General features: G+C 38.8%; 2 protein-coding genes across 3 annotated transcripts; one reads left to right on the plus strand and one right to left on the minus strand.

Moving 5' to 3' along the window:
* Positions 1–22,823: 22,823 nt before the first annotated feature.
* On the plus strand, positions 22,824–82,758 carry STX18 (syntaxin 18). Its single transcript, XM_083861811.1, has 11 exons — positions 22,824–23,003; positions 56,758–56,825; positions 67,110–67,225; positions 68,322–68,399; positions 68,503–68,569; positions 71,658–71,773; positions 76,202–76,290; positions 79,415–79,473; positions 80,245–80,314; positions 80,883–80,963; positions 82,273–82,758. Exons 1-11 carry the CDS (start codon positions 22,839–22,841, stop codon positions 82,366–82,368), a joined length of 1,005 nt encoding a protein of 334 aa, XP_083717937.1. The 5' UTR covers positions 22,824–22,838; the 3' UTR covers positions 82,369–82,758.
* Positions 82,759–82,876: 118 nt separating this feature from the next.
* Positions 82,877–105,444, minus strand: NSG1 (neuronal vesicle trafficking associated 1). Of its 2 annotated transcripts, none has more exons than XM_083861809.1 (5): positions 105,391–105,444; positions 104,663–104,903; positions 100,902–101,018; positions 90,263–90,373; positions 82,877–85,395 (listed from the first exon to the last, which is right to left on the minus strand). In XM_083861809.1, exons 2-5 carry the CDS (start codon positions 104,789–104,791, stop codon positions 85,195–85,197), a joined length of 558 nt encoding a protein of 185 aa, XP_083717935.1. In that variant the 5' UTR covers positions 104,792–104,903; positions 105,391–105,444; the 3' UTR covers positions 82,877–85,194. The 2 variants fall into 2 exon arrangements, with proteins under 2 accessions (XP_083717935.1, XP_083717936.1); XM_083861810.1 differs by having other exon boundaries at positions 104,663–104,814; positions 105,391–105,442.
* Between the last annotated feature and the right edge of the window lie 16,878 nt (positions 105,445–122,322).

The raw sequence follows: 122,322 nt of genomic DNA on the forward strand, positions 1-122,322 counted from the left end.
ACGAAAATATTTTAAGTGTAAAAGGCTCTGATATAAAAAGACTACATAGAGCTGAGACAGAGAAGACCATACACACCCTTAAGTGCGTATTTCTGACCCTAGTCCGCTGCCTGAGAATTGTTTCATGACCTTCTGTAGGATGCCTGTGGTCTGAAGATTTTGGGGAAGGTACAAATTAGTGTATGCCTGTACAAGGAGCCCAAATGCCAGAACTGAGACCAAAACATTTTTTAATCCAATTTTCTTATTATTACCTTCCACTTAAGTAAAAGGCAAATGGAAAACAGAGAGATCCATGTTACTTTTTTTTAATAGCTGTTTTCTGGCTGGTTCATAGTCTGGTTCTCAGGAACTCATAGAGGGTTAGCTGGGCTCACAGCACTGAAAGAGAATGTTCAAATGCAAAACATTTCCCTTTATAATGAGCAGAGATCATGGCAGTATTTCCATTCCTACTGTCTTTCAAAAACCAGCTTCATGAAATATAACTTGAGGCCTCAAACCCCATGACATAGTCTTGCTAGTAGTAAAAAATAATCTGAAAAAAATTGCTATTTTACCTACTAGCTACAATTTCTGAATGTTATCACATATTTTTAATTTCCACTCAGTTGTAGCCTATGTGAAAGCTCTTTCCTTGAGGAAAAAGGCAGACCATATACTGGTTCTGGTAAGTTGGCTTCACTACATCTGATAGAGGGAAAAAAAATATATCAGGACTTGAAGTGTGTTTCTTGCGACTCTTCTTCTGTCCTCTCTGAAAATAATTTAATATTGGTCTTATCAGCAGCAGGTTACCTCTCATGTCTGGATCTGTTACTTGTGGTACAATGTACACAGTGCTGTAGAAGACAAAGCATTGCCTGATGTGTCACATCAAAAACACAGGAATGTCATAAGACTTTTTCTTTATTTTACCTTTGTCTGAAAGAATTGGCCATGAACCCCAGAGCCCTGAGTGTGCTCATCCAAATGTGATCACTGTGAGGTGCAGTTTGGCAGATTCTGCATCACACTGGCATCCAAAGGCTGAGAACAATCTCCCCAAAGTGGACATAACTTCTCCCAAAACTGTTCTGGAAACATCTCCCAGAATATTAAATGGTTTCTTCAGCGGGCTAAACAACGGGAACCTGAGGTAAAGGAATCCTAATTCACAGGAAAGACTGAGAGAGTTGTTTGCACTCTCGGTAAGATAACAACATAAGGCAAAGATATTATCTATTCAGAATAGTTTATTATGAATGTCCAGCTCCGACAAAAATCACCAAAAAATTCTTCCATCTCTTGTGGTGTTTGTCACAACCAATGATAATCTCTTTTAAACGGTTTTGGGCAACAGGTGCTTGTAGAAAACCCTTTTGTGTAGTGGGTAAGAATGTGTTCTTCCACTAAAAGTATTGGAAAAGGTAGCTTTAGCTATACATCACCCTACTGGAGATCAGGTTATTTGGTTGTTGACATTGTAGTTCCAAACCTGATGTCACCAATTCTCAGAAACGTCTACTCTTTTTTTTGTCTAATATGTCCATATGAACAAATGATAGTGCAATTTTGGTCATGGAGGATGCCTTCTGAACTGCTCACACATATATTGAAGAAGAAATTCAGATGTAGCACAGAAACTCTATGTTCTTGAGAGTAATTCATTAATTTATTATAGAAGATGTTTTATAAGAAAGTAACTACAGCCACTTGGACATTTCTTTGTCATGACTGTCTCAGGTGATATAATTCCTAATAGTCAGGTCGAATCACACATTTGTAAGTCTAACTGCTCCCTGGAAATGCATCCCAGGGCACAATAATGACTGAATAGCAATTAAACTGAAAACTGGAAAAGCAAAACTGGATAGAAGAATGGAGAAATTATGTATTAGGCCCCTTTATCCACTGAATTTAGGAGGCCATATGCTGAAGTCCTGACTCAATCCTTACTGTCTTAGCTAAGGAAAACATCATCCAAGTTAAAAAGTAATAATTAAATGATAAACCAACAAAGTAGGTAGATTTGGGGATAGAGGGAATAAATAGTAAGATTGATATTTTCACTATTGCATGCATTAGAATAGCCACATTTTTAAGGACATGATAAAGCAGACCAAATTTTTGAAAACTGGAATCCACACAGGAAATAGTCTTTTCTCAGTTGGAAAAATTCCTTTCTTTTTTCTTATTCTCTCCAGAACTCTCTTCTCCTTTCTTCTTTGGCATTCTTTGCTTATTACTATATTCATCATGATTGTGGTGCATTTGAAGAAAGAGTATGTGTTGATAAACCTCCTCATTCATTATGGACCCAAAATACAATTACAGCAATTACATATAATAGTGGCAATATATTTTTAAAAGCCTCGCTGAGACAGCTGCTTTGAAACAATAATGAACACCCATGGTTTAAATCACTTTTGTCTGAGATTATCTCTTTTGCCTTACTTATTTCCTGGAAACATTATGGAAAGTATTTAAAACAGTGCAACACAGAGTTGTCATTGAAGATTTGTGGCAAGACATAAAAAGAAGACCTAAAAACAGAGATGACAGTCACCTACTGCATTGCTCTAATTTTTTAATGTCTTATTCCCATAAGCAGAACTGAGGCTCTTAGGAAGTGTTTTAGGAAGACATGACCTCTTTCTGTGCCAAAATAAGTGGCTGACCTTCACAAATTCAGCACCACTTGACAGAAGAAAATGCCTCCCCATAAGGTCTACTCTGGGATCTGTTGTGTGCCAAGAGCATTTGAAATGTAGGTCTCACTTTCCTGGTGGGTAAATCCTGTCTAAGTGGGTGCTGAATTTATTTGAAATGCTGGTTCTCTGATATTCCAGTGATGAACTTTAGAGAAATGAAAAAGCTACAAATACCTATTTCCTGTGGTTTAGACTACAACTAACTTTCAGGAAAAAGTCCTGGTGTTATCTCCTAATAACACATTTAACTCTTACTTGAGTTAAAGAACTATCTGCTGACTCCTTGCTAATGTCCATCAATCAAATATGTTTTCATCTTCATTCTACGTCAACTGATGGGCATTTTATCAGACAGACTTTTCTGCAGAGAGGGAGCATACAATCAGCATATAGCCACAGAGTTTGCATTTCCATGGTCCCAAATTGCCTGACTCAATATATTTTTAGTCATCATCATCTCATATATTTAAAAATTTTATAATTAGCACTTTACAATGACTGAAGACTTCTGGAAAACTTGGATGATACTAAGCTATCACAATCTGACAAAGTTTGCACATCCTTTACTCTGCTGAATCTGATGTCATGGCAGAAGGTATATGCTATATATCAATTTGTGTACAGTTACAATGACTGCAGTATATGCTGATGGTGAGGTTTCTTTCATAAACAGGGAATTTGACTCCTAAAAAGTCACTCAGGTAGAATTAGCAACTTTCTGTCTCACCCATTCTTAACCTGTTATCCAACCTATTATCTAACTAGATAATAAACTGCACCTTTCTTCCCCTCTCGTTGCATTTTTTATTTTAAACCCCCTTCTAAGTTATTTAACTTTTGCATAACACTGGAAGCTTTGCAGTATTAAGTTATTATTTCAGAAGACAGATGACAAAATGTTTGCTACAGCACCATTTAGCATTATAACTACACATCTTATGAGACACAGCTCCTAAAGTATGGTAGGTGAAGCTTTCAGAGGAAGAGCAGATAAAGAAAAAAGAACACAGTTGAACAGGAATGATTAAATAGCAAAATTTTAGTAATGAAAAAGTCATTAACAGGTAACAGGTCATTTATATTCCCATGCAAATCAAATGCATTTGGACATGATGATGAGATTGGAGATCAGGTGGGGATCAGTAAGTATCGTGCAAGATTAGACTCATGTGATGTTGTCCTTAGAATTACTTTTTTACTCACCACTAATCTCTTCTACTGCCTTTTCTTTCCTAATCATTTTATTTGTTTCAAGGGGACTGATAAGGCCCTTAAGGCAGTCCCATAATGATACTAATTAATTAATAATTGGTAGCAATTTGGGTGTGTTGAAGAGCTGACCTCAGATAATTCATGCATTGTGACATGATGTACTTGACAGTGCCAGCAGCAGAAACAGCAGGAGTGCCATCCTCCAGCTGCCAGAACTAATTATAAGCAGTTTGTCTTTTCCCTCAATGGCGGATTCTGTTTGTTTCACAACAGCCAATTTAAAAGTCACTTTTAATATCATCATCAACAAAAGAATACCTGGAAAAAAATGTGTTCACTTTTGACCAAGAAACTGCAGAATGAGTTGGATTTCCATGGTCACTTTTGCTAATTCAATCACTGAACAGAAGCTAAAAAGCAGATGGAAAGTTTCTCACAGGAAAATGTAAAAACCACTCTTGCTTTTGCACAATTGATGTGGTGCTGATGAGTTAGTTATACAGCAACTTAAACAACATAAAGTCCCCTCCTGAAGCTCTTGCATTTTGCGATCAGGCTTAATGATAAAGGACCATAGGCTACATTTTCCATGAAAACTAATTCTGTGTAAGTCTTAGCAAGGATAAGGTGCTGAGAAAGTCATGTAGTCTTATAGAACTATCCCAGCGTCAGCTGACGGTAATTCACTGTTATGAATTCTCATCCTTCCTATTACTTTGTAGGCTCACAGCATTAAAATCCTGTCTTAAAATTTCATCCTTCTTCTATAGTAAGGTGAAAAGGTTAATTCCCAAGGGACTAATCCTGTGAGGTGCTGGGCTCTCTCAGCTCCCACTGACTTCAAAGCTAAATATTTGCTTCACATGAAAGCCTCTTTAATACCCCATTACTGTAAGGTATACTTGTATACAACAGTGGGAGCAGTTGTCATTATAAATCAGACAGTTTATCAGGGGAGCTATTCTCCAGGGCAGAGCAGATACTAACACACCACGACATACTTTATTTGTTAGCCTTAGTTCCACAGGAATTTTATTCAGGGAGACACCTCAAGGCATGCATCTTTTCAAAGTGTTTAGGCAGGAAGCGAAATTCAAATTAGATACACTTACGATGCAAATGCATTATTATTTAGCTCAAAAACGACCGAGGCTCGGGGGTTGTAAATCCTGCCATAAAGAGATCTTTCAATTACCTTCTGTTCAGTGAATCAGAGAAGAGGAACCCTTTCCCTGGCTTTTTCATGCAGAACAAATTTGACTCCTAAACAAATATCAATCACCATAATACTCTATATTTTGGCTTCTATAGAGACCTAACTCCAAGTGGTTTTATATGAGACTTTCTTTTAAGATGGTGTCAACCCAAACCCTTGTATCTTTAGTGTGACTGAATCTGAATCCAGACTTTAATGGTGCCTCCCTTTGTAAGCTCAGCAAAACTCCAGAGGATGTGTGAAACCTGGAGCCATACCTAGATCTGATTTGGGATTTTTTTCTTTCCTCAGCTTATCCCTGTCCTGTGTTCCAAACTTCCAAACTGCAGATAAAATATATTACTGCTTTCCCTCTAATATTTCCACAGCATGACTTTTTCTGATGGCTCAAATTTCCCTTCACCTTCTTCCTTGATGTTTGACTTTTCTAACGTTCAATTGATTCTCCTTCTCTTCTTTTCCTGTACCCATCTGATACCACCTGCCTGTTTGAAACATGGCTTTTATAATCTTTGCCTTACATGGAATCCTTTTGTTAGCTTCTCTCATTCCACTGCACCACATTCACACCTTATTCCCCTCAGAACACCTTAAAGTTTTCCTTTTCCCTCTCTGTTTTTGTGTTATATTGATCATTCATACCCTTCTGCTCCCCAGCAGCCAAATTTCACCTTTCCATCCTTGAGTTTTGTGGCACAAAACATTGGGAAAGTTTTATGTTTGCTCTTCTGATGAGATGAAAGAGCAGACAAGCACAACTTCACTTTTCTTATAACTTTAAAAAGCATGTGAACACCTGTGTCCACAGACAGTGTCTTGGCTGGAACTGTTTACTTGCAGTCAGCATCAGGCTTCAATCAGTATAGTTCTTGGCATGTATATCCACTTTTTAGATTGTCTATAGGAAAATTCAGCTTTCTCATTGCACAGTGATAATTGTAGAAGTGGTGGTTTAGAGCTTCTGTATGACACAAACTAAAAGAAAGAAACAATTCCTCAGATACACAAATAAAATTTCACAGAAAGCCTACTTCTCTGACACGGAGAATCAGCGGGCTTAAGTTGCCCATATTTTTTAAAAAATTCTTAAATCCATATTTAAATATAATTTGAGGACATATTTATTAAAAAACCCATATATTCCAGCAACATTTTTTGCAAATATATGTTGTATATATGTCAGAACAACATTCAAATATGTCTTCTTAGCAAAACTAGTGAAGCTAGTGAAGCTCATATTTATCAAACAAAATATATGTTTCATTCATCGAGTTAAATATATAGTTGTATTCTAATTGTATATTTGTATTTTCTCACAGAATAAATGAACAGTTAAACAAGACCATTCTTTCCCAGAACAATGTATGACTGCAGTGCTGGTGAAAAGTGCCAAACAAATGTCTTTGGAGACTGCGGTTTCCTGTGGGTTTCACGTAGAGACTACTACTTTACATTGACAATTGAGGAAGGTACAGGTCCTGTGGTTAGGGAATAGAGGCTGTGTCAGGAGGTCAGGGTTCCATTCTCCACCCTGCAGGAGCTGCTGCTTCACCTCAGGCCACTCACCTGAGCTCTTTGTAACTCAGTTTGCCCATCCGTGAGGGGGCCTTAATCTTTCCTACCTGCTCCACAGGGAAGTTACAAAGCTTATTTTGCTAATGTTCATTGAGTGCTTTGAAATATGTTACTCGAAAGCAAAACTTTTTTTTCCTATAGTGTTGTTTTTTCCCATAGAATTGCTTCTACATTTGTAGTCATGGTACCAGCTCTCCAACACCACTTATAAAACTGAGAAGACTGGTTTCCATACTGTAATGTTGGAGGTTTTTTTCTGTTTGCTCTTGTCCTGTCAGTTCAGGTCATGATTTCTATGTTTTTGGTGGTGTGGGGGGGCTGGTTCTTTTGCTTTGCTTTTTCCAGACTAAAGCTGCAAAGGCTCAAAAGCAAATAATAAACTTTTCTCTCAACCAAAAGGGGGAAAAAAAAAGTTTGGACTGTGTACATTTCCAATTATTTTTAAATTAACCTTCATGAGCATGTATAGCAAGTAAATGCAACCACAGTGCCACAGCTTCAAAGATAATATCAGAGCTTCTTGAGTTTATGCAGGCCTGCTTAGGTCTTTATCTGTGATCCCACTATCTAAACAAAAGCTTAGCTTTCTTTTGCTGTCCTTATCTTGTTCGTCAGTTGATTGTTTGCTAAGTATCTCAGTGAACAAGACCCAAATGAAAATGACTGTTCGTGTATAATTTGTTTGGATCAGATTAAATTGGAAAGAAGGTAAAAGTGAGAGAGAAAGTAGAAGGCACTTACAAATGAGTAGTGAAGGTCAAAATGAATTACCAAACATTGTGCTTGAAGCTTTCTCTTCCTCTTGTCTGACTTTTCTGTGCACTTTGTAGCTATAACAGCATGTCCAAAGGAAATTCTTTAGATCAAGTGAATTTGAAATGTCTATACATTGTAATAGGAAAACATCTTCTATAGAATAAAATAATCTAACACAGTTAAAGCTACCATAGTCAGTTCCTTTGTCACACTGCTGCCTGCCGACGATTCTTCCAGTGCCTGCTATTACTTTCTGTTATACTCTGCATTTCTCAGCTGATTAATTTTAATTGCTGTATCCATGCAAGTCTTTCAGATTGATCCTAAATTTCTTGCAAAAAGACTCAGAAATTTGATGTGATTTGGAAGTGAGACACTAACCACATTAAAGTTCTCTGGTTTTGATCTCTTGCAATAAAACCTGTTTGTGAGAGTTCAACCTTTTTTTTTTTCAGAAGCTGCACTCTTACGACTTCATTTCAAGTAGATAAGATAATCACAGGATGCCTGGGGAATTAAAATCCTTGCAAGACATCATGACTTGCCAAAGGCACAGCAGGCCAACAGCATCAGGGCCAGGATTCCAGAGAGCTGTTGTGCTTCAGCAGAATCTGCCAGCTGCTATATATGCATCTTTCCACTTCTCACTCTCTCCTCAGCTCCTCTTTACTTCACTCTCTCATAAAAAGTAAATGCTGAGGGAAAAGCAGTTATCTAGTCGATGCCCCTTTATCATCCTACGAGCTGGATAATTTTGTAGTGGCACCCTTCTTCCATTCCCTCTGGCCTATTTCTTGATTAGACTTGTTGATTTAAAACCAAAACCCAGGGCATATCACCCTATGTAACCTTGTCCTCTTGTGTAGCATCTTTCAATGGTACATTTTTTAAAACATATGATTTATTTTTTTTCTGGATTTGACACTTTCAGTTTCCCAGATGCTGATTCTTTTTAAGTATTTGTCTGAGAGATTAAAATATCTCAACTAAATGGATGATTTTGAATGGTCTTAAGCTTCTTTTAGATAAATTAAATAATTAGGATTTTTAGTTATTCATGCATATTTATAGCTGTTTTCTGTACTTCTACCTTGCCAGTATTTTCCTTTAGCAAAACAAGTATCCAAACTTAGTACAATATTCTCCTTCTGCAGCAGTTTCAGAAAGACCATGTACAGTTGCAATATTTTCCTTGTGTTTGCCTACTCCTCTGCTGACACATCTAGAGATTTTCCAGCCATACCACATTCAGGTCATTATTTACCATGATGAAAAAAGTAGATAAGCTGAACATGCCTCTGTCCACACAGATTTTCTGGTGTCCCACTGCCACAAGTTACTGATGCTACTTGAAGATTTGACCACCCCACTCAACTGAATCCTCCATCAAGTTACCTTCCCTCCCATGCCTAACCTCACAGCCTCCTATGTCATTCTAACTCTTTCCTTGCCTGGGCCTTCACTGAACCCCACAAACTCCACAGCTATTTTTTTCTTCCCTGCTGTAAGCATGTCCAACACTCCAACACGATGTGATCAGTGCTATCTGTCGGGAAATCATTTACATCAGAGACAGCCCAAATGAGAGACCCCAGCCATCATCACTGTGTGTCCCCAGAGTCTTGTTCTGTAGAAGGGAAAAGGTCAATGGGAAGGTAACAGAAGACAAGAGGAAAGAAAAACATGTAGCAGTGTTCTTTCAACAAACTACTTCATTTGTATGCTGTAGATGCATTTTTACAGTTTTTAAAATTTGCAGGACTGTCATGGTTCCTTCTTTTGCCCATCTCATGGAGACATTCTCAGGCTTATTTAGTCTGATGTGTACTTTGTGGTTCTCAGTTGACAAAAAGCCATAAACGATTATTTATACAATATTCAAACAGAAGCCCCCAACTCGAAGGGTGATGAAATCACAAGTAATATTAAGTAGCCTTCAGTCCACAAATTGCCACCCTAAACACTCTTAAAGGATCTACTCTGACGTTTTCAACACCCTGATCACCTCTTTAGGACTACAATACCTACCACAGGGCTCGGTTCAGTAACTCCCTCTTTGTGAACTTTAAGAGTCAGTGGTTCTTTCCTTAACACCTCCAGGAGGAAAATGACAGAGTATATCCTTTTCTGAAATAATGTGAATCAAACTCAAACATAAAGTGAACATTTTCTTCCTTGCTTACTGTGATCCTCATGCAGAAGATTTCAAAATTATGCCAGCTGGGCAACTCCTACAGTGAATATTACATCGTGGGAGAAATTATCCATGGAGAATAGTTTATGATGTTGCAGCAGAGGACCAGCGGGTGAGGCCTCGGTGATATTTGACAGAGGCTTCTTCTGACAGGTTTGTGTCACTATGTAAACAGGAATGTTCATAACTATGCTGGAAAAGTGAAAAGTTTGTTGGTGGGTCAACATTACACACGAATGCCAACCAGGATGGATCAAATTTTGCCAATATAATTATTCATGCAGCCCAGGCTGTGGCCCTTTTGTGCAGGTCTGACTTTCCCAGGAGTGGTTTTGTCGATGTGACTTATTTATGTCCCACAGCCCCAGCAGCACTGAGCTCAGCTCCAGCTCAAACCCCAAGTGCAGCCCCAGTCCCTGTACCAGCCCCAGCTCCAGCTCCAGCCCCTGTCCCAGCTCCAGTTCCAGCTCCAATCCCAGTCCCAGCTCCAGCCCCAGTCCTAGACCCTGCTCCTGCTCCAGCCTCAGCCCCAGCTCCAGCTCCAGCCCCAGCCCCTGTACCAGCACCAGCTCCAGCCCCAGCCTCAGCCCCTGTACCAGCCCTAGCTCCAGTCCCAGCCCCAGTTCCAGCCCCAGCCCTTGTCCCAGCCCCTGTCCCAGCCTCAGACCCAGCTCCAGTTCCAGTCCCAGCCCCATTCCCAGCTCCAGTCCCAGTCCCAGCCCCAGCCCCAGTCCCAGTCCCAGCTCCAGCTCCAGCTCCAGCCCCAGCCCCAGCCCCAGCTCCAGTCCCAGCCCCAGCCCCAGCTCCAGTCCCAGCCCCAGCCCCAGCTCCAGTCCCAGTCCCAGTCCCAGTCCCAGTCCCAATCCCAGCCCCAGCCCCATTCCCGGCTCCAGCTCCAGTCCCAGCCCCAGCCCCGCGCACTGGCCCCGACCCGGGAATCTGGACAACCGGCGCTCCAAAACGGCAAAGCTTCCTCTGACCCTTAAACCGATCATTATTCACTTGAAAGGCAGGCTTGCACAAACAAATATTTTGTGTAGCTGTTATGATTATTGTCAGTATCTGTCCCCATTGTTCAGGCGCAGGAATTCCTTTGGTCTCATAAATACTGAGCCCGGCCCTCCCCTCCCCCCTTTAACTGTCAGATAATTACACAGTTGGCTTTAGAGTTTAACTTGTCAAAGGAGTTTCATTACTTTGTTCCTTTTGGGCAGCTTCCACTATTGTGCTTTCTGAACACTAAACAGAACCTATATTAACTGTCAGTTAATTACACACCGTTTTTCTTCAGTATTTACCAGTCAAAGGGGCAGGTAGGCTGCAATCCTATCATCTCAATCACTGTCTCTGCTCACAAAAGAATCAATAAAGATGAGTCACTTAGTGTCACCCAGTGTCTGATACTCAAAGCCACCCATTCCTAATTGCCTTTAGAGATGGATGATAATACAAACTTTGAAGTGATAATCAGCCTAATGAGTGGCCTTGCTGAGAGGGTAGATCATGTGTCAGAACAGTTTGCAGATGCTTACAGGCAAACAAAGCCAGCTTTCCTTTTAGACCTGAGAGGACCATGGCAAGTCTGGTACCCAGAGCCCCGCACAATGGCAGAGACTGGAGCACAGCAGGACGCTGTAGCCTGCTGATCACAACTGACTCCATCCATCTTGCTCTTTGCCTTTAATCAGCGCAGTCAGAACGAGTCCTCCAGATCTCTGCATGTTTATGCTGGATGTTTCGGCAATAACTGTGTAAAAGATAAATTCTCTGATTCTGAGTCATTGGATTTAAATAATAGCGATTGGACTTGATAGGTAATGGCCGGGGATCCCGGCTAAAACTACTGAGTAAATGTAATTAAATACAATCGGGTGCAGTCAGCCAGGCAGAGCCAGAGACCATAAAAGGCTCATTCAGACAGCAATGAAAACAAACAACGTCAGTAACAAAAACAAAACCAGTGTTTGGTTTGCTAATAAGAGCATGATCTGAGGCCTGATCTACACTCAATTTTTGCACCCAACAATTTGACCAAATGAATAATTTGTAAAAAGCCGGCAACAAACAAATAAATAAACAAAAAGACAAATTAAATTACTATAATCTCCTAATCTGGATGCAGTTATATTATCACAAAAACATTTTCTTTTAAAAATAGTTAAACTGTCATAAATTCAGTGAAGTATGAACAAATAGTTTATGACCATGTTTGTGCTAATATGACTGTCTCAATGTAAAAGGGTTTTGTTGATTTGACAATCCCTTGCTAATTTAGCTAAATTTTGACAAGAGCTGACCATAGACATTGCTTCAAAATCAACTCACAAAGACTGGGAATCTGCAGTATTCCACTAATTTGACTTCTAAGCATAAACAAAATACATGTGAAAACAAATGTATGAATGAGTTAGCATGCTTAATAATTAGGATGTAACAATGTAAAACTATTTTGGGGGCAAATCTGTAATCACTTTTGTGGTGAAAGTGGCGAAAAAGCTGAACAAGCGGGTTCAGGATTTACACTGTTTTAATTTGAAGCCGTCAAGTTTTAATATTTTGTAGTCAACTATTTTGCTTGTAAAGACTGTCGTTCAAACAAGGAAGTAATGCAATAAACCAAATGAGAAACAGAAATTTTCATAAAAGCAAACCTACCCTTTGAAACCAGGAGCAAGATTATTGCTGCCATTTCTAAAACTACAGAATGAGGCCTCTTTCAGAAAAAAACAATCATATGTTCATATTTTTACTAGCTTTATATCTGCCCGCCTTCCTTTCTTCATGTCAGTGAGAAAAGTGCAATCTTTTGGATCTGAAAGTACAGAAAAAAAGCCTTTTATTCTGTGTAGTTTATATATGAATATAACAGAGGTGCCTGTGGAAAGGCTTTAGAGTTTTCTGATTTGAAGTTTTGTTTTGAGACAGTATTCTCCAGTAAGTGATGTCTGGTAATATTTTCTGCATGCTGACATAAAAGCCTATGCCTTCAAGCTCTCTGCTATAATTAATATCAGCAATTACCCAACCTTTCACTATTTGAAACTGAATGTACCAGAAGTTAATTTCTTTTGCTAGAGAGTATGGGAAAGAAAATACTTCACTGAACAAGTAAGTGGGCTTTAGAGGCATGTGTCCATCAGCACTAATAAGTTGCCAGAGCTCACACAGGTTATCCAAGGTTCCTGAATTCACCAAGCTGGAAACACACATGACTGTCTGCCAGCGCCCTGCTCTCACTCTTGTGGCTGTCACACAAACTCAGCTCTGCTCAGCTCCCTCAGTGGCAGCTGGGAATAACACAAGAGTTTTCCATGCATTGAAGCTGTGGGCTTGTTCCCTGTAGACCTCCAGCCCCTTCATCCCTGTGCACAAAGCAGCCAGAGAACCAGACTTCTCTAACAATGCTATGTCAGAACTTTTGGGAAGTGGCTTTGAGCTGTGGAGGAACCCCATGTTCCTTCCTACCTGGTGAATCAGCTGGGAAAGACCACCCTGTCCACACTAAAGTAATATTTTTCTCCAAGAAATATTCTAATCCACAGTTATATTTTTCCTACCGGAAATATTCCTTTAAAATTCTCTTAACTTACATATGTATAGTTCATATGATTCAAGTTAATTGTTAAGCAATAAAGTTGCTAAACATGCTTTTTAAAATCACTGTATAACTTCACAGGCATATGCATTGGACTATATGTACACCATATATAGTTTCATAGTAATTTAATTCCACACAAATGCATTCCCAAGCATGGAAGTCTAAAAATAGCCTTTCACGCACACTATATTGCTGTCATTACATATCTTATCACTTGTAATCACATTCAAAATCTCCATTTCAGCTCGAAAGTGTGTTGAACAAGGGAAAACTTACCTGCAGTCAGACCTGTAGAACTGAAGCTGATAATTTGTGATTAGTTAATGGAAATGTGTTGACAAATTAATTACAGTTGCAAGTTTAAGCATGTATGTTGCAAGCAATTATGAATTGGAAAGGAAAGGAGACAATAAATTGAATAAATGGGTTTGGTGATGCATGATAGCTGATACCCACTCAAGTAATCTCCATTCACAGTTTGGATTATGGGCAGAGATGTTAAAATTCACATGACATGATACACTGCAAGGTGTATCTTTTTAAATTTTATTTTCTAACTTTTCTTTTAAAATTTTCCTAACTTTTAGAAAAGTTTCTAACTTTTTTAAAAAACAAAGCAAATGGGACTTTTACTGTATCTTTGAAATCCACTCGTTGATACTAACCTTAGAATATTAATTTAATGTTATTTTGATATCTCATATTTGTATTATACTGTCTCATAGTCATAAAGAAGACGGTTTTGATTCTCAGCTCCATACAGTTAACAACCAAATAATCCATGTCTGAAAGATTTCCATAAAGTCCTAAGAAAAAGAATTGTAGCCAAGATTTTCAGAATTTTTTTTTGTCTATGTGTGTGAGCTAAATTTGAGAACCTTAAAGGTATCTGGCTACCAAAGGATTTTTAACTTCACATGTTCTAAAAATATCTTAAATCAGATACCCAGAAACAAGGGCAGCCATAATCACTAGTTGTGTTTAAATCCCACAGGTGTGGTTTCTCTCTCAGCTCACGTCACCCTTGCATGGGGTCACTGCTGGAAAAGGGAGTCCTAACCTCCCCGTCGCCTCTGGCTATGCACTCTCACTGCATTAAATCTGCTGGCACTCGTGCTGGTGAGCAAGCCAATCTGATGGAAACATAAGCCTACAGAAAATGCAGGGTGCTCTGCTTGGCTGGGCAGCCACACAAGTGGTAATGACAGCACAGGGGCACAGGCTGCCAGGGCTGGCTGCAGGCAGGACGGGTCTGTCAGCACCAACCCCAACCTGCATTACCCTGAGTGAGCTGGTGTAACTGCATCCCGGGGCTCTGTGTGTGTGTGTCTGCTTCTCCTGCTCTGTAAGCAATCTGCTGGTGCTCTGCCAAGGAGCAGCCAAAGGAATAGAAACAGCATGATAAATATTAACCTTTAATAAAATAGGTACTTTAACTGCCTGTTAGAGTGAGGGGAAAAAGTGAAAAAAAAAAAAATTATGTTCTTGCTTTAATCTTTTGGTTTACATATTGAGATTTCCAGTGATTATGAATTTAAACTAGCATCTCTTTCAAACAAGTAGCTCTAAGTGTTCCACAGATACCTACAAAATTCCATAAATCTTTCCATAAGGCAGCAAAACATACCAGGAGCCAGTCACCTGTTAGTGAAATGCAAGTACATTTTGAGGAAAACGCATCAGGGGCAATAAAATCTAGCACCACTACAAATAATGGAAACCACAGGAATTAATGAAGGTACTCAATAGCTACTGGAGATGAATTTTAGCCAAGACAGGATGGTCTACAATCCTTTTCCCAGTCTCAGTCCTGTTAAAAAGAGCCATGAAACTGGTAATGACAAAAAGGAATGGGAGACTCCTTTTGTCTCATCTGAGATGTATCTCTGGAGTAAGAAGCTTGCTTTTAAAATGGTTTCGTTTGTATTTATTCCCTCTGAGCCAGTGTAAACTTTACCCATTGTTTTAATTGGACCAGATCCTTAGTGTGTTACCGAATAAATTACCAAACCCACTTCCTACTTTTCTTGGAAATGTCTCCATACCCCATATTCATTCAGTTCAGCTCTTCCCTGAGCTGCAACTCTGTCCAGTCTTACAAACTACTAGGACAGGAAAGAACTGTAATTTTGGAACTCTGCAACACATTTGGAACTTTTTTTTTTAACACATGCTGTATGGCACTAGGATTTTGAGCAGATAAACTCTATAGCAAAAGTCACGGACAGAAAACCAAATGTGGCTTTTGCAAAGTGTTTTCTTATTTTTTTAAAAACCCCACTATATGATCGCTGTTATGCTAAAATGCAGCCTGATTCAGCACTGGGTTGTATTGCCTTCCCTCCCATTGACTTCAAAATGAATAAGCTCAGCCTGGGTATTTGAGAATTCATTGCTGTGAAGACATATTCTGGCAGGTCAACACAAGCATTATTCATAGGCCTCAATTCAGTCTGTCATCTGAAATGAAAGAGAGCCTTTCTTTAAAAGGCTAAAATCCATCTTTAATTTGTTATTCTAGTAACTGTATCAAAAACTGTTATAAAACAAATATTAAAAATGAGAGCAAGCTGATGAGCAATTGGAACACAGTAAAATAGGTCTGGAAATGCTGCAGAGCCACCAAATCCTTGCTCCAGCTATTGCAGACAACTAGTTTATATAACCTTTTTCATGAATGTACCAAGATCTCTCTTAAAAGCAGCTAGTTTTATTTCTTCATTTACTGCTGCTGTACAATTATTTGTAGTTCTTCCAGTCTGAGTTACAGATTCATGGATTATATGCCAGAGTGGACCACTGTGATCATCAAATTTGACCTTCATAATCTTCAGGATTGCCCTGAATTCATTTAAGAAGCCAGTGATTTTGTAACCAGGAGTTTATTAGGGAAAGGCACAAGAGCCATGGTATCAGTGTTGACTGATGGGATTAATCAGCTCATGTTAACACACTGATTATCATATAGTAAAGGGAAATGTTTCAAAAGAATACTCCAGTCTGAAACATAAAGCAAAATCATTTGGACTTCCAGAGAGGTCATGGTTGAAATATCACAAAACTCTCTTTACTCAAAGCAGATGTTTATTAAGATTAATTTAGTGTGAAAAATGAACCAGAATGCATATAAAAGACAATGCCTCCTCAATTATGTAATAGGACACCTCCTCATTATATTGTGTTCACCAAAGATGATGGTATTTTCCTAGGGGATGTATAACTACAACTTTGCCAAAGTCCCTCTCCCTCATTTTAGATTAAATATCAGACTGCAGAGCATGAAGCCAAGTGAACAGAAACAAGAGAACTCAAATAAACATAATTTAAATGAAAAAGAAAAGGCCTCTTAAGCATGTTTTCTGAGTAAACGTATTCAAAATAGAAAGTTACAATGATGCCAGGATACAAATACAGAGAAAAATCACCAGATCTTAATATAAGCAAAAATACCTCTTTCCTACATCTGTACATGTATATGCAATCTGTAAGTGTAAATATTAACAGAACTTTTTACAGAACTGAAACAACTTCTCTGTCTTGCCACCTTTTCTCTTTTTCTCCTGTCTCTTTCTGTGAGCTCCCTCCAGTGTTCTCAAGGAAGTATTGAATCATTTCATTTTGGTATATTACATTTTTATCACAGGAATCATCATGATAAGAAAGATTATATTAATCTAATCTCCAAGGATGCCCAGTCCGGGCTAAAGGTCTGATCAAAACCTGGTTGTGAAAACAGGCACTGGAAGAATAAGATGTCCCTCACCCACCAGAGATGTCCTTTAGAATGAATGGCACATATGCTAAAAGGGCTGCTGGCTGTAGAAGTGACTAGAGAATGAGCTGAAACTATGTACCAACTTTGAGATTATTTAATTAAGGAGTATTGATTATTTCCCTATTTTCCTCTAGGGACTAATAAGAAAGATTTCTGCTCTAAACTGCAGGTTCATCAGCTGGAAAAGAGAAAATGACCAGGAAAACCAGGTCACTGACTCTCAGCCATCAACATGAAAAAAACAGGGTTGGCTCTAAGACCCTGTAGGTAAGGTACATTCCATATTGCAATAATAATGCCTTTGTACAAATCTAAGCTGAAAAGGGATATGATTACACTTTGGCAGAAACCAACCAGGGCACTGAATCCAGTACGCTGTGGACATGCCAGTCTGCTTGGAGCCAGTTCAGGGATCTCTATACAGAGCTGCTATGCAAGCTACAAACCTGCCAAAAGTGCTCTAACACCTATTTACATCTAGTTCAACTCCTGCTTCTACCAAGATAAACAAAAATAGAGTCAAACACTTTATTTCTATGCCTCTTCCACTGGCTTTGTGCAGTTACTAAACAAATGAGGATAAAGTCATTCTCTGTAAGACTACTCTGCCTGGTTTATTTCTGCTGGTTTGTATTTTAGTGTTTGTTCACAGACAGAATAAACCAGTCTGAGCTGGGGCTGTTGCAGCACATTCTTACCCTTTCTTCCACAAGTTATTTGTTCCCATCCCTTCCCTTGTACCCACAGCTGTGCTTTGGGCAACTGAGCCGTGAGAAGAGTCAGGGAGCTTAGTTGTAATAAAATCAGACAAATATTGGGAGAACATACAGAAGCCTAAAGTTATAAGTAATAGACCTAAAGATAACTTAATTTTGATTACTGCAATGTCAATTAATTTAGTGTCTTTACTGGTGCTTTAGTTACTGTAAAGGTGACTGTGACAAGCCACTCTCCTGTCTAATCTGCATGATATCCAGCATATAGTGAGCCATTGCTTAACCTCAGAAATGTCCAAATGGAACTATGGAATTACTCCAGTCCTTTGTGGGTTTGGCAAAGACCTTGTAGGATTTCTAGTGACGTATGCTGGGCCTGACTCAAATCCCAGCAATGGAAATTTCTTTGATTTGGCTTATTGTTGTTTCTGACCCTGTAAATGTGGGAAGCACTCAGGCATTAAGAAAGACATTGTTTCCCTGACATATCAGTTGGTCACCGCTGTTTACATAATTGAAACAGAATTAAAATTCCAATTTGATTTTTCCTCTTTTACTTTCAAAGCACTTAAAATAACATCAATTCAATGCCCGTCCAACCATCATGCTGGATGGTTTGTTATGTACACAGCAGGATTTGAGTTTCTTATGAGAAAATTGAAAAAAATTATGCAGATTTCACAACTCCCTTTCTCTTATCATTGTCTGTAAATAACTTCAGAAAAGCTCTTTCCATTTTCTCCCTTCTTCTTCACAATAATTCTTTATACAAATTCTTCATATATTTTAATTTTTCTACCCTTTTTGCATTTTTGTTTTACCCATCCTCTTGTAAAAGACACCCTACCATCACTTCTGCAAGTTGTTAACATGGAATCAATGGAAGATCACTTCTCAATAGAGTTCCTTTTTAATATAAAATATTAGTATGTTGTGTGCTGTGTTCCATGACTGAAGTGCATCTTAATGTTTCATAACAGATTTTTAAATAAATTTTTTATTAAGAGGCTGGAACTTTAAAGAGTTTGCTTTCACTCTGAAACCCATGAATCTGGAGAATAATTTTCCAGTAATAATTTTCTCTAAAAATGTCTATTGTTAGACAACATATACAGACATGTTTTAAGACAAAAATATATTTTACACAAAGGGATTCTGGTTTTTAAGTATTATTGGTATAAATGTTGTTGTGATGGTCTAGTTCCAAGAGGAATAACAGAATCTTGATGTTCCTGCCAATTGAACTGATTTCTAGCAGCCAATATTTGTGGCCACAGACAACGCAAGTCTCAGTTCATATACATTCTTTCCACAAAACTTTGTCTCAATGAAGTGACCATACTTCTCTTGTACAGGTTGTCTTCCAACCCCACTTTTAAACACTAAAGAAGATTTCTCTGCACACTCACAAAGTTGTATTTAATTTGAGTGTAAGCCAGTAAGTATGCACGATATTGGTGTTCACACTGTCATCAAATGGAGTTTCTCCCTTTTTGAATTGTCTTGGTCACAAATGTGCACTGTGAGCAAATTGCCTTCCTCTTGATAGTCTCTTCAGTTTGCAACACTGCCATCACACAAAGAAAGTTACTGGGTTTATGCCAGAAAAAATAAAAAATGCATAAAACGGACCACATGTAGTTTTCTATTGCCTGTGCCAAATTAGGACCTTTGTAGTGTTGGGAGGAAGTTCAGGAGCTTTATCCCTTCTGTTTGTCATTTACACCAAAGGCAATTACAATTGTAGGAGTTACCTATCTCTGAGACAACCCCACTAGCCCCTCTTTAATGGGCACATTGATTGATAATCACAGGGAAACATGAACTGCTTTTCACTGGCAGATTTTCCTAGGACTGCCTGTTAAGCAGGTAAGTATACCAAGACCTGATGGTCAGCTTGCTGTCCTAACACTGCACAGAAAACTCTTGTAGTTTACAATGTCCTATTTTCTTCTCTTCCAGACATGCTCCTGCTGGGGCACAACAGAGTGCACAGTGCATGTGGTCTCACCAATTTACCTGCATTGCTCGTGGTGGGACTGTAGTGCTTTGTGTGTGTTTTTGGAATTTTACTCCAATCTTGAAATCTTAAATTTCAAGGTGAGTGTTTTTAGCAATTACAGGAAGCTCCAGCATGTACTATTGAAACCTACCTACTCCAAAGTAAGCTCTAAGCTTTTAAAAGAAGGTGGCTGTGGAAGTGCAAATGACTACTGAGGAGATGCAGTTACTGTATACAGGAAGCTCGGATCAAGTTCAAATGAAAGCTCTGGGGCACTAGTTCTTAGCAACTGATTTTAAAGCAGTTATAATCTTCAAAGCTATCTATCTCTACAGCAGAGGCCCTGGGTATTATATACCTAATGAGTTAGACCATTTGAGCAACCTTCTTTCACATTAAAAAGGTACTTTAACTTTTTCTTTTGCCAGATTAACTGTTCAGTTTATTTCTCACAGATGAGATCAGCTATATGGAATTTTAATACTCTGTTTCTTCTAAAATGTGTCTCTGTTTATTTCCTTGGGCTGGAATGGAAGTTTTAAGACTGTTGAGGTTCAAAATTGGTTGTGTAATATTACTATTACTGTTTTGGGGTGTTTTTCAGTAACTATTGGTCACATGAATAAAACACAAATAAATAAGTAAAAGTAGAAATAAAGACATGATCTTGTTCCCAAAGAATTTCCAGCTAAGGTCCCGATCTAGTAAAAGAGTCATGTGCTTAACTGAGTTATGTGCTTAACTGTGTGTGCCCTGTGAGGTTCCACTGACCTCAGTGGGAGTATTCAAAGTAGTTTAATATGTGTATAAATCTTTGCAAAATTAGGAGGTAAACTATAGTATGTCTGTTAAAATTTACTCTGCTTTAATGAACTGTAGATTCCTTTTTTTTTGGTCAAAATATGTATAGAATATTCCAGTTATTTTAAAGAATCTAAATCTCATTAGAAAACAATCAAACTATTACTTAACACAGGCACCAACGCATTGTTTTTTTTCTAAAAAGTGAAGGCGAAGTTCAAAATTTCAAAATAGCTTTCATATTTCTACAGTTTAAATGTGAAATTTAATAGGAAAAACTGTAGATTCTTATCTACTTGGCCACTTAAATGAGACTATTTTAAGGGAGTGTAAATCTTTGCTTCATTAAATATTGGAACAAACCATATAGTTGAATGCTAATGCTATCACCTACACTTTCAGGAGCACACTACCATGGGCCAACATGTGGCCTTCTTATTCCTACAGACAGAAACTAACCTGTGCAAGTGCCTGTAAAAGAATGTGTATGTGGAATGAATTATTAGTTATGATAAGGATGGCAGAACCAGAGCACATGAAAATTATCTTAACTGGTGGCATTCATGAACATGTCTCAGAAGTGTCTTCAAGGAGCTTAAGACTGAGGATGTCAGCATGATAAAGTCATCTCTCAGTTTAATAAATGTGAATTTGTACCAGGTTTTGGTAATGCAAGAAAAAGAAAATCCATCAATATTGGGAAACATACCTGATTTACTGTATGCGTGTTTCACACAGCTTTATTAAACATGTCCTTTGCTGAAGTATCATTATACTGAATTTCTTAATCTTGAAAGAAAAAGCATTTGGCTCAGGTTCAATCAAGTATTGCTTGCATTCCTGGAATTACAAGTTTAATCTCCTTCATTGTCCACTTATTTAATACCTTAAATATATCCTCATGGCAAATCCAGCACCGAGGACAGAGACTTAAAACAGTTTATTCCTTTAATTAGAAATATGTAGCTGTACCACAATAAAAACACAATTTAAAATAAAACAATAATAACAAAGTATGAATGAGTGCTAATTACAATATAACTATGAGGGAACCACTAATATGCAGCTAAGGCTGAATTGATGGGAATTGAACTGAAAGCAGAGTAGTAATCAACATGAGAAGAAAGCCTGATACCCTGGAGTAGATGGGAAAAATAGTTCTGGTTGATTAAGTTTCAGTCCGTTGGGGTGAGGTAGGATTTTGAAATTGTGTTCTTTGGAGACTGTGTCGGGGAATGAATGTGCTTCTGATCAGTGAAAGGACAGCTGAAAACTACACGGTGTCTGCTGGATCCCAGAGCACTGGAAGGCACATCCCTATGCATAAGCATATTTATATAAACACCACCACGAGTTATTCCCCTCTGTGCCATGCAATCTCAGTAGCTAGGCCACTGCACAGAACAGGATAATAAAGTTGCCTCGATAACAAAGGTTATTTAACACAATTTATTCTGCAATCAGATTACAAACACTGCGCTACAACTTGCAGGTACCGATGTGACACTGTGCCAGGGCAGGTGGCAGCAGATCGGGGACCTGGGAACTCGGCCTTCCCTTCAGGAGAGGAATCCATCGCTGCAGGCTCCAGGTGTGACAAGGCTGCTCTGCCTGCACAGGGATGTGTGGTCATGGGACATACAGGGAATCACAGACACACAGAATATTTTGTGTTGGAGGGGACCCACAAGGATCGTCGGGTCAGCTCCTGGTCCCGCACAGGACACCCCCAGGAGCCACAGCTGAGAGCAGTGTCCAAGCTCCTCCTGAGCTCTGCCAGGCTGTGCTGCGCCTGCTCCCCTGGGGCCCCTGTGCCAGAGCCCACACACTCTGTGGGTAAGAACCTTTCCCTAATATCCCACCCAAACCTCCCTGACACAACTTCAGGCCGCTCCCTCGGGTCCTGTCCCCGCCACCACGGAGATCAGTGCCCGGTCACACCTGAGGGCATTTCGTAGGGGAGCCTCCCACCGGCGCAGTGTAGATCTGTAAATATGTATTAATCAACTCTAATTAACCTGCCGTGCACCAGCACCGCTTGGGGACACCCGGCAGGACTCTCTGGCGGGGGGGGGGGGGGGCGTAACAGAACACATATCACGCTCTGTTTTCCGCACAGCGTTTACACAGCGCGGCCCCACGTTCGGGCAGTCCCGGGCCGGCCCCGCTCCCGTCCCCGCTCCCGGCCCGGGCGCGGCTCCCCCGCCGCCCCCGCCCCTCCGGCCCCGCCGCGCACCCGGAACGCGCCGCGCGGGGCCGTGTTGCGCGGGGAAGGGCGCGCGGCGGCACCGGCGGCCGCCATGGCGGTGGACATCACCCTGCTCTTCAAGGCCAGCGTCAAGACCGTGAAGACCCGCAACAAGGCGCTGGGGGTGGCGGCGGCGGGGGACAGCGCCAGGGACGAGCTGCTCAAGCGGGGCACCGCCCGCTCTAAAACCGACTTCACCAGCAGGGCGCGGGAGGTGGTGAGTGCGGCCCCGGGGGGAGGGCGAGGGGCGGCCGGGGCCGCCGGCAGCGGCTCCGCCCGGGCGGGCAGCCCGCCCCTCTCCGCCGCCTCGGAGCGTCCCCGGGGAGGGCGAGCGGGGCCCGGAGTCGCCCGCAGAGAGCCCCGGGGCAGCGCTTTCCCACACGGGTGTGGGCTGGGAGCGCGGCGTGAGAGCCGGGGCTGGGCGCTGCCGGGGCCGGCTCCGAGCCCGCCTGTCCCCGCGATCCCCGCGGCCTCTCCCGGGGGCTCCTCCTGCCCCTCCGGGCCGCGGCCGTGTCCGTGTGTCCGCCGCCCCTCCGGGCCGTGCCTGCGTGCGCACGGCTGTTTTCTGCTGCCGCCTGCCACGTAACAGCGCTGCCATAGCACACGCGTTCGTCAGCGCTCGCAGTGCTGCTCCTGGCGTGCTTGCTTCCGCCGTCACACCGTGTGGCAGTTCAGTGCCAGCCCTAGGCAGATTACATGTACAAGGGTAATCGGAACGTTTTAGGACAAGCACTGAAAAGTTAAGGAATTGCAGAGTTGAAAGCTGATCGTCATTAACAGCAGTGCTCAGTCCATAGTCGTTCTGTAAAAACAGTTCTGTTGCATATTGTTTTCCTCCATACTGAGCCAAAGGCAGGGCTGGAATAAAATATCTTTGATAAAGCAGTGGACTGTATTTTGAAAAACTGAGAGGAACTCTGAGGAGACAGACTTGCAGAATGGATATGCAAGCTTGAGACTAAATGAGGAATATGCAAGTGTTTTATAGTAGCAAGGGAAGCACAAGGAAGTCTGAGGTTTTTAGGTTCCATTCTAGATGCTCTTACAGCCACAGATTTGTTTGTTCCCTCTGAACAAGCCTTTTGCCCCATTGCCACCAGTGTTATCTCTGTCTGAATTTCGATTCCTCCGTGTCTGTATTTCAAATCATTTACAGTCTCAGACTAGGTTCATGCCAACCTCTTCCTCCTTCTAGTCTTTGCTCCCCCTTACCTTCTTACTACCAGGGCTTCTTTGCTTTTGCCTCTTCCTAAGTTTTGGTTTTCTTTTCCAAAGTTCTGTTCATACTCAAGCCTACCCTCACCTCCATCCTCTCCTTGCCCTGCTGTAGTCCTGTGCAGTGATAACATGCTATAGCCACATCCTTTTTTCCCTTCCCTGGTTCTTTGCCTCCCCCCTGTTCACAGCTGCTGTTTCCTGATGATCCCAGTTTTCTCACTGAACTCCTCACCCTTTCTGAGTTTCCTCAGTGCACTGTCCAGACAACAGAAAGAAGGACAAAGGCGTGGACAAAAAAAGTGTCTTGTTTAGTTTGTAAGAGCATCAGGGGAAGTAAGCAGCTAATGCCAGTGCGGGTGAGCTGAACCATCTGAGGGGGACAGTGGCTTTAATTAATGGTACCTATACAAACAATGATTTTGGAGAAGAAGCAAAAGCCGATAAGTGTTGCTGTGTGGACACGTGGGGCCTCTTGACAGCTGGTCAGTGAGAAGGAGTGAGGTGGACTGGCCTTGCTCTGTAACTCCTGTACCTTTGCCACAGTGAGCCAACAGCCCACCAGACCACAGAGCATCATTTTAATGTGTGAATAAAACATTGAAATGGCAGCTGGGAGAAGCTTTATAGTAAAATAAATGATGTTTTTACCTGTTTGTTTCAGCCAAATGCAGTTCAGTTTATGTATGTGTCAAACCCTGTTCCAAATACTTTGTTGTAGTCTTTTGATTAAAAGTTTAACTCCTTCAGCCAAGACTATGCACCTTGGCTTGGTATTGTAATATTTTGACAGATGCATTAATTCTTTAATGTATTTTTTTTAAGCTAGTGAATTCTTGCCACTGAACAGGTTTTTTGTTTATTTTTTAATCTGAGGAGGATATCAGACAACTAGTGTTGTCTGTAGAAGTTTTAATGAACGACACTGGTCAGAATCCATATAGGATAATAGTGAAGACCCTGAATAAGCTACACTTAGTCACCACTTTTTCTTTATGCCTTACTTGGTTGCAGAATAGAATATTTCAGTTGGAAAGCACCTGCAACTATCATCTACTCAAATTGCCTGACTCCTTCAGGGCTGAGCAAAAGTTAAAGCAAGTTATTAAGGACATCATCCAAATGCCCCTTGAACGCTGACAGGCCTTGGGCACCAACCACCTCTCTGGGAAGCCTCTTCTGGTGTTTGACCACCCACTCATTATAAAATGCTTGTTATTGTCCAGTCTAAGCCTCCCCTGGCACAGCTTTGAACCATTCCCAGTCATCCTGTTCCTGGATACAAGAGTAAAAAGATTGGCACTTCCTTCTTCATGTCCCTTCCTCAGGAAAATGTAGAGTAATGAGGTTGCTCCTCAGCCTCCTTTTCTCCAAACTAGAGAAGCCCAAAATCCTTAGTGCAGGTTCTCCATCTGACAGGCAGATATGGAAATAGTGAAATAACAGAGTCTACACAGAGAACTACTACTCCTTTCAACATTATGTTCTTTGTGGGTTTGTATAGCATCTTGCAGGTACAGCTGTGCTGATGCTCTTGTGCTCCAAGCTCCAGGAGTAGCCGCCAGTTGCTCACAGCTGCAGCACAGCAGGAGTGTGGGGACTGGGCGGGCGCCACAGAGGTTTTATCTCACGTATTGTGCTTGAACACTTTGCTGATCTGTATTAAGCAATATAAAACTATCATATATTGAATATTCTCTCTCTCCTTTCTGCCCCTGAAGGACTGTGAGTTTTGGTGTAGGATCTGAGGACTGTAGAGACTTTTTTGGGTTTTGACTTATTTGTATACAGTCTCTAAGTGATGTTTAAGAGGGAAGATTGAAGGTGCTTACTGTTTGGAGAAGAAGATGACAAAATTGTAACCAGTTATCCTGCACAGCTTGTGTATTTACAGTAGAGGTTCATTGCACCTGGGAGATAAAGTTATAAATTCCTATTTTATGCTTTCAAAATTAACATGATTTTTGTGAAGGAGGATTGAGGATTGAAGGAGGCACAGAGAATGGAGAGTATAAGAGTTTTGACTTGAATCAATATTGTGTGGGGAAGCTGGTTTAGAGATGTGTGCTCTTGGTGTTTTGTGTTAATCACAAGAAAATATTTCAGCATTCTGTATTAATTTGTATTTTTTTGAAGCTGGCTATTTTATGCTCAGGTATATTGTGTCACTGCAGTTTCTGGTGAGCTGATGAAGGTTTTTGTATTTGAGATTTAAGTTCTTAACACAGGGATGTTATGAGCTTGTCTACAACCATGTATTAATCACAGAGACAGGTGTTGTTGGTGATGTTGTTAAACTGTGATAAAACTGTTCCATTCATATAAATCGAAGATGAATGTTACAGCTCTGAGCTGTTGAAAAGATTTTCTTTGCCCTGGCATTGACTGTTTATTTGATTTGGAGTTTTTTTGGTCTGTCAGCTGCCATTGTGCAACCATTGGGTTGTCTGATATGTAATGTGACTTATGCTTTTTTATGTTGAATATTTTTGGCACCTCTCAATCTCTTCATCAGCTGTATATTGACTAGGACCAGGTGAGAAATTATTTTAAAGATGAGCAGAATCCTGTAGCTACAGGAAAGCTACAGTTACAGAGACAGACTTTCCATTACTTGCAGTTTATAAAAGACTTAGAATTTGTTATGTGTATGTTAGTGCTTTTTAGTGAATGAAAACGAAACTTTTTTTTTTCTCTTAGACTTTACAGTGACATGGTTATTTAAAATGCACTATCCAGGGACATTAAAGTTTGCATTTCTTCATACTTTTATATAGGCTTATGTAGTTTAGTCCTGACTGGATGCCAGGTATCCACCAAAGCTGCTCTATCACTTCCCTCCTCATCTGGGCAGGGGAGAGGAAATAGAATGAAAGGCTTATGGGTCAAGGTGAGGACAGGGAGGGATCTCTCAGCAACTGGGTCATGGGCAAGACTGACTTGAATTGGGGTAAATGAGTTTAATTTATTACCAATCAAATCAGAGGAGGATAATGAGAAGTAAACCAAAATACTAAAAACATTTTCCCCTACTCCTCCCATCTCCCCAAGCTGAACTTCACTCCCAGTTCTCTACTTCCTTCCTACCAGTGACACAGGGGGACAAGGTATTGGAGGCTGAGATTCCTCACACATTGTCTCTGCTGCTCCTTCCTCCAAAGGGAGGACTTCTCCCACTGCTCCCCTGATCCAGAGGGGGGGTCCCTTCCACAGGACACAGTCCTCTGTGAGCTGCTCCAATGTGGATTGCTCCTGGGGTCCTGCCAGCAAAACTGCTGCAGTGTGGGCTTCTCTCTCCACAGGTCCTGCCAGGAGACTGTGTGAGCTCCCATGGGGTCACAGCTGCCTGTGGGCATCCAGCTGCTCCACCGTGGAGTCTCCATGGGCTGCAGGGGCACAGCTGCCTCACCATGGGCTGCACCAGGGGCTGCAGGGGAACCTCTGCTCTGGCACCTGGAGCACCTCCTGCCCCTTCTGCACTGACCTTCATGTCTGCAGGGCTGTTCTCTCACATCTTCTCATTCCTCTCTCCTGATGCAGTTACTGCTGGGCAGTAACACTTCACCTCTTTGTTAACTCTGTTATTCCAGAGGCACAGCCAGTGTTGCTGCTGGGCTCATCCTTGGCCAGTGGCCTGTCCTGTCTGTCCTGGAGCCAGCTGGCATTGGCTCTGCTGGACATGGGGGAAGATTGTGGCAGCTTCTCACAGAAACCACCCCTGTAGGCCCCCACTACCAAAGCCTTGCCACACAAATCCAATACATTTGTTCCTTGGTGTGGTGTCAGGTTTGAGATGAAGCTAAATGATTGAAAATTTTGAAGATTAGAGCAGAAGTATTTAAGTAAAAAACAATGGGCTTGCAGTAAGTACTCAGTGACAAACATAAGCAGTTCAGAGCCCCAGTTTGTGTGACACTGGTTCACAGCTTTACAGTGCCTTAAATCTATTGTTTTGGATGTTTTAAAAGATTGTCGGTTTTGCAAAGTATTTGGTATTCGAGCTTCTGTTTTAGGACAATATTAGGAAATCTGACTCTTTTAGACCTCCCCTTTTACTTTTTTATGGTGAGTATGAGCAATTGGGAATATCATCTGTCAGATATGCTTAGACATTTGAAAATATTGAAGGAACAAGAACTTTTTATGATTGCTGACTGTTCCATATGTGATGGAGAAATGGAATCAAGGTTGATACAGCCTGTAAACAGAAGTAAATATAAATTAATGGTAAGGCAGAATTTAATGATGTATTTAATTGCAGTCATGAATAAAATCTGTTTTGTTTTGGGAAATTGTCTTTAAGGTTTTGTGAAAAGCTAAAAACGGAAGAGTTGGAGCATGAATTATTCAAAAACAATATCAGGCATATCTGAAGAAATATCCTTGAGAATGGAAAATTTGAAAGGTTAATTACTTCTAAATCTTTAAATGCAAAATTTCAGAATGATCAAATATCCCTATTTGAAGCTGTTGAACACATAAGGATGCCAGATTCATGGGGCTGCAACATCTGTTATTCATATAAGTTCTGTGTATGGATCCTGTAGGATGATTAACTGATTCTTCAAAAAAAAAAAAAAAAAAAAAAAAAAAAAAAAAAAAAAAAAAGATTGGTACAATAGGCCAATATTCACACAAAAAATATGTTCAGCTGCTCTGTACAAATGTGTAATGAGGAGGAAAAATCTCCACATAAAGCTTGTCTCCAAAACTAGTTCTTGTGAGAGCCAGAACAAATGACATTGAATATAAATTTTAAGCAAACCTTTTAACTACAAGGCCACTTGACTTTTGTAGTACATTGCTTTGGCTACACATAGGGCAGTGGTGACTTTATAATTTTATTTTATAATTTTACATACTCTGTGTAAAACAGCTTTTCATGCATACCTGTGAAAGTCCAACTTATTTCATTGTTTGGAATGCAGCCTAAGGGATAATTTAAAATAGCAGTGCTGGGAGAAGAGATGGACAGGTGGCGTTTTGTCCTAGGTGCCAGATTTGAGAAATTCCTGCACATCTTTGTATTACAAATGCAAATAAATACAGATTGGTATTTAGAGCATTCCCCTAGGACAGAAAAAGGGTAGGAGTGTTTGTATCTGGTGTTACAGTTTATTCATTGCCACTGTCACCACATTAAATAAAGCCTAAAAAAGGCACAGGGAATGCCCAAACCAGGAGCTGGTCCCCCAAACTGACTATGGAGGACCCCCTTGAATAGCATCATGTTAATTGTTGACCTAGCACAACTAAAAGGGGATGTTTTTAAACATACATACTTTCTGATCCCTTTCAGAGTGTTCAGGATTGTTTGAAGAGGTACCAAGAATAAAATCCAGCCACTGAAATTGTGTAATGTATGCAGTGCTAATAGAGAAAGACAAGAAAGACAGGACCCTCACTGGAAAATTTCTAGATGTTTACAAATAAAAAGTTTGAAAAATATTAGATGTAGATTAGATTAGAAGATAGATGAAATCTGAAGATCTAGATTTCAAACAGAGGATTCCTAGTGCTTATTACAATTCTAATATGATAAGAAAAAAATTGACTTGCAGGCCTGGAGAACTACAGGCTTTTCCACTGTCTACTGATTTCAGATATATCATAACTTCAATGATTGGCACCAATGTGCTCTTGCAGGGAGTGAAACCATCCTTGTTCTAAAAGTAAAACGTATAGAAAAATAAAAATGCCAAACATTCGATGTTTTATTGGCATACGCAGTTATTGTTGTGATGCTGGTTCTGGGTCAAGTTCAGGTTGATGACTCCAGAACAGTCAGGTTATATATGAGCTTTACAGAAGACTGGGAAATATCCAAAATAATGAAATAGTCACTTTGTTGTATTAACTTTTACAGGATGGGACATGTATTCTCCAGGGCTAAAACAGAACTGAAAGGGACTTAATCCTTAAAACTTTCATATCCAAGAGTGGTACCATTGTGGGCAAACACAGGCAGAGCACCAAAGACTGCATGGTCATGTAGTGAACTGCTTCTCTTGTAATTGAATAGCTGATACTTACCAGTGCTATGAGGGAAACAGCCAAAAATGGTTAAAGTTGTGTGCTTTAATGGTTTTGGTTTTATACTCCAACTAAAAAATTATAACCTGATTTAATAAGGTTATTTAATACAATTTTTTGACTCTACTGATTACATAAGAATAACTCCCATGAGAAAATATTTGAATGCAGGGGAAATATATACTGTTTGTGGTGTAGCCAAATTAGAGTCTTTATTAGAAATGAATGACTGTGCCAAATTTTGGACAGTGAGTGATATTTCAGTTCACTTAACTTTTAATGAGAGGGAAGTTCTATTAAATTGGGCCCATTGCTGAGGTCATTAGGATTAATTCTGACTTCTCCCATGAACAGTTATGAACGGTCACTCTTCCCCCCAAAGTTCATCTATGATGTTGTATTTTGTACTCATTTACATACACGTGGGTTTTCCTCTCCCGTGTTGTAGGCAGAAAATATAGTTTTAAATTGTATTTTTTCAAATAGGGAGTTACAGAGTACTGCTGTCTAATACCTCAGATTTATCTCTTCCCCTGTGCAAATTACAGTTAATGTTAGTTTTTTATTATGAGCATTTATTGGTTTTGCTTCTCATTTCCTTCATCCTTGTTAGAGAAATTTAGTCTGAGAGATGGAAGGAAAAGACGATAATTTTAATTAGTAGATGAGAAACATCTAAAAAGCTAGTTAAAGAAATAGCAGCATAAAGATTGAAAAAAAATCCAACTTGGAGAAGAATGAAATGCTGACCTTGTTCAGTACATTAGGACTGAATGCCAAATCACTAATGTTCCCCATGTGATGCTTCTGGTTTTAGCAAAAATCACTTCAGAAACAGTGAGGAGGGTATTGGTTGGCCTTGGGGAAAAGTTATGAACTCCTGCATTTTGGGAAATGTCTGTGCAAATGTCCATCATTGTTTCCCCTTGCTTTGTTTGTTTGTTTTAAAGTACATTCTCAACTCCATGGGAATTATTTTCTGAATTTAACAGAACAGCAGGATTGAAAGTTGGCTTGAGAGACAACTTTCCTTAGTTGCCTCTTAATTTTGTTTTGACTAACTGGACCTCATGTGGTGCTGAGGAGTCCAGAAGTATCTAACCCTGCAGTTCCCATTTGAGGATGTTGTCTTCGTCCTCACCTCACCTCCTTCCAGGATGCTTGTGAGAGGTTCTTTCCTGGCTTGGAGTTGGAGGAATTGTTAGATCCTGCAGCTGCTAACTTTGAACACTTTCCTGGCTGTGGTCTTCCATTAAGCTGACAGCTTTTGCAAGTTCTTGCTTTTTCATCCTGCCACGAATAAGGATAATGTTTGTGGAAATTTGTAGAGTATGTGGAAGTAGAAGAAAGCCGAGGTTTATCATAGGTGGCCTCCTTCTTTTCTTAAACATAGCTCACATTTGTGTAACCTCTGAAGGAGAAAGATGGGCTAGGGGCAAGGTGATGGGCCTTGAAGTGTCTGAAAAGCTGGAGAGACACAGTGGAAAAGAGAGACAATAGAAAGTGTGCAGGCCTAGCTGGAAGAAAATGGAATGATCAAGGTTGTAGAAAAGACAGTCTAACATTAGAGGTAGAAATACAAGTGAAAAAAAAAGAATATCAGGAAATTATATGAGGTTGTGATATAGTTCATCTAAATAGGGAAGAGAAAAAGGAAAATGGAAGAAGGGAGAAAAAAGATGGAACTTAATATTTTAAGGTTAGTGAATTTTAACTGGTGTGTTTATACTTTTTGCTATTTATCTTGAGTTCTTTATCAAAGATTTTGAAGCAAGAACAGCTCATTATTTTGAGTACTTTGGTGCACTGCCATTGCTACAAGCTTTGAGCTCTATATTTATGTATTTTGAAATATAATCTCTTGTTTGGGACAGAAATGAACATAAAAGGCAAACTCAAAAGAATATCAGTGTGATTTGTTAAGAGATGTAACTGTGGGGTTTATTTTTCCAGCTATTAATACTGAGGCCAAAATAAAGCTTATTTCCTTGAAAGTTGGTAACTTTAAGGTGTCTGATTATTCTCCTCCTCTGCTTTTTTGAAAATAGAACAAGTTTGGTGGATAGCAGCCCAGAGAAGGTCTTAGCTGTGACTCTTCCCAGCATCCTGCAGTTCTTTCTGTGTTCATGGTGTATCCTGCTTCTTCATTTTGGTAGAGAGGGATGTTCTTGGACTCACACTTGTGTTTTTGCTAATTGAGGCTCAATTTGGTCATCAGGTTTTGTTTTTGCTGTAATGTTGAGCTGATAGCTTGTGATTTTCTGGTAATGAGTCGATTAAGTTTTTGTGTGTTTCACCGTAGACAAAAGGATACAATCTTTCTGTGAAAGATTATGTAATTATATGCTTTGAAACTTCAGTCCTCTATACTTGAAAATATTTTTCAAACTGACAAATATTAAAACCTGGCATGATAGCTTCAGCAGTAAGAGCAATTAAAGGGTGAAAATGGGAGGTATGAATCATTTCCAGTAATTTGAGGAAAATGTTCTTTAGTGTTGAAAATATTACACTGTGGTATAATTGCATAGAAAGTTAAATGATGGGTACATTTTTGAAAATGTGAGTTTCCTGACTTCAGGGTGGTGTGTCAAAACTTTCTGTCTGGCAAAAAAAGCACATTTTGTAGTGTTCAGGTGTTTGTTGTTCCTTTTTACCCTTTCATTCTGACTCTGTCTTCTCTTTTGATGGAGGCTGGTGAGACCTGTGGAAAAGTGCATGTGCTGCATTGACTCAAATTTGCATCTATTCTGTTTCTGCAGGTATTGTCCAGTGTTTGAAAAGCAAACAAAATGAAAACCAGATACAATTAAATGTAATCCAACTTCCTTTCACTCTTTGATTTTCCACTGTTAATGGATTGCTTGTCATTTCACACTGGGTAGTTTTTAGGTTGGTTTTTTTTTGTGGACTTTTAAGCAGTTTTGAATGTGGATGAAATCTCACAGATTCTAAATTGAATATTTCATTTCTGTTGAGAAATTTCTGTAGATGCAACTGACTGGTGTTTCCCACCTCTCCAATTATTCAGTTGGGTAGGAAGAGTGAAGTGGGTTTCTAGTGAATGTTGGTGGAGGTTCTGTGGGCATATCCATAAGCTCTCAAATGTTTTGTTGGTTAATGGTGGCAAATAAGAGAAGGGGCCTTGGTTTTCTACTAAATTTATTTGCCCTCTAATATGAAGTATTATTCTAATATTCTAACTAGAATAGCTATAATTCTAATAAGGTCATTCCGTGAATTTTAAAATTTTTCTTATGGTAAAAACCGTAAGTCCTCCAGTGTTTAGTCAAGGTGAAAGTAGAATGTCACTGTATTTAGAAGACCGGAAATAATCTTGCTGCAGGATTTGTGGTGATTCCTGGAATAAAGCACACACCCAAGGCGTGTCAGGTGAAAGAGGAGGTGGGAAGGGAACATCAGGTTGTACTGGAGCCCACCATGAGTGCGCTGGGGGCTGCTCACTGGCTCTGTGGGTGCAGAGCAGCCAGAGTCAGCAGCCTCCAGAAAAGGGGAGAGTTGATTAAAAGGATAGGAAAACAGAGGAGTTGGTCAGTAATGAGTTGAAACCAAGGTCTTTGGTGTTTTCGGGAGGAAAACAGACTCTTGGGGATCTCAGTAGTTATAAAAGCCTTGTGTCATCTGCTGGTTTTCAGACTGATGGGTAAAATCTGGATGTAATTGCATGATGGATTTTTTTTTTCTTGACCATTTTCAGGACCTGGATGTTTTGAAAAACAAACTTGAATTCCCAGGACTTCCGAGATTTCTCTCTTAAAATTTCTAGCCTTCCTTTGAGAGCTTTTGGCTGAGCTAGTGGTCCACTTTTCCCTGATCTCCAATTTAGCAAGTTTTTTTTCTAGCTTTCACTCTAGTTCTTTCCTGTTAAAGAAAGATTATGTGTGAGCTGTGGAAGAACATACTGCTCTTAGGATGCTCTGTGTGTAACATACACATATTATACATTGTATCGGCCTTTTTATGACTAATTCACTTATGTTAAAATAAGCACTGCTAGCAAGCAGGAGTGAAAGACAAACACGAAGTGGTGATGAAAACCATTTAATGATTAGTAGAGAAACATATTTATTGAAAATAAAAACCATGTCTAAAGGCTCTAATGGTGACTTCTTGAAACACTACCATGTTGTGGTATTTGCAGTGCTGTATGTCCTGTACAGTAGATACTGTTTAAAATTGCTTGGGAACTGGAGCTTGCAATTGTGAGCTTGGAATGTCCTGCAGATAATTAAGTTGTGGTCAGGCCTTACAAAAATAAAAAGTTCTCGAACTATGATTTTATAAACATACTACAATAACATTTCTTTATATCTAACAGTTTCTTACAGAAAGCTGATACTCTCACAAGGAATTGACTAAAGGTAAAACATCAAGAAAGAAAAAATATTAAATTAAATCTTCACTTAGGATGTTGACAGTTTGCTTGTAATATTAAACAGATGTGTGTGTTCTTGGAATATTCTTCTTTCAGAACCTTGTTGCATACTAGTTTTCAAGTGACAGTTACAAATTTTTGATTAATTTTAAATTCTGCTTTCTTCAGTTGTCTTTGTTATATGTTATTTTCTTTGGATCTGTTCAGCTGGACAGTGTGATGCCAGCTTGCAGTTTCTGCCGTGATATTCGAGGGAAAATGTTCCTTTGTGTAGGCTTAAATTGAGGCATTCCTCATTCAACTATATAGAAAAATTATTACATATATGCAAATGTACATATATGAAATGCATATATGTATCTGTTGGGTGTGATATTACCTTGGCATGTGTAAGGTTGGCATTTATTGGTTCTGGTTGTGGGTGTGGTAGGGCATAATTTGGCCTTTTTGGCTCTCAGTAAATATTGCACATAGAAGCCAATACCAAAATAATGGAACTCAAGTTTTTATAGGATGTATATTTAATGAAACATAAAGGGAATTACCAGTTAAAGGGAAAGTGTATAGCACTATTAAAATGACAGAATCTTGTGTCTTGTTCTGATAACAACCTTTTCCAGAAGTGTGGTAGTGGTGGGATATTGTTTTGTTGGGTTTTGGGTTTTTTTAAAATAGGAAGAACTACAAAAATTATCTAAAGTCTGAAAAATCTACCTTGTAGTGAGAAATCCCTTAGCTTTATTTTGTTATGACTCATGATCATAAGTAAAAAAGTCTCTGATTTCTTCATGGATCCTATGAACAGCAAAATAAGATGCAGTGGTGTAAGTTATTTGAGGTGTGATTCAGCTGATCCTTGATTTGGTAAATTCTGCATCACTTGGAATCTCTTAAGTCAAGTGCATGTATTTCAAAATACAGATGGTACTGAACAAGTAATGCAGCAGTTAATGCATAGAGATGGCTCTGGAATTCCTTTTTACATATGGGACACTGCTTCATACCAAGGCAAGGAATTGGATACTGGCTTTCCAGATCCCAGACTACTGCTCCAGTGACCTGTGACTCTGATCAGTCTGACCTTGGACTGTGCAAATGTATGAATGTTCTCTCTTCATTTTTAATAATAAATGAACTTACAGGAAACATGCTAGAGTATTTCTAAAATAAAATAGCTGTATTTGACTTCACAGGGTGCTTAATCTACCACAGAAGTTCGTGGCTGTGAAGTAAGCAACCACTTTTTAATTTTATTTTTTATTATTGTCAGATTTGTTCCCCACAGATTTCAGGGTATGAATGATGTACAAAGATGGTTAAATTATATACACATATATAAGGACCAAAGGAATCAATGTGAGGTGATTGTTGATTATATAGTGCCACATCACCATAGTCTGCATACTGAATCTGTTTAATATACATGAATAGGATATCTTTCTTTTTTTTTAATGATTGTATAAAGACACAATGATACAACATAATATGAATGAGACTAGCTTGTAAGAGTACACTTTAATTTTCATAATGATGTTGCTTTCAGTTCCCACAATTTTTAGCTCATTGTGGAATCCATTAAAGTATAGATGGGAAATAATTGCAAAAGCTCAGGTACTGTTTCTTATGGGTTTGAATATGATGTAAAGAACTGTACAGCAAATATAGGAAATTACTTATTACAGATAGTGAAAATGTGAAGCAGAAAAAGAAAAAAATATCAAATGCTGATTAGCTGGTCTAAAACATGACCTAGTATAACTTCTTATATTGTATTTATTTTCTGCCGTGTTACAGCATACAGAATGTGTGGTGCTCTGGCTTGCCTGGTTCACTTACTTGACCATTTCTTCACAATTTATTGTCTAAAAAATTACGTTACTTTCAGAAATAGTTTGTGTGTTCTCACAACACACTTGAAATACTTACAGTTTCATTTTTTAGGGAAAATAAGGCATGTGGTTTTTTTTGAAGGAAACCTTTTGTTGCTTACAATGAGGGAAAAGAAGCCTTTTCCATATAGCTCTTAAGTAAAGGTTGAGACTTTTCACTGGATTAAGCATAAGCACCTAATGCAAATTCTGTATAGGAGTATTATTTCAATTTTAAAGAAATGCATTTAAAAGCATCTATTAGAGGTGTGGGGGAAGAAGATAATGCAAATATTAATGGATTTTTATCTTTTGAGTAAAATTGCATGCTTGTTTCAAAGACAACTTTTATTTGCTTGCACGTGGTTGCTGCCGATGCTCTTATATTTAAAAAAGAGCTACTATTGCAGAAACCCATAGTCTTCTTGCAGGCATTTATGGATTGAACTGTCTTGAACAAACTGATTTGTATCAATCAGTTCTTAAAATGGAGCAGAAGTTTCTTTTGTTGGTGAGATTTGTAAGTTGTGGTGGGAATTCTGTGCAACTGGTGATGATGGACAGGATCTTCTGTCTGTCTACAAATAATTTGTTTATTAGAACATGTCTTTCTGCTGGGGCTTTGTGATTCTTGGTTCTACCTTCAGGTTTTGTCCCTCTTGTGGACGACTTTGAAATAATATGAATAAAATATTCATCATGGAAATTACATGAGAGAACTTGCTTTTTCATTAGTCCACTTGGAGACAGAGATTATATTAACATAGTTCCAATTATCCTTGTTGCTGGTGCTTGAAAAGCAGGGCTCTGGCAGAGCAACTCTATAGATGTGTAGATATAGATCCTACAAAGATAACTTGTTGGACTGAGACTGCTGCCAGTGAGATATTGTTGTTGATTAAACACAAATGTATGTTTTAACAAAAAAACAACAACAAAAAAAACAACAACCAAAAAAAAATTCTTAATGGAATTTTATAAGGAAGAGGATTGTTGCAGTACAAAGGAACTGAAACTCTTGAATAGTAAGTTGTTTGGAATTAAGTTTCCTACCTCTTTTATGACTATGAACTGGACTATTATATGGCCTTCTGATTGCATGGTGTGTTTTCTGCTTTAAATTGCTATTACAGTAGCTTTGAGAGTCCCTAACTGAGAGCAAAACTGGATTCCCTTTGCAGAGTATTTGAACTGTTAACTAAGCAAGACTTTGAATGATGCAAGATGAAATCCTGGTTGTACTGAAACAGGCTGCAGAGTTATGGTTGATTTAATTGAAGAAAATACTGTGCAAAAAAATCTTAGCTGAGTGAAAGTTTAATGCTTGCTCATTGTTTGTTCCACATTTTATTTTGACTAAGAGTGAGGATAAAGGCTCAAATAAGAGATTATAGAAAAAGAAGTTCCCTCAAGTGTTCGTAAGTATTTTTTATTTAGGCGTATTTCACTTTTTTTTTGTTTTGCAAGATGTGAACTAATTCAGTTGAGACTATTCAAATATTGTTCACTTGGGTCCTGTGAGAGCATTCCCCAAATGGGAAGGCATTATGAGAAAGGACATTTCTAATTTGTGTCACTTATTTGTATTTCCAAAGATATGCTGTATCCTAAACCAAAATAATTCTGAAAATATTTATGCATAACAGTTGTTGGGTAAAAGTAGCAATTTTCTGAAAAAATGTAGTTTTGAAACTCTCTCTGAGTTGTAGCAATTAACCTACATGCACATTTATAATTCTAGAAAATGGACAGCATATTACATTCAAAGACTTGATCTGATAGACTCAAATTGCTTAAAACATCAGTTATTGAAGATGTCCCCCTGGGACTTTGAGAAACTATTTAACAGATGAAAGTACATTTTGAAAAGTCTGACCTTACAGGCAATCATAAAATGAATCAAAACAGTTCTTTCCTCCCCTGAAATGTACAGAGCCCATCTGTATCTAATCCAGTAATTATAGACTGAGTTCAATTACCTTTTCAAACTTGGAGCAGACTGGAGACTAGGCAGTGAACAAACATAGGGTTTTGTCTAGACCTCAATTGACCACAGTCTAAAACTTGAATTTATATCTAATTTTGTTTTTAGCGTCGTTTGATAGTTTTTAAAGGATTTATTTTGCTACCTGGTTGCTAGATCATGAAGGTTTTTATTTGTTGACTTAGTGTTTATGGCAACACTTTTTATTCCAGTGAAGTTAATAAACTGGCACCAAGTCCTAAGAGTTTACTGTATAAATAATTTTTAAATTTTAAAAAAGTGGATTAAGCAGCTCTTTTGAATCTTTTATATTACTGCAATGAAATTATGAAAGAATCTGAACAAAATTATGTAATTTAATGTCTGTGTTCATGTCCATACATTTAATATTCCGATTAAAACACCCGCCTTGGATGGTTTTGGCTCTTTCAGAAAAATGAACCCCGACTACCTGACTGCAATATTACCAGTGGTTGACAGAGATTAGAAACTGTGCTGAAAATAGATTTTCACCTATTTTATTAATTTATTTCAGTTAAGACAAGTAAACTATCTGTTCAGCCACACAATGTTGGAGAATACATAGACAGCTACAAGTTGTAGAAGTTAGTATAAGTTATCACTTCCATCACCAAGTTGAAGCCCAGGCATCTGTTGATATTATCCCACAAGCAGAACAAACCACATAATATATAATGATCTATAATATACATATGCTGAGAGGAATCTCATGCTGTGTTCACTGTCTGACATAACATTTCCAACACGGTGTTGTTATTCCTTGTAGGACAGCTCTGAGCAGCCTTCGCTTGGCAGGAGTTCTTTGCAACAAAGCTGTGTAGTTTGCAGAACCCAGTGCAGTGCACAGGACTGAGGTTGTTACAGGAGAACATTTCCTATCTCTTGGGTAGCAGTGGAGAAGCAATGATTAAGGGCAGAATAAAGGCTTTATTTTTAACTTTTAATTGTGCAGTGTGTTTTTCATAGATAGAATGGTGTTTCTTGGCAAGTGAAGCCTATGATAATTAGTGCGTTTAGTTTAACTTACTTATTCTTAATAATAATCAGTATTTTGTAGCAGTCGCTGTAATTAGTTAAGAATGTGGTTCATGATGACTTCCAAGTCAACACATATTTGATGAATAAGGCACACTGTTCCAGTAAGTAGTAAATTTGACGTGACAAGCAGAAGTCTTTTGATGTTTAATTGGCTTTCCTTGTAACACTCGAGGAAAAAAATGATCTAATGAATGTTGCGTTGACTGTAAAGCTGAAGCCCAAGAGATTGCATGGAATGTATTTTGTCTCCATATTTTGTAAGCATGGGAAAAGCTCTCTAATATTTCTCTCTTGGTGTGTTTTTTTTGGGTTGGGGGTGTTTGGTTGGTTTGGGGTTTTATCGTATAGTAGTTTTCTGGATGAATGATACTGTTCTGAAGAGGTAATTTGGAAAGGTATAAAATTATATTTATAATCATAATTTAAAAGCAAAATTTGTAATAGTGTATTATCAGGAAATGTAGTAGTATGTAACATCCATCTGGTTTGTTGTTTTGGTTTTTTTCCCTCTCAAAAAGGAAAGACTGTCATGCACTCAGAAGTCAGGAAATCCAATTTAAAATTTTAGTCCTTCATCAGAATCCTATTTACAAAAGCATTGGGAAGTTCATTATTTCCCCCTGCCTTAACTCCACATCAGGAGCCAAGAAGACCTTTCCAGCTGTTGCTAATAGGAAATGTCATCATCTGTTGCACAATTGTATTTGTATTAGTAGATTTATCATAGAAGATATGATCATAATCTGCTTCTAGTAAGTCCCCTAGCACTTTTCTTTTTCCTCCTTACTATTATGACAATAAGAAATAAAATTCACCTAGAAATTCTATTAAAGTTTATGCTGCCATAGAATGTACCACCAGCCTGCAATAGAAAGTAGGGATGGTTGATGTAAGTTTCTGAATTTTTAATAATTCTGTGTTACAGCTTCATAGGAACAATCTGCTATGACCAGGAAGTGCAGTCTGTTTCCTGTGCTCCATTTCATTTTGCATGGCTTCAGTACTGCACAGAACTTAAGGAATGAAAGCATTTAAGACCAACAGCTGAATTTAGTGTGTTCTGAGAGTAAACTAAGGCAGTACCTGTAGCCTGTTACCTGAAATGAGTCTAGATTTAGCACTCTGTTTATTTGGATCTGGATAATTTTCATTCTAAAGGATAGTGACACTACTGACCCCAAATTCTAAGGCTACTGGCAGTAACTTTAGAATTATGCTGGCTGCAATAGACAGAAATTGTGTTACAGGAAAAAAGGCTATTTCATAGTCTCAAGGCTTTTCATGACCACATCAAGTATTTTTCCCAAGTGAAGGTTGATTGGTTTGGTGGTTCATCTCTTTGTTCATTAGAAAAAGGACTTTGTTTTGTGACCATTGCAAGAAACTCTTAATTTTCACTTGCATTTTGACACTGCCTGATAGATTTTCCACTATGTGCATTGCATACACTATATTTGTAGTGTAAGATAAAAACAGTATTAAAGAAACAACAGTGTTTTTAGTTTAATGGAAAGAGAAATTTTAAAAGTGAAAGCATTTGTCCTTTGTGCTTCAGTGGATATTTGTGTGTCGGCTGTTTTCAGACCAGATCACTTGAGTCAGCTGCTGTAATTGTACGTGTCCCCTGCCTCGGAGCAGGCGCTCAAACCAGGCTGAGAGCACGCATCTTTTAGCTGCCTCTGTTCAAGGGAATACATTGAATTCCCCTTGAAAGATTATTTTTAAATCTAAAGGGAATATTAACTTTATTATAATCCCTGGTATTAATTTTGAAAAAAACCTGAAGTTCTTCAGGAATCATCCTATTTTCTCCTGTTTCACGTATTTAAAAGAAGCAACTTCTCTTTTGCCTTCATTTGTTCCAGTTTTTGATGTGTACTTTTCTTTCTGGTTCTGTGTATTGTATTTTGTCATAGGTTTCTGTTGAAATCTGTCACAATTTTAGTGTCAGATTTCTTACTGTTGGTATTCTTAACTTGCACTCCATTTGATTCCTTTGTTACTATATTTATTTCCTGATTTTTGGCTGATTTTATACACATTAGAGAATTAGTAGATACTTGTTTATTTAAGTGGTAAGAAACTCTTAACTACAAGAAGGATAATTTGGTTGACAAATAAACTAAATAAATAAATGAATAACTAATTAATAACTAAACCCCAATTTAGTTTTACTTTCTGCAGTAAAAGGGAAGCTTTTTCCTCTTGCTGCTGTCTAGTTTGTTGTATAAGACAAAGGAATTCAAGGTACTGTCTATGTGAAGCTTAATATTTATAAATAATTTTTCCTTTGTCTTTTTTTTCCTTCTTGTCCAGCTATTGCTTTTTGGACATTTTCTTGACTCAATTTGTGACACTGATTAGTATTAATAATGGCTACTAATTAAGCAATAAAAAGATGCTTGTAGTAATTAAAGTTACACTTTTAAAGAACTTTCTAAAGTGCAAATTCCTCAAATCACTTTAAATAAGAGAAAAATCATGTTGAATTACTTGACCTACGTAATGGCTAATTTGATACAGTGCAACAAGACAGAAGTAAACAAAGTTATGTGAGTAAAACTTTCTATTTAGACACTGGGGCTTATTTTCCTTCTTTTTATTTTTCTATCCTTACTCACTTCTGTCTCTTCCGTGCTTATTGATGCTGTAGTCACACAGACACTTGAGTTGCTTATGCAGGAACCACATTTGAATTACTCTGTAGGGGACTGAAGAAAATTCAGGACAAAAAATACTAAGTATTTTCAAACTAGTTTACATGTCCTGACTTTAATGATGCACCACTGCTATACCCTGTGTTCAACAATATGCTTTTCCATTGGTATGACATTAGAGCTACAGGCATTTGAAAGTGTTGTATGTTTCTGTGGGCAAAATTGAAATTTTGTAATTTTGGAATGCTCTGGTTCTAATGCTGATGTGCCGAGGAGTAGAACATGTTATTAAAACATGAGGTCAGGTTAACCCTCTCCTTGCTAGCATAGATATAGCATGAAGTCTTTTAGGGTTTAGGCTAGTTTGAACACTTTCAAGAAGAATATTTTACAACCTAAGAGATTTAATAATTGGTTTGGGAGTTTGTTTCTTTCCCCTTTAAGTGTGGAGTTTGGGGGTTTTGGTTATATTTTGGCTTATTACCCTAAATAAGGGTCCTGTTCTTCTAATACATGCTAGGCTCTTGTGTCTCTGATATCTGTCTCATTTGCACTGTAATTATAATTACTGCTTTACCTGGGGTGAAAAAAACTACTTTTCATGGTTTTTCACTCTTTTCCTCAGACCATGCCCTTCTGCTTCTATTTCTGTTACCCTTTCCATCTACAAATCTTTCCTTCCTTCACTTTTCAATGTTTCTCTTATTTTTCCACCCTTGTGCCACAATGAGCTTTACCAGCTCCTGTTCCATTTATTCATGCACTCAGATATCTACTTCACATTTACCACTTAATCCCAACCAGTGTCTATGGCAAATTTTCTTGCTACTATTAAGTTTTCATTGTTTTAATTGTGATTCATAGCCATAACATTTTCATCTTAAAGTTGCTAATGAGATAGCTCCTCAGCAGGGAGGTACTTCATGTGCTCTCTTCCTAAGCTCATGCCAGTGCATCAGCAGACTACTGAAATACTGATGAAATGTATTTCAGTGATACTGACTCATCTGTAATGCAGAGCAGAGCTGTGGAGCAGTGGCATGACATTTGTTAATTCAGGTGTTTGTAACTCAGATAGAAACTGGAAAATGCAGTATCGCTTCTGTCTTTTACTTGAGAGTCTGTTCACTAATTCATTTTCACTAATTCATTAAAATGCAGTAGCATTTTAGTCTAATCTTGAGTGAAAATTGTACACCAGCCAGTATCCATCTTACAAGAGATACTCCAATTTCTCCATATGCTTGTCTGCTGAAACACAAGTATTTTTCATCCAGTGGTTCTGTTATTTGCCCACACAATGGAGTAGCATTTAGCTACTGCAATCCAGCCTGGACAGTCTAGTTATGGCAAAAGACAGAGGTAGCATTTTTTCACTGTGTATGGGTTGGTGAGATACAGTGAAACTGTTTGATAGACACTGGGTATTAATACAAAGCATCTTAGTAAGTTTTACAACTTAATGCGTAAGCTCCTGGACAGTTTGTGTGTGTTTACTTGGTTGACATGGTAGTGGTTTAGTTACTTGATGGTTAATTCTTGCCCTACATGCTACAGCAATGGCCAAATGGATGTCAGCAGAAAGTTGTGAAAAGATGGTCTGAATGAAAATGGTAGCATCTATGGAATGTGTGTACCCAAACTGTTGAAAAATCGTGATGTTGCCTATGAAATAAAAAGTTGGAGAAAGGAAAGTCCTTTCAGTTTTATTCACTCTAACAGAGTGTTTCAGATAAAATAAGAACTCAAACTGATTTTGTGAAGTATTTTAATAGATTTTTGTCTTCTGAAGCTCTTCTGATTCATCAGAGTTTATAGAGTAAGCACAGTCTCATTGTGCTGGTCTGTGATCTTATCTCGGTGTACTTAAGGTGCTGGATGGCCAATGCAGCTCTCACTGCAAAGTCCTTGTGAGCAGGAATCCGTCAATAAATACGTGTCACTGTCACCATCTTGTTTCCTAAGATTGTCTCACAACTGGCTGGGCACTTAGTAATTTCAGAATGGAGACTGTGTTCCTTTCCTGAGCAGCCATGGGGATAATGCTGTAGTTTACAACCCTCCTTGGAGGCCCTTTGGAGTTGACTGCTGATTGGAACCTCAGACTTAATGCAGCAGTATACAAAATTGTGGTGGTATGTCTCAGTACAGATGCTATTTCATTTTATTTCAACCAGCCCTTTTGTTTTCTTTTCTTAGGCATCTTGGTTTCCCCTTAGTTTTTGTTTGTTTCTGTTTCTCTCCCTATTTGCTTTTCTGTAATGTGTACCATCAAAAAGCCACCTATTACGTGAAGTTATGGGTTCTTATGAATTTGAGACTTTCTAGAGATAGTACTAATTTCTGAAAGAGGTTTATCTGTGTTGCAGGGAATGGTAGCCAATGACAGGATGCAGGTCAGTTAACTAGGAGACAGAAACAGACTTGTATTTTGAGGTGTCTTGCATGGTCTTGCAAAGTTCAGTTCAATGAGTCTCATTTGGCATTTTATTACAAGCCAAGCTTTGCTATGTCCATGTGAGCCTTGGTTTGGCTCTCCTAGATCATTCTCTCCTACAGACTGAGTTAAGAGAAGGAGACCACAAGTTTATATCTCTTGAGGTTTTCAGAGTTTGTACTCTGGCTTATGAACAGTCTTACTAGAAACTTTCAGCTTTTAAGCAGCTTAATTTTTTTCTTTCTTTTGTTTGATAATGTTTTTTTCGTTGTGTAACAGAATAATTGAGTTCACCGTTTAGTTGTAAATAAAGCTGAACTTCATTATTTATTTTTATTATTTTCCTGATATGGTTTGATTATTTCCTATTGATATGGTCAAGGAAGGCTTGCATGGTGACTTACATACAGGTTATGTAACCACCAAAAGTGCCACAGAATAGTTTATTGTAAAACATACAGGAATTAGATTATCTGTTAAACTGTAATTTTTTGATCAATCATCCTTCTACTGTTACTTCAGTATTTTTCACAACTTTACATGGCTATGACAGATGTTCCTACAGGAAACTATTTCAGTCTATTGTGAAGTGAGTTTTTTTCTAGATTTTAGGCTATGGTTTGGTTTTGTGTTGTTTGTTTTGTGTTTTTTGTTTGGTTGGTTGCTCGGTTGGTTGGTTTTTTATGTTACATTGTAAAGCACATCAGTGTTTCCTCATGTGAACTTCTTTTCCTTGGTTTTTGAAAATACAACAAATGCTGTTGCTCTTCTAACTCTTACTTAACTAATGTATAAATACTTAATTAGTTTAACGTTGAATTTCTTTATGTAGCACAATTGTTGAGGGTCAGCATGCTGAATGTTTCAGGCAAATTTGTAAATACTTAGTCTATAGGATCCACTATTTCGGGGCTTTTTTTTTAGCTATGCTGACATATAAAACACTTTCCAGTTTGTGCATTTTTATTCTTCTCTGTTATTCCCAAACTTTCTCTGTGAGAAACTCATAAAAAATTTTGGGCTGAGTTCCTGTTGGCCTTGCAATGTCAAAGAAGTTTCTCATGATTGCTCTTATCATTAAAAATGCTTCATATATTTATTTTAGCTTTTTAAATCTGAAAATCCTTAGCTTCTTTTTTTTAGTGATTGGCATTTATATCAAGTAAAATTAAAACTCAGATATCTGAATACTTTGTTCAAATTGGTTAAATGAATATGATTAAGTTGTAAGAAGTAGCCCATCAAGTAAAATCTTAAAATTGCATACAAAACTGTCTGTTGAATTAAAAAACCAGAAACCCAACTTTCATTTGCAATAGCACTGTTCTGATTTTCATTAAATAAATTATGTTTTACTCTATTTTGTTTAAACTCTAGATTAATTTCTATGGTTACAGTGGATATAAATCTCTAGATTGCCTTTAAAAGGGATTGTTTATTCAAAACAGGACTGACAGTCTCTCCTCAAGAGAAGCTATTACTTAATTTTATTTTTCTAAGTTTAAATGCTTAAAAAATATTTGTAATGATACCCCAAAGGCATAATAAAAATGTAAAAATAATTATACTCTAAAATTGCCAAAATTACAGGAAGTGGACGTTTAAAAAATCCTACTGAGATTCATGGCTGAGAAAAAGTGAGGAAGGAAAAGTGCTTTACTTCACAACTTGAAATCTTGTCAGAGATTTCTGCTTTCAGTGATTAAAAATGATGTGTTTGGATTGTCAGTATTACTCAGATGTGAGAGAATAGCATTGATTTCCCTTTTAATTACAGCTAAAACTTTCCCCTCACAAATTCTGCAAGCACTTTCTAAAGAGAAATTTTTATATTTTTTCAGGTAGAAATTATTCTCCCCATGGTGGCACATCTTTTTCATAGGCAAAACAGCTGTCAAATACCCCTAGGCAGATGAAAACCAGCATGGAAAAGCATTTTGTGATGAGCAAATCCTGGGCTTCAGAGGTACTTTTTTTGGACACTTCATGTGTACCTTGGGGGTGTAGTGGTCATTTGGTACTGGAAATGACCTTAATGGAAATAGGGAAGGGCAATCTGCTCTAAAGGAAGAAATTCTCTTGGACTTTGGTCATGACAGAAGATTCTCAAGTGGGAACAAGACAAGGTGTCTTTGTTCCATGATGCTTTTAATCCCACTTATGCTCTGATAAACTTCTAGCCCTTGTTGTGAGAACCTGTCATGGTTTCCCTTGATAACAATTTATAAGACACCCGTTTCTCAGAAAGAGACAGGATGAAGGGAATTGGATTATATTTGGATTACAGATTGATTTTTTTTTTTTTTTTTTTTCCTCCCTTCACCTCAGTTTACCGTTATAAGGAGTAGTGGACAAGAGTTATTTTCCCCAGGGATGGAGGAGGTATTTTTTTGTATGGTTCTATTTCCTGGGTGCTCTAACAAAGGAGTAGTGGCTTGTTCAGAAAAGGCAGTGAAGCAGAGCATTTGAGGTGGGGCAGAAGAGGAGATGTGTATGCCTGATGGAGCAGCTCTGCCTGGGTTTCCTGAGGATGTGAATGCCTCTCTCAGTGCATCACTCTGTGTCAGCCATGGAAGAACTTACACCTACCGGGGCCCAGGAAGTCCCCACCATTTAGGGCCGAGGATCCAGCTCTTGGGGTTTCCTGTTACATGAGAAGAAGGGGCAGAAAGGGCCCTTTCTCTTAATTCTTATGCTGATACTGTTAGAGAGTTTTTGTCTGTCATAGTTGGATATTGGTATTAGATCAATATCCATATTTTTAAAATAAATCAGTACCATAAAGCACTTGGATTAAAACCTTAATGTGTACAGAATTGGCTTATTTCCAGTATATTTATTTATTACTTTTGTGCCTGATCTATACATGTTCTTTACATGAGGATTAATAACCATCTCATTTCTGACTGGATGTTTTTCTTGGTGTTTTAGTGGAGGAGAAACTTACTTGGTATAAATGCCGGAGCAACCACTAAAGTAATGTTCAGTCTGTATAATACAAATTAAAGTGTTGAAACATAAGTAGAAGTATTCTTGCGCTAAGTGATGTAGCAGTACCAGTGCTGAAAATCCAGGAAAATGCTTGTCCTTCTGAAACAGTATTTGACAAGAGTTGTAGGGTTTTGAAACAGAATATGTGTTGTATCCGTTCATGCTCTGTCAGTATGGGTGTATGAACGTAAATACACCGAAAATGTGGAGCTCTGAGTGGGAAGGGCCTGGCACAGGGACGGCGGGGCCTGAGCGAGGCGAGGCGCTGGCTGCGGCTTCAGGGAGCGCGGCGGCTCGGCCCCGGCCCCTGTCCGAGCTCAGCTCTTGCCCCGGGCTCAGCCTCGGCCCCCGTTTCAGCTCTTGTCCCGGGCTCAGCCCCAGCCCCCGGTTCAGCTCTTGTCCCGGGCTCAGCCCCAGCCCCCGGTTCAGCTCTTGTCCCGGGCTCAGCCCCAGCCCCCGGTTCAGCTCTTGTCCCAGGCTCAGCCCCGGCCCCCGGTTCAGCTCTTGTCCCAGGCTCAGCCCCGGCCCCCGGTTCAGCTCTTGTCCCAGGCTCAGCCCCGGCCCCCGGTTCAGCTCTTGTCCCAGGCTCAGCCGTCGCCCCGGGCTGAGTTCCGGCCCCGGGCTCAGCCCCTGCGGTGCCCTGCAGTGGTTACGCCGAAGCAGATTCAGCGTACTCCCAAAGTGAGGCACATGCACATGGAACTCTCCGGATTGCACTGCAAAAGCCTTTCAGAAAAATCAAAAGATTTAATAATAATGGTCAGAAAGAGTAGCCATTTATTACTGAGTGTCTGTTAAACGGGACTGGACATCTCTCTTTATATCGTAGAACATCTTTCAGTCCAGAAAATGTAGTGCTAAAATGAGCTCAGACTGTGGGAACAGGGGACAAGGAAAATATCTCTTACAGAAAGACACAAGCGATGTTGAATGCAGTTACTGAAAGGTTGTAAATGGAGCATTTTCAACAGCAGTGGTAAAGGCCAATTATTGCAAATACGTATTTTGACCAATTTCCTTGTATCTCTCAACCAAAACATTCCCCACAATTGTTGTGGGGTATATATTTTAGTCCATGAGGTTTTGGATGGTTGTGTAAAAATATAAATGTTAAAGAAAGTTATGATTAGAGTTGGACAATAAACAAGGAAAAGGGAAATAGTAAATTTTATTAAAATCAGATGTGCTCTTTCTTTTTTTAAAATTGAAAGTATTTGTTGCCACTGACAATAAATGAAAACTAGTTACTAAACCCATTTAGCATGATGCTACATTGTAAGAAGGCTACTGTTAATCTTTTCGGGTCATCTCATGTTCCTATTGACTGTCAACAGACCACTTTCAGAATACCAAGATGTGCTTCTGAATGTGATACTGTCAAACCAGTGTGTTCCACAAGAGCAAAGGAAACAGTGACAAAATTAATGCAGACCTCTATATTAAAGTTGATGTGTTTTATATTTTTCTGGTTCAGAGTTGAAATTCAGTATTTGTAAGTAATTATTACCTTAAAATAAAACTTTTTTTTTCCTTTCTGTTTACAAATGCCTGAAGTACAAAGCGTTAGAACCAGTTTTAAGGATATACAATATATTTGAGGGTAATTTCCTAAAAAAAAAAAAAAAAAAAAAAAAAAAAAGAAGAAAATAAAAGCCAAAAAAACCAGTGACTTCAAAGTAATTTTTCTGTACAGGTGGAATTTGCTGTCAGTACCATACACATTTTTAAAACATTTAGCAGCCTTATCCCCAAATAACACTCCAGTGAAACCTTCATCCAGTGATAACACTGGATACTTTCAGTCTTTGTTGTGGTCTGTAGAGAACTGAGTTTTTGAGTTTTTGAGCTCTTGGATCTTGATTTTGTTTGTCTCTCGTTAGAAGAGTCTTGAACGTCAAATGTTAGCAGTTGTGTCACAAAATTGCAGGAATATTTTTTTCTTTCTATATTTGACTGAATCTTACACTAACTCTGGATTATTTTTATGGAAAACATAGTAAAATGAAATGTGAGGCTTTTAGGCTGAGAGTGAGTTATTGACTACCAAATTTTCCATTGTGGGGAATTAACAATGAATAAAAAAATAGAAAAAAACCAAATGCAGATCTAAAGTGCACTTTGGAGACAAAGTATTTAAATGTAATCTGACAGTAGCATAAATCACTGAGGCAATTTTTGAACCACAGAAGGTACATATAAAAATATGTTAAGTAAAGCAAGTAGTAAAAAAAGAAAAAGGTTTAGAGCCAACTACGGGTTTTTTTGTTTGTTTTGATGTACAAGACTGTGCTCTTTACTTTTTCCTTTTTGACAGTTGGATATTGAGCAAAATGAAGTGTTTTCTACTCGAGACCAGGTATCAGGAAATTGGCTTTGCTTCTTACTGCAGTTTAAAGGTTTCTTAATCACTTTGTTAATGTGCACCAAATACTGCCTGTGGTATTCTGCAGACAGGTTTTAACTTCCAATATTCCACAATGACTAATGGAACCTTCCGTGGTGATTCCTTAAAATTTGACTTTCATTTTATATTAAAAAAAATGGTGTTGTTTTAAATTAGAAAAGCATTGATAATACTAAACTTTTTAAAAAATATTTTACAATTTTGTTCCATCTTTACCGTTACAGGCTTCTTTACCTTGAAGTTTCAAGTAGCCTCACTCTTCCTTTTCATGGCTTTTAATTGAATTTTAATTGAATAAATTCAGTTTTGAATGTTCTTATCCCATATACCACACATTTTGGTAACTTGACCCCCCCATTCTTGGTTAATTCCTTTGCTCCAAATGCAAGACTACGACTAAAATGCAATAAAAAAATGTTTCTCTGCCCGTTGCCGTAATGTATATGCTGATGTAAAGCAGAAACTGAACAAAGTCACAATTTTCCTGAGATTAGAGGTAGCCAGGCTGGCTGTCTCCTCGCCTCCTGCTCCTCGCTCCGGGCCACCCCCACGCCGCAGTTTAGATATTATTTGCTCTTTTGGGTCTCAGATTACGAGAGCAATTGATCTGCGTGACCTATTTTAGAAACTTTCACGTTTGCTGGGGAAACCTAAACCAAATGTATCCCCTCAAGAGACAAATCAGCTGCAAACGGGCCGGTTGACGTGTGGAGGCCGCCGGTGTGTCCCTGCGCCAATCCTGGGGGCACAGCTCCACCTCCTGGCGGGCTGGGAACTCGCCAGACAATCCTTTAAACAGCAGCCTTCACACGGTTAAATTCAGAGTTCTGCCTCCCGATTCAAACTTTGGTTTAATTTAATTGGTTTAGTCACTGTACCAGAGAATTATATCTTTTGAAGGTTCCGGTTCTGAAATGTAGAATCCAAGTAACAGTACTTTAAATACAAAAATGTTGTCAGTTCTTAGCAACATTAAGCAAGAGCCTGTGTTGATTCAATGGCCTGACGGTGTTTAAAAAATAACATAGGTAAAATATAGCAGTGTGGAACCTGGCCTGTCCTGTATTTTTAAAAAGTTCATATATCTAATCAAAGGTAGTTTGTGCTGGGAAAGTTCTCTGTAGGAGTATTTCTGCATCAAAACATTTCTAACTATTTTCAGCTGTGATAGTTTAGGTGAGAGCCAAATCTTTTATTTTAAGATTTATTTAATATAAATTGTGCTTGTATTTATAGTATCTATTCTGTTTGGGTTTTACTGCAGACTTCTGAAAACACCTTTGTTACGTGCACTAATCATGGAAAATTTCCTTTTTTCTTTTTTCTTTTTTCTTTTTTTTTTTTTTTTTTAATTTTTTGTCAATAAGATTTAGACATTGGAAAAACAAGTTTATGTTCTTACACTAATTACTGTATCTCCTCCTAGTACTGAGATTGTACTTTTTTTGGTCACAAATATGCAGTTCCTGTTCATAAGCTGATGTCTTACTGAAATCCAGAATTTCCCTTGAAATAGGCAATGGGTATGTTTGGCTTGACTATATGTTTAGAATTGGAAACATGAGAGGTGTCTAGATATTAATATTATAACAATCTTAAGCTTTCCACTTTTTGCAAAGGGGCTTGTAGAATATAGTCACCTTTCCATAAAGCTATAGATGGAATCTATTTGGGTAAGACATTGGAGATAATGTTTTTCAAACATATTGGAGAATTAAATGTAAAATTTTGTTTAGGGTTTTTTGCCCCTCTGTTTTTAGGGTTACTGTGGCACCATAGTCAGCGGTGAGTGTTAGTGGTGCTGAATCAACAGTAAATACCATGTCTCTCACAACATTTACAAAAGCCTTTCTATTATGTTTTGGTTTTAAGTAATTTTTAAAGTTTCTTTTAACAAAGTACACCTTTTAAAAAATTCAGAGCGGCAATACAGCGCGAAGTGTAACAGTCAATTTTATACGGTGGGAAATAGCTGCGCATTGTTCCGATGGAGGAGTAAATTTGATAAAACGCTATATTTGTTCAGTGAAAATGACTATTCAGCACGGCTGAATTCTCTCTACAATATGTCACGGGAACCTACTCCAATCATTTTAATCGTAAACAATGCTGCTGCTCCTTGCAGTGGGTTAAATGCATGCAAATTGGAACCTACTGTTTCATGAGTGATCAATTCTTTGTTGGGAGTGGAAAGAAATGCCGTATGTATTGCTGAGCGACTGAAGGAAGCGTAGTCAGCGTCTTCGTTCTAAAGTCTCAGCATCTCATCAAGATGCTGCTTTGGAGGCAATGCTTTCCTGTTTCTTGTCTTTTAAAATAACTTAGCCTGCTCTGAAATCATTAGAGAAATCTCTAAACAGAAGAACGTCTACCATTTCTGGTGCAGACCCCAAGTATAAATAGAGCTATGCATGCCACCTGTGGTAGCAGATGGCATCTATTCACAGCTTCCTTTTGTGTTGGACCTGCATTAGATGCAATAATTGCTTTTATAATTTAGTAAGAGTTGTTTAAAAAATCTGTGATGGCAATAAAACACAGATATATGACTTAAAGAGAGAGGTTACAGTGAGGATCAAGTGCAAACTGGAACCTAAAGTAACTTTGAAAATTATGTTACAGGCTTTAATGTGAATTTATAGTGTTTTTCACTTAGATGATGTTGATGCTTTTGTTTGCTACATAGTGGCAAACTGCTGCTGCTTCACTGTAGAGAATCACTTGGGTTTTCATGATCAGAACTACACTTGGGAGTTTTTAAATAACACCTGTAGTCTCCAGATTCAGTACCTGAGCCTAGGAGGTTATCATGTTGAATTTTTAGGTTGTAGTTAAACTTACCTTTATCCATTCATGGCGGATGCATCTTGTAGAAAGTTCCCTACTGGCACTTTTCAGCTCCTGCCCTCCCTTGGTGGTGCCTTACTGCCGCTAATACAGGTATTTGTGGAGCTGAAATGAAAGAAACCAATTCTTTCCAGAATAGTCATTAAAAAAAAAGTAATTTCAGTGTTTTGGGATGTGATACTGACCCTCAAGGGAGTGTCAGTGGGAATGGGAAGAGGCAGAGCCTGGAATTTCCTGAGTGGTCTTCATTGTTAGAAGGAGCATAACCCACTGTATTCTGGTAGTGAACTTCTGCTCAAGAAGATGCTGTTGCTGTAATGATATAACTGGTGCTTACAATATTGTGAAGAAAGGTGTTTTATTCCCCCGATTCCCTTAGAAATGTCAGTTATCTGGAAATTCAGCACTGTTCTTCCCTGTAAGATGTTTGGTTGTTATGTAGTGCGAGAGTGCTGCGACTATGAAGGGCTTTTCTCTAAGCCCTCCCCTCTCTGCAGGGGTGGGAGAGAGAGAAAGGAAATAATTTCTTTATTTCAGGGTTGAAAGAAAGGCTTATTTCTCTGCTCCAGACTTATGGAGAAAAAGAAAGTCAATTTCCAGATGCAAAGAATGAGAACCATGATGAGAGGGTAATACTCAGATGTGTTTGTGCTTCTTCAAATTGCGCTCATCTATCCTTTTGACACCTGTGTCAACTGGTGGTTTAAAGGTTTTGAAAACAGGCATGTCGAGCAAATTGGAAGCTGCAGTTATGATGGATGGGTAAATGGAGTGGAAAAATGGGTGTGCTGAAATGCAAGTGGGATTTAAAATTCTACTAGATCTGCTTGAAAGATTAATTAGAGAAGATACAAAAAATTATTCTAGAGGCAGTGGAAAGCAGGATGAGAAAGATGGACCTGGCCAACAAAACTCTGGCAGAAGGGAAGACTTTTTCTACAGAGATAAAGTTAGGTTTGGCCAAATTCTCAATGAGTTGCTAATGGTATTAAAACCCTCCTAAAGTTAAAATACTCTTTAGCTATTTTAATGAAAATAAATTTAGCAAATGTGTGGATTTGTCATGCAATTGGAGTATAGATGAGGAATGGTTTACTCATGGACTCTAGACTAAATTAATAAGGAAAAAAAAATGGACCAGTGGGGTAAAAGCAAGATACATACTGAGACCTAGAAAAAATAGTAGAAAAAAGGTGTTCCCAGCAGAAGTAGTTACAAAGTAACCAACATCAGTGAATGAATGCCTTTCTAGTCATTTGCATTGGAAATGTATGAATACAAACTGGAACAAATGCAGAGAAAAGCTGTGGGTTCCACAACTTCAGAACTGTTTTGTGAGAAGGAAATAAAAGTTTGGGGTTATTTATCTGGGCTACAAAAGATAGATAGATAGATAGATAGATAGATAGATAGATAGATAGATAGATAGATAGAATTTCTGACAGTCAGACATGCAGGGAAGCAGAACTTTTAAGGGAATGGACCATTCTGAAGCAAGAAGAGTATAGAAGTTGGTAATCAATAAACCTGGAAACTGGGCAATAATTTGACAGTAATAAGAGCAATAGGATTCTAATAAAGCCACTCACTAGTAATAGGGAGAAGCTTTATTCCCTTTAGGCTGGAGTTGATAACTTTGTAAAGAGTATATAGTGGGCCTCTGATAAAACCAAATAATTGCAAGTTGATGACCCTGGCAATATCTTCAAGATTTGTGTTTGTATAATGAGGGATATTTTGTGTCTGCAAAAAGTGAAGCATCATACAGAAAACCAATCAGTTTTTAAAATAAAATTAACATTCCCTCCCTTTAATAGTAGTGAAACCTTCTTTTTAATAAAAAAAGTTAATTTTGCTCATATGGTTATGACAAATTGAATTCAAAGCTATGCCAGTAGTACATGGTAACAAAAAGTGAAAGAAATATCGGCAGTGCAGGATTCTAGAAGATGCTGTTAGAATTTAAGGGAAACTAAAACAAGAAGTCTCACTTCTGATGCAAATCTTGGGAACTAAGAGCTTGACGTGAGTATGGGCATAATGGTGTCATTCTAAATTCATGAAAATAGCTTTACAAATGAAGGAGAGGCAAAGTGGGGTCAGTGCAATTCAAACTCATGATGACAATTTTAGCCTAAATAGAATGCTCTTTGTGACTAGATGAATTAATTACTGTAAGACAGTGCACTTGCTTGTCATTCTGATTCTTTCTGCTTGTTAATCACTCCTAAATTGTACCTATTGCAGTAATATTAAGATTTATTTCTTACAAAATTTTGCTTATCTATATTCTAGTTTGGTGCTCATGCATTAATGTAAATGCTTTGGAATGTTTCTTATTTTACATTTGTTTTGTTGTCTGTAGTACTTTCTTTCTGCCTATTAAGTATTATTGTTCCACTGGAACACTGTATGACTGTTTTAGATGTTTTGCTTTCATAGTCAAGCGTGGTTTATCTATTCAGCAAATTTGATGACATACCAAGTCTGAGCTGAGAAAGAGATTATACAATATCTGTACAAATAATAAGTTCAAGTGGCGATGAGAAGGAAGATCTGTAGAACGATTTAGCTTATTATTTGTGCCTCATTGGTCTTGCAGCAATCGCAGTATTTCCCTTGCTGTGTATAATGGTGCTAACCCACTTTGGGAAACTCCTGAAGGTACTGACAGGCCTCAGTCTGCTATGAATGGGATGAAATTTCCTGTGTTAATCACACAGAAAACTTAAAACAGGAGAACTGGGAAAATCCTTATCCAATATGATGAATAATAGTAAAACTGAAACAGAGCAAATAATAATAATAAAGAAATGGAGGGGTTTTTTATTTGCACAAGGGAGCACTTATCTTGAGTTGTACAAATTACTGTGATTTTATGCAGTACGTTTTATTCCTTCCATTTTTTTCAAATAGCTGCTTTTGAAAAAAAATAATTGGGGGAATTAATCTTCTATTTGTCCAAACTATTCTGTGTTCTTCGGTGTGTTTTTTTTTTTTTTTAGTTTATTTAATTGCAAAGATCATTTGCATGAAAATGGGATTTTAAGACTTGAACAGTTTCTGATACTTTTTCCCAGATACACGGAGTAAACGGCATTTATTGTAAATGAAAACACCATTTGTTTTGTAAAATTCCTTGCATGCTTTGTTTACATAGAATTAATAACTAATATTTGAGAATATAGTTTTAAAAGTTGCTTTGGAAAATATATACTGCTAATGTAGAGAATTCTTTTCCATTTTCCCCCTCCTCACCATGTCTTCTCATTTCTCTGGTGAATTAAGCTACACTTCTGTAGTTCTTCCATTTTCTAAAATAAACAGCATTTTATGCTACACCAAATCTTTTAAATCAGACTGAAGTTTGCAAAAGTTGTTTCAGATTATTTTTCTAAAGGATCATTGTAACAATCTCTTAAAAAAGAAAATAAAGTGATTTATAGTAAAAGTTATCGAGACTGAGGTGGAAATTCAGAAATGGAAGTTTGATTGGGATGTATGATCCGGCAAAGTTTACTAATTATTATTATGTATTAGAGATACTACTTTAGTTTGGGCACAAACTGGTCACTGTATTATGGCAAAAGTAGAAACAAGACTACCTTGCCATACAAGTTTTGACAGCTGAACTTGAATATATATATCTGATGAGTAAAGAGTTGAAAAATTTCTTGTGTGGTCTTCCAAAATGAATTTATTTCCAAAGTGTACATTAAATTCTGGAGTAATTAAATTCTGGATTGATAATTTAGATAATACTTTGTGTTACCACTTTTAATATTTTTCATTTTGAATACTGTAGTTATATTTACTGTTTAGTTTATGCTTTCTGGGAAGAAGACATGCTTTTGCTACAGTTCTCCAAGCTGGACCTTCGTACAGACCTTTTTTAGATAACTTTTTATGTATTGACTGCTTGGAAAATGTGAAAATCCGAGTATAAAAGAGTAAATTTTATTATTCTATTTAATTATAGAATAAGAAATTTATGAATTCGTGTTTGAAGTGTGGAATACTGAACTTCAAACATAAAATTATCAGTTATCTGAAATTTAATTATGATTTCTATTCATTTAGATTTCTCATATTGGAAAGCTGAAAGATTTTCTTCTACAACACAGAAAGGATTATATTAATGCTTACAGGTAAGTGTGCACTGTGTTTAAATGGGTTTATCTATTATTTATTTATCTTAATGCTTATAAAGTGAACACCTTTAAAACCACAAGCATAATGATTAAAACCAAAACAGAGACTGTTATTAATTGGCTTACTGTAAACCACTATAAGATGGAAGAATAATGCTGTCACAAAAAAACAGAGTGCCTGAATAAAATGAGACTCGGAATCTGAAGATGATTTCTGGCTCTTAGGAGTGAGTTCTGAAAGAAAACAGCCTGGCAGTCCAAGTCCCACACTTTTTAAGGACCTGCAGAGTAAGTTTCTGAAGGCGTTCTTGAGAGAGCAGGGAAATCCAGGTTTTCCCTTTTACTCTGTGATACTAAACCCACCTGCCATGCCAAAGTATAAAGTCAGTAGCCTCAGCAAGTCCTGGAGGACAATGATTCAAACTCTTCAGGCTCTGGAATGTGAATTCCACATGAAGGGCACCAGTGGGGAGATGGTGTCAGGGGACAGCAGACAAGATTTGTTTTTCTGTGACAAAAACTGTAGGCTTCAGCTCTGGTAGTTATTATTGTGTGAAGAAAGTTTTGATTCTCTTTTACCACTAGGAAGCATTCAAAGCTTCTGTATCTGTTTACTTGTTGGTAACATTAGTAGTAGGATTTTTAGAAGATTAAAATACAAATTTATGTGTTGATGTTTGTAAGAAAAAATAGTATCTTCAGGTCTGCAGATACTAAATCAAGTTATCATAAGATCTAAACGTTAGTGCAGCTTGTATTTTGGTGAACTGAGTAGAAATCATGGTAGCATTTCAGAAATGTAAAATTCACTTTGTAGTGAAACTTTGTTACATGCAAACCGGGTAAATCAACCCTGTCTGCTTTCCGGTTCTGACACAGCCCTGACTAAAGCTGAGCTGTTGATTCAATCAAGGTAGATAAAATGCAGCCTAAAATCATGTTGGGTTAAAAGCTTCCTAGATACCAAACAGAATTGCTATCCAGAGAGATATTCTTTCCCCAGAAAAGGACAAAGAGAATAGACAAGCCTTCTGCTATTTCTTAGGCTCAGTCCATGTTGGAGGAACAGTTTTTCTGAGAAACAGCTCTAATCCTGAAAGGGTCTGTCACAGTGACAGCAATACTACCTCACCAGTGGAATCAAGTGTGTTCTGTCTGATAAGTTATCAGAAGACTTCTGGCACCCTTTGTTTGTCTCCACAAGAGTTTTAAGGCAGTATTTTGTTATTTTGAAAACAAAACAAAAAGATGGCTTCTTTTATATGTGAGAGGCTGTGGGAGCTCTTTAGTCAGTGCTGGTGAAAAAGCTGCTCGGGGTTTTCACAGCACTGCATGTGAGGTGGATGAGGGATTCTTTTCCAGGGGGCAAACAGAAGCAATGTATGTACAGCTCCATGTTGTGACTGGCTCTCTGCTTTTCAATGGCTGTTGGAATAGGGCATGAACAACACTAGGTGGAGCCAGCAATTTATTACTGACAAAACTGGGTGTACTGTATGAAAACTGTGTGCACACAGAGGTTGAGAAACTGCAAATAATTCCAGTAAGAGCAGTCAGTAGCAATTAAATTTTGCGTTGTGTTTGTGTTTTATTAACCGTAGTGTGCTTAAAATGGAAGTGATTAGAGTAAAAATGAGTCCAGGTTATTTTGATTTCCAGAAATTTTTAATATTCTTTTTGTAAACATGTTGCAACAAGGTAATCTCAGTGCTTTTCACCTTCCTCTCCCCCCCCACCCAAGTCTTCATTAAGGAGAGGAAAGAAGTGTCATTTCCTTTATTAAACCACAAAATAGTCCTGCAGATCTCATTTGTGATTGCACTTGATTCTGTTCTTAGTGGTCAAACTTAAATTGTTTATGTATAATTTGACATAAAAATGTCAAATGATTACTTGTGCTCTTCCACTTCATGGATGCAAAGAGTATTGTAGCCTCTGTGCTGTCAGTCTTGCAGTCTTAGCAAATGCCTCACTCAATAATTTTTTAACAACTCTTCAATAATTAAGTAATGGGGACAGTTTTTGAAAAATTTAATATTAAAAAGCTGTGCTGAAATTTATGTAGAAGATGTCAAATTTCATGAACAAAATTACTACTCTATATTTTGTCAGTTCTGCTGGGTTTTTTCCCAATTATAGCTCGCATTGGTGAAATCGAGCTTTTGAGTTACCAAGTTGTATTATTGTGTGCCTTTTAAAACTTCTTCATAATGTGGTACAGCCAGGTTCTTGATTGCTTCTTTGACCTTACCTTTGAAGACTATGAATTCTTTAATAATGGAGTTTTTATTTTTGGCATACACAAAATATCCTGCTAAAGAGGGTATGTCTTTAATTCATTTTTAGAGGAAAATTCTTAGCAGTGAGAAAGTCAGTTGGCAGATTGGTTATTTGAAACCAAGACCCTGACCTATTTTATCAAACTTTAACTACTTAACTGAAATACCTAAACTGACTTAGTAATTACTTATTCACCTTCTTTCTTCTTGATTTGGTTATTACCTACAAAATATCTAAGTGGCAAGACACAGGAAATTCTTGATGTAATGATCTAAGCTTGCTGACTTACAGGCCACTGCACCTTTATCCTCTCTTGTTTATTGGGATTTATTTCCTTTCTCTTACATGTAGGGTTTTTGCCTTCTGTGATAAGGAATTTTTCTCATAGTTTTAACCCCAGCTGGCAGCTCAGCCCTACAGAGCCACTCACTCACTGCCCCCATAGTGGGATGGGGGAGAAAATCAGAAGAGTAAAAGTGAGAAAACTCATGAGTTGAGATAAAGGGAGTTTAATAGGGAAAGAAAAAGCCACATGCACAAGCAAAGCAAGGAATTCATTCACCATGGACAGACAGATGTTCAGCCATCCCCAGGAAAGCAGGGCCTCCATCACATGTAACAGTGACTTGGGAAGACAAATGCCATCACTCCAAATGCGTGTCCCCCCCTATACTTTCCTCTTTTCTTTCTCCAGCTGTGTGTGCTGAGCATGAAGCCAAATGATCTGGGATATCCATGTGGTCAGTTGGGGTCAGCTGTCCCAGATGTGTCCCCCCACAGTTCCTTTCACCTGCAGGCTCCTCACTGGTGGGGTGGGATGCAGAGCAGGAAAGGCCTTGGCTCTGTGTAAGCACTGTCCAGAAATAACAAAAACATCCTTATCAGTGCTGATAACTCAGCACTGTTTCTAACACAAATTCAAAATGCAAACCCCATACTTGCTGCTGGGAAGAAAAGTAATTCTATCCTAAGCAAAACCAGTGCACACAAGTTGATGATGACTCCTGGAAAGGAAAAGACAGGGACTCTTGAGTCCTGAAGTTGTTTACAAAATGAGGGCACTTTTTTCATATTTTCTTACTAAGCAATAACTCCTTTCAGAAGAGGATTTCAGATGAGGTCCCATTTTTAGTATCCTGACTGCTATACAGTCTGTATTCTTCCTCTCAGTCCATTTGCTATAATGTTTTCCTACATTGCTTTTTACACTGTGCTAGGAGAGATTCTGTCTTCAGTCTTTGGTAACTTGTCTAAAGTCTCATCTGTGAACAGCTTGTACCTTTGCTTTTCATCATCAGCTCCTTCATGTTTTTGATCACTAGACCACCAAGACAATTCATATGTTTGTGTTAATATACTTCAACGAACTAGCTGTAGTGCCTTCACACATGGGAATTTGAAATGATCCTCTTGGGATTCCTTCACAGCCTTCAGTTTCTCTGAAGGATCTTTCAAGGTTTAGGCAGTTTAAAGACCACTCATTCCTAGTGTTTTAATTAGAATGTTTAATTGGAAAGGAATTGTGAGAATTCTAAATTTTTATCACAGAACACCTCATACTTAAAAGAAAAATACTTGAGAGAAGGGCTTTCTATCTAGGATTATTAGACATCTAATTAATTGTGTTTTGCGACTGCAGAGATACTTGTAGTTGTAGTGTATGTTGTTCAAGTTATGTACTTGTAGTGTAGTTGATCAGTGTAGTGTAGATGACTTTGAAATAGAAGTGTCACTTTTTCCACCAGAAAGGCTGCATGGGTGGCTTTTGATGTATCTTCATTACATGCTTCTGTGGTCCTTCTGTGCAGTTAAGTGTTTGAAAATTTGTTGTTAGTTGCGAATAATATACTTTAAAAATTGTTAACAAATTATCTTTCTGTCTTGAAAAGTAATGTTAGTGCCCAGTAATTGTCTCCTGCCCTAGCATTTATCTGTCTCTGTCTTAAGGCAATAAATCAGCTACATCATTTGCCACTTAATAGAAAATCATTGAATGCTTACACAGAGCTTTGTGGAGAGTGTTTCCTTGTATTTAATGATAAAAGAAGTAGCCATTAAAGGACTCTAAAAATAGTATTTTACTGACTCCTGTACAATGCCAGGCTGCATTATGTTCTTGACTTAGTCACATTTTTACAAGAAACAAGGCCTGCTTTGTTGTATTCAGGTAGTAAAACATGTAGATGATCAGTAAAGACTTTTTCCTGGAGGAGTACATTTTTCTGTCCTCGAGGGAGTTATTTTCAAATAATTTATTTTCTTTCTTTTTTTAAACTACACTAAATGCATATATCGCATTTCAGAAATAGTGATTTTTCATAGTAGCACTCTGGAGTATCTCAGCAATATTTTACAAAACTGAAAATGCTAATTCAGGTATGTCTATATTACCTATTCTAGTAGTCGAGGCTTCAACATGGAATTAAAAAAAAACAAACCTATGTAAAAGTTATTGTGAAATGTTTTGTCATTTGAATCAAGGACCTTTTAGCTTGGATTTATGTCAGACAGCATTTGGATGGAAAAAGGCAGTAAATGAAAGTGCATAAAACTTAGCTAAGTAAGAAATAAAACAATTTAAAATACACGAGAGGCTCAAAGAGAAGAATGTGCTACTGTATTGGCAGCTAAGGTAAAACATACTTACATGTGCACTTAATGCATAGGGAACATTTCTGTATGGATTTGCAAGGCAGTATCTGCAGGTGGTAACTTGGGCAGATCTCTACTATTTCACAACTGATTTATTTCTGCTTATTGCCTCTCTCTCTTTTATAATACAGTGTTGGAGGAAAATCACAATTTTCTTCTTGATTTGTTACTTTTATTAGATTAATAAGCAGAAGATATTTTATGTACCAGCAGAATTACTAATTCCAAAAGCTAACGTAGCATCGGCTTTGCTTCCTTGTGCTTTGCCAGCAGAATAGGATCATAGAAATGTTAGGCTGGAAGGACTGTGGCTGAAACATCCAAAAAGAGAATGACTAGAGTTTTGCTTGCTTTTAAATGTTTCTTTCTGTGGAGATTTCATATTCTCATTCTGCTTTTTCCTGTTTCCCCATCCATGTTACTAGAATAATGTATCCCACTGCAATGATGACTTTAATGCAACAACATGTTGTTGTTGTGTTTGGTTTGTGATCCAGTGTGATCCCAGATGACTTTCTGAAGAACCCTAATCAGTTGTTTCCCATTCTCTGTGGGTTCAGATAATTGTTCTTGCTGCAGCAAAGAACTTCTGACCATTCCTTATTCAAATTCTTCGTGTCCTTTCTCCAGGCAATATTGTTTTGAATTGAAGTCTTGTTCTTTTGATGAGGTTTTAATATGCTTAACTTTATGCCTCTGAATGTTCAGTAAGTATATACTCAATTCTGCTGAGTTATTAATGAAAGTACTGAATAGCATCAGATGCAGGACAAAATCCTGTGAAACATGAGTCAGTGTTTCCTTCTGTTTTGTGTGTAACTGCCCTGAGTTCAGCTTTGCAGTTTCACATTCAACTGGTGCTTATTTCTTCTAACTCGTTTATTCACTGGGAGCTTGTGAGAATGTTATGTGAGATGATAACAAGAGCTGTATACCAAAATATAGCAGTGATTGCTTTTCATCCTTCCATGAGACCTGTTACTGCATCCCAGCAGTAAATTACACTGCCTATGACGTACTGCTGATACATCTTGGGTACTGGTAATCTTTCTGCTCTTTCCCAAGTGCTTAAATATTACTTATTTATTCCTGTATTTTTATAGACCGAGTGGTCTGCAAGTCTTCTGTGCTTTTTTTTTCCCTTTAACCCTATTTTCAAAGATAGTTGCTAACCTTTGTCTCTTTATCCATCTGTCATTTCCTTATTCCCTCCTAGCTCTTGGCAGTGAGGATACATCTTGTCATTTGATGCATTTCCCCTTTTATTGCAGGGCTTGGTCTCCTGTCTCTGCACACTGTATGTGCATTCGCCCTGGGCTTTTTTGGAAGTTGGTTAGTTCCATTCGAGAGCACAGCTTTGTCACACAGATAGGAGGGAAATGCACTTCACCAAGTTTACCTTCAGCGTTGTCCCAGGAGCCTCTGCACCTTCAGGTACACTTGTATGCTATGACCTGGTTCATGTAGCTCTCTCTCATACACTGTTCACTCAGCAGCCTGTTGACTACATTGATACATTATCTGACACTTGATATTGCTGATGATAATATCAGCAAAGAATTACAATCTTTTTAAAATGACAGAGGTATTGCCCAGATGATTTAGAGGCAGTAAGCTAAAAGGAATAGTAACTGCAGCTTTCAAGTGATATTAATGATGAAAAGTTAGTGCAAAAAAAAAACCAAAACAAAGCAATAAACACGTACAATTAATTCATACTCTGCATATATATGCATATAATTTTACTTATCTGTTGAGTAACAAGCCAAGACCACATTCTTAAGTGTTTCTTATAGTAATGTTTGCAGAGCAGTCTCTTGTTATCACTGGCATCCCTTCCCTGTTGTCTCATCCTGCACTTGACACTTTTCTGACTGTGTCCCTGCATGCTGTGTTCCTTTAGACTTTTCAGTAGAAATCAGAACTAATTTTCACTTTGTATTCTGATCTTTCTGTTTGAGCTCAACAAAGCTCAGTTGATCTCTCACTGTATTGCCTACTCTTTGTTTTCATCAAGGGCAGAACTGCAAATTATCATAGTGAAATTTCTGTATGAAAACTACTAGTTCATCTGAATTCTTTTCTGTTCCTTTTTAGGTTTGCATTTTCTCTGCAATTTGACCTACTCATTTTTCTAGACTGATGAAATCTGCCTGCTTGATGGTCGCTGTCTTCATTGTATTCTTCACGCACTGATAAAAATCACAAATAAACCAAGTTGCCTTCTAGTCCAAGTTTCTTATGAAATCTTCTCATATTGTCAAGGATGAAAGTCCTGAGGAATTTCTTTTCCTCCTTTCTCCACTCTTTATCTGTGAATATCTTGGCTAATTATTCTGTTTGCTTCTGAAAAACCTGATTTGCTTGGCCCTCCTTGATTTAGTGATGGAACAGTCCACTGCTGTGATACTGCCACTGCACTTCTGAGCATGCATTTGTATCTCTGACATACAAGACACAGCTGGATTTTTTTTCCTGTGGTTTTTGTTTGTTTGTTTGATGTTTTTGTGTGGTTTTGGTTTTTCTTTGGCCTATTTTATTTTAATGAATGGTTCCTATTCTGGTAGAAGATGATGATTAAATGGATTTTCAGTATAATCTCCATGTGCAGATTTACTGGGGAGTGCAGTGGGGACTTCAGTGCCCTGTTAGTACTAGTGGATGCCATATGTGTTCTGACATAATGGGATGTGATTGTATGACTCCATTCTTGCCTTCCCAAGGAGGTTGGGTTTCAGGTATATCCTTCCCTCTGAGTGGCTTGACCAGCTCATGTTCAAAAGCACTGGTACCAGACACTATGTAAGCTGTAAGCAGTTATAAAAGGAAAAGTATTCTGTTTCTTGTTTACTGGATTAAGCTGCATTTTGCTAGCTTTGAAGCTGTGAAACTCCTGTTTAAGAATTTGATCTACCGAGTTTTTCTGTAAGCAACTAGGAAAAGTAACTTAACAAGTTGGTTCCCAATGTTAAAAAGCTGTTGCAATTATCCTCAGTGTATCACTACACTACCACTAGTTAAACTGTTAGTAAAAAATGAAGTGTGCCTGAGGCAAGTTTTTTCATATTTATTTCTACGTCTGATTTAAAAGAAAATTCTGGTTTGCATATTGTAATCGTTATTTTACCCTCTTATGTTAAAAAGTGCATGGAAAGTGTAGAGCTCTGGAAAGCTGGGAAGTGTACAAGAAGCTAGACATAAACACTATAAAGGATTTTATATCCTGTTCAGTAGCAGACCAGCCAGAATTTATTATTGTAATCTGAAATACAAGAATGGAGTTATTTCATCAAGGAGCTGTCATGCAGCTGTTACTCCATCCTTGTTTCCCACCTAAATCTGTGTGCCCCAAAATGTTCAAGTAACTCTCTAGGCTGAGCTCACTGAATGATATTATGAATTATGCCATACCAGATGGTCGTAATGGTCCCCTTCTGTCTTGGCCTGTGTGGAGATGGATGTGGGAATGGATTTTTCCTGGATTTACACATGCTTAGAACTTGCTTATCCAACAGACTAGCAACAAAAATAGCAATACAAGCTGTGTAGAAGGACTAGGGGAGAGGTCTGCCCCAGTATGTTTAACAGTATGAGTTATCTTACGTTGCATTTGTAACTGCCAATATATCATCTTAGCCAGGTTGGGGAAATCTCCTCTTATCAGCTCGTTCTAAAATCAGGCAATTTCAAATCTTTCATCATTCAGAAGGTACTTTCTCAGAAAGTGTGATTTAGAGATACAGTTTATAAAAACACTGATTATGGCTGTGATAGGGATTTTGCCACGAATTTATGAAACCTGTCTGTCCTGAACAAAGGAGAGCAAAGCAGCTACTAAAACATAAATGGAAACACTAGGTATGGCTGGTTTTCTCTAAGGAATAAAGAATAATTTTATGAAATTTAGAATAGTTTTAACTAGAGGGGGGAAAAAAAGCCATGATATTTAGATGTCAAATACATGGCAGTTTTGGAAACAAACACATGAAATATAGAATATTACTTCTAATTAGTTTGTCTTACTGTTTGCTTGCTAATCTGTGCTTCTGTGCTAGCTGACCAGTAAGCAGAAAACTAATTTTCAAGCCAGATGAACTATATGCTGATTTTTTATGTAAAACCAGTAATATGGGATGGGAATGAAGAGATTTTGGTATAATACTTGCAGACTGTAGAGTATACTTAAAGCTTTGTGGCGGAGATCTGGACCTGTGCTTGCAGCACATTGATGATGCAAGAAGGAGCTGCTGGGTTTGTGTAGGATGAATTGATGAGATGGGGTTGTGTGAAGTGGTTGTGGGCATTCCTGCAGCTGGGATTGCAGCAGACACAAGGGAGCTTTGGCATTATCGCAGTGAAGTGTGTAAGAGATCTCTTAAGGATATTAGGGTAAATATTGAAGGTCCTCTCTTTTTACTTGTATTACTGCATTAATGTAGTTGTATTACACATGAGGAAATTCTCACATATAAAAGTAATAATTTCAAATGCAGGTATGGGTTAAGTTTTCTTTCCTTTTTTAAAAAAGCAGATGTAATAGGCTGTGGTCACTGCATCATCAGGAAACCAAACATGAACTTTTTTTGCTGTAGCAGAATTTTATCATCTGGTCACCTATGGATTTGGAAACACTCTTAAATACCTTTATACAGTATGCTTTTCTGATGGTTACCTACAGTGAGGTAATATTTTAAGGACAGGCTTCCATTTTTATTAATTGACCACAAAAAGATATTAGCGTTAGAAAATACTAAATGCATAATGTGTAATCTAAAATAGAAGTAAACAATGGGAACAGGTTTTAATAAATATTGCAATCAATTTGATATTAAAATTGTGCATTATTTCCCAGTATTCTTCCTCTAGTTTGAATTCACAATTTCATAGTACAGCTACTTTAAAAAGCTCTGTATTTAGGGTAATGAAAACATATTAAAGTAAAATAAGTTCCATTTTTTTGTACTTCTTTCAGTATTTGAACTATTCCTTTATCTTAATTGGTTTTGTGTTTTTAGGACACTTTATTGGAATAAGTACTGAGGGAAATCCTATTTTCTAGTTGTATTTTCTCCTTATCTGCTCTGTGTTTGGTTATGTACAAGATGATAGGAGATACTGCTTTTTCTACATACTTTACGAGTAAAGGTGTTCTAAAAAAAAAAGCCTCCCAACTTTATAAGAGTGGCATTTTTATCAGTGGTAGTTACTACACTTTTTACTACTTTTTCTGTGAAATCAGTGTTGCAGGAAAGTTCTTGCAAAGATGGTGAGTCGGAAGAAGGTCTGAGGTGTGTAGTTGTGGATTTTATTTGGAGATTTTTTAAGTGACAAGTTTCTCTTGTTTCTCAGCCATATTATGTCTGAATATGTGAGGATGACAGACACAGAGCGTGACCAGATAGATCAAGATGCCCAGGTGTTTATGAGAACATGTGCTGATGCCATTCATCAGCTCAGAACAGAAGGTAAACTAAGCAGCTCTTACATGATTTTTTTTTCAGTTCTTGATAAAGACTAAGGTAATGCTGAATACTGTTGAATAATAGTGAATCTTAAATACTTTAGGAAAAAGATTGGGGAACTCTTGTTGTCTTTTTATTTGCATTGGTGTAATCCCATTGGCTGATTAGTGCTGTAATTCAGTTTTCTTTAGTGATAGTGGAAAGAGCATAGCATTTTGTTTATGTGTTCAAATACACCAGTTAACAAGTGTAAAAAAGAGTCTTAAATATTTGCTACTCGAGTAGTAATTCAACACTGTGGCACAGAGGCCTAAACCAAAACTCTCTAAATTTGATGGTTGTTTTACTATTTTGTCTACCTGTAAGGTATTACAGGTATAATACTTCCAAGTTTGAGGTAATTAAATAACTTTCATAGATTCCTGGTAAATAAAAAGTCTTTTTGACAACTTGAATATGGGATCATACGTTTACTACATTGTCTTGTAAAAGTCGTAGAGAGATAATTTCTGTGTTGCCATTTTCAAGTTGACTTGCTGCATCTCTGTATTTTACTGATACACAAAAGATTTTCATTGGCTTTAAATGCTATCTAGACATAGTTGTAGCATTATTCAGAATCACTGAATGTCAGTCATGCATGGGAATCGCATAATATAAAAATGAAAAATATCTGTATCTGTGAATTAAAAGGATATTTGACACAATAAATCCCCAAAATTTCCACATAGTCGGTACACCAGAGAATTTAAGCAAGTTCAATAATTTAAGCAAGTTAAATCTCTAGATCTGTTTTGCTGTTCTTAGCTAGATGCTGCCTATTGTTGTTTGGAGTTTAATTGACATAATAGAACTCTGGCATATATAAAAATATTATAGGACACTAGTTATTTTCAGTCTTTGGTTTGTTGTAATGACTTGCTGTGTTAGAGAATCTATATTTAAATATAGCTATGTTTAAAAGAAATACTAATATATAACACATATAAAATGTAACTAGGCTTTTGCATATAACTTGCATATCAGCTGAAAGTGAAAACTATTGTGGAATTCAGTAAAAAGTTAAAAGATTGTTTTATATTTTTCTTTTGTATTTCAGCACACAAGGGTGTCCAGTCTGCTCAGGTGAAGGAGCACAGAACAGCTGTCTTGGACTTCATTGAAGATTACTTAAAAAGTACTTAGTATTTACTGAATAGTTACAAATGGATGACTGCATTTTCCAAGAAAGGAATCTTGCTCTTTTAACCTGAAATTTTGTTTACTGCTGTCTCAAACAGGAGTGTGCAAGCTGTATTCTGAACAAAGAGCCATCCGAGTCAAGCGAGTGATAGATAAGAAGAGACTGTGAGTAGCACCAAAAATAGATTAACTGTGCGTTTCACTTGTAGGACAGTCAACAAAACTATTGTTCATGTTTAGATTCTAAGGAGATTGTTTATTGGAAGTTTGTGGTTGGATGAATAACTTCTGTTGTCAACAGGTGCATTCCAGGGCTCTTTACACGTCAGGCATGGGAAGTAAGTCTGAAAGTGGCAGTGTCATTATACCTTTGTAGTTCTCATTTAGGTAAGGGATGAAAGCACCAAATCAGTAAAATGTGGGTTAATAAACCTATTTGACTTCTACAAATTCACAAAAAAAATTTTTTTAAGGTCCTGTCTTTCTGCTAAACAAGTGACTGTGTTGTTAATAAATACTACTTGAGATGGCAGGTGTTCATGGCAAGCAGAAACATGATGGAAATGAAAACTAGAATGTAACTTCTGAACTGAAACAAGAGCTTCCTGTAGTGGCACTTTTAAAGGCTGCCAATGTAGAGCTGAAAATGTCTAGGAGACATTAAAGGTCTTGCTGCTTGCTGCCTTTTTCATCTGGTGGGATTTCTTTTTCAGCCAAGTTTTAAACCCCGTACTTCTTCACTTTCTTTTTCAGCATACTCCCAATTGTGAGAATGATAGGGAAAGTGAGCAGGTTTGCAATTTATCTAATACCTGACAGGCTTTCCATGTCTTCAGATTCACTCAAATATATCCTCATGAGACATAAACTGTAGTACATGCGGAGAATCAGCCCAAAACCAAGAAAACAAAATACCCCAAACCACTTCTGAAATTTGTAAGAAGTAATGAGAGAAAAGTAAGGCCTTGGTGTTTTTGTAGCTCCCATTCAGAAAAAGAAACAAAGCCAGAAAAAAACTGTGTGATATTTTTAACCTGTAAAAATACAGAATCTTATCAGTATTCTTCATGTGAAAGAGCTTTAAAGAAAGATGGCATTGTTCCTGCAGTCATAGCAGTAGCTAATGAATACCAGCTCTTATGTTAATACTCTTATGTTACTGGTTCCATGTGAAAACCCAGGTTCAGGATTTCCGAGATGAATAAACAGAGAAAAAGACCCTCAATTTGATGTTTTATTTCAGAAGTTAGAGTACCACTTACCTAAAGAGCAATAAGGCATTAATTCATAACCCAGAAGATACATTCTTTTTATTGGAGAGTCCCTCTATGCCTCTCTCTATGGATGCAAGAACTAGAAAACAGATGTTGACCAGGTGGAGTCTGAATGCATCGTACATGTGATATAATGGATAAATTGTCATTTAAATTAAAATTCAATTCAAATAAATAACAGAGCATAACCCAGTCTTTATTATGACTTAAAGAAAAATAGTATCATTGGTTTGTAATTTCCCTGAGGATTTCAGCAGATGCTTTATTTGATAAGAACATGTACTCTCTCTTAAAAGAACCAGGCATCCTTTAAACAGTGCATCCCAGACACTTTGTTCATTTTAAATTGAAAGTTTCCTGTATTCCTATACTGTGCACAGTAAGGACAACAAACAATAAAAGAATGTTTCTTTAGAAATAAATTAATCCTAGTGCAGCTCTTCTTTCCTGTAGTTTAGTGAATTTAAAATATGTGCATATCAGACAATACTGAAAAGTTTGTCATAGAAATAGATTTCATCATGTTTCCTTTTATATTGATAACTATCCTAAGCTCTTCAAGAAATTGCCTGAGTGTTATAATTTTCTTACAGAAGTTGCCTTTATGTATTCACTCACATTTTTCTGATTAAAAAGTTCTGCTGGTTGGGACTCATTTTGCAGAAAGAAAAGCTGAGAAATAGAAACACAAGCATTTTTTTATCTGAAAGTACTTGGTTGTAATTTTCAATTGTAATGTTTATTGGTATTCAGGATTATATTTAATTTCAATTTTAACCTTCTTTTTCCATTAGAATATTTTGTGAATTATGTATGCAATTATTCAAATCAAGCTGATATTTTTGTTACCTGGGGAATTGGTGTTTTATTAGTATTAAAACTGTTATTTGAACTGCACAGATATGTAGATAAGTATTTTTTCTTATTATTAGGCAAATTTGAGAGAGAGGAGATGAGAGTAGAGTTCTTCTCTGTAAAATTACCAAAAGCCCAGAGGTTTTATAACTAAAAAAAATTCCTGCTACTGTTTTTTCTTGTTAAATAGCGATCAGTCAGTGATGACAATTGCATTTTATTCTGTTTTTCACAGAATTTTTAAATTATGAGTTAGAATATAGACACAATGCTAAGAAGGAACACAAAAAGCAACACCTTCTGTTAGGCACAGGGGAGAATTGCAAATCATAATGAGATTAACTGTTGGTTATATGGGAGAGGGTGGGAAGTGAAAAAGGGTAGGGTGGAATCACCTGCTATGCCAGGTGATTCCACCCATTGATTTTTGGTTCTTTACCTTCTCCAACAACATTACTAAACAATTAACTGCTGCTATGTAGCAGTTACAGAATTCATTGTAGACAACAATAAACCACAGAAATTTACTGGAAAAAATATGTTACCACTAATTTTCAACATTTTTGATGCCACACTGAAACATACTTGACAAGTACTTAATATATAATCACTGAACAAGCTTCTCATGTTTTGCATTGCTTTTGAATTAAAACTATGTAATAGGGACTCAGAAGTAGTATAAGAAAGCTAATTCTATTGTATTTCCTTTATATGATAGTTGAAAATATGAAGTAAAATTATCATTTGAAATAAATAAAGAAGTATTGCTTGGCCATTGCTACTAAAATTTTTTCAGTATGATGTAAATGTTGGCTTTTTAAAAAAAAAAATACATTGGATTTTTGAAAGGAAGTTTAATAAAGTGTCAGTATTTTTAGGCTGTAGCCTTCAATATCTCAACTCTGAGCATATGTGCTGCGTTTTCTCCAGGAATACTATCCATGTTTTCTTTGCCTTTGTAACAGTATTTCAGTGACAGTTGCTAAGTGCATTGTGTGTCTTGGCTGGAAAATCTTTAATGTGAAGTTTGCAAGAGTTAAAGTATTGAATTTAGTAGTCGGTTCTCTTTTTACAGAAATACATCTGTGTAGTATCAGTTAAATCATAGCCTCTTGTACTTCTAGGTCCAAACTTGAACCTGAGCAGAGCAATGTGTCCAAATCTACTCTTTCCACTGAAAAATCTTCACAGAGTCCTTTAGAGGATTCTGAAGAAAAACTTTCTGCTGAAGAAAGCAAAGGTAAGAATAAAATGTAGTTACATTTTACTTCTTGTGGCAAGACCTGTCTGATCAATAGTACCTCCTTCACTTTGGAAAGGCCAATTGCTATGACTAGTATGTTTTCCATTTTCATCTTCCTTGAGCTGATCACATGAGGCATATTGTGAGGCTGAGGAAGCAAAATCTTAAACTTTTTGACATGCCAGCTAAACAAGTCATATGCTTTGCTGAGGTCTTTATCCTCCTAATACCCTCTTTATGAACTCTTCCCTTTTCATTTATTTTTATCAGTATCATATCTTCTGAAATTTGTCTGACTTTTCCATATTCTTTTCACTGAATGCAAGGAATTAGAAAGTAGGTCAGCAACTCTCTGGGAACATTCTGTAGTTTTTAAGCACAGAGACCTTGAGTTGGACACTTCTGCAGTAGGAACTCGAAGGTGGAACATGCTCACAACAGAGGAGGTTATTGGCTGCTCAGATCCAGTAGTTTTGGAGCTTTCTTCTTCATAACATTGAGTTGCCCTGCTGGGAGGATTGCATCTCATCTTTCAGTGGGCAGGAGATAAGCTAGAAGTCCAAAGCAGTATCTCTCAGCTTGGGGTCATGTCAGATGGTACAGATCTTGGTGGGATTTGTAAGCATTGCTTTTGATTCCTGGTTGCCTTATTCTCAGGCTGAGGGATAGAAGCTATTTCAGTTCTCTTAGCCATTTCTGCTGTCCTGGGATGTGTGTGCTGGCAGAGCTTTGGAGCACAGTGCCTTTTGGAGTACCACCACTATGCAGATAATTTCAGGTTTCATGCCTAAAGAGAAATCTTGTTTCTGTGATTCTGAAGTTGCTTTCCCTGGCTTGAGGTCTCCCACTTGTGTTGTCTAAAGGAGACAAAAGTACCCTGTGATTTACAGCAGGAATTTTTTTTCCTTCTGATTACATTACATTGGGATAATTATCAGGATAGAAAAAATTGCAAAGGTTGGACATATTATTCTGACAAACAGTTGTTGTTTCTTTAGTGATTTTTGTTAAAAGAGTAGAGTTTCTGTTAGGTGACTCCAGGGCCATACAGAGGGTGGATTCATGTGAAGTGGATGCTTCACTTCTGGATGAAGTCTCTAACTGAATTACCTCACAATGTGTGAACGACTTCATTTTCTGATAATGGCTTTGCTTATCTTCCTAACCAGTTTGTACTTCTGCAGCCCTATCAGTGTGGCCTTTTTTTTTTCCCTCTGACACTGAATTTATCATAAGAGGTACAGGTTTTGATTATGTGCCCTTTCTAGTGCTTACCTTTTTATAGTGTGTCTTTAGTGATGCAGCACACAGGCACACAGATGAGTTTCACCTCAACCTGTTATCAGTGTTTTGCAGCTGTGAGCTGGTGCCACTGATGAAGCAGAAGCACAGTAGCATCTTCATTGTCCTGTGCTCTTTCCTTGTTACCAAATGTCCCTGCAATCTCTGGAAGTGTGCATTCCCATCACATAGTGTCATTACAATTTTTAGCTCCAAAAATCTGTGCCACACCGTGGAAAATACTGTTCCTTGGTTGCCTTGGACACAGCAAACCACTGCAGTAGATAGAAATGCAGCTATTTTATTGCACATTAATTTTGGTGACTCCAGTTGTCACTTTCATGAGCTTTTATTTTAATTTTTATGAGAAAGTAGGGGTCCTGCCACAGAAGTGGTGCTGCTGCAGTACTTCTGAGGGGTTGCTGACTAGACTTTGAGAAAACTATGAAACTTGTATATCAAAACAAATCTGTCTGGAACAGTATGCAAATACATACAGCCTGTGATTCCTCACATAAGGGGAAGTGCTGGTTGCTGCTGCTTATAGGAATCAGCCTTGTGACTGCTGGTAGGTGGTTGTTGAAGTACGAAAACAACATGAACAAGATGACTAGGAAACAAGAAGTTCAGTTTAAATTTTACAGCCTTTGATTTATACTTTTTTTTCCAAGTAAGTTTTCAATTTTTTTAGGAAGCCAGAGAAACGTTTGCGTTTTGAAATAAGCTGTTTCATCCTCAGGATGTTGGTGGTTTAGAGAATCGCAATAATTTGGTTTTTTATGGATTAGTGGGCCTGGGTTCCTTGGGTTAAATCTCATCTGTAAAGATACTTTTGAGAGCAGCTTGTGGTCCTGTCCTTAATTTGAACACTATGATAAACAGCTGAATGTGCTACCTCTTGTGCTGAAGCACCACTTGGATTTTGTCTGTTTTTTTGGCAGAAACCAAAGCAAAATGTGATTACCTTTGTTTTGAGGCAAAGCACCTGTTTACATTAGAATTATAGTGGACATGTCTCATAGTAGTAAAATAGTCTCTCTGGAGGGTGCTTTTATATACTGTGGCAGTATTTATTTGCATATTACAAATTTGGTATTTAGTTTATGGAAATAAATGTAAATAATGAGTAGCTTTTGAACTGGTCCACAAGCTTAGCAGCTGTCTCCTTTCAGCATGGAAAAAGGTTCACAGGATTTGATCATTATTTTATATCTCTGTCATGAGTTAACTACTTCTGTTTCTGAAATAGAAATGCAGTTTGGCTTTTGCCTGCTGAATTGCAGAAAAGCATTAATGTCAGCTCTGTGAAAGCTGCAGAAAGCCCAAAACATACCACAGTGACAGGAGGAACCCTGGGGAGATACGTGTTTCTTGCTTACCTCTTACCATATTTGCTTATTAGCCATCACATTGGATACAGGTGATGGTTTTTAACAATGCTGGCAAGGCCTTAAACTAATTGGTTCCTCTGGGATAAAATAGGAGGGTTTTTATCCTTTTTTTTTTTCTCTATAAACTAATTATCTTATTTTGTTTGAATGCAGTATTATAATTTTGATATAACATAAATACATTGATTACCTAAAAAGTAAGGTTTTTATTTCTGTGAAATAGATTTTGAAATACTCATAATACCACATGGAAAAAAATTAGTTGGATGCTTTCTAAACAATCTTTAAAGAGATTCTTGAGTTTATATTTTACTTACCATTAGAACGAACTGATTTATTTTTTGGTTTGGGTTTTTTTTTTTCTAATTTAATATATTCCTTATCCACATCCCTCATTTGTAACATTGTCATTGTTTATGCATCCTGGTTAGGTTGCTAAGAGGCCAAAAGAAAGTCTATAAAGGAGACATACACAGTACTCTTTTACAAAATTAATTTTTTCAAGACTTTGCACAAATACCATCTTGAAGGACAAAAGGGAAAAGCTTCTCCTTATATCTCTTTTCATATATGTGTTTATGACTACTCCTTTCAGAGGCTTCCCAAGACAAGACAGTCTCTGAATGATGATGCATCAGTGCTGCTTAAGCAATTGAAAAAAATTATGTCTAGGAAGTTAAATTAAAATACACATAAATGCTTAAAAGATTGACTGGAATAAATAGGAAGCCTGAAATGTATGAAAAGATAAAAACTAAATCTTTCTGTGTTTTAATTTGCAACCTGCCTCTGATGCATCAAAGCAGGTTGAGGGTTGATCTATTGTGAGGTGGAACAGATCTCTCTTAATTTTTGTAAGATTGTTACAGCCAGTGGGGAGAAGAGCGGCTCTCTCAAGGCTGCAGTTCTTACAAGGTTTTTAAACACTGATGCTAGAACAGCTTCAGAAACAGTGGATTCCTGTAGCACAGCTTCTTTTCTCTCTCATTCTAACTTCTTCCTCTATAATCAGAAGTATATAATTAAGCCTAAAATTAAATCTTCCAGAAGGGAATAGCCCAGAAATAGCCCTTCAAGATCTTTTATGCCCAACTCATACAAAGATTTACGCAGATGAGTAGCTTTAATCAAAGGGGAAATACTACTGGAATGAATGAAGCAGCTTTGATGTGTTATGGCTAATTTGTGGAGTTGGAACTGATTCCTGTTACATGCAGGAAGACCCCTTGTACATTTTGGTGTGGGATTTGCACTGTAATAGAACTTTAAAGAGCATGACAAAATTGAGTTTGTCTTTGAGCTTTGCTCAAAACATCTTTGAGATTCTGTCTTTAGTTTCTGAAAGGAGGAGCTGATGGTTCTGTCAAGTCTCACTGGAAGATAACACTTTACATATGGACTGTCATTTTGAAAATTGTGTGGTTTTATCTGTTAAAAGACAACTGCTACAGTATTTTTGTGCCCTAAAAACTCTGAATGCATTATGAGCTGTTTTACATCCTTCTCCATCAGTATGTTAATGTAATTCTCTTTTAGTTCACAAAATTAAACCTACATGAAGACTTCTGGCCCAGTTTGGAAATTAAAAGTTGTTGATGTAATTTTGTGCTGTAAATACAGGGTGAATCTCAGTGACTGACAAAGGAGATACAACAATTCCACCATCAGTCTAACATGGATGAAAATTTATTTTGACTTTTCTCTTCAGTGCCCTGTGTTATTCAGTGTCTCAAGTTTGGTGGTTCTTTTACAGACAGGAATCTGCCTGATGCCCAGAGTAACCCTGGATTATGGGGGGATGGCAGAAGTGAAGATGAGCTGTCACCTGAAGAAATACAAATGGTATGCTTATCCTGTGTCTGATTATCCATTTTATTGTCTTTTCTGCTGTATTCACATGTGGTTAAAAAATAATAAAAAAAATTACAGATTCAGCTAAATTAACTTTACCATTCTATGCAGAATAATGCTGTGAGAAGATACACCTTTTGCTTGTAACTTCCTGGTTCTTCTGGTAGCAGCTAATATTTAAAAATGCTACAAAATATTTACAAGTAGGCATGAAATTAATAAAAACTATCTTTCAAAAATTGAAATTATTTTCCACCATTACAATCACTAATTGTTTTGTTTAGTCAGGAAACAGTAGAAGTCAAGGCAACATCAGAAGAATCATTATGAAACTTCTGAAAGAATAAATAGTTTGCCCTCCTTTCTTGGACAGTTTCTAGAACACAAAGAGTTGTATTATTTAACTATTACTGTGAAGTTACACCTCATTTTTTTTCATTTTAATTTTTTTATTATCAAAAATTGGTTAGATTCATTTTCTAGAAGGAATAGCTACAAGGTATCTGTCACAAGAGAATTTCATGAATATTAACATTTTTGCATTTCTCTGCTATCAGCATATTAACAGATTGATCCAATTCTGTTTACATTTGAATAGGAAATTTCTGACATAGGCATGATTGCTGACAGCCTGTCAGATTTTTTGATATCCCTAAAATTTATCATTTTGAACACAGCTCAAAATTCTTAGAAAACCCCTCTACATTAGCACACACTGCCTTGGGTTTATATAAAGAAAAAGTGATTTCAATCAGTAGCTGTGCAGATATCAGAACAGTGAGCTTTATAGGGCAAAGGGCTGCAGCAGTATGACTTTGTGAAGCTTCCTTGGCAGTGATTCGAGGTGTTCCCAGACATAGTGCACATCATTCTTCCAGTCAGAGATGAGTAAGTTGCACATAATTATGGTATGGCTTGTTAAAGAGAAAATGGTCTTCAGAGGCTGCTCTATATGCTGTCACATTGTTCTTGAGTGCCAGTCTAAAATCTGGAGGCTTACTCCTGCTTTCTCTTTTCTTTGAAAAGATAATTCTTTACATATTTTCTTTCTGCTGTCTTTAGGCACAATACTGTTAGGCCCCTTTCAGCTTCCAGTGAAACAGGGTCAACAAGAGGTGGGGATGATGGCTCTGACAGGGCCTTCTGACTGAAAGCTCAATGCTGGTTGTGTTTTGTAGGCTTAGGATCATAGAAAAAAATCTCCTCTCTGAAAGGGTTTTCGAGCTTTGAAACAGAATGCCCAGGGAAGTAGTGGAGTCACCATCCCTGGGGGTATTTAAGACAGGTAGACACGGCACTTAGGGTCATGGTTTAGTGGTGGCCTTGGGTTGTTACCTTGATCTGTAAGATCTTTTCTATTCTAAACAATTCTACGAAAATGGTAGCTTGCAGTCTGTAAACTGCTGTGATGGTTTTAAATTGGAATGGTTTGTGTCATATCATACTTAGCAAATCCCTCAGTCATGGTTCTATGATCCTTCATGTAGATAAAATAATGAAATAAAGTCCTATCATTGCTAAAGAACGATTTTCTATCAGTATTTTACCCTCAGGAGAGAGCTTGATGTTGTTCAAAATGTTTGCAGGCTACTGCATGATTTAGACAATAAATTTAAGTTTATAACTCTGAATACAGGTATATTGATGCTTTTTACAGTTATTGTGAGCAGATGTTTTGTGATTGCATTGAGTGGGAAAAATCTGTCTGCTGTATGGAGTCATGAAAATATCTACTTTTTATCTTTTTTATGGTTGGTTGGTCATGTCTTAAATTCAGGAACAGCACATCTAATGACTTCTCTCATAGGATAACTAATAGGAGTGGTGATTATTTCTTTTATGCCTTGGATTTTTAGCCATATATTAAGCAGTTTGTCACTTTATGCCATACTTTCATAACAGAATATTTCACTGTCATGAAAGAGGCTGCTTCAGTAAGCCATAAATCACTGAGCTATACTGATTGCTAGAGCTTGATTTTATGTTCCCATCATGTAAATCCCTTTGTGACACACTGGTGTATGATGTGTTCAGTGCTCAAACCCTTTGTTCAATTGCCTGTGTTAGCATATCTTAACTGCTGTCTGTGCAAGCACTCCATCAGCCATGATTTCAAGTCGCAAAAATCATTTAGCAGGTTAAAAGGCAATCTGTGCCAGTGGAAAGCTTTAAATATCAAAGGGACTTTTAAAAGAATACTTTCTTAAGTGAATTTGTTCTATTTGTAAAGGATTGAAGTTATTCACTGTTTCTCTACTGAAAAATTGTCTTCTCAATTAGTTACCATCTCAGTTTTTTAACTGCCTTAAAAATGGGGAATTTCTAATGTTGACTATTTGTACAGATACCCTTACAGAAGTCAGAAAAAACAATTGCAGCATGGTGCGCCCACTCGGCCACTCAAGGACCAACCGGAGATTGCAGCACTAAATCTCGTGGCTTTATTCCATTGCTCTGTTCTTGGCCTTGTTGTGAGGTGACTCCATGAGAACCAGACACAGAATAGTCATGAATATAAAGCAGTGCAGTGATGAAGCACCTTTAGCCATCTGTTGCTGTGAAGTAAATATCACTGTATTTTAGGCAATTATATTTTCAAAATTGCTGTTCTGTAGGTGGTGTCACTACAGACAGCAGTGACAATGACACTTGAATGTATTCAACATTGGTACTACTTTATTTGACAAAACCATTGGATCTTTAGAGTGGAAATCAATGGGACTTCATGAAACTGTGCAGTATGTTGCTCTCTGTTCCCCTTCAATTCATGGAGCTGGACACCTTCCCTGAGACCTTTACCTCACGGTGAAGGTGGCAGTGCCCAGTAACCTTCCTCTTAGACTCTGTGGAATTCTTCAACCCAGGAGAGAAGGCTGTTCTTACCAATGAGGTAGACAGTGAGCCTCTTAGTACAAAATGAAATCTAGATGTTAAAAGAAATAAAAAATTTGTCTTCATTCTTTATGATGGAAGTTACCCATGTCAGAAGACTAAACTTTTCTCTGGGAGATTTACTGTTACCCTTCTTCAAACATATACCTGTCACTTCAGACTCACTTCTGGGGAATTAAACCTGTAAATTTTGTGTGTCATTTCCTTCTCCCCTTTTTTTCAGTTTGAACAGGAGAACCAGAGACTTGTTGGTGAAATGAACAATCTCTTCGATGAAGTCAGGTACAATTTTCTGTTACTTGACAGATGGTGGCCCATGCCAGTCCCCTGCCCCAGTCAGCCCCAATGTGCAGGGCATTGGCTGCAGGACACCTGCCTGCTCTTGCTCTAGTGGTGTGGCAGGAGCTGGGACAAAACGCCAGTGCCCAGGAAAGGAACTGTGTGCTGTCCCACAGTGTAAAGAATGGTAGCAGTGGTTACATTTGGAAGGTTTACATTCTACCTTATCCATGTTTTAAAGTAGTAAATTTTCCATTTCTGTCCTGTTGTGTGCTGGATATCTAGATGGCAGTAGGGGAGGTGTCATTGCTGAGCTCATGCAGAGACAGGCAGTGGTGTTATTAACTCTCTCCAGCTGTGCAGAACACTCAAACTACTCAATTTCACCCAATTTCTATTCAAACTAGAAATTGACTTTTGGATACCAGTCCTAGGCAGGGTGAACTGCACACACCAGAGTAGCATATGAAAAGGGTGTGACAAAATCAACTGCTTAAGGCCCAGCATGGATGTTGTTATATGAAATGAAAGGGTGAAACCCTGGCAATGAAAGCTGCTCACTGAGCACTTCTGGGGGTGCCTTTCCCAGGGCTTCACTGTGGGCTGGTTGTCTTCCAACCAGGCACTGTCCAAGCCCTAGTCCCAGGCCATTGCTGCTCAAGACTCACAAAGCAGTGGCTTGAGCAGCCACTTACTGGGCTGGAGGGTCTGAATCTGCAGCAGCAAGACATGTCTGTGCTACTTTCTAATGGGGTGTTTCTGTCCTTTGCCAAGACAAATTGAAGGAAAAGTGGTGGAAATCTCCAGATTACAAGAGATATTCACTGAGAAAGTCTTGCAACAGGTTAGTATAATGTAATACTACAGCAGTAAATACACCTTGAAGATTTTCTTGGGGGCATTTTGGTCTTGATTGCCAACTTGTGAACATAAAACTAATGAATCTTTGAGACAAATGTGAAGGAAAATATTTTTGTTTTTCAATTTCAAAATCATGATATTTACTGTTGTTACTTACTAGTATGTACCAGGAATGTGTTAGAATTATCCCTCTGCCTCAGAACTGGTGTCCTGTTAAATGTGTTATTTAACAGCATCCTTTCTGGAAATGTTGGCACCTCTTCCAAAAGAGCTGAGAAAAATCAGAAAGGTTAGATTTGACCCTAGATAAATGGGAGACATCCTCTGGTCTTGGTGGTTTCCATTCAGGTTCGTGAAATCACCAATAAAGAAATTACAACTTAAATGTATTGCTCTCTGCCTTTGCATCAATGAAACAAAGATGTTAGTAATACCAGATTTTATTTTACTTTTGAGTTCTGCTTGTTCCCCAAGTCCTTGAAAGTGTTGTTTTGTTTTTTTTTTTTGTAACATTCATTACTATTTCTCAATTTCATTTCTTTTTTAAACAGGAAACTGATATTGACAATATCCATCAACTAGTTGTGGGTGCAACAGAGAATATAAAAGAAGGCAATGAAGACATTAGAGAGGTAATATCTTGAAGTTGTGTTTTACGCTCATTTCTCTTAACTTTCAGTTTTTTCCAGGTGTTGCTCTAAAAACAGCATGTGCAAACTCACCCACAGTGTTGGGTGGTAGTTGGGTGTCAGGACAGAGGTTTGGGAAAGGTAGCTGAGCTTCTCAGTAGTTCCCACATGCTAAGCATGATCTGAATAGCTACACAGGACTGCAAAATTCTACTTGGCCTCAGCAGTTTTTTAAACATGAAGGTCACCTGGCTTGCATTTAAGCACCTGTGAAGTTGGTTTTTTTTAAAAAGGGGGGGGGCAGGACAGAAATTGCAGACTACCAATATGAGAGAGTGCTGAAACAGTTGAAACAGAATGCTCAGTGTTGGCAGAAGAGACTCTTTACCACCTGAACATGTCTTGCATGCTCCTAGTAAACAAATCTCTTCCACTCTGTTACTAATTAGAAGGAAAGGATGTTGTCTTTTGGGAACTGAGATTTCAATAAAAATTGAGTTACTAAATTAGGCTACTGAGTAAATGGCTTACTTCATTCTCCCTCCTGAGAGCAGACAGAAAAGGTATCTCAAAGATGAATTATTCACTGCTTTGCTCTTCTGAAAAGTGCACCAAACACGGCAAGAAGAACCAAAGCTGTATTTTGCATCACTTTTCACATTTTTAGGTAGAACTAAGTTTCCTAAACCATCCCAAGAAACAGTAGTGAAAAGTGATAAAATAAAAACTTCATTACTCATGTTAGTGTTTGTATCATATTAAAAAAAATCCATACGTAAATCTAAAAAATGAGAGCAAAACCAAGTCCCCTGCTGGTCTCAGTTTTGGAAAGGAGAAGCCAAGAAAAATACTGGCTCTGAGACTGAAATAAGTGATTATCTCCAGAGGTGTCAGGGATTTTGTTTCTGTTTGTTGTTCGGTTTTGTTGTTTCTTCATTTGTTTCAAGTCAGATCTTTATTAGAAAGATGAAGGCCTGATTACTTTTAATCAAGGAATTTCACTTTTGGAACTTAAAACTAACTTAGAAGTGTGTACTTTCTGATATAGTTCCTAATGTTTGATGGCATGAGATCTTGGGATTTTAATCCCAATGTTTTCCAAATGCACAATTTTAAGATTTTGAGTGTGACTTCAGTGTGATAAATCTAAGGAGGTACAGCCAACCTGACCTGTATTCACCTGAAATTAAGGGCAAATTTTGTTGTTTCTCTTGTGGGAGGGAAGGATGATGCCACAAACAGGCATTCTGGATTGCCACTGTTGAAACTGTATTTGCTGGTAATGGTAACAGGGATAACTTTTCCCTCACAGGCCATCAAAAACAATGCTGGATTTAGAGTATGGATCCTCTTCTTCCTTGTGATGTGTTCATTCTCCTTGCTTTTCCTGGACTGGTATGATAATTAATTAAACAGACTGTTGGCTCCATGCTCTGTAAATGGTCTGATATTTTTTTAGTGGAGGGGGGTATAACAGCATACCTATGTATTTTATGCATTTTCTCATACCTCCATGATGGAAATATTTTCCAATAAATAAGTGTGTGCACATATTCATTACTACATTCATTTTAAATCCCTGTATCAAACATAAAACCACACTTATCCTCTGGAGAGCATAAATCTTTGAGAAAGCTGTGAAGAAAGCTACAAGCTGGAACAGAGCTAACAGAAGAAAAAACAATACTGGCTTTGTCACAGCCACCCACCTGTGCTGAGGAAAGTCCAGCTCCCATCCCAGATCAAGAGAAAACTGTTACTGTGCAAAAGCATCTACACTGTCTCAGGCGTTTATTTCATCACACCACTTCAGTACACAGTGATCACTTTGCACATAAATTACCTTACTTCTAATCCTTGGAAACTACTTGACTCAGAAATCAGCTTGATCTAATGGTAGTAATAATGATAAGGAGTCAACAAAAGAGCTTTACTGGTAAGTGAAAAGAGAGAATACAACACAAACAGATTGTGCAATGAAACAGATGTTCTGGGATGCTGGAACAAATCCAAAGGATAGACAATTAAAGTAAAACTCTTCAAAGTACTAAAACTGGGAGCAATTTGTTAACTAAAAAAAAATCTCAAAACCAAGTGGCAATAAGACCCAACAAACTCCCTCCTGATAAATCAGAGGGAAAATGGTTTTGATTTCAAGAAGCATAAACAATCTGTTTCTCCTAGATCGTAAGGCTTACTAATTTTTATTGTTTATTGTTACAACGAGAAAAAGAAGTTGTTTCTCATCAGTATTTACTTATGCATTAAAGATTTTATTGTCCTAAATTTAAGGAGAGGAGATGTATCGTGAATCATTTCTATTTAGGACAGTCTTGGGAAGCAGACCTTTCCATCCTGTAAAATCTGAATGTCCTCTACAAGTACCTTGACATGAAATGTGTGTGTTTTCCTATCTCTCCTCTGAAATGTATATTTCTATACATTTCATGCAACAGGCAGCATCATTCTTATTCTTTACTCTGCACAGAGTGAAAATGTCAAAAGTTACATGTGAATTAATTATATTCAATAAAGCAAATGCCTGTTAGAAAATGCAAACATAGTACATTTTAAAGATCTTAACATAAGCGTGATATTTTTAAATGCAAAGAAAAATTTGGCACATTGTTTATTGCTTCTTAGGCATTCCACATCCCATGATGACTTAATAAAAAGCCTTTTACAGCTGCACTGTGTAATGCACATTTCCTATCAAATTTAGAGCACTGAGTCATAATGGTTATTTTTACTGTATTGGGATGACAGGCTTCTGCTGGAGAAAAACAGAAGTAGAGCTGACCACATTTGTTCTACTATAGATCTTGAGAAACAGCCTATACTGATGTTTTCCCTTCATTTTTGTACAGACTCTATCAAAGAAAAAGGAACTTTTGACATGTCCACTCTCCCTTGTCCCATTCAAGTTACATGAATAAAAAGGCAACTTGCTCAGATGCTTCACACACTTTTGTATGTTAAATTAATAAGATGTCTTTTTATAATGTATATTTAAGATTTATAATAAAAATGAAAACATGATTTCACACAAAGAATACGCAAGTTTGTAATTACAATGGAACTTTAACGTGCATCCACAATACTATGTTGTTCTACGTCTTTTCCCCTCCCAAGCCATACACAAAACAGTTCTACTCTTCACTTTGTTTCACACGGAGCTTTAACAGCCAGTTGTGGTATCTAATACACTACTGTTTCACTTGTGATGCTCCATGTTTTAAAAAGTATCAAACTGCAAACCATACGTAAACAGAAAGCTCTTTCTAATAAAAAGGGAAAATGTGAATGTAATAACATGAGAAAATTTAGACACATTACTCCTTCAGCTGTATCCAACAAATGACATAGTGGACTACATGTACTGTGAATAGGCTTTCTGCCTCTTTACTATGATCAAAAGATGTCATTTCTCATTAGAACATCCTGAACTGTATATTTTTTTACACTACCCTCAACACCCACCACTAAAACTGCCTGTGTTTTTCCAAAATGTCTATCTAGTTTGTGTTCAGTGCACATCCTTACCAAGATGCTAAAGCCACAGTGGAAATGCAGTTAAATCCTGTTGACAGCAATAAGAAAACATTGAGCATGCCTTGTTGCAGAGAACTTCATTATCACTTACAAAAAACAGTAAAGGAAATGTAAGGAAAAATGTGACCTGACAGTTTCTTTCTCCACACAAGTCATTACATTATGTCCCGATGTCAGTGCTATCATTCCTGCTTGAGCCCAAACTAAACATCACTTACAGCTTTCAGCTAAACAAGAGATCACTCTAGTTATGGCTGGGGTGTTTCAGTTTGCAAAATGACAAAGAATTCAAAAACTTAATAAATTAAGTATCTGTTCCAACAACAGAACACATGATTTATCTAAAGTCCAAGCCCTGAAAATCCAGTGACAAAATCTATCAGTATCCAATAAACTGCAAGAACATATCTAACATTGGAAATTTTTTTAACATTGAAAATGGTGTCAAAGCTCTAACAGCAATGCTGATATGCACCTGGGGTTATGCCCACGAATGTTCTGCAGCAAGTTTTTATTTTCAGTTTTTTCTCTTTTTTTTTGCAAAGCAGTATCAGCAAACAGAAGCAGTTACACCATAAACATGAGTAACCTCTAAATTATCCATAATTATATTTAATGAAAAGTTCCTTGAAGTCCCTTAGTTACCTTCAAATGACATAGTTTTAATAATTAGCTTATCATACTAAGCTGATTTCTCAGCAGCTTCAGTCTCCTGTTCAGACAGTTTCTCTTCTGACAGTACTGTCATCCACGGGGACACGGAGCGCGTGATGGTTTGTTTGGCCAGGTTGTAGTGGTTTATGACTGTGTAAAATTTCCCTCGAGCACTGGAGTCTTGCTCAGAGTAGTAGTTTTCCAACCCAGCTGGAATGCACTGATTGTTCTGAAAAGAAAATCCATTGCTTAGATTTTAGAAACAGCCCCCCCCACCACACACATGAAGCAGGTTAGGGTTTTTGTCTCCTTTTCTTTTTAGTCTTAATTCAACAGTCACTTTCTGTGAGTCAAGATGCAACATACAGTAATTAACTACAGTGTTGTCCTGTGTTCAAAATGTTCTTCCCTGCAGTGCTTAAACTACTGGTGCATTTGCCAGGAAGGCCAATCTGGGTTTATATGCCAGAATAATTAACATACAAGAAATGTGCTTGCCTAAAATTATTTTTTAAAGTATTCGATCTCCAGTTCCAGCCACATTTTGCTGTTTATTCCTGCCCACCAAATTCCAACTGTTTGGTTTGCAATTACAGCTGTCTGTATCCTACTGTTATATTAACTTTAGGCATTTTACCCTGGTGTTTGCATTCTGAGAGACAGAAATTAATACAGATATATTGGTGCCAAGGTATGAACAGTTTTACAGCCCAGTAGTTCACACATTATAGGGAAAACTCTGTGGGTGGCTAAGCATATGTGTAAGTGTGTGTACACACATACAAAATACCTCACCCCTGATTGTCAGAAAGATGTAGCAAACAGCAGGCTTTTAAAAAGCTCTCTGGAGCTGTGAGACTACATTATTTCATTTCCCAAGACTGTAGGAGCACTAAATAGAACCTGCTAGATGCTCAGAGCTTTGGAAAGTGAAATAGATAATTTAGAGAGTAAAATAAAAGTCGAATCCATTTTGCTGTCATCTTAAAAGCCAAAGTGAATGTGCCTGTACAGGGGGTTTTTGTCACACGTATCATCATCCAGGAACTCTTCCAGTCACGGTGCAGGAGAGCCTACAGAGCAGCTTGTTGCACCAAAGAAAAAAGTTACTGAGACATATACTGTGAGCCCCAGGTTCTGCCCCAAAAGGTCTTGGGGTCTTTCTGCAGGTCCTCTTGCCACACTGGCCAGTCCAGGCAGTCTTGCCTTACATTTCAACATGTTAGGCCAGTCACCTGAGAAACTGAATTGATTCTTGTAAGCTAGAAGTAGCTGCAGCTTGAGGAGAAATTAATTGTTTTAAAAAGCAATAGGATATTCGGTCTTTTTGTTTCCAGAATCAGAGGACTAAAATTTGTAACACTACAGCAGAGCACCTTTGAACTGCTACTGTTGTTCTACTCAGCAAACAAAATTTTATATTGGGAATTTCTCAGCAGAAGAACAAATGCAAAAATTCAGGACCAGATTCTACCTTAAAAGTGTCCACATTTTCTTCTGAGTTGACTTTTGTCCATGTCAAAAAAAAAAAAAAGGCATAACTAAACAACAGTAACAACAGTTTCAAATGGTTTTAAGTCATTATCTGTCATCTTTTGTGAAGGCAGTAGCTGGGGCAAGTCTCTCTCCCAGTTTTGTTGAAGTAGCACCACAAAGCAGATGGGATTTAACCCTGGCTAAACAGCACCTGTAAGTCAACAGAGGCTTTCCCATGCTCATACCCAATGTATTTGCCAGCTGCAAGACTGGGACCTAGATTTATAAAAAACATAATCCAAGAATAGGGAATAGAGCTATTTGATATGCATATTCATATACATCAACCATGTCATCTTCTGGAAGGATTATCCATGTTTTATCTGGGATAACTTTCACTACTTCTGATGTGATAAAATGACTAAGAAGCACATAGACACAGACATATTTGTAGCGATTATTTCACTCAGTCATGGGATGTAATCACAATTCTAAATATTTAAAGTGGGGAAAGGAACACAATCCATTGAACTAATGAAATCTGCCAAGGAAATTCAAGCAAATACAATTATTAGAACTGAAGACAAGCCAAGATTACTGACACTCTGAAAAAAACTCCTACAGAATCTTGTGTTGTCTTCAGAAGCAATTTGCTTTGTAGCAAACAAAAGTGACTCAGTAATGGTTTGGGGTTTTTTGTAGGGGGGGAGGCTTGTAGTCACAAACATACAAAACATCTGACAGAAGAGCCTAAAGAAACATACATCAGTTTCCTTCTTGACTGCATTTTTGCTCCCAGGATTTCATGATTCTAGAAGAGATGGGAAAACCTCTCCTTTTACTGACTGCCCCTTGTGTAGTGCCTAAGGACAGCCCCTTGGCTTAGTTCCCAGTCAAGGCAAGCCATGCAGCACTCAGTGACTGAGTGATGGGAACTGCTGCTGATTCTTACCCTGCCACTTGCCAGAGACTCTCAGCTGTATAGAATATTCATTTCCATCCTTTTTATTAGCTTCCAGGGTTCCCAGGTGAGAGAAGAAGGAAGGCCATGAGGAGAAACTGGGATGCTCCAAGAATGACTTACCAGTCTTTTTTTTACAACCCTTCTATTCTGGAAATTAGTTACAAGTTATGACTTTTGATGCCAAAGAAAACCCTGGTTGCCAGTCTATATCTGGCTGAATTAAGAGGATTCCTTTTGTTCCTTTCACATGAAGACCCCAGTGGTATTGATTTATAAATAGTATCTTCTGTCACATTAACTTTGCTGGGTCAGTAACTCCCAATTTAACAGATGATGGTGTGATCTTCAATGCACTGAAATGACTTTGTTGTACTGTCCACAAGTCTGTCAGAACACAGGTGCTTTGGCAACAAAAGCTAAAAGGTAACAGATCCAGTACAGAACATATTGAAACCCTGGGGAAATTCTTCAGGATGTAAGTGCACTCAGGTTTTTGTGATGAGTTTTACCAATAGGTTCTGATGAGTGCTCCAGAGAAGCAATCTGCACAGCAGCAGTACTAAGGCTGTCTCAGAAAGCTTAAGCAAGCACAGAAGTAAGACTGCTGTACAAAGGAAAATGAGCACCTTTTTAAGCACACCTTCATGCCCTGGAGGCGTAGTACAGCAGAAACCTTTGGAACTGCTCCATGTATGAGAGCATCAAAGCAGAGCAGAGTGAGTCTGACTCAGAGCTGTGGTTAGCTCAGCCTTTATGCAGAGATTCCTGCAGTACCAGGCTTCCTGAGGCAGGCACACCTTTGCCCTTAACCAGGAAATCACTTTGGCATCTAAAACTTAGGAACATCCAAGGCCAGAGAATGATGTTGAGTCCACCTGAAACATGAAGCCTGTCCACAGAGACACTGTCACAAGGTGACAGACTTCATGTTTCCTAGGAATCTGTGCCAAGCTATACCATCACATAACATGGACTCTCCCAAAAAAGACAAATAAATACAAAGTCATCTTAACAGTGGCAGTTTTTATGCCTTGTGTCATTTGCAAACCTCCTTATCCTGTAGAACTCTTTCTTAAAAGAGTTACATGACTAAAGATGCTGTCTCCTGGCATTATGCCATCAAGCAGCTGGAAACAAAACATCAGCTCCAAGAAAACCACCAAGAGAATAACCGTGATGCACCCCTATGTATGTGCTGGAGCTTATAAACAGAGCATGAGCTATGGGGATGTTCTGCCTAACTTCTGTCCCAAACACAGGACCTGAAAGAGAGACACAACCAGACTCTGGTCACAGGGCAACTTAAATATATAACTGAAAAATGAGAAACTGTTCTTTCCTTAAATATTTTTGACACTGGCAAGAAAAGCCACAAGAAGCTGGAAACCTGCAACTCAAAGGAGAGGACAACTTGGTGTGAAAGCAGGCAGAAGCAGGAGGCCATTTCTAGACTCACACAGGAACATGTAACTGGCTGTTCCTGTCAAGTCAGGATCACATCAAGACAGGCTTGAAAGGAACATAACAGTCCATATTCCAAACTGCTCAATGCCAAGACAAAGCTTAGGGGAAAAAAAGGCCTATTGTCCCCTGAGACATAGACACAGAGGGGCTTCAGTGCCTGTCTGAGACAACACAAAAAGCCAACAACAGAACCAAAAGCTGGATCTCCTGAGTTACAGCCAAGTATTCTAACCACAGTATCTTTTGCCCTTGAACAAAGGGGAAGCAGTAATCAACTGAATGCTCGAACCTAAATTAATCCAGAAGGGCATCACTAATTATAATTTTGGACTAGATTCTTGTAAGATATTTATGTGCTTGAAGTGACAGATAAAATCCTGAACAGGATTGCTGAGGAGTGCTGAGGCAGCCATCCCTTCTTAAATCCTTTTGAAGTTTGTACTGGGTACCCATTTGATTTATTACGTGACTAAATATATTAAAAAATTAAAGGGAAGAATGCCATTATCACTGCTACTTTTCTTACCTCATTACAGCCAAGTTCAACTCTGCAGAATTTACAACTGAGAAGTCAATGTTACTTTTCTGACTTTCAGCCCAGGTCATAGCAAAGGAGCCAGCACCAACATCTCACACAAATAAAGCGAGCCCAGCCTCCCTTTTGGTTAGAACCAGTGTTTTTTTACAATGAATGTGTTTTCCCTTTTTTGGCATCACTTTTGGCAGTAGGGCTCGGAGGTCACTGTTCTAGAACAAGTAGTTCTCCCTACAAAAATAACCCTGAAGTAACTCTACTACTCTTAATGAGAACATCACTCTACTTTGACACATATTCCACATTTTTTTTCTCCACACTTTATCATTTTCTTATTTCTTAAGACACAGTAATTTGGAGGAATGTGCAAAATTAAACCTTATGACCCATAAATGAGGGCTTTGTCCAGACAACTGCAGGTGAAATAAGTCTGAAAGACACCAGTTTTTAGACTTTTGCTATATATTCAATGTTTATAGCATTAGTAAAATAACACTATTAATCTTGTGCAATAGTACAGCACAGCAGGAAGCACACTAACCTATGTAAAGAAACACCAAATCTATGCAATACAGCATGCCTTAATCAAGGTTATGCCTAAAACAACACAGAATATTACATACTATACTGTTTTTCTAGAATGGGTATGCAATTTACCTTGAAAACAAATCCTTCTGGACAGGTATGATCATACTTGTAAACCTTGTAGACTACCAGAAATACAACACACGTTAAGAATGCAAGGGCAAAAAGGACCAGCACAGTTACCTGTAAAGAAAAATAAAACATGGTTATGTTAGTAATGCACTGCTTATTCTGTTGCTGCTTGTTACTGCAGGCAGCAGAAGTCAGCTATGAATGCACTTTACAGTAAAATCAAGCAAAGGATAAAACCAGCTGCTTAATTATTAAGGGAGAACAGAGAAGCAGCATGTAAGTGCTTCCACCCTGCCCTTCTCAGAGAAGAAAAAGGATCATCTGGGCAGTGGCCCGTTGCCTGTGCACTGCAAGGCTTTTTTTGACTGCGTTTCTGTTAAAAGCACATGAGGCCAGGACACACCAAGGTAGCTTTGTGTCTGCTGTTTTTTCAGTATGTGGATGATGTAAGTCTAAGTCTAGTTTATGTCAGCTGATAAACATATTTGTTTTCCCTGTGCCTGTCCAAGAATGGAGTCAGGTGACAGTAAGTTAGCACAGGTGTCATCCAAAGGTGACTTGCAGGGCATGGAGAAAGTAATGTCTGCCCTCTCTTGTTAGGATTAGAGTTTGTTGCACCTGCTCTGAAGTTAGGGACACCAGTAGTCTGCATTCCTGGTTGCTCAATATTCGTTAATTATAGGTTGAAACAGTACTACTTCATCACACAGAGCCTGTACAGTAGTTCACTGCCAGATCCATAAGGAAACACATCATGTTCAACACTGGGCTGGCCTCCAGGGGTTGTGTGGCACCTCCTTCACAGTGCTCACAGAGAAGCCATTACAGACAGCCTTGCATGGCTTTTCACCATGTCCTTCAGAGCCTCTCTGCCCCTGAACCTGGGCTGCAGAGAAGTCCTAGACACACCTTAAGACAAAACCTGAAAATCAGTGTCAGCATCAAGCTAACCTTTCCCAGGTACAAACTCTGAGCAGCTGGGGACCAGCAGTCTCCTGGTGTGTCACGAGACAGGATTACCTTTAGAATTACATCACCCATTGACAAGAGAAAGCACAAAATTTTGTCCAACAGTTACAGTACAAAGCTCTCTAATTCAGACCCATTTTTGTGTAAGGTGTGAGCTGAGGCAAATAGTATTCATTACTTGGGAGAGTATCCCAGATGTGTGTTTTTATTATTCTAAGACTTCTACTGATAGACAAATTAGTAAGTCACAGAGATTGCACGGTAAGAGTCATTGAGATGAATTTTCTTTTTGGCAATTTAGAAAGAAGCAGGCACGTGCTACAGCATAAGAAACAGTAATAAACAGAAACAAACAAGATTATATGATTCATTTTTTAAAACAAAGCATAATATGATCTAAATTTTAAAGTAAGATGAGTAAACCAGCTATATACACGCCCTGAAAAGAGAACTTAGGCATATCAGGGTCAATTAATTGAAGCAAGAATAATCTGGTATTTGAAAAAGCAAAAACAACAAAAAAGTGTACCTTTGCCTCTTAGTAAAAACAACCACCATAGACCCCCCTTTTGAACTAACAGAGTTTGCAACACTGCAAACTGTGTGTGGCAGTGGTATTAGGACATTTCAGGACAACAATAAACTTAAGGGACTTCTCATCCTGTGAAAGCAAATCTCATCATGGGAAGAAAACAGCAAGTTTTACAACAGCTGTATTTCCTGCCTGAAACAAGATTGAGTATTGTGTGTTGGTGAAGCCAAAGATTTAGTAAGGACTTTTGATAGAAAGAAAATAGGCAAAAAAAGGGAAGGCTGGAGTAGAGGCAAGGAGAACTGCAGATCAAAAAGTAATTTAGCAAGAGAAATGTAGATATTAATGTAACAATAACAATTGACATGAGACGTGGAGTAAAGGACCTTTCTGGTTAATAGCAGCAATGTGTTCAGTTTCTCAACAGTCACTGGATACAAAGAAGAAAAAAAGTATTCTTAATTAACTTCTGAAAACTTCACATTGACAACAATTTTCATATCTAATTAGTCTTTCTCCAAGTTTATTACTTGTTTGCATACACAAAAACTAACATGGACAGCTCACTCTGTCTTGCCAACGTTGTATGTTCTCCTTACATCTCCCATGCCTCAGTATGTCCTGCATGAATCAAAGAGAAAAAGTACATTCTCACCTTCCTTTCTGGTCATTCTCTGTGGCCCAGTTTAGTAACAACCAACATAACTCTCACACACATGTCCCCACTCCTGGCCCAGTTATGCCCTAGCTCAGTCCTTCCAATAGGTTTTTATCAGGCTCTGACTCCACACAGCCTCCAGCAAAGGCTGCTCCCTTTAGGAACACGGGCATCAGGCAGAACTGCTGTAGCACAGATCAACTCAACTCATATTTGTCTCCACCACAGAGAGGAGCTAAGAGTTTAAAATGTTTTGAAAAATATTCTCAAGTCCTGAAGTATATTTTAACCATATTTCCTGGGGATATATCCCCATATTTCCTGGCCCTTCTGCCTGCAGCCAGTAGTAGAATTGTAACGTTATTTCCCAACTGTAATCATTCTGACATATAGATGAGGTCTTGGGAACATACTGAGACAACACACTAACAATCTGTTTTGTAATTGAGACTAAATGTTAAGACAATAAGAAAAAACTATTTCCACAATCACTGCAGAATCACTCTTCAAAACTGCTACAAAAAGTAACTTTTTAAAAAGAAGATGAAAGCCCAGTGTTGTGTTGATTGCTGGAGCCTGGCAAGGTGCAAAGCCATGGCCTCAGGGGTGATTTGCTGAGACCTGTTTTCAGTGACAGTGTAGAGCTATGAGGTCATACTGTTTGTACAAGTTCTTCCATTGCCACAAAGTAAGCCATGGCAAGAGTTCTCAGGGGTCCTGCTTCAAAAATCTCACAGAATTTTTCTATCTCAGTTACTGTATTTCCTAATGTTACTAATTTTGGTATTAACATGTAAATTTTTACTCTCATTATCTCCAGTGATTTGCAATCACACTCCATTTGCAAATCCCTAATCAAGTAAGTTCTTGTCTCCTTCCTATTAGGAGAGAAGCTCCCTTCTCTTACCATCCTTCAGGATCTGAGTAACTTCTATTTAAAGACAACTGCAGATGAAAATGGCACAGATGGAATCTAGCAATGGATTTCTTTCCAAGGTGATTGCCATCACCTGTTAATCCAATCCACTTCTCCCTTTTAAATTGAAAATCCTTTTCTTTCTTCTAATAGCCATTTTTCTTCACTCTTATAATAATCCTCCACTGATGGTCCACAATGGTCAGATCCCCATGTCCACTTCTGAACCTGAGGCAGTCAGCTTCTTTCCCTGCACTAACACAGTGCAACCCTACCTCTTGTGCCTCACTTTCTGAGCCCTCTTCTCCTAGAAACTTTTCAGAAATAAAAGCATGAAAAAGGAGAAGGCAGCAAGCAGCTCTTCAGACCACAAGCAACCCCAAAGTTGTCATTTTACTGCTTTCTTCCACAGCAGCTTTGCACACTCACTATAAACTAAAGTTACTCTCTTCTTCTTACCAGCACACTACTCAAAACTTGCCCTCTCCCTCAGGCAGGAGCAGCTGCAATGCATGAAGGAGCACTACTTCCCTTCTTCTGGAAGGAAATCTTGAATCTTGTTTTTTGTGGTAGCCAGCTGGCAATGCAGGACCCCACACAGTACATTCACAAGCAGAAGTCTTGTGAATTATGTGATCATTCACTGCCACATACATCCTTGCAGAACTCCAAGGTAACTGTCACACCTCCAGAGTGATGGGCTTTTAAAATACTTTTCTTGAAGTAACTATAAGATAGGACAAACAACCATTTCTTTTAACTAGGAATTCAAAGAGTGATTTTGCTTTCATCTTGAGTGTGACATTTAAAGTTAGTTTTAAGGGGATCTGGCAGCAAAACGAAGTGAACAGAGAAGATGACAAGATATTATGTATGTGGCAGATTTTTGAATAGATTGTAAGTGAAGAGCAGAAGAAGGACAATGTCTAGCCAGAAGCCATTAGAGTAATCAAAATGAGAGATGACTAATGATTGAACTAAGCAAACCCACAGCAAAAAAACCTGTCTTCAGACTCTGTAAGCAGTTAGCTGAACAAATGAAACTCAGCATATCTGACAACCACACTATCATGTAAACAGCTTGTGATACGGCCTTTACCAGATCTAGCAGATCTTCCCCATCAGTCCATGCTACTTTGCCTCAACTGCAAAAGACTGCAAGCAATATTTTCTCTGCCTGGCTACTGCAGTCTCCTCCTTCCTCACCCCACTAATGTTTATTTGGACTCCCTTTTTAATCAAGGTGGAATACTACAGCAAAATTCACCAACTGCACCAACAATGCCTGCTTCTCTTCACCCCGTTTCCTGGCCATATTTCAAGGCATGCACAAGTCTACCCTTTTTGCTTCCCTCAGCTCCATGCATTTTGCTGTTTATTTTATCCCACTGTCCCTGGGTACCATCCATTTCTCCTCTGCCTTCACTTCTACTTGTCTAATGCCTCCTCTTGCCTGAGATTCTTTCATTAAGCCACTCATACTGTGCTCATGCCACTCATGCCTTCCTTCGTGCTTTTTCTTCCATCAGCACACAAACCCATGTAGAAGCATTCCTGTTATTAAAAGAACTAACAAGATATGCAATGATTTTCACTGCTCAATCTCTGGCTCTTGGTCACATCTCATTTCTGCTCTACATCTGTGCATTATCTATTTCAACTGCAGCCTCTTGGGAACACAACTTTCACTTCTGATCGCTTTGTAAAGTGCGAGGCACAGACGTGCTGCCAGCACTGAACAATAAGAGTGAAAACACACACTTACAGAGCACCTTTCATAGGAAATGATTTATAGCCAATTAATGCTTTGCTCACCAGTAAAATGCAGAGACCTCTGGGGTGAAATACAGCAACTCTGTACAACCACTTAGGACAGGAAATTAAGATTATTGCTATCCAATTTAAACTACATGAGAATTTTAGGCAGACGGCCTGTAATTACAATAGATTGTGTCTGGCTACATCCCACAGACAAAAATTCGTAAAACATTGCATTGACTTTCTTGCTAATGGCCATGACCTCCATTTCACCTCTCTCCACTAAAATCCTGCATCTCCAGCTACACAATGCCCTCTACCAGCATGTCAAGAGAACACAAAAATCAGCTTTCCACTTATCACTGCTTTTGCAAAATTACGTCCTTGCTATTACCTCAGCCTGTCCCTGGAAGTTTAAATGAAAAACATGTCTGAAACAACACACTTAAGGATTAAGAAATGTTCACCTTGTGGGAAATTGCAATGTGAAAGAAAAAAAGAACATTTACATCTATACATGCAACGTTTGACTCATATTCATTTAGAGTAATGCAAATTACACAGAACACTCTGGTGCAGGGTCCTGTACTTGTTATGGAAATATACAGGATGACCAGTGACTCAAAGAGACAACCAGATGCCTTGTTTCAGGAGAGTATTTCTAACATTACATGTCACATTTAGCTGTATGACTGGTATCGCTCTATTAAACTCAGCTTCTTCACCACAACATTCCCATCCAAACTTTGCACTCAAAGAGGATGATAGTTTGGGGGCAGATTGTAGAGAAAAAGCAGTAAAAATCAAAACATTGTCCTTCTCAAACAAATGACAGAGGAGAGAACTGTCCTGGATGCTTACCTGGAGATTACTGGGAGTAGCAGCATAAAAGGCAAAAAAAGGCAGGCAGACTCATGAGGTAATGGAACAGAAAAGAAGAACAGAACAGGAACAGAAAAGAAGCTACAGAACCAGAGCTTATTAACAGCGACAGTGCAAGACAACAGGACCAGTCTGCAAGGGAATTGATTAATGAAACCTGAGGGACACATTGTTACACAAAAACAGGTTAACAAGGCACTGGCCTTGAGATCCAGAACTGCAGCTTAACTCAGCTATTGATGGCAATGTTCCTGTCATCTTCTATCCCACAGCACCATATATTGTGTTTCTTAAAAACAGGGATCTGAGGAAGCAGTTCAAGAAACCCTCTGGCACCAAGAACCTCAGTACTTTCCCATACAAACCCAGAAGATATTACTGAGGCCAGGAAAAGGGCTGCATAATGTTATTACAGAAGAGGAAAGGTTATTTAAATGATGCATCTGGAGATCCAAAACATCTGTGTCACCCGTCTGACTGGTTCTGTTCCAGTAAAAGGATTTCTAATGGAGACAGTGGCAGAGGACACTTGAATTATAGCAGGGAAGCTGTGTTAAGCATCCACTCTACTTAAATCTTCCAGCTTTGACTATAAAATTCCTTTCAACTAAAAATTTAGCAGGAGGATTGTCAATGTCATATCAGAGAATATCAAACATTAAAAAAGTGACAGTTGCCATGCAGTGCCTTTACTTATATAAATTATTTTAAAATAATTGTTACATTGAAAGAATTACCTCCTTTATTTTTCTTATTTGAAGTAGTAATGAAAAAAAATTTAAAACCTGCCAAACATACTTGTGAGCAACTTTAATCCTGTGAGTAATTCCACTGGAGAAACAGAACCACTAGTGACAGTAAGTACCTGACACTCTTCCAGCACTTAAGGAAGTGATACCTGTCCAGGAATCAGTTGATATCTCCTGCTCTTAACAGACTTTTAAAGTGGGAGCAAAGAGCTACTCAACACACAAAGTAATCACACAGCAGCAAAGAGAGAACTGTTTTCCTGGTTTCTGATTATTTTTGCAGCAATAAAAATCACTGGCATTACTAAGAAGAGCTACAAAAGTGTTGAGGCAGAAACATGTTTGAAGGATGCCCCTTTTAAGATAAGAAAAAAAACCTGAACAGTTAGATAGATGCTTTATACATTTTTGCAATCTTAAATGACCAGGTAAAACTGCGAGAACTGATCTTGTAGTTTCAATTCCTCTTCCATAACCTCATGCAGACATTTCAACAGCTGCTTGCTACTTGATAGTACACAGTTTGAATGGGTAAGCTTGAGGCTTTGGCTGTGCAGTTAGATGTTTGTAGAGATGAAGTCAGAAGAACTGAACTGCCTTTGAACAGAAACCAAAGGCTGAAGGCATATCACAGCTTGGGTTGATTTAAGGGCTTGAAATTTATTATGAAAAATCAGTGTTTGCTTTCAATATACCTCTAAATGTTCTTTATTGAGGTTTTCTCAATAAAGAAAGAAAAAGTCATGCCTTGCTACAATGTATTTTTTTAAATTGGTGTGTTTGTACACAATGGCCAGCTGTAGCCCAATCAGTGGGTGCCAGAGCAGACATCTCACTACAAAATCCAACTGGAGGCTGTAAAAACACTGCTCTGTCAGTGGGGGAAGCAAAGGTTTGGCCTTGGTTAAGTCTGACCAATTTTCTTCTGCCCTAACTTCCTTCTATGTCCTGATTCACAAGGTTCCTTTGTTACTCTGTAGAGAGGATGATTGACAAGAGGGAAAAATCTGCCTTGTTCAAAGTTGCTTTCCAGATGTGAAGAACCAACTCCCCACATCAGCCTACACTGTTCAAAGAACAAAAGCAAGACTTCTGTTTCTCAATGGGAAATAATCTGAAGTAAAATAATAACATCTTTGGTGTGGTTAGTGCCAGAAAAATAAGTTAAGACAACAAGATTCTCAGAATCAGGAAATCTTCATATTCATTTTGAGAAATTCTGATTTTAATTCAGAATGTGGCTTCATAGAGGAAAATTACACTTGCAGTTTTCTTTGAAAACATTCTCAGCTCTGTTATAATAACTGTGGTAATGTGAACTGAATGCAGAAAAATACATTTTATAATTGATTATTCACCAGGTGCTAAAACACTAAATGATCTACATGACATCTGCACATGCTGGGGTGACTGCATTTGTTAAAAATGTGTAACTTCTCAAGAACAGCTTTAGATGATCTGCACTGCTGAATTCCAAAGATGCAATCTGCTTTGTCATTATTTACGAAGTACATCCTAGAATACACATGTGAATTATTTGTAAATATGACTGACTGACTTGCTTTATTTTTAGCACAACACTTGTCTTGTGGCAAGCTTGTGCATTGGTGATGTACCACACTGAAGTCATTAAAATGGCATCTGAAAGTTTTTTCATGAACACAAGCCAAAGTCAATATCTCACCAGTTAAATAATGCATTTCATAATTACAGCAAATATTTAATTTTCAAACAAATATCTTTTTGCTCTCACAGAATCAACAGCAGAAGTTAACATGATGGTTCACAATTAATAGAGACCCAGGAGAAAACCTCGCATAATCAGTACTTTTCATCTACATATTTATGAAATGTTATCAACTATTCATGTAATATTTACCACTGGGAGTGGTGAATACAACAATCATCCTCACTGGAGAACTAGTCAGTTTTCTTTAAAATGTTACAAGCAGCATAATTCAATTCTAGAATTGTTATATAGCAATTAAGGGACATTTTTAGGATCTGAATGTTCTGCATGAACATTGTTTTTAATTAACTGAACAAAAATTTTCCTAACTGATCAATCCCCATACTCTTCTTTGGAAACTTAGACTTACAGCCACAATGTGAATCACCCTGCAATTCCCAAGAGATACCAAATCTTACAGAAACCTCTCTCTGATGCAGTAGTTACCTAGCAGCAAAACCTAGCAACCCTGTAGTGCGAGATTAATCCCAAAGCGATCATCAGAAAGTAATATCTAAAGGATATTTTATTTAAGTATGCCATCCAAAGGCATATAAAAATGCAATGCAAAAATCCTCAGGCTTTTAGCTGTTCAGCTACACAAATTAGGAAAGACTACCCAACAGCACAACAAGCTATTTATTTGTTTTCAGCAAGGTCTCATTTGCTCAGCTCTCCCAACAACGACAGATAAAACCCCCCAGATTTACAAAAGGATGCACAAGCCTTTTAGATGTGACTAAGATATTCAGAACCCTTCTCTAGCTACAATTTAATGTTCCAGCAATGAAATCCCTTAGGCCCTACCGCTAAACCGTAAGTGCAAAGTTCCTCAGGTTAGAGGCTCTGCTCAGCTGCTTGGAACCAAAGTCCTATCAGGACACTCAAACTAAAAAGTGCCTCTCCTTTCCCTTCTACAATGTAGTAAGCATTTTCCAATCACCTTAGTGTGAGCAGGACATGCACAAGGACAGCCAGACATAAGCTCTCCTTGTTCTGAGCTGTCCATCTGCATTTACCCTACCCTCACCTGAGAGGAAGGGGATTACTCTCAAGGACTCAGTACTATGGTGCCAGGAGGATAAAGAGAGAATATGAGTCAGAAAATAGCATTTTCCTTGAGTAATGAAATGTCCTTGCCCCAAACCAAGGAACAGGAAAAGCTGGAGCTAGGTTTCTTACCTCCTTAGTAAAACCCTACCACATCCCATAACATCTTCTTGGCTGACTGGGAACCTGCATGCTTCACTGTAAGGCTGAAGACTCCACCAGGTGAATGGCACTTAAAACATTTGTCGCAGCAACACTCTGCAAAGTTCCTTTCCAAATATAGTCTAATCCCTCCTTGAGCCTTCACTTTGTTTGTTTAGCATGCTCTGATTCCACTGAGAGCTGCATATACACTTCTGAAGGTCAGCTTGGGCCTGGGCAGCTTTTAGAGCACTGCTCAGGCACAACAGTACCGAAATCTCTGCGTGTGCCCTAAAATTCCTACCATGCAGACAGTCTAAAACTATCCAATAGAAAGAGAATCCACACCTTTACCAAAACTCTGTATTTTCCCCCTCATACTAAATGTTAGGCTTTCCAAAGGTATTTGTATTTGTGCATTGAAGAGTGTGGTTGCCTACTGCTTAAAAATGCTTTGGTATCCTTGGGTAAGATGCCAAATTAAAAACTGAAAACCTGCAGTCTTACTGTTAAAAGAATAGGGGAGCATGAGCTGAAGTGCCAACTTTCCTGCTTTGTTTTAATTACACAGACCAAGAAAAACTATCCTCTAGTGGGAAGGGGGAAAGGATATTCAAACATTGCACCAGTTAAACTCTCAGGTTTCCTATGGGACTAATGAAGGGAATGTTAAGGGTGTGGACACAATCTGAGTCAAATTCTTGCTGAACTGCCATGTGACAGTAACAGTCATCAAACCAAAAGATTAAATTGGACCAGGAAAACTGATAGGAAGGAGCTCTGGTATATATCCCTGGGTTGCCAAGTCATATATATATATATAACTATAAAAAATACATAATGGACTATGACAGTGCTTTTAAGAGAATGGTTTGGCCACCGTGATAAATAAGAAGCCAAAAAGAAAATAAATGTTCTGGTGGTTCTCGTCCCTCAACACAAACAGGAGCTTTATCCATGCCATGAGCACCCCCTGTGTGCAGCCCACACACACCCTGGCAAGGCACACTCTGACACCCACACACTGACAGAAATGCCTTCAGAATTCATCTGCCAGTGAGAGATTACAACCAATAATGCTGCAAGATTTGATTTTGCTTCTAATTGTTAAATACTGAACTATTGTAACATTGTATTAATTTTTCTCATGTCCAGCTATATCCACAACAGGCACTCTGTCATAGCCAGTTCTAACTACAATCAGCAACTGATTTTAGGCACTGAGTCATTAATATCTTCACATAGCACTGCTTACCTTAAATCTTTCTGAAACCCCTTCAGTGATGCTGATTGTGAATTCAGCTATTTTAGGAGTACGGAACTTTCCCTTCTTGCGATCAGGTTCATATTCTGTTTTTGTTTTGACCACAACCTTTAAGAAAAAACATCAATCACAAAACTGCCAACTAGAGCTGGCCACAAAAACCTCAATTATTCTTTAACTCTTATTTTATCTGCTTACAAGCACATCTAGCACCATACCTTTCCCATCCCCACTTTGTGTAACTCTTCTTTGAAAGCTCTAAATTATTAATTTTTTTTATCCAGTTTATCAATCATCAACTGACTTACCTCTCAAAGTGGTTTTGATGGACCTACAGGAAGACTTGTTATGCAACAGTTTCACAAGGGTTCAATTTTTTCATCTGTGGTGATACTGTGCTCTTATAGTAGGCAAGGATAGGTCAAATCCAAATCACAAACCTTCCCACTTTGTATAGTTTGTATAGTCACCTCCATTTGCTTCAGGAAATTCCATTAACAGGATTTCAAACTGGACACCAACAGAAGATTACTGAAGAGTACCCATAAAAAAATTTGCAGATTATGATGTCATGTTCTTTGATGGCAGGATTTTGAGTTTTTTTTTTTTTTTAAAAAGTGAAATAACCCATGTAGTCTAGTTGCTATTCACCATGTGATAGACTATGGCCCTTGGCACTCTTATTTTTAACATCTAATTTCTGAATTATCAGCTGCAAGCAGCAAGATACACACAAACCCTTGTGTTAATGAGATTTCTTCAAACAGCTAAGGCTCTTCAGTTTATTCCTTGCTATGAACTACTGCCCCAAGCTACACAATTTAGCACCTTACCTCTATTCCCAAAATACTCATTACGTCAGTTGTATCTCTAGTGTTCTCCCAGGCATTCTAATCATATAAAATTTTCACATACCTAACCTATTTGCCTCATTTTTGTCTTCTGCATTTTTCAGCAACTTTTTCCAAGTATTGCTCTCAAGCTAGGGTACAGTTTATTGTAGTGATGGTGCTACTACAATTTGCTCAATTTCCTCTGTTTTTTTTCCAAGGAATAAATATCTATTTTTTTAGATTTCTGAGAACCAAATTCTACCTTTAGCAAAGACCATGGTATTAACAGCAAATACATTAATCACAGAACGGCCTGGGTTGGAAGGGACCTTAAAGATTATCTTGTTCCAGCCCCATGCCATGGGTAGGGACCCCTTCCACTAGACCAGACTGCTCAGAGCTCCATTGCAACCTGGCCTTGAACACCTCTAGGGATGGGGCATCCTCAGCTCCTCTGGGCCCTGTGCCAGGGCTCAGCACCCTCACACTAAATCTACTCTCAGTTTAAAGCCACTCCCCCTTGTCCTGTCACTACATCCCCTTGTAAATAGTTTCTCTCCATCTTTCTGAAATTAAGACAGTGACATTTCAGGTAGCCAGACACTGAAATGACAAGCTTTGGGTTCCCTTCTTCTCACTTCCCTGAATGGTACCTAGAATGTGTAACTGTACTTAGACTCAGTACCATAAAGTTTATTAGACATTTTCACAGTATTACATGTATTTGCTCACAACATATGTTTAAAAACTACTTAACTATTTTCAGCTATAATCAGTAAGACTGTAGTTATTTAACTTTATAGCTGCCCAACAGCATCATGGAAGTTAACTGCCTGATGATTTCTGGAACGCTTTATAACATTATAGTTCTCTTCCTCCTCCTTTATGTTGCATAATCTCAGGCAACTCAAATCACATTCAGCTGACACTGAATGTACAGTTCTAACTGCTTGGTTATGTAATGTCTTCTTTTGTTTAACATATCTAAATATGAATTTAAATCACTTCATCCCTTTAATTTAGAAACTGTCAAAATCATCAAATCCTTAGCACTGTAGTCACTACTGTTCAAGAAGTTATGCTTCACTGCCATGCTGGAGCCTTGCAAGTGAATAATAAGCATAGATGCATGAAGTATGTACTCCTATTCATTATACATGAGTGTCTGAATACTTCAGAATTTGATCTGTGTGTCAATCTTTTCTTAATACGTTTCTTTTTTTCATATCAGTTGTTCTGCTCCTGCCTTTGATTCTCTAGCAACCAGTAAAGAGACACTGACATGACTAACCAGTTACAGAAGGACACCAGCAGGTCCAATTAATTTAATTTTCCCCCTCTGCAAAAGGAAAAGAAAGCTAATATACAATTGGACAGTGGAGAGTAGAAAAACCAATCAAATATTCCTTTATTTAAGTTTCTAGCCTAGCTGGACATTTGCTTTCATTCAAGCCAAATATCATCCAGGTGGGAGGAGTCCTGCCCCATTCTAGTAGGAGCAAAGCGCCTGGGTTCTCTACAGAGGCTCTGCTCAGGTTAAAGCTATTACCATGCAGATCCCTCCTTCAGCCTTCTGCTTAGCAGTGCAGGAACAGAACAAATTCCTCTGGCCATTGGTCCTTGGTAATCAGTTATATCCAGTCACCAGTTGGCAGATGTATCAGACATGGTAAGACTTAACTTGTTCTAAAGCCTCGGGGTGTGATTTTGTCCGCAGTTACAAGATTTACACCCATGTAACTGAAGGCATAAAATGGACCCTCAGGCTCCCGAACAGCTGTTATGGCTTATTGCATTTATGTCTGCCAACTGGTCACCACACACAACACAGACTGGTGTTGATAGCAATTAAAATGGAGGCCACACATTTATTTGTATTGCCTACAAGCAAGGAAAATTTTACAAGCTAAGATTCTTTACCCTAAGTTATGATTATGTGAATTTTTTTGACGTTTGAAGAATGTATACCTGGCAGTTTAACTAGAAGTAGAATTGACTTGTGGAAGACACAAGGCCAAAAAATAAAAACTGTATGAAGACTATAAAGCTTTTTATTACCAGATGCATGTGGGAAATTACAAGTAAGAATCTTATTGAAACAGGATACTGAAAACCCTGACAAAATCCTACTCCTGTGTGCTTCACATGTAGTAGCACTTACTGAATTCTTAATTGTGAGGACAATAAACATATTTACAGCCTACCACATCACCTTTCTAAATCGTTAAAATTAAATCCCTAATAATCAAGACATTTAATGAGGCACACAGGAAGCACATTTCCCTTCCAACCTGTAAGCAGCTCATTGGACATTCCCTTCCAGCTACAGAGGAAATCTGAACCACCTATTTGGAGATTTAAAAAGGAAAAAACTCAATGGCCTGTTCTCATCTCATTATTTTAGCTTGTCTGGGGTTAGCATTAGTTTCTTACTGAAGCACAGAAGGAAAATGGAAGTGCTCTCTGGTGGGCTAATATGCCCATGTCCACCTTACAGAGAAATAAGGCAGGGCTCTATTCCCCCATCAGGGAGGCATTTTACAGACAGAGAAAATTGGTATTATTCACAGAACACACAGGACCTTCCAGGTGCCAGAAAGAAAGATACAGAATAGGAAGGGCTACAACAATACAGCATAGAGAAGCTTGCATTTGTATAGTATATGTTTCATACAGCAGCACCAAAATCTCTACATGCTTATCGCTAACACTTCACACTGGTTTTTAATGCAAATCACCATTAATGGATTTTCACGAGCTTAGCTGTTTAGGTTTTTCCCTAGAGGGAACTAGCATGCCTTGAAACAGCCCATATTTCTCGTCATTTCTAAGCTGCTCTTTTATCCATACCCTATTCTTTTGTTGTTTGCCTGAGATTTGGGTGTGATTCTCCAGGGTGGAAACTAAAGCCTACTGTACCTTATCAGGAGGTGGGAACTGGAGCTGATTGACATCCAGGGGTGTGATCAGGGGGATGGTGTCAAATCCATCCTCCAAAAGGGGCTGCTTTGTGCTCTTCTCGCTGAAATTATTCCCCAGTTTCACCATTCTTCCAAGATAGAGGGATTTTTCTGCTGGCACACACAGGCACACACGCACAGAAATGCAAAATATCAGAAATCAGACCTTTTCCCAGCCCTCGGGGGACCCGAGATATCTTCTGGAAAAAAAAAAAAAATAAACGTAGAAAAAACGTGCTGGTCGCTATGACTCGGTTAGGTATTGGCGTTCTGGGAAGTACGATGACCAGACCTACTATCAAAATTTTAAACCCCCCCAAAGCAGCAGGCACACAAAGCAGCATCCCAAACCCCCGACACGTCAGCCCGGTGCGGCATCGCCCGCGGGATGCGGAGCGCTCGGCAGCGCCATCCCCGCCCCGGCCCCCTCCGCTCCCCTCCCGGCCCCCTCCGCTCCGCTCGCGGGGCTGCCCCGGCAGGACAGGGCAGGGCAGGGCCGGGCCGGGCCGGGCCGGGCCGGGCAGGGCAGGGCAGGGCAGGGCAGGGCAGGGCAGGGCAGGGCAGGGCAGGGCAGGGCAGGGCAGGACAGGGCAGGGCAGGGCCGGGCAGGGCAGGGCAGGGCCGGGCCGGGCCGGGCAGGGCAGGGCAGGGGAGGCCCGGGCAGGGCAGGGCAGGGCCAGCACTCACCGCCGCGGCTGCCGGCCCTGGCTCGGGGCGCGTCGTTCCCGCGGCCGCGCGGCGATGGCGGAGCGGGGGGCGAGGCGGCGGCTCTCCCTCCCTTCCCTCCCTCGGCGGGTGGCTCTGGGCGGCCGCAGCGCCGGGGCCGTGACGCAGCCGCCGCCTGGCTGAGGCAGCTCTGGAGCCGAGCACAAAGGGGCCCCGCGGGGACGAGCGGGCGGCTCCCCCGGCCGGCGATGGCGCAGCGGCAGCAGGTGGAGGGGGCGGCGCGTCCCGCCCGGCCCGGCCCGGCCCCCTCAGCCACCGCCCCCCGCCCCTCCCCGGGCGGGGCCGCGCCGTGCCCGCCGCTAACGGGGCCCGGAGGCGCCACCCGGCCTCGCTCGGCGCTGATAGAGCCCCGGCAGCCCCGGTGAGGGCGGCGGCCGCAGCTCGGGAGGGGCAGCTGCGCTGAACGAGGCAGCGGCGAGGGGCCCCTTCCCCCGCCCGGGCCGGGCCGAGCCCGCCGGCTCCGCTCCCTGCGGGGAAGGGACGGGCGTGCGGTGAGCCCGGGGAGAGCCCGGCCCTGTCCGCCCCGCGGAGCCCGGGGAGAGCCCGGCCCTGTCCGCCCCGCAGAGCCGGGGATGTGAGCACCGGGGTGGGGGCAGAGGCGGATTGCAGAGCCCCGCAGCCGGCAGAGGGAGAGAGGACACCTCACAGCTCGGCTGGCTCGGGGCGGATTCCTGTTCACTGTCTGCTATAACCCAAGGCAACCAGCCTGCTCCCCTTGCAGTCTTGCAGGTGCGTTGCTTCCCAGCCAGTGGAGGGAAAGCGCTGCGGGCGATGCAACAGGTGCCTGGGATGGTTGGCAGCTCTGAGAGGAGAGGAGACAGGTGCTCAGCCTAGAGCTGGTTTCATGCTTCAGAACCAACCAAGCTCTTCTCACAGATGCCGGCGTGAGCAGCCTCTCTGCAGGGTTTGTTCCAGTTGCTCAATCCAACACGCTTCCCGTTTTCCTGAGGTCAATGGTCTGTAATGCCAAAGGCCCTTTCTGGCTGTGGCACAAAGCAAGTTGTGTCCCCAGCTATGGATCATCCTGTCTATCCCATTTATTTTTCCCATCAGTGTTCTGTCCTGAGTAAATAAAGTGTAAAATAAGCTTGTCTTACCTCAGTAATATTTCATAAATCATACTTGCGTACGTTAAATAGAAGAAAAAGGGTTTCATTTTATACAGAAAATTGTACCTGTGACTGGAAATGAAAGGGTTTCTCAGAAAGCAAGAAACACTTGAATTATTTAATTTTGTCAAAGCCCTTGTCTTACGAGTGTTCTTGAACAGAACAGATGAATAACCCACAGATGGATGAGTGTAATCCATCCATTTGTATGTGAAGCCAAAGTCATGCAGAATCCAGATGACATCAAAAGTCCAAGTGATGATCAGAAGTGTATTTGACAGTACACTACAGGGAACCCAAATAACATATCAGATGGTTTAACAATTTGACTGACTGGGTTCTTTCATCTCTAGCTTTTGTGATTTTATATTTGAGCCCTTTTGGCTGAAGAAGGTCAAAAGCTTAGGGCAATTGTGTATTAAGTGTATGCCTGAGGAAGTATTAGTATTGGATGTATTAAGTATTAAGATGAATGGGTGTAAATTCCCCAGTGTGCTGGTGAGGTATTTTTTTTAGTTATGTGAGCATGTGTACAGGTTACTCTGTTTTAGTGTCTGTTGTAGAGAAAAGGAGAAATGTTGATAGCCTGTTTAAAGAGTGAGTTATTCTCTTCCACTGTGCATTTCTTTATTGGTATCTGCCTTTTAGGAGCTTATGCTGACTAGTCCTACCTGGTTCTCTAGTCTTTCAGAAAAAATCTTTTTGTTAAGCAACTGGACACTACACTTGTCACTCAGTACTTACACTCAGTGACTTATATTATTTTCATTTTAAGTGTATGTCATCCCATGTACTATGATGTAAAAGAAAAAAAAGCTCTGTGTTTTTGTGTGCATGTACATGCACGCACAAATATCTGTGACTAATAAGTGTCTTTATTTGCCAGCTATGTAAAATTAACAGTTAAAAGGCTTTAATTTCTGATATCAAATAGCCAACTATAGCTTGCTACTGATGGTTTTAGAAAAAAAGATGAAGTAACTTGATTACAAAAGTGATACGCTTTCTAGTCAGAAGTTGCTGCCTTAACAAGGCAAAAAGGTGTATATTAGCATAGACAGTATTTGAAAATAAATGGATTCTTTGAAACTAGCACACCTCTTTTCTCTGGGGCTCCTCCTGTAGGTCATTTTGCTGTGGTTATTCAGGGGGTTTTAAATTTGGGGAAGGAAATCTATCTTCACAAAGTCACTCAAGTTCCAGGTGCTTAACAAATAACCCACATCCTTGCTCAGCCACTGAAGTGTCATGGCCAGCAATCTTTATCTCATGCCAGTTACCTCTGAGGAAACATGATAGCTCCTTGTGGGTATGCGGGCAACAGGAAAAGCAGCCAACACACGGAATTGATGACCTAGTGGTTGCTCTCATTAAGTCAGATTGTACCCTGATTTACTTACTCTGAAACCTTCATGGTCTCAGTGAGGCTAGAATTCACTGTGTATACTATCAGCCTGACTATGAAAGCAGAAAATTTGCACTTCTCCATCAGGCAGGTGTAGTACTTCTCAATGAAGTCACTATTGGAGAAAAAAAGAAATGGAAGTAATGTGAAGCTTGTGTTTGCTGGCACTTGTTCTAGGAAATGATACAGAAGTCTTTTTTAAATAAGACAAGACCCATGTCTCAGAAAAGCTGGAGGAAGACCAATTGCATGGGACAGCCTACATTTTCACCACTTGCCAAGCCCTCATTTTGAAGCAGAAACGTGAAGAATAAAGTCCCACAGTCTCTACATATGGAAATTAAGGAAATATTGTAAACTGCTATGTTCCATAGGGCTGGACTTCTGCTTCACTATGGGCAACACATCTAGAAACTACAGGATCTTTTTCCTGTAATTTTTTCTAAAATCTAGAATAGTTATTCTAAAAATGAGGCCAAATTTGTGACAATTAATGTATTATTTGTTATTCGATGATGCTTTATTCAGGTTGGCCACATGTCTTTGTGGGTTGTAGTTTACTGACACAATCAACTGAAATGGCTCTTCTGGAGCCATTACAATTTGTTGTGTGAGTGCAGCTGAAAACACTTCAATGTGCCATGTGTCACGCTTTGTCAAGTTCACAGTTGATGTTTCCAAATCAGGATTAGGAACAGTGCTGATGCAGTGCAATGCTGCAATTGCTTGTGCAACATAAGCATTCATGAAAGGGAACAAACTCTGCTGAAAGAAAGCAGCACTACCTATTGCTGTTTGTCAGGTGTCCCAGCAGTTTATTGTCCCTAAAATATCCAGTCCCTCTGCTATCTGAGGTTACTTGCAAATACCAAAGAAGAGCATTCTCACCAATCCGTTGTAGGAAGCTGATAAACTTCAGAAATTATATTAAACTCTTGGTCAGCAATAGGGAAACTGGGATTGAGTGATGTACCAAAGGAGGTACAGGAAATGTATGGCGAAGCCAGCTGGGCAGAGCCAGCTGCATGACTACTGGCACATGATACAACCAGCAGTTCACCTCACCAGGCAGTGCTAAGTTTATACAGCCCCTTCAGTCCCCCCCTCTGCCCAGCAAGTCCAGACTGGGAGAGCAGGAAAGCTAAAACTTTGCCTTTAGGATTTTATTCTTGGATTTCTATATGTGGGAGGCTTATGTGTGAACAACTCTAGAATTGTGGCATTCATAGTGAAATGGGTAATGGATAAATGAATAGTGAACCTGTGCGTGAACAAAAGTGATACCTTGGTGACAGAAAATAGCGATATGGAAAATAGTGGTTTTCACTTACTGTCAGATTTGTAGAACTGTCAAATGAAAATAAAAATATTGATGCTGAGTAATGCCCATCTGTTATTTCCAAAACTACTGAAAAGGATGAGTTTGAATTCTTCTTTGGAGAAAATTGAGAAATGGTCACTGGAAAGCTGTGAAATTCTTAAAACATTGAACCATTTTTCAAGTCTGGCATCCTTAGGTTAATCATACTGAATTCATACATGGATATCTAAATAAGATTTTTCAGAAAGAATGTAGGCCACACATTGGAATAGTGCTGAGCCAGAACAAGTTCTAAGCACTCAGACTCTCAAGAGCAGCATTCCTCAAAGGATGACAAAACCATCAGTACTACACCCACATAAAATACAGGGCAGTAAAACCCAGAAGGATTGCTCTGAGAATCAGTGCTCTGGGCTTGCAGGTGCAGCAGAAGGGATAAATTGTGCTGCAAGGCAGATTATGTCCTGTGCCTCCTCACACCATCTGTAGGCCTTCAGGTTCATCTCTTGGTGCAGGGAAGGTGCCAAAATACAGCAGGGAGATGAGTGCTCTGGGTCTGGGGAGAAAAGGAGGGGAGGATCAGTACAGGCAGATGAATTGTTCTCCAGGTCTCCTGATATTCCCAAATATCAGACCCACCACGCTGCTAAGCTGAGGCAGAAAAGTGACAGTCCAATGATGAGAGGGCAAAGCTCTGTCTGGCAGAGGGATTTGGGGAGACATCAGTGATGGGATATACTTAAACACAAGGAAGCACAGCTTTAGGGGTAAAGGGAGGTTGATCTTTTACTGATCTCTTCCCAGGCTAATCCTGCTTATGATTTAAACAGTCATTTGAATGGCTAAAGTTACCTGATTTAGAGAAGCACGATAATGTTTTGGCTATTATACAAATGGATTTCAAACAGTATCTAAGTAACACAAGGTCATCTAGTCCAAAATGATCCTCTATTAATTTAGAGTATTACATGAATTTAAAGGATAAGATCAATTCCAACAGAAGCTGGACTTAACCACTAAACCATTTATTTAAAAAAAACTATATAAACAAGCCATTTACCAGGACTGCTGGAATGTGATCCTAGACTTCTCTTTGGCCTTGAACCACTTCAAATTAATTGGTTTGCAGCCAAAGGAGGTGCATAATATAACATCACAATTTATATTTAGGAAACCTCATTAGAAATGAAAAAGTTATGTAACTCCTCAGAGAAAGCAAAAGAAATATAGGACAAATTATACTCAAACACTGCAGTTAAATTATTTTAACAGCAGGGTAGCTTTTAAAAAAAAACCTGTTAGGACAAAATCCTACATAGCATGAGAAAAAAAGCTCTTATATCTTACTGTAATTAGAAACTCATCAGGTTAATGGGGCAATTTTTCAAAAGCTACCATTTAAGTTTTTGCACATGGCATTGATCTTGCTTTATTTCAGCTTGCAGATAGAACTTGGCCGGGGGGGGGGGGGGGGGCGGGGGTGGGTGAAAAAAAGCAATCAGACATTTTCTAATGTACATGTAAACTCAAAGCTCTGTTTCTTTTGTATCTGTGCTCTTTCATTCAATTTGTACTTGTGATGGAGTTCTAAGATCTCACTTTCACTTCAATATTCACTGACTAAAATTGCTCAAAGCACCAAGTGATTTTGGGGTATCTTTAGCAAGGAATCTCACAGGGTTCAAGGGAAGAAAGCCAGCTCATCAAGATTCACTCTTTTTTTGGGCACTTAAAATCTGAGGCCAAGGAAATTAAAGATCACTTTTGATAATTAAGGTCAGCACTTTAAAAAGATGTTTGATATTTAAAGCTATGATGAGAAGAAATGCTGAAAAGGATGGAAGGGAGTGTAGCATTATGAGAAATGTTGGCCAAAAAAGCCAAATGACAGAGGAGCCTAAATCTGTAGGCAGTTCTGTTATTGACAATGGCAGGTTTTTGTGGATTCCTAAATATGCTTATTTACACAGATATCTAAATGTCAAAAGACAAAAGAGGGGGATGTACAAAACATCTGCTTGCTCCAGATGACTAACAAGTGAAAAAGAAGAGGGAGCCTGCAAAGCAGCTCATGGATGAGCCAGCCACCTTTACTGAAAGGATGAATTATTCCTTTTAGAAAGTAGTGAATTATTAGAATTAGGCACCTACACTGCAGCAGCCATCCTCTGAAGGGTTTGTTTTTAGAAAGCTTTTAATATGGTACATTGAAAAACAAAACTGCAAACAGAGATGTTACAAAAAAACCAAGGTGCTTACTGTTACACTTGTGTTTTTCAGGGTGGGTGGAGAAAGGTAATTTTGGGAATGGGATAATGGTATAATACAGTATAGAATAGAATATTTCAGCTGGAAGGGACCTAAACTGATCTTTTAATTTAACTGCCTGACCTGTTCAGGACTGAGCAAAAGTTATAGCAAGTTATTAGGGGCAGTGTCTAAATGCCTTTTAAACACTGACTGGCTTGAGGCATCAGCCACCCCTCTGGGAAGCCTCTTCTGGTGTTTGACCACCCTCTTGGCAGAGAAATATCTCCTAATGTCCAATTGGAACCTCTCCAGGTGCACCTTTGAACTATCCCCATGTGAAATAAAGTAACTCAATGAATGAAATAGAACTGTTTTGTAGCTAATTAACTAATATCAGAAGGGTACTCTTGGATTAAAATGTACTGCTGTTTACATATAATATCATTACTTTTATATTCTGAATGGAAAGAGTTTTACACTTGACTGTGATTAAGAACTGTAAAAGCAAAAAGCTGTGGTGTAGAGGGCATCTTATTTGCACTGCATATCGTACTCATCTGTAAGATTAGAGCTTTAAAACAGAAGAGTTTTTCCTATCCTGGTAACCCATTTTGCATTCCTTTAAACTGACAATCAAATCCATGCAACAGGAGGTATTTTGAAAAACAAAGACAAAAGGATGTAGCAAGCAATTTCAGTCGTAACTTCAAAGAAATAGTATTAACTCTGCAGGATCTGGTTGCCACAGGAATAATTCTTTCCCTGCTAGCTGAAAAAAACAAATTAAACCCAAGACCAACTACATCCAGACAGCACAGATGTTGACTACCACAGGATTACTGGTACTTCACAGCAAGAGATCTAAGAACTTAAAGCCCCCTATTTGTATTCTGTAAAATGCACAACATTGTCACCGCTGCATTTGAATTACTTATGCTACTTTAGGAAACTGCAACTGGGGGCATTAAGCACCCTACATGGCAAGAAACCTAAATCCAGTACTTACGAATTTTAAATCAATCAAATCTCTAAACATGGTGCACATTCTAAAAAGATTTAGTTGAGATGAAAACACTGTGAAAAATAGAAAATAAAAATGAGAACTGAGGAATAATTCCAGAAAGACAGGATTCCCACTAAACATTAAAGTACATCAGCTGAAGAAATCTACCAAACACATTCAAGACTCTCTATAAACTGGGTTCTTGAATCAGTGTCTTCAATCAGAACTGGCAGTAAAAACATCCAGTTGCCTTCTGTGGACACAAGGGAAGAGCCATCTCCTTGAATACTCAGCTAAGGGTGTGGAGAACAAATGTCATGTTAGTTTCCCTGAGGAGAATATGGGCAATTGTACCAAGCAGCTTCCAAAAATATTTTACATCTTCAAAGCACTGGACAAAGATGAACCAACAACTCCCTGTTCCATTTCCCATTACAGACAAAGATGAATTCCAAAAGAAAAGCAAATCAGGCCTCAGGCCTGAGAGACAGAAAAGGACAATTCTTTGAGAGTGTTGGGATGGCCAAACTAATTAATAGTAGTAGTTTAGTGAGAATCTCTGGGTGATAATTCCTACAGAAAAGTCCAAAGTGTTATATTTTAATACACTCCCAGATGCCTAACTGCAGTTTGCTTGGCTGAACTCAATCCAACTGGCTCATACCAACAAAAGAATTTGCAGATAGTCATAGGATCATAAAGCAACAGCTCAATGGACATAGAGAGGAACAGGTGGATACTTTTGTTGTTTCCCAATAGTCTTGTTCTTGTTTTCATCTGTCTCTAATTATCATATGTAAATGTCGACTCCTAGAAAATCAAAAAGGAGTGTAAGGAAATATTTGGCAGTGACAAGGAAGAATCCATCCCTTCTCCTAAAGGAGGACATCAGCCATTCAAGAGCTATCCTGTCTGTTTTCCCAGTCTAGTCCTACTGGGCAGCTCAGGATATCAGAGAACATCTAGAATTGGCAGCAGCAGCAAGGACTGGTTGCCTTCTTCCCACTGCAAGAGAAGAACTTTTAATCCATATAAACATTTTTTCTTAAACTTGATCACATTGAGCTTCAGTAAGTTTACGTCTCTAATATTTTCTTTTTGGGAAAACTTGTGATCTTAATGCACAGAGGCTTTTAATTACTTTCTTAAGACATTTTTCTGGAGGATCAGCATATTAACTCATGGAATTTCAGTGTCATTTAAGCCTAATCAAAGTATGATTTTTGCTTAGGCTACAGCTAAATGAGTTTGGGACATGGTTTAGTTTTTTAAAAAAAACCCAAAGAGTGTCATCATGCTTACAGAACACAACACACAATGGCAGTTCCATTTCTGTAAAGACATTTCATCCTCATAGAGCTTATTCTTCTTTTTTGGGAAAAATTGCATTTATGTATGTCAAGTATAAATAATGACTCCAAATAACAGTGACTACAAATAGAGAGCAGATATGGGCCCTACATTCTTTCAGTAGTGTAACTAACACAACATGCATTGTATACACAAACTCCAAAGAAAACCAGTGACCAGCTGTGCTGGAAACTCTAAAAGCCAACTTTTAGAGACATTTTTATGTATTTCTATGGTTATAGTAGGTACAGGAGGGTGTGTTTTTGAGACACCTCAGCTTTCATAAGTCTAACAAAGAGCCTGAATGTCTTTTACATCAAAGAGTCTGAATGTCCTTTACATCCAACGTACATAACTCATTTAGATTACTTAAATAAAACCCAGATAATGAGAAAATACTATTATCAAAATACTAAAAATAATTGGAAAGTAACTGTTTTCTAGAAAATAATTGGTTCAAGTTGTTGTAGAAGAGTTTTATGAAAGAGTATTTGAAGAGATCTGTATAACAGAACTGCCTACTAATAGAGCAATTGACAGTTCTGGTAGAGCTGAATGCTTGCAATGTGATAAGCAAGAGTAGTACTTGTGGTTATCAGCTGCTGTTCCCTCTGCAAACTTTTGAAAATTGTTACTCTGTGAAAGCACAGTGCTTTCAAAGAGTAATAACGTGCAGATAAACGCAGTGACATTTCTTTGGAAAAATACAGCTGAACTGAGCTGGGAATGTTACAGCAGTCAAATCTCTGCTGGATCAGGAGGGAAGGGCACATCCTGTATCACTTTTGGCAATCTGCTGTTCTGCCATGGCACAGGTATTAACAACAGGGCAATTCCAGTTACAGCCAGCATTCACCACAAGTGGTGCAGCAATGAAATGTAGCTGGGCTGTAAAGCTGTGCTATTGACAAAGTCATTCTGTTTGATTCATAGCACTGTACAGATACCTTTATTGCTTCCAGGTGTGTAAGTAGATTTAAAACTAATGATAGTGTTTGATCTGTATCTATCACAAAGCTGTACAGCCAAAATCACAAAGCCAAATATTATAACTCCATTATCAGGACATCCCTGGAATTTACGTGTAGGGACCAAAATCTATACTTTACTATTAGAGTTTACTTTTTAAAAATTTTTGAAGATAATTTCTGCCTACTCTCACAGGAAATACTTTCCTGTATTTTTTATTATTCTTATTTTTGACCTATTCCTGTTCTAGAGAAGACATTGCTGAACAATTTCAATTTTGCATTTCCCACTCATACTCTATTCTGAACGCAGACTTCTCACTGTTCATGCTTAGTCTGGCTTCTGCAATCCCTGCCCTTTCAGCCTGAACACATGCAGCTGTGCAGTATCTCCAGATCCTTGCCAGAAGCAGAAGCCAAAACACTCACTCTGTGGGGAGGGTTGGTGGGGAATGGCTTCCTACGTGGGCAGGTGGGCATCGTGCGGCCGAAGGATGGCAGAAGGCAGGTACCAGTGAGATCAAAACAGAGCAGTGTTGTTGTGCTGAGCATCTGCAGTTCATGCGAAGGAAATGGTTAAGGGTTTGTGTGAAAAATAATATCAGGAAATGTGAGAGGTCCCGAGATCCCACAGAGCTCTGCCGGGGGGTCAGTGGGTCTCCCTTTCCAGGGACCTTTTCGGAAGGGCGGGGAACTGGCACTTTGTGTGACAAACAGCAGGGGAGGGCTGAGGCGTGAGGCGGGAGGGCCCGGTGACAGAGCACAGAGATAAAACACCACAGGAGTCGAGGTGCTCATGTCGCACATCGCGATACCCACGAGACTGAGGCGCGGCCGCCTCCGCCTGTGGCCGGCAGCGCGACCTCCAGCTCTGCCGGGCAGGGATGCCCGAGGGCAAGAAATTGCGTCCTTGCAGTTTATTAAAGACGCGGACAACAAACCAGTTAACACATTATCGCTTCCTAACAACACGGGAGGAGGTTTATCACTGCTCACCCCGCCGCAGCCTCAGCGCCGCCGATGTGCGGGGGGCGGGCGCGGCCCCGGCGGGGGCACCGAGCGGAGCGGCGCAGCCCGGCCCGGCCCAGCGCGGCTTATCCCATCCCATCCCATCCCATCCCATCCCATCCCATCCCATCCCATCCCATCCCATCCCATCCCATCCCATCCCATCCCATCCCATCCCATCCCATCCCATCCCATCCCATCCCATCCCAGCCCAGCCCAGCCCAGCCCATCCCATCCCATCCCAGCCCAGCCCAGCCCAGCCCAGCCCAGCCCATCCCAGCGCATCCAGCCCATCCCCGCTGTAGCTCGGGCTTTCACTGCCACCCGGCGGGCAAACGGGCTCTGAACCCAGCGATGGGGAGTGGCGCATCCATCAGGGGCACTGGCTCCGGGGATTGGCGGCAGGAAATAAACTGCTCAGCTTACACTCGTGGAGGAATAAGGGACAGGTAAAGAATTGTTATTTGGTATGGACCACACATTTAAAAATCATGTGGGTGTATCCTAAAGCATCATGGATGTGACCTACAGATGGCCACCGATATTTTGAAATGCTTTTTGTTTTCTGATTTCTAGATACTTAAAGTATGTTAGGCTTTTCTTGCAATGACAAGGGCTAACTCCTTTTCAAAGGCAGGTTTTATTTAATCCTCTTTTCAAAGGGAAGGATTTTTGAGAACAGCAAGAAGCACAAATCATATAATTAAGCTTCTGAATAGTGGTGATATGATTACTGGTGGCTGACAAACTTCCTTATTTAAAACAAAGCTTGCCAATGTGATAAAGCTTTGATGATTCCACTGCAGCCAGGCTACTCAGAAAGATGAAATTATATACCCAGGACAGTCAGAGCACTCAGGGTGCTCATCCATATCACAGTCCCATATAACAGCACTCCTGATCAGAAGTACATTAGATAGTTTCCAGACTTCAAGTATTATTTAGTGTTTTGTCACAGAAGTGTTCTTTAAAGCACTTCAAAATACAAAGGGATGTGACATCAAAGCAGCAAGAAAGAAAACTTCCAGATGCAAACATGAAGTGGAAGTACATGGCTCGTCATAGTTTGTATAACACTTTCATTAGGGCTTCAGAGAAAAGCATCCTTTAGGCTTATTACTTCTAGTCTTTGCAAAAGTAAACATAACTTGGTCCTGGGTATTTAAAAGCCACATTTTATTTGGAAAAAGAAGGTGCTTTCCAGGTGGGCACAGTAAGGATTCCTGTTTTGCCCATGTGCCAATGTAATCATTTGGATCTGTAGCTGGAGCTCAAAAACTTTTATTCCTGACAAATATTAAAGTTACCAGAAGAGTCACTTACTAGCCAGTGGCAGAAGAATGACATTTTCTTCCTCTGTGACTTATTACCGGATGGTTCCAAAGGTCTTCAAGGCACTTAGCAAATATCCTTGGTGCCCTAAGGCCCCTTTTGCCAAGGAATAGATGAGAAAACAGAGAAGCTTTTAAGATCAAAACCTTTTTGGTCAATGTAATTTTTCTGGTAGCTCTGAAACTTATGATTACAAGGAAAATAATTTACCAGCTCCATGATTATGTTCTCCATTTCAGGCTGTAAAGTAACTGCTTTGAAGCAAACATGGCGTAATCTAATCTACTTTACCGTAACAGCAGCCGAACTAAGCTTTGACAGTGATTTTCTTTTAGTCTGCTCAATTCCTAAACTCAAAGTGATGTTTGAGCTTGAGAGGGTGCAGAATACAATAGGTGAAACCAAAGGCAACATTTATATGAATCTTAATGAAGTTGAATTCTCAAGCTTCAGGCAACCTCAAGTCTTCTGCAAGTCACACAATATCTGCATTACATGAGAACTTGATGTAACATTATGATACTCTCACAAGTACAAAAGGTTGTATTTTCCAGTACCTGATTCCCCTGTGACCCAGCTTTTAAAGTCATGATTATGAAAGGTTTTGGGAAGTGAAGGAAGTGTATGGAAAAACAGTGCAAATTGTTTGTTTAACAGCATTTGCTTTTAGAGCACGTCCAGAAGTGTTAAAAATATGCTTGAGATGACGGGAGTGATTCATGACTAGACAGCTGCTGAGAGAGACATCACTGACAGGAGAGAGAGGGGGAGAGCGTGTGTGAGAGAGAGGGAGAGAGGTTTGACATGCAAATTACTTGGAGAAAAAGAAATTAAATACCATTTCTTCTGAGCTCTAGAAATTAGGAATTATTTTAATGACTTTTGAATTGAAATGAAGTTGCATCTCCTGGAGCTGTTGGAATTTCAGTGCCCCTCAAATCTGCTTCACAGGCTACTGTTGTTATCCAGCTGATGCTGTGACTGTCTGCCATCACTTTCTGGGTAGGAGAAGGTAATATCCTTTTATCCATTTGGCATTTTGCAATATTAAAAGACTGACTGCTGCATTTCCTGGCAAGTCTTAACTTCATAAATAATGCAATGCAGACATTGGTGTCAATCTTTAGTCAAAAAATTAAATAGAATTGGCTGGAAGCAAGTCCCTGCTCAACAGTAGAAGGGATACTTTCCACAATCTACATCCACAGAACAAATCCAGAAAGTGATTGATTGAAATCCAAATCCAAAAGTAATGACTAAACAATTTAACAACTGACTTTGAACTTTGATATTCTAGTGATATACAACATTCTCCATCTAAAAGATATCATGGCAGCAGTTCCCACCTCTGGTCTGTACCTACAGCCCCTCTGCTTTTCCCTATCCTTTTAGCATGGATCTGGTAGCACAGCCCTCAGCCTGTGGGCACAGGACTTTACTGTAGCAGCCAACCAACAAAGAGCAATCTTCATTGATTTTCTGCTTTGATATTGCTAATTTCATATATGTTCACAGTGATGTGATGTTCCCTGAAGGCCCAAACTTAAGTTTTGGGTATTTGTCAAAACTAGTCAGCCTTTATCTTGGCCTTTTCACAACTCCACACATACATGCCTTCTGGATGGTTTAATGTTTATGGTTGTTCTGTTGGCTTTTTTTTTTTCCCTGAAATTCTACATCTTACTTTTTGTACATGGCAAATGAATATGTGGAGGGTATTTATTCTGAAGTGGAAGTAAACCACAGTAAAATCAGCTAGAACTCTCTGCACATAAATTTTACAAATTTTCAATCACTTCTAAAATAAGCATGTTAAACATTCATATATTTGCATTGAAAAAGCTAAGCTGATTTTAGAAAAACCAAAATGATTAAATCATAGGCAATTTGTGCTGACCACCCCCTTTTTAGAAACGGCTTTTTTTCGAGTTCTTTGTTTCACCAGAATACAGATTATCTATTTGAAATACATGAACTGAATGGACTTCCCATTGAGGTTAGTGTATTCTAGCATTGTAATAAAGGTTATGAAAAGATGTCCGAGCACCAGCTGGCCTTCCTTTGATCCTCTCCATTCTTGTGATGATACATTTTCACACTTAAGATGATTCCCTTCTACCTCAAAGGCTGAGAGCTGCTTTGGTCCTTACAAATATTAACTGCAATCACAATGACCTATCTTTCTGGTTCCAGTCATCTGTTTAATATAGAGTGGAAGGTCAGAACTACATTAAAAGGGTCTGAAAGGCTTTATTTCAGTATACTGCCCCATGCAGAGCTTCACAAAAAGCTGGCAGACTTGTAGTTCATGCATGCACGCTCCTCAGCACTGCATTGTGCACTTCTATTAATGGGCTTTTGTAACCTTCCAGGAAAAATTCCCTCACCAAGTGAACAAAACTGTTGTCAGATCTGAACACACATGTGAATATCAACTACAAAAAAGGAAAAAAAATGTATTTAAACAGTAGGGGTACTGTCTTCAGAAAAAAGGGTGTCTGAGTCACTAGCTTGTGTCTTCATGAGGCTGTGTTTTAAAGGTAGTTTTTATCTATTTTCTAGGATGGAGATTTAATAGCAGAGGTGGAAACCAACTGTTTAGAGAAGGCAAATTCAGTAATAGATGTCAGTAAGGATTAATGAATAAGGCTATGGACCAGAAAGCACAAGCCTGTGTGTACCAATACAAAGAAATCTATTTGCAGCACAGTGGAGCACAGGTCACTTTGAAGTCATTTGCATACTGAATTACCAAATAGCTGCATCTAAGGCACTTCAGTTGTCCCTAGAACTCATTTCCCAAGCAATCACATTTTTTCTTTTGAATCCGTCTATAAAGCTCATGTTTATTTGCTTTCTATCAAGTCTTCTCCTCAAGCAGGACCATCTACATGTCATGCCATGTTTATCTAACATACTACTTCTCAAACGAGCTCTTTAGCTAAAGAAAGGTAAATATCCAAAATCACAGCACACCCTCCAAAACCTGGAGCCTGGAGAATTTATAAAGTTTTACAACTCTGTTTACCTATATGCCTCTACCCTTTTCCTTACTGAGCTTGAATACGTTAACCTCTGGTCTGGATTATGAGGGGTGGGTAAGTGGCATGAAGTGAGCAGCAAGAATTGAATGCAGCTGTCCACATATGAATGGAGCTACCCACAGCGGGGAAGACAATGCAAGGAAAGAAAAAAGTGGATTCCAGAAGCAAATGGCCTATGGGGCCAGTTTCACTTGCTTCACACTGATTTTGTCTTAAATTTGACTTGCTCTTGTATATGCCACTTAGATGTTTTGGGAATACTTCATGTGTAGCAATTACTTCCCTGTAAAATTATCAACAGGAGTTTAAGTGTATTTGAATTTGCTGAAGAAGTCATGGAAACAAAGCACAAGTGCTCTGTTCTAAAGCCTGACCTCTGAATTCGAGAAACATCTCATAGGCCAGGTTTAAAAAGAGTGTGAGAAGGCAGATGAAGTGTTAGACCACAAAAACACTCTGTGCTCAATGGCAACAGGTAATAAACAAGCAGTAAGTCCTTTCTAGTGAAGTTCTTCTTCCTTATACAACTTTTCCAGTTTTAACTAAACTAGAAAATAAGTCTCAGACAAAGGATTGGGGTTGTTTGTTTGGTTTTTTTGGGTTTTTTTGAAGGGGAGTTATTTGAACTTAGACGTAATTATATGATGTCTCCTTTTCCTATGTACACACAGTAAACATCCTCCCATAAAAGTGGCAGGTTATGTTTTGTACAGATTTAATGATCTTTAATCAAAATATTTTTTAAATAAAAAAATCAAATAAATCAAAATAACTCCATTATTGCCTTCCAAATTTAAAACACTAATTTGATTTTTTAAATATTGTTCAGGAATCGAATGACAGATATGTCTGCCCTGAACAAACCCAAACAAAGCCCTGAGTGGTGACCTGCATCATCTCTAAAAAAAAAAGTGATTCAGGTTTGCAAGACGAAGAGCAGCTCTGAGCTGCAGGAGAATTATTGTAAGAAATAACAATTAATAGTCTTCCAATTTAACTAGGCCAGGCTGGTTAACATCCTCTTCCCAATTTATTTTTTTTAATAGCATGTTATTTACATCAACTACAATGGCACTACTGCACTGTCTGGTATTGGGCAAAGCACTGATGCTTATTCAGCCCCCTCAGCACCCTGGCTATGGGTATTTGTGAGCAATAGCCATGGATGGGTGTCTGCTGCTTGTAAAATTCCATTGGCTCAGCAGTTTCCATCTGTTCTCCAAAGCCACAGGGTAGCTGCTCCTCCCCAGCTGTGCCAGGTTTATGGCAGCATCAGGACTACCAAACCAGATTCGTGATTCCCACTCAAACATCCTCCTCATTACAGACCTACAGCTTGACATAGGAAATTATTAGGATACAGGAAAAATCCTCTTTCAATGTTATTTTCTATTGAGGTCTCCCTGACAAAAGCTCAGGCAATACTAAATTGACATGACAGACTATTTGATTTTGGAAACATCACAGCAAAACACATTTTCTTGCTGTCAGGCAGTTATATTCTCACAGGGTGGCTGCAGGGATAGGGCTTCTAAATCCAAAACTTTTTATTCTATACATAAAAAAAATCATTCTCTTGCATCTGACTCCATCTACCTACTAATCTTTTGAATTTTCTCTCTTGCTCAGCTTTTCCTTCAAGCCAGCTAGAAACAGTTCTTAGGTCTCCTTCCCAGTGCTGTAACTCCTTTTTCTGCTTCCAGCTGCACAAACTCAGATGGAACAGCTTCCTCCTACCAGTGTTTGCTCTACTTCCTTGTCAAAGATGCCACATTGCAACGTGGTGTTTTAACAAACCCTCCAAACTGCAAACAGCGTTCACAGTCTGGTAGCAGTTTTGAGAACTTTCATGTCTCTGGTGTGAAACGACTCTCACAGAAATACTGCCAAGCAAGGGGAATAATCCTGAATGCAACAGAGCTGTCCTCTTGGCACAAAGCACTTGATACTAATCCATGATCTGATCTAATTTATGCATTTAAAAGTATCTCAAGTTGCCACTTTCCTTTTATGACAGTCTTACACATTCCTCCAGACCTCCAAAACACTTTAGAAGAGCACAAAGGTTGCAACATGGTTTGATTTAAACTTATCCTATAGTGA

This window comes from Zosterops lateralis, assembly GCF_965231275.1.
Source record: "Zosterops lateralis genome assembly, chromosome: 5".
Lineage (NCBI taxonomy): Eukaryota > Metazoa > Chordata > Aves > Passeriformes > Zosteropidae > Zosterops > Zosterops lateralis.

What these genes read in the sequence shown, in the direction of transcription:
- STX18 (XM_083861811.1), top strand. Translation starts at nt 22,839, where the DNA reads ATGGCGGTGGACATCACCCTGCTCTTCAAGGCCAGCGTCAAGACCGTG. An exon ending in AATCTCTTCGATGAAGTCAG is followed by an intron (nt 79,474 to 80,244) that starts GTACAATTTTCT and finishes TCCTTTGCCAAG; the next exon opens with ACAAATTGAAGGAAAAGTGG. An exon ending in CTGAGAAAGTCTTGCAACAG is followed by an intron (nt 80,315 to 80,882) that starts GTTAGTATAATG and finishes TTTTTTAAACAG; the next exon opens with GAAACTGATATTGACAATAT.
- NSG1 (XM_083861809.1), bottom strand. Translation starts at nt 104,791, where the DNA reads ATGGTGAAACTGGGGAATAATTTCAGCGAGAAGAGCACAAAGCAGCCC. An exon ending in AGTTCCCACCTCCTGATAAG is followed by an intron (nt 101,019 to 104,662) that starts GTACAGTAGGCT and finishes TTTTTCTTAAAG; the next exon opens with GTTGTGGTCAAAACAAAAAC. An exon ending in CAGAAGGATTTGTTTTCAAG is followed by an intron (nt 85,396 to 90,262) that starts GTAAATTGCATA and finishes TTTTCTTTTCAG; the next exon opens with AACAATCAGTGCATTCCAGC.